Below are 144179 nucleotides of genomic sequence, written 5' to 3'. Positions count from 1 at the left end.
GGGAAAATGTGAAAACTCCACACAACTGTGACAGTTTAAGAAGTTAACTGTATTGTCTGATTAAGCAATTTGATACCTTCAGTCCTCATTAATAGGGGCTGGTTTAGCACAGGGCTAAATCACTGGCTTTGAAAGCAGACCAAGGCAGGCCAGCAGCACGGTTCAATTCCCGTAACAGCCTCCCCGAACAGGCACCGGAATGTGGTGACTAGGGGCTTTTCACAGTAACTTCATTTGAAGCCTACTTGTGACAATAAGTGATTTTCATTTCATTTCACTGAGATGCTACATCAAACGGTAATATATTCATAACCCACAAGAGGGCAGCCTTTAGCATAGAAGACCTTAGTAGCAGCTGATGGCAGTGTTGCAAGGGTGATAAGACCTGAAATATACTTTTATTGAAGATTTTTCATTTTTTTTTTAATAAATATTTTATTGAAAATTTTTGGTCAACCAACACAGTACATTGTGCATCCTTTACACAACATTATAACAATACAGATAATAATGACCTTTTTTATATAAACAAAAAACAACAAATAAATATTAAATAACAAAAATGAAAACTAGCCCTAATTGGCAACTGCCTTGTCACAGGCTATACCCCCCCCACCCACCCCCCCCCCCCCCCCCATCCCTCCCCCCCCCCCAAGTCCTGGGCTGCTACTGCTGCCTTCTTTTTTCCCCCATCTATCTTTCCGCAAGATATTCGACGAACGGTTGCCACCGCCTGGTGAACCCTTGAGCCGACCCCCTTAGGACGAACTTAATCCGCTCTAGCTTTATGAACCCCGCCATGTCATTTATCCAGGTCTCCACCCCCGGGGGCTTGGCTTCTTTCCACATTAGCAATATCCTGCGCCGGGCTACTAGGGACGCAAAGGCCAAAACATCGGCCTCTCTCGCCTCCTGCACTCCCGGCTCTTGTGCAACCCCAAATATAGCCAACCCCCAGCTTGGTTCGACCCGGACTCCTACTACTTTTGAAAGCGCCTTTGTCACCCCCACCCAAAACCCCTGTAGTGCCGGGCATGACCAAAACATATGGGTATGATTCGCTGGGCTTCTCGAGCACCTCGCACACCTATCCTCCACCCAAAAAAATTTACTGAGCCGTGTTCCAGTCATATGTGCCCTGTGTAATACCTTAAACTGAATCAGGCTTAGCCTGGCGCACGAGGACGACGAGTTTACCCTGTTTAGGGCATCTGCCCACAGCCCCTCCTCGATCTCCTCCCCTAGCTCTTCTTCCCATTTCCCTTTTAGTTCGTCCACCATAGTCTCCCCTTCGTCCCTCATTTCCCTATATATATCCGACACCTTACCATCCCCCACCCATTTCTTTGAGATGACTCTGTCCTGCACCTCTTGTGTCGGGAGCTGCGGGAATTCCCTCACCTGTTGCCTCGCAAAAGCCCTCAATTGCATGTACCTGAATGCATTCCCTTGGGGCAACCCATATTTCTCGGTCAGCGCTCCCAGACTTGCGAACTTCCCGTCCACAAATAGATCTTTCAGTTGCGTTATTCTGCTCTTTGCCACATTCCATATCCCCCATCCATTCCCCCCGGGGCAAACCTATGGTTGTTTCTTATCGGGGACCCCCCCAATGCTCCGGTCTTTCCCCTATGTCGTCTCCACTGTCCCCAAATCTTCAGTGTAGCTACCACCACCGGGCTCGTGGTGTAGTTCCTCGGTGAGAACGGCAATGGGGCTGTCACCATAGCCTGCAGGCTGGTCCCCCTACAGGACGCCCTCTCTAATCTCTTCCACGCCGCTCCCTCCTCCTCTCCCATCCACTTACTCACCATTGAAATATTAGCGGCCCAATAATACTCACTTAGGCTCGGTAATGCCACCCCCCCCCTATCCCTACTATGCTGTAAGAATCCCTTCCTCACTCTCGGAGTCTTCCCGGCCCAAATAAAACCCATGATGCTCTTTTCTATCCTTTTAAAAAAAGCCTTCGTGATCACCACCGGGAGGCACTGAAACACAAAGAGGAATCTCGGGAGGACCACCATCTTAACCGCCTGCACCCTCCCTGCCATTGACAGTGCTACCATATGCCATCTCTTGAAATCTTCCTCCATCTGTTCCACCAACCGCGTTAAATTTAGCCTGTGCAATGTGCCCCAATTCTTAGCTATCTGGATCCCCAGGTAACGAAAGTCTCTTGTTACCTTCCTCAACGGTAGGTCTTCTATTTCTCTACTCTGCTCCCCTGGATGCACCACAAACAGCTCACTCTTCCCCATGTTCAATTTATACCCTGAAAAATCCCCAAACTCCCCAAGTATCCGCATTATTTCTGGCATCCCCTCCGCCGGATCCGCCACATATAGTAGCAGATCATCCGCATATAAAGATACCCGGTGTTCTTCTCCTCCCCTAAGTATTCCCCTCCATCTCTTGGAACCTCTCAGCGCTATCGCCAGGGGCTCAATCGCCAGTGCAAACAGTAATGGGGACAGAGGACATCCCTGCCTTGTCCCTCTATGGAGCCGAAAATATGCCGATCCCCGTCCATTCGTGACCACACTCGCCACTGGGGCCCTATACAACAGCTGCACCCATCTAACATACCCCTCTCCAAAACCAAATCTCCTCAACACCTCCCACAGATAATCCCATTCCACTCTATCAAATGCTTTCTCGGCATCCATCGCCACTACTATCTCCGTTTCACCCTCTGGTGGGGCCATCATCATTACCCCTAACAGCCTCCGTATATTCGTGTTCAGCTGTCTCCCCTTCACAAACCCAGTTTGGTCCTCGTGAACCACCCCCGGGACACATTCCTCTATTCTCATTGCCATTACCTTGGCCAGGACCTTGGCATCCACATTTAGGAGGGAAATTGGTCTGTAGGACCCGCATTGTAGCGGATCCTTTTCCTTCTTTAAGAGAAGCTATATCGTTGCTTCAGACATAGTCGGGGGCAGTTGTCCCCTTTCCTTTGCCTCGTTAAAGGTCCTCGTCAGTACCGGGGCGAGCAAATCCAAATACTTTCTGTAAAATTCAACTGGGAATCCGTCCGGTCCCGGGGCCTTTCCCGTCTGCATGTTCCTAATTCCTTTCACCACTTCTTCTACCGTGATCTGTGCTCCCAGTCCCACCCTTTCCTGCTCTTCCACCTTGGGAATTTCCAGCCGATCCAAAAAATCCATCATTCTCTCCCTCCCATCCGGGGGTTGAGCTTCATACAATTTTTTATAAAATGTCTTGAACACTTCATTCACTCTCTCCGCCCCCCGCTCCATCTCTCCTTCCTCATCCCTCACTCCCCCTATTTCCCTCGCTGCTCCCCTTTTCCTCAATTGGTGTGCCAGCAATCTGCTCGCCTTCTCCCCATATTCATACTGTACACCCTGCGCCTTCCTCCATTGTGCCTCTGCAGTGCCTGTAGTCAGCAAGTCAAATTCCACATGCAGCCTTTGCCTTTCCCTGTACAGTCCCTCCTCCGGTGCTTCTGCATATTGTCTGTCCACCGTCAAAAGTTCTTGCAGCAACCGCTCCCGTTCCTTACTTTCCTGCTTCCCTTTATGTGCCCTTATTGATATCAGCTCCCCCCTAACCACCGCCTTCAACGCCTCCCAGACCACTCCCACCTGAACCTCCCCATTGTCATTGAGTTCCAAGTACTTTTCAATACATCCCCTCACCCTTAGGCACACCCCCTCATCCGCCATTAGTCCCATGTCCATTCTCCAGGGTGGGCGCCCTCCTGTTTCCTCCCCTATCTCCAAGTCTACCCAGTGTGGGGCATGATCCGAAATGGCTATAGCCGTATATTCCGTTCCCCTCACCTTCGGGATCAATGCCCTACCCAACACAAAAAAGTCTATGCGCGAATAGACTTTATGGACATAGGAGAAAAATGAGAACTCCTTACTCCTAGGTCTACTGAACCTCCACGGGTCCACACCTCCCATCTGCTCCATAAAATCCTTAAGCACCTTGGCTGCTGCCGGCCTCCTACCAGTCCTGGACTTCGACCTATCCAGCCTTGGTTCCAACACCGTGTTAAAGTCTTCCCCCATTATCAGCTTTCCCGTCTCTAGGTCCGGGATGCGTCCTAGCATTCGCCTCATAAAGTTGGCATCATCCCAGTTCGGGGCATACACGTTTACCAAAACCACCATCTCTCCCTGTAATTTGCCACTCACCATCACGTATCTGCCCCCGTTATCCACCACTATAGTCTTTGCCTCGAACATTACCCGCTTCCCCACTAATATAGCCACCCCCCTGTTTTTCGCATCCAGCCCCGAATGGAACACCTGCCCCACCCATCCTTTACGCAGCCTAACCTGGTCTATCAGTTTCAGGTGCGTTTCCTGTAACATAACCACATCTGCTTTAAGTTTCTTAAGGTGTGCGAGTACTCGTGCCCTCTTTATCGGCCCGTTGAGCCCTCTCACGTTCCACGTGATCAGCCGAGTTGGGGGGCTTCCCACCCCCCCCCCCCCCTTGCCGGTTAGCCATCATCTTTTTCCAGCTTCTCACCCAGTTCCCACGCAGCTGTATCTCCCCCAGGCGGTGCCCCCCCGCCCATCCTCTCCCGTACCCACTCCCCCCTTTCCCCAGCAGCAGCAACCCAGTAATTCCCCCCTCCCACCCCCCCCGCTAGCGTAATTACTCCCCCCATGTTGCTCCCAGAAGTCAGCAAACTCTGGCTGACCTCGGCTTCCCCCCGTGACCACGGCTCGCACCGTGCGACGCCCCCTCCTTCCTGCTTCTCTATTCCCGCCATAATTATCATAGCGCGGGAACCAAGCCCGCGCCTCTCCCTCGGCCCCGCCTCCCATGGCCAACGCCCCATCTCCTCTCCCTCCCCACCTCCCCCATCACCACCTGTGGGAGAAAGAAAAGTTACCATACCGCAGGATTAGAACATAAAACCCCTCTTCGCCCCCCCCATTCGCCCCACCACTTTGTCCAAACGTTCTTTTTCATAATCCACTCATTCCAGTTTTTCTTCTACAATAAAAGTCCACGCTTCATCCGCCGTCTCAAAGTAGTGGTGCCTCCCTTGATATGTGACCCACAGTCTTGCCGGTTGCAGCATTCCAAATTTTATCTTCCTTTTGTGAAGTACCGCCTTGGCCCGATTAAAGCTCGCCCTCCTTCTCGCCACCTCCGCACTCCAGTCTTGATAAACGCGGATCACCGCGTTCTCCCATTTACTGCACCGAGTTTTCTTCGCCCATCTAAGGACCATTTCTCTATCCTTAAAACGGAGGAATCTCACCACTATGGCTCTGGGAGTTTCTCCTGCTCTCGATCCTCGCACCATAACTCGGTACGCTCCCTCCACCTCCAACGGACCCGTCGGGGCCTCCGCTCCCATTAACGAATGCAGCATCGTGCTCACATATGCCCCGACGTCCGCCCCCTCCACACCTTCAGGAAGGCCAAGAATTCTCAGGTTGTTCCTCCTTGCGTTGTTTTCCAGTGCCTCCAACCTCTCCACACATCGTTTCTGGTGTGCCTCCTGTATCTCCGACTTCACCACCAGGCCCTGTATATCGTTCTCATTCTCGGCTGCTTTCGCCTTCACGACCCGAAGCTCCTGCTCCTGGGTCTTTTGTTCCTCCTTTAGCCCTTCGATCGCCTGTAGTATCGGGGCCAACAACTCTTTCTTCATTTCCTTTTTTATCTCCTCCACGCAGCATTTCAAGAACTCTTGTTGTTCAGGGCCCCATGTTAAACTGCCACCTTCCGACGCCATCTTGGTTCTTGCTTGCCTTCCTTGCCGTTGTTCCAAAGGATCCGCTGCAATCCGGCCACTTTCCTCTCCTTTTTCCATCCGTGTCCAGGGGGAACACCCTCCTGGTTTACCGCACGGTGTTTTTAGCCGTTAAAATTGCCGTTGGGGCTCCTATCAAGAGCCCAAAAGTCCGTTTCACAGGGAGCTGCCGAAACGTGCGACTCAGCTGGTCATCGCCGCACCCGGAAGCCGAAGATTTTTCATTTTAAACAATATAACCAGATGAAAATGGATGTTACAAGTTATAATATAAAAGAGACACAGCCAACAGTATGGATCGCATCCACAAAAACCCACTCTCCCAACTGTAAACTAACCCCCCCCCGCCCTCCACAACTGACGGTGACCACCTCTTTAAATATGGAACTGAATGGCTGCTATCTCAGGTAGAAATCTCAACCAACCCCCCTAACTGACCTTCTCCAAATGCCAAAGTTCCATGAGGTCACCCAAGCTGAGACCTCCACCCAAGCAGGGCTTATCTCTGAGCTATTAATGAAGAAAATCAAGGACATCTGTCTTCACCCCCCGTCTACTGTACCGGCAAGTCCGAATATGGCTGCCAAAAGACAAGGCTCCAGTTTGATGTGAAGAATTACTGACATGGTGTTAAAGAAGGAGACCCAAAAGCTCAACAGCTTAGGACACGGCCAGAACATGCGAGTGTGGTTAGCCAGGCCCCCGAGAGCACCACTCACGCTTGTCCTCCACTCCCGAATAGAAACTCCTCATACTAGCCTTGGTCAGATGAGCCACCCTAAACTGGATTAAACTGAGCTGCGTGCAGGAGGACGCGGAGTTTACCCTGCGACGGGGCTCACTCCACACCTCCTCGTCCAAAATAGGTCCCAATTCCCCCTACCACTTTGCCTTCACCTCATCCACCGGGGCCTACTCCACTGACAAGATATGGCCATAGATACCCAAAGTACGTCCCCCACCAGACCCGGCTAAAGACAGAATCCTCCTCAACAAGGAGGAAGGTGGCGACAAGGGAAATGAGGGAAAGGTCTGTCACGATATGCAAACATGCGGCTAATGAACACATAGAATAGGACACGACCAATGAGCAGTCAGGACACTCGGGGGTGGTATCTCACTATAAAAGGGATGAGGCACTCACACCCTGCCTCTTCCCACAGACCAACATCTACAGAGTGAGACAGGGTGTATCCTCAGCTTCACACCCCAGCACGTGGCTCAGAGCAAGGCTGGCTCAGTCAGACTGAGTTACTACATTTAGATTAGCAGAGAGTCCAACTCATTGAGAACTGTGCTAATTGTTCAATAAAACACATTGAACTCACTTCAAAGTCTGGAGCATCTTTTACTCAAAACTGCATCAAGTGGCAGCTTGTGTCACGTTCATATGTTTTGGTCCTGTCCAAAGCTAGGGGAGTACTGGAAGGAGGTGTTTAGGGTAATTTCCAAGGTGGTGCGTGTGAAACTGGACCTGGGTCCTCGGGAGGCCATATTCGGGGTGTCGGACCAGCCAGGGTTGGAAACGCGAGCGGAGGCAGATATCATAGCCTTCGCCTCGTTGATTGCCCGAAGGCGGATCCTGCTGGGATGGAGAGCAGCCTCTTCACCCAGTGCCCTGGCGTGGCGGGGGGACCTGTTGGAATACTTGACCCTTGAGAAGGTTAAGTTCGAACTGAGGGGCAGCTCGGAGGGGTTCTACAAGTCATGGGCACTATTTATTATGCACTTTCAAGAACTGGATAACATCGAACATTAGTTGGAGGGGTGGGGGAGGGGGGCTGTGTAGATTAAGGGTGACTATGGGTAATCCCTGATTCCTTTTTGTCATTTGTTTATGTAAACATGTGGGCTGAGGTTTGGGGGTTGGTGGGTAGATGGGATCGTTGTTATTATGGGGACTGACATAACTTGCTGATTAATGTTTATTGTTGATGGGTGTAAATGTGGGAGAAAATGTGAAAAAGGAGGAGAATAAAAAAAATAAAAAAATAAAAAAGTGGCAGTGTTATTCCAAATTACATAACACAACAAAGTATTTCGTGAAAGGTTACGAATCGGGAAGTATCGAAACAAGTTCGCCCCAGAGAGTTGAAACTTCACCGACAGCTCCTCAAAACTGGCAAACCGTCCCTCCACGAACAAGTCCCCAAACCTCTCAAGCCCCTTCCCCTCCCGCGACCCGAATGTCGAGTCGAAACTTTAAAAAAAAATATTGAATACCCAATTATTTTTTTCTCCAATTAAGGGGCAATTTAGCGTGGCCAATTCTCCTACCCTGCACATCTTTGGGTTGTGGGGGTGAAACCCACGCAGACACAGGGAGAATGTGCAAACTCCACACGGACAGTGACCCAGGGCTAGGATTCGTACCCGGGTCCTCATCGCCTAGGTCCCAGTACTAACCCCTGCGCAATGTCGCGTCTAAACTTGACGGCACCAGAAGGCACCCCACAGATAGGGGCCAACAGTAACATGGAGCTAGGTTTAAAATGTCCAAATTGCTTCCATATCCTCAGGATAGACGGCAACCCTGGGTTCGAAGAAAATCTTGCAGAGGAGACGGTAGCGAGGCAGCTACCATGGTGCCCAAACTAGAGTCCCTACAAGAACTCACTTCCACCTGTCCCCATATGGAACTCTGATCGCTAATCCACCTCAACATCATCTCAATGTTGGCTGCCCAATGATAAGACAGCAAATTGGATAATCCTAAACCCCCCAACTGTCTATCCCTCAGGAGAAAAGTTCTATGCATCCTTGGGGCCTTGCTCGCCCAAATTATGGTGGACACCATCTTGTTAACCCAAACAAAAAAGGACTGAGGGAGAAAAATGGGGAGACATTGAAAAATAAATAAAAACCTCAGGAGGTCATACATTTTAATAGTCTGGACCCTGCCCGCCAAGGACAGGGGGGAGGCTATCCCACTTCTGCGGGTCCGATTTTAACCCATTAACTGTTTAGCATAGATCAGTTTATGAAGTGAGGCCCAATCATGGACCACCTGGATACCCAGATCACGAAAGTTAGATCTGGCAAGATGTAAAGGTTACACCCCCAGATTGGCTCCCGCTCCCTGGGGTATTGACCGGAAGGTATTCGCTCTTGTCCAGACTCAACTTATGCCCCAAAATGAGCCGGAACTCCGAAGTAGCTTCATTGTGCAAAGTTGATCCAGCAAACTGAACTTTTGCCCCAAGCCGAACTGCCCAACGATCTCGAAAAGATATCCCCCTCCACCCTATCAAACGCATTCTCAGCGTCAATGGTTGCAAACACCTCTGGCTCGGGCACAGGAGAGGAGGAAAGGGCAATATTAAACAACTCGCAGTCCTTTCCATATGCGCCTTACAGGAGATTATCTCCCCTCTAACAACCACCTTAAGGGCTTGCCATAACAAACTTTTTGTTAATTTAGAGTGCCCAATTCTTTTTTTCAATTCAAGGGCAATTTAGCGTGGCCAATCCACCTATTCTGCATATCTTTTTGGGTTGTGGGGGTGAGACCCGCGCAGACACAGGGAGAATGTGAAAACCCCTCACGGACAGTGACCCGGGGCCAGGATCGAATCCGGGTCCTCGGCGCCGTGAGGCAGCAGAGCTAACCACTGCACCACCATGCTGCCTCAGGGCTTCCCATAACATGGAAGGTGAGACAGACTCATTCATATTAAGCCTCACAAATTCCTCAATGGAAGAAGATAGATGTCCGCAAAATTCTGCTAATAGCGCTGCATCCATCCTCCGCGGTGGACCCTGAGAGAGGTCAACGCCAGAACCAAGTTCACAAAGTGCGACACATGGTCTGAAATTTCAATAACCGAGTACCCCCTCTCCTGCAGAAAACATCCAATCAGCACTCAAACTTTTCAGGTGAGCGAATACCCTTGGCCTTTCCACTGGGCCACCTAACACCCTTACATTCCAGGTGACCATTCTAATTGGGAGCCCGCCCCCCCCACCCCCCCTGCTTATCCCGGAGACAGCCATTTTCACTAAAAGGGATTGTCAAGTAACTCCTTAGAGAGTTACACAAGGCCCAGCCAAGATGGCCACCAAACCCACCAGCAAGACAAAACAAAAGAAAACTCTGTAGCCACCGTCAGCAAACTAACCATACACCCCCCTCTACCTCCCCACCCTCCAACAATACCCCTCCCAAATTCTCATATCGGTAACATGAAAATGAATGATACCCCCTCCCATCTACCCCCAACAAAACAAAGCTAAGCTCATTATCCCAAACTAAACTGGTACAATAAACTGCAGCTATTCCCCCCCCCCCCAACCTCTCTCCCATTAGTTAGCTGACTTTACTTTAAGAAGGACAGCCCCCGCCCAGAGTAAAAACGAGAGAAAAAACTGCTACCATCCCGAGGACACAGAGTAAAACAAAACCCCTTCGAAAATCCTATTCCCACCAGGAGCTACATATTTCCCGTAACGACCAACGCCCCTCATAACATTAAAAACCCCCATCAACATCCAACATGTACAATAATCATCCCACGCAAGAACAAAGAAATGCCAACACATATATATCCAATACCCATTTCCACCTTCAACAATCGAAAACCTCATAAGAGCCACACAGTTAACTCAAACCGAGCCCATGTTTTTTAACAAAGGCCTCCGCCTTCTCCAGTGCATCAAAATAATAGTCCTTCAACTCTAAGTGACTTGAAGCCTCGCTGGGTCCCCAAACCCAACGTTGCTCCTATGCAGGGCGGCTTTGGCCTTGTTGAAGGCCGCCCGCTTCCTTGCCAGTTTAGCTCCAACATCCTGGTAGATCCTGATGGCGTGACCTTCCCGTTTGCAGTCCCGATGTTCCTTGGCCCAATCAGGGCTCGTTCCTTCACTTGGAAGCTGTGCAACTGTACAGTGACTGCCCGTGGTGGATCGTTTGACCGGGGCTTCTGACGGAGTATCCGATGGGCCCTGTCCAGCTCCGGAGGGGGCGTGAAAACACCCTCCCTCCCCCCCCCCCCCCCCCAATCATCCTCCCAAACATAACTCCCCATTGCTTCTCGAACTGTATCTTGAACTCTGTCGCTAATACACCAGCAAGCAATTTTTTTTTTTAATAAAATAAATTTAGAGTACCCAATTCATTTTTTCCAATTAAGGGGCAATTCAGCGCGGCCAATCCACCCAGCCCGCACACCTTTGGGTTGTGGGGGCGAAACCCACGCAAACACGGGGAGAATGTGCGAACCCCACACGGACAGTGACCCACAGCCGCGATCGAACTTGGGACCTCGGCGCCATGAGGCAACAGGGCTAACCCACTGTGCCACCGTGCTGCATGTACACCAGCAAGCATGTCGGCCGTGATTGGAGTGGCCAAAGTCACAGGAGCATCCTGGGCTGAGGAGCTTCTCTTGGCATCTCTTCAATGTGGGCACCTTATGTTAACTAGTAGATGGGATTTCTTTGAAAAAATATCCCAGAAACGGGGCTCAAAAGGCAGAAAATCAAGAACCGTGCCGGGAGCTACCTCGTGCGCGACCTGTTCCTAAATGCAGCCACTGGAAGTCAAGACCTGGAATATTAACACTACCTTCCTCTCTGCACACCTTCTGCGTGACCTGCTGGGAGTATGCAGCATTTTATGTTTTATTCCTGTACTTTTAGAAACAGTCCACGTGTGTTAAATGCAAATTAGCGACAAAGGAACACAAATTATTTGAATTATGCACCGTTAGGGAGCTCGCCGCTCCTGCAATGAAGGAATGAGTGAAAAGGCTCGGGAAATCAATTATTGAACCTGTTGACTTTTCCTCTTTTAGCCTTTCGCTTTCTGTACAGGCTTCTGAAATAGCAGAGAGAACTGTGAGGACGGGGGGGGGGATCTTATGGGCACGATTTAATGGCCATGCTGTTTTTGAAAAGCAGCTCGCTGTTGCGCAGTGTGGTCGATACAAGCCAGGAGACCCTGCTCCCGAGATCTACCCAACGAGGTCTAGCGCGATCTCGCGGGACATTGTGAGCCGTTGTGGGTGGGAACACTTTTTGGCAAATCTGCATTTTAAAACGAGACAGCTAGACTCACTTTAATGTGCAGATTCCCGAGGTTTCTGAGGCGTGGGATCAATCTCCCTCACCTTGAATGAGCGCCGTTCGGTACTGGTCTCCACAGAGACCAGATGCAACGGCACTCGTGGTGGTCTCGGAGGTTCCAGGTGCATGCCCTTAGGGCAGGGTGGCGCCCTTAGGGCAGAGCCAAGGTGCCCAAGTGGCATTGCCATGGCGCCAGGTTGGCACTGCCAAGGTACCAAGCTAGCAATTTCTATCCGGGTGCGATCGGGCCGGGGGAGCCCTGCGCGGGTTATGAGGGGGATCCTGGGGGATCACTTTGGCGTCCCGATCTCTCGCTACACTGAGGAGTTCCGGTGAGCGGATCTCCTCAGTGTACAAAACGGGGCTACGTGCGGCCTTGGCCACACATTCGCCATTGAGGCCCCCTTATTAAATGCAAGTCACGTTTTGTGGCCTTGTGTTTCTTGAATACCTTGAATAGTTCAACATTCCCTCAATGCTGCACTGGAGCGGAAGCCTCGATTATACAAGGACATGTCCTCAAATCCGGCTATCCGAAGACCGGACTTTTCTATAAGGTGCCATGCATCATTTCTGTTACTGGGCGCTATGTACTGCATTGGCACGGTGGCATGTTCAGACTAGCTATCAGCTTTGTGCACCAGTCTTTTCCCATGCTCCAAGTGACCCTTGACCCCACTCCACCCGGCTTGGCCCGATTTCATGTGTCTCCCATTAATCGAATTGAGCTTCCGATTTTTCTTCTTCTTTGAAAAGTGGCAATACCTGGAATCCGGCATTGTTCGGTCACGTGGTGGCCAGTTCTGAGATACGGCACCTGTATTCTCCAACCCTGGGTTGTGGCTTCGATCTGGAGGCTTCTGATTTAGGAGAGATGCTGCCAACAAGCTAACCTTGATTCGAAAAGTATTTCTGCCGACAGGATGAGTAGTAGGTAGAAGCCAAGCTGACCGTAGCAAGGTTTTGTTCACTCGATGTTCCTGGTACTGTGCTGCAGTGAAAGCTTGAGCGATGGGGTCTGAGAACCGACGTGCGAAAATGTGCCTCGAGGTGAGGAACTTGATGAGAGCTTTCTGACATTCGTCTCCTCTGCAATGTCTGGCTCCTTGCTGCGTGAACATTAGCCGTCACATTTATTACTTAAAACAGATTACACCCAAAGACATCATTTATTTCTTTTAATATAAATTTAGAGTACCCAATTATTTTTTTCCAATGAAGGGGCGATTTAGCGTGTACAATCCACCTAAACTGCACATCTTTGGGTTGTGGGAGTGAGACCCACGCACACAGGGGGAGAATGTGCAAACTCCGCACGGACAGTGACCCGGGGCCGGGATCGAACCCAGGTCCTCGGCGCCGTGAGGCAGCAGTGCTAACCACTGCACCACCCTGACGCCCACCCATAAACGTAACTGCCTGGCTGTAGAGTACCAGAAAAGACCTGATATAGTACTGTGTAAAAACAGGCCCTTTCCTGCACTCTGTACTGTCGTCTTTTCTGAAACAAGTGGTCAATAATTAAACTTTGAGCACTATGAGGCATGCCTCACTCTGTCTAAGTAATGTTACTGAGGTTGGACTGCAGGCCTGACTTCCTGTTTTAAAACAGAAAATCATGATGTGCTATATGTTGAAGCTAAATTCGTTGCAAGTCATTTCCAGTTGTAAAGTGAGCAAGCTTTGCAATTTATTTTTTGTTGCAAACGCTCCTGTGATAGCTAATCAGAGCAGTTTCAGTTTGTACCCTGAAAACAGGTATGAGCTGGAAGGAAGGTTTGCAACACTGTGAAAGTAACTTGTTTTTTTTAAAAATTCGGGGTATGTGGGTGACACTGGCACGGTTGACTTTATTACCAATCCCTAATTGTTCTGAAAAGGACAATGCCTTGTCCTTGAAGCACTGCAGCTGGTACGACAGTTCTGCTGCCACCATGGTCGTTAGGGAAGGAATTCCAGGATGTTGGGCCTGCGACGATGAAGGGACTGCCCCAGTATCCACGTCAGGATGGTGTTAAACTGTTCTGGGAACTTCCAAGAAGGATTTCCCGGCATGTGTCACTGCCTGCGCGGAGTCCGCACGTTCTCCCCGTATCTGCGTGGGTCTCCTCCGGGTGCTCCAATTACCTCCCGAAAGACGTGCTTGTTAGGTGAATTGGACATTCTGAATTCTCCCTCTGAAATGAACAACAAAGAACAAAGAAATGTACAGCACAGGAACTGCCCTTCGGCCCTCCAGGCCCGTGCCGACCATGCTGCCCGACTAAACTACAATCTTCTACACTTCCTGGGTCCGTATCCCTCTATTCCCAAACTATTCATGTATTTGTCAAGATGCCCCTTAAATGTCACTATCGTCCCTGCTTCCACCACCTCCTCCGGTAGCGAGTTCCAGGCACCCACTACCCTCTGCGTAAAAAACTTGCCTCGTATATCTACTCTAGACCTTGCCCCTCTCACATTAAACCTATGCCCCCGAGTAATTGACCCCTCAACCCTGGGGAAAAGCCTCTGACTATCCACTCTGTCTATGCCACTCATAATTTTGTCGACCTCTATCAGGTCTCCCCTCAACCTCCTTCGTTCCAGTGAGAACAAACCAAGTTTATTCAACCGCTCCTCATAGCTAATGCCCTTCATACCAGGCACCATTCTGGTAAATCTCTTCTGCACCCTCTCTAAAGCCTCCACATCCTTCTGGTAGTGTGGCGACCAGAATTGAGCACTATACTCCAAGTGTGGCCTAACTAAGGTACTATACAGCTGCAACATGACTTGCCAATTCTTATACTCAATGCCCCGGCCAATGAAGGCAAGCATGCCGTATGCCTTCTTGACTACCTTCTCCACCTGTGTTGCCCCTTTCAATGACCTGTGGACCTGTACTCCTAGATCTCTTTGACTTTCAATACTCTTGAGGGTTCTACCATTCACTGTATATTCCCTACCTGCATTAGACCTTCCAAAATGCATTACCTCACATTTGTCCGGATTAAACTCCATCTGCCATCTCTCCACCCAAGTCTCCAAACAATCTAAATCCTGCTGTATCCTCTGACAGTCCTCATCGCTATCCGCAAATCCACCAACCTTTGTGTCGTCTGCAAACTTACTAATCAGACCAGTTACATTTTCCTCCAAATCATTTATATATACTACAAAGAGCAAAGGTCCCAGCACTGATCCCTGTGGAACATCACTGGTCACAGCCCTCCAATTAGAAAAGCATCCCTCCATTGCTACCCTCTGCCTTCTATGGCCTAGCCAGTTCTGTATCCACCTTGCCAGCTCCCCCCTGATCCCGTGTGACTTCACCTTTTGTACTAGTCTACCATGAGGGACCTTGTCAAAGGCCTTACTGAAGTCCATATAGACAACATCCACTGCCCTACCTGCATCAATCATCTTAGTGACCTCCTCGAAAAACTCTATCAAGTTAGTGAGACACGACCTCCCCTTCATAAAACCATGCTGCCTCTCACTAATACGTCCATTTGCTTCCAAATGGGAGTAGATCCTGTCTCGAAGAATTCTCTCCAGTAATTTCCCTACCACTGAAGTAAGGCTCACCGGCCTGTAGTTCCCTGGATTATCCTTGCTACCCTTCTTAAACAGAGGAACAACATTGGCTATTCTCCAGTCCTCCGGGACATCCCCTGAAGACAGTGAGGATCCAAAGATTTCTGTCAAGGCCTCAGCAATTTCCTCTCCAGCCTCCTTCAGTATTCTGGGGTAGATCCCATCAGGCCCTGGGGACTTATCTACCTTAATATTTTTTAAGACGCCCAACACCTCGTCTTTTTGGATCTCAATGTGACCCAGGCTATCTACACACCCTTCTCCAGACTCAACATCTACCAATTTCTTCTCTTTGGTGAATACTGATGCAAAGTATTCATTTAGTACCTCGCCCATTTCCTCTGGCTCCACACATAGATTCCCTTGCCTATCCTTCAGTGGGCCAACCCTTTCCCTGGCTACCCTCTTGCTTTTTATGTACGTGTAAAAAGCCTTGGGATTTTCCTTAACCCTATTTGCCAATGACTTTTCGTGACCCCTTCTAGCCCTCCTGACTCCTTGCTTAAGTTCCTTCCTACTTTCCTTATATTCCACGCAGGCTTCGTCTGTTCCCAGCCTTTTAGCCCTGACAAATGCCTCCTTTTTCTTTTTGACGAGGCCTACAATATCTCTCGTTATCCAAGGTTCCCGAAAATTGCCGTATTTATCCTTCTTCCTCACAGGAACATGCCGGTCCTGAATTCCTTTCAACTGACACTTGAAAGCCTCCCACATGTCAGATGTTGATTTGCCCTCAAACATCCGCCCCCAATCTATGTTCTTCAGTTCCCGCCTAATATTGTTATAATTGGCCTTCCCCCAATTTAGCACATTCATCCTAGGACCACTCTTATCCTTGTCCACCAGTACTTTAAAACTTACTGAATTGTGGTCACTGTTACCGAAATGCTCCCCTACTGAAACATCTACCACCTGGCCGGGCTCATTCCCCAATACCAGGTCCAGTACCGCCCCTTCCCTAGTTGGACTGTCTACATATTGTTTTAAGAAGCCCTCCTGGATGCTCCTTACAAACTCCGCCCCGTCTAAGCCCCTGGCACTAAGTGAGTCCCAGTCAATATTGGGGAAGTTGAAGTCTCCCATCACCACAACCTGTTGTTTTTACTCTTTTCCAAAATCTGTCTACCTATCTGCTCCTCTATCTCCCGCTGGCTGTTGGGAGGCCTGTAGTAAACCCCCAACATTGTGACTGCACCCTTCTTATTCCTGATCTCTACCCATATAGCCTCACTGCCCTCTGAGGTGTACTCCCGCAGTACAGCTGTGATATTCTCCCGAACAAGTAGCGCAACTCCGCCTCCCCTTTTACATCCCCCTCTATTCCGCCTGAAACATCTAAATCCTGGAACGTTTAGCTGCCAATCCTGCCCTTCCCTCAACCAGGTCTCTGTAATGGCAACAACATCATAGTTCCAAGTACTAATCCAAGCTCTAAGTTCATCTGCCTGACCCGTAATACTTCTTGCATTAAAACATATGCACTTCAGGCCACCACACCCGCTGTGTTCAGCAACTTTTTTTAAAAAATATATTTTCTTTTTCATTTCAAAGTTACTGCTAACTATCTGCTTCCTAGCACTAGATTTATATTATAAATGTGAAAGCTAAATATAGTACTCTCCGATCTCTGGCTTAGATACCCCTCTAAATTATAATTAAGTAATTATGTTTAATTAGTTACCAATGCTTAATTTTTTAAATTAAGTGTAGATTCCCAACCAGCCACTCAGGTCACAGATTTTCTGTGATGTCACTTCAGTTTCCCCCGACACACACAATTTGAAAAAGGTATAAAAGTAAAAATGAGTAAAAATCACTTACTTACCTTCCTACCTTCTGAGTGTCTTAGATGTTCTCAGGTTCTCTCCCTGACAGAGACTGCTCCTCCACCTCCGAACCTTGACCTGCACAATGCTAATAATATAATATAATAATATAATATGGCACTTACCTCACACCAATGGGTCTTATTATTAGGTTAGAGGAGGAGGGCGGGTGGGAGACACTACACGTGTAGTGTCTCGGGTTTCCTCTCCACCAGAATTTATTGGTTGGGGGGGGGGGGGGGGGGTCTTCCCAGAAGTCCGCGGGTCGAAAAAAATAAAACCGTGTTTTTTTTAAAAGGATACACTTACCTCCCAGAAATCACTAACCCACCGCTCCCGCTTAAATCGACTGGCCTGCTCCTGTGAAGGTAAGAAATGAAAATCGCTTATTGTCACAAGTAGGCTTCAAATGACATTACTGTGAAAAGCCCCAAGTCGCCACATTCCGGCGCCTGTTCGGGGAGGCTGGTCCGGGAATTGAACCGTGCTGCTGGCCTGCCTTGGTCTGCTTTCAAAGCCAGCAATTTAGCCCTGTGCCAAACAGCCCCTGTGTACCCGAACAGGCACTGGAATGTGTCGACTAGAGGCTTTTCACAGTAACTTCTTTCTTTTAGAAAATATTTTAGTGAAGCATTTGTAATTTTCACAGTAAGTTCATTGCAGTGTTAATGTAAGCTGTTGCTCTTTTTAACCTTAGTCTATTTGCTCTGATTACGTCACCTTTGCTCATGAGTCGCCAGGTATCTTTATGATACCGCCACGTGGTTCAAGTTCAGGTTATGATTAATAACACAGCACACCGCTTAGTAAGGAACAAAACAACGGTCATTTATTATATACAACAAGCAATATTAATACCCTAATACTACTTTCTATATAATAAACCTATCACTACTGGCCAATACTTAACTTAGGAAGAGCCCACCAGGTCAGGGAAACGAATGGCTTGTCCAATCAGATCTGGCCCGCGGGATTCAAAAGGCTGCTACAGGTCAGTGGCTAGGTACATAGTACATAGAAAATACAGCACAGAACAGGCCCTTCGGCCCACGATGTTGTGCCGAACCTTTGTCCTAGATTAATCATAGATTATCATTGAATTTACAGTGCAGAAGGAGGCCATTCGGCCCTTTGAGTCTGCACCGGCTCTTGGAAAGAGCACCCTACCCAAACTCAACACCTCCACCCAACACCAAGGGCAATTTGGACAATAAGGGCAATTTATCATTGGCCAATTCACCTAACCCGCAGATCTTTGGACTGTGGGAGGAAACCGGAGCACCCGGAGGAAACCCACGCAGACACGGGGAGGACGTGCAGACTCTGCACAGACAGTGACCCAAGCCGGAATCGAACCTGGGACCCTGGAGCTGTGAAGCAATTGTGCTATCCACAATGCTACCGTGCTGCCCTTGAGAACAAATAAATCTACACTATATCATTTTACCGTAATCCATGTACCTATCCAATAGCTGCTTGAAGGTCCCTAAAGTTTCCGACTCAACTACTTCCACAGGCAGTGCATTCCATGCCCCCACTACTCTCTGGGTGAAGAACCTACCTCTGATATCCCTCCTATATCTTCCACCTTTCACCTTAAATTTATGTCCCCTTGTAATGGTTTGTTCCACCCGGGGAAAAAGTCTCTGACTGTCTACTCTATCTATTCCCCTGATCATCTTATAAACCTCTATCAAGTCGCCCCTCATCCTTCTCCGTTCTAATGAGAAAAGGCCTAGCACCCTCAACCTTTCCTCATAAGACCTAATCTCCATTTCAGGCAACATCCTGGTAAATCTTCTTTGCACCTTTTCCAAAGCTTCCACATCCTTCCTAAAATGAGGCGACCAGAACTGAACACAGTACTCCAAATGTGGCCTTACCAAAGTTTTGTACAGCTGCACATCACCTCACGGCTCTTAAATTCAATCCCTCTGTTAATGAACGCGAGCACACCATAGGCCTTCTTCACAGCTCTATCCACTTGAGTGGCAACTTTCAAAGATGTATGAACATAGACCCCAAGATCTCTCTGCTCCTCCACATTGCCAAGAACTCTACCGTTAACCCTGTATTCCGCATTCATATTTGTCCTTCCAAAATGGACAACCTCACACTTTTCAGGGTTAAACTCCATCTGCCACTTCTCAGCCCAGCTCTGCATCCTATCTATGTCTCTTTGCAGCCAACAACAGCCCTCCTTACTATCCACAACTCCACCAATCTTCGTGTCGTCTGCAAATTTACTGACCCACCCTTCAACTCCCTCATCCAAGTCATTAATGAAAATCACAAACAGCAGAGGACCCAGAACTGATCCCTGCGGTATGCCACTGGTAACTGGGATCCAGGCTGAATATTTGCCATCCACCACCACTCTCTACCGGATAGCGATCACTGGATTCAAACTTACTGTTGCCGGTTGCTGTTCTTGCGAAGGTCTCGAGCAGGCGAAGAGGAGAGAGAGATCTGAACTTGGACCCTCGCTTTTATAGGCCTCAGGGGCTTCCCGCCTCCCGGGGCGGCCCTTGACTCTGAGTCCCAAGTGATTGGATCTGTCCCCAATCTCTGGGGTCGATGTGTCCAATGGTCAGGTGATTCCTCGATCGGGGGGGTGGTCGCTCACCTGTCTTTGTTTCGGCCACTGCAGGCGCCGACAGGTCTGGCCCGGTGTTCAATTGCTAATATGTTGCAATTGTTCCTGGGATAGCCGATTTAACTGCGGATGTCTGAATAGATGGGCTGCAAACCGTCCTGAATGCAACTGCAAATACCTGGGTTGATGGGCTGTTGATAGCCCTGAGTATCGATCTGGGCTAACTTCCCAGAGCCCAATATGCAATACTGTCTGCAGCTGCCTGCTTGTGTCTTCTTAGCTGCTTTTCCCAGCAGTCTTTCGGGTTGGCTATTTTAAACTGGGTTTTGGCCAGATTAATCGGAACGCAGCCATTTTATGTGGCTACAAAGCCGACTTGTGACAATAATAAAGATTATTATTATACCGAGTACAAAGGAAGATGGTTGTGGTTGTTGGAGATCATTTATTTCACTGCACGAGTTCCTCAGGGCAGTGTCCTAGGTCCAACAATTGGTTCAGCAATGACACTCCCCCCATCGTAAGGTCAGAAATGGGGATGTTCACTCAGAATTGCACAATGTTCAGCACCATTCACATCTCCCCAGAGTTTGAAGCAGTTCATGTCCGTATGCAGCAAGACCTGGACAGAATTCAGATTTGGACTTTCAAGTGGCAACTAACATTCACACCACACAAGTGCCAGGCAATGACCAACCTCGGTATGGAAACTCCTTTCATTCAGAAGCTTCCAAACTTACAACCTCGATCACCCCAGAAGAACCAAGGCCGCAGATACATGGGAACACCACCACCTGTAAGTCCCCATCTAAGCCACACACCATCCTGACTTGAAGCTGTTCTCCCGTTCCTTAACTGTCCCTGGGTCATAACTCCCTTCCTAACAGCACTGTGGGTGTACCTACACCACAGGGACTGCAAGAAGGCAGCTCACCACCACCTTCTCAAGGGCAATTAAGGATTGGCAACAGATATGGCCTAGCCAGTAAAGCCCACGTCCTGTGAAAGAAAGAAAATATCTCCTCATCTCCCCTCTGATTATTTGCCAATTATCTTGCCACCCTCCCATTGATTCTGTCTACAGCTCCCGCTGCCTCAGGAAGGCAGACAGCATTATCCTACCCAGGCTTTGTCTTCTTCCAGACCCTTCCATCAGGCAGCAGGTACAGAAGTCTGAAGACCCACACATCTAGACACAGGAACAGCTTTCTCCCCACAGCTACTAGACTCCTCAACGACTCCCCCTTGGACTGATCTGTTCCCTGTAAGAACACTATTCACGACGCCCTATGCTGCTCTTGCTCATCTATTTGCTTTGTTTGGCCCCTTGTTCCACACTGTAACCAATCACTGTTTGTCGAGGTACCATTTGTCAATGTTCTCTGTTGATTATTCTTTCGTCTACTATGTACGTACTGTGTACGTTCCCTCGGCCGCAGAAAAATACTTTTCACTGTACTTCGGTACATGTGAAATGAAATCAAAATATGTATCGTCTGATCACTGACCCTCTTGCCAGTGGAAACAGCTTCTCCCTATCCATTTAAAAAAATAATATTTTTATTAAGGTATTTGAAATTTTTATAACAGTAACAAAAATAATGACATCAACATGGTAAAATAAACATTTCTCCCCCAGGCCAATCTTCACGCACCTCAACCATACAACAACAATCCGCCTACCCCCGCACCCCCCCCCCCCCCCCGGAATACTACACCTGCTGACATTTTTAATTTTCCCCGAGAAAGTCGACAAACGGCTGCCACCTCCGGGTGAACCCGACCATTGACCCTCTTAAGGCAAACTTTGTTTTCTCGAGACTGAGAAACCCAGCCATGTCACTAACCCAGGTCGCTACACTCGGGGGCTTTGAGTCCCTCCAAATTAACAAGTTCCGTCTCCGGGCTACCAGGGAGGCAAAGGCCAGGACCTCGGCCTCTTTCGCTCCCTGAACTCCCGGATCTTCCGACACTCCAAAGATCGCTACCTCCGGACTTGGCACCACCCATGTTTTTAGCACCGTGGACATTGCCTTAGCGAAACCCTGCCAAATCCCTCTGAGCGTCGGGCATGCCCAAAACATGTGGACATGATTTGCTGGGCTTCCCGCGCACCTCGCACACCTATCCTCTACCCTGAAAAACTTACTCATCCTAGTCGTTGTCATGTGTGCCCGGTGGAATACCTTAAATTGTATCAGGCTGAGCCTGGCACATAATGAGGCGGTATTAACCCTGCTTAGGGCATCCGCCCATAGACCCACCTCTATCTCTCCTCCTAGCTCGTCCTCCCACTTGCCCTTAAGCTCCTCCACCGGAGTTACCTCCGCCTCAGAAAGCTCCTGGTTAATATCCGATACCTTCCCCTCTTCCACCCACGTACTGGAAACTACTCTATCCTGTATCCCCCGTGGCAGCAGCAGCGGATAGGCCGGCACCTGTTTTCTCAGGAAGTCGCGCACCTGCAAATACCTAAAACCATTCCCTGCTGGCAATTTAAATTTATCCTCCAAAGCTCTCAAGCTGGAAAAGCTCCCATCTATAATTAGATCCCCCATCCTTCTAATTCCTGCCCTCTGCCAACTCCGGAACCCGCCATCTAGCCTACCCGGTACAAACCTGTGGTTGTTATAAATCGGTGTCCAAATCGATGCTCCCTCCACTCTCTTATATCTCCTCCACTGCCCTCAGATCCTCAGAGCCGCCACTACCACCGGACGTGCGGAGTATCGGGCCGGCGAGAACGACAGAGGTGCCGTTACCAATGCTCCCAGACTGGTGCCTTTACATGACGCCGCCTCCATCTACTCCCATGCCGACCCCTCCCCCACTACCCACTTCCTGATCATGGCTGTATTAGCCGCCCAGTAGTAATTGCAGAAGTTCGGCGTCGCCAACCCACCCTCCCCCCCGACTGCGCTCCAGCAACACTTTCTTCACTCGCGGGGCTTTACTCATCCACACAAAGCCCAAAATAATCTTATTCACCCGCTTGAAAAAGGCCTTCGGGATGAAGATGGGGAGGCACTGAAAGACAAACAGAAACCTGGGGAGGACCGTCATTTTCACGGTCTGTACCCTCCCCGCCAATGATAGCGGGAGCATGGCCCATCTCTTAAAGTCCCCTTCCATTTGTTCTACCAACCGGGATAGGTTTAACTTGTGTAGTACCTCCCATTTCAGGGCCACCTCGATTCCCAGATATCGAAAGCTCTTCCCTACCATTCTAAGCAGCTCCCAGTCTCTTCTCCTGTCCTCTTGCCTGGTTCGCAAACATCTCGCTTTTCCCCATGTTCAATTTATACCCTGAAAAACTGCCACATTCCCCCAAGATTCGCATTGCTTCCCCCATCCCCTCCAACGGGTCCGAAATGTACAAGAGCAGGTCATCTGCATAGAGCGAGACCCGGTGCTCCACCCCCTCCAAACCAGCCCTTTCCAGTTCCTAGAGGCTCTTAACGCCATGGCCAATGGCTCTATGGCCAGAGCAAACAGTAAAGGGGAGAGGGGACACCCTTGCCTCGTCCCTCGGTGTAGTTCAAAATACCCCAACCTCAGCCGGTTCGTACGCACACTCGGTACTTGTGCCTGGTAGAGCAACCGCACCCAGTCAATAAAGGCCTCACCAAACCCAAACCTTCCCAGCGCCTCCCACAGGTAATTCCACTCCACCCGATCAAAAGCCTTCTCCGCATCCATCGCTACCACCACTTCCGCCTCCTCTCCTTCTGAGGGCATCATAATAACATTTGGAAGCCTTCAAACATTGGCCTTGAGTTGCCTGACCTTAACAAATCCCATCTGGTCTTCCCCTATCACCCCCGGGACACAGTCCTCTATCCTTGTGGCCAGTATCTTAGCCAGCAGTTTGGCATCCACATTCAGTGGAGAAATCGGCCTGTATGACCCGCATTGCTCCGGATCCTTCTCCCATTTCAGGATCAATGAAATCGAGGCCTGCGACATTGTTGGGGGGAGGACTCCCTTCTCTCTTGCTTCGTTAAATGTCCTCACCAGCAGTGCGCTCAATAACTCTGAATTCCACCAGGTAGCCATCAGTCCCCGGGGCCTTGCCCGACTGCCTTCCCTCCAGCCCCTTGATTATTTCCTCAATCTCAATTGGGGCTCCCAGCCACTCCACCAGGTCCTCCTCCACCCTTGAGAACCTCAACTGATCCAGAAATTGCCTCATCTCCTCCACCCCAGCCGGGAGTTCCAACTCATATAATTTACTACAAAAGTCCTTAAAACACCTCGTTCACCCTCGCTGGGTCCAGGATAGTATTATCGTCTTTACTTTACCCATTTCCCTGGCCGCCTCTCTTTTCCTGAGCTGGTGCGCCTACATTCTGCTTGCCTTTTCCCCGTACTCATAGATCGCCCACCTTGCCTTCCTCAACTGACTTCTCCCTATCCAATATCAAACTTCCTCATTATCTTACACAGTTCCCCATGAATGCCTCGGTTCCTTTTTAAAAAACTTCCAATTAAGAGGAACATATCAGCCACGATTGAATGGTGGAGCAGACTCGATGGGCCGAATGGACTAATCCTGCCCCTCTGTCTTATGCTCTTATGCTCTATGGTCTTAAGGTGACTGAAAGATGGAGTGTCAATTAGAAGACTCTTATGCAGCGAGTATTTAGGATCTGGGATGCACAGTCTTAGACTGTGAGGCAGATTCGACCATGGGTTTCAACGGAGAATCGGACATGCATCTGAATGGAAAGAAAATGCAGGGCAATGGGAAAGAGGGTGAGGCAGTGGGACTCGCTGAGTTACGTTTGTAGACAGCTGGCATAGACATGACAAGGCGAATGGCCTTCTGTGCTGTAACCATTCTATGCCACATAGAAAGCTGGCTGGCATTGGCTGGGGTTAGGAAGACGCAAGGACCAGAAGACACTGGGGCAAAAGAAATGGCTAGATTGAGGAAAACCCTTTTTAAGTTTAGAGGGGGGGTATTCTGACTTCGCGACATACACCAACTGTGTGGAACCATAGAATTCCTACAGTGCAAAAGGAGGCCATTCAGCCCATCATGTCTGCACCGACCCTCTGAAAGAGCACCCTACTTAGGCCCACTCCCCCGCCCTATCCCTGTAACCCCACCTAACCTGCACATCTCTGTGACACTAAGGGACAATTTATCATGGTCAATCCACCTAACCAGTACATCTTTGGACTGTGGGAGGAAACCGGAGCACCCGGAGGAAACCCACACAGACACGGGGAGAACGTGCAGACTCCACACAAGGCTGGAATCGAACCCGGGTTACTGGAGCTGCAAGGCAGCAGAGCAACCAATGTGCCACCGTGCCGCCCCCGTGGTTCCTCTTGTACTGAACAGGATTATGTTGGCAACAACACAATCCTGGGTAGGATAAAACTAACCTCCCTCACAAAGTCTAAACCCAGCTCACATTCCCTCTGAGTAGGTGAACAAACCAACTCTTGGTGGATTCGGTTTCATGATGATGGGAAGATTCAACACGGCAGTCTAACTCCCAACCTGCCATGGTCCGCAGGGGGGGGGGGGGGCTCTGGATGCTGCAGTAATAGTTGGGTGTGCTGTGTTCATGGAGGAGGGGTAATGGGCTGCCTTAACTGGCAAGAAGCAGAATAAAATTAGCGTAAACCACTCTTGAGATGCCAAGTCAACTTTAGAAATATTTAGACAGATGAGCTGGGATGGAACATATGACATCTGGTCGTAATCTCAAAATATATAGTGACGTAAAAATAGAACCACTGAAAATAGCTAATAAAGCTGTTTTGGTATTTTGTCCAATTTGATATCCAAGAATAAAAAAGTCTGGAATATAAAGCTCGTCTCAGTAATGATGACCAGGAAACTATCATTGAGTATTGTAATAACCCATCTGGTTGACTAATGTCCTTTAGGCTTGCATTATCACTGCAATGAAGTTACTGTGAAAATCCCCTCGTCGCCACATTCCCGCCTGTTCAGGTACACAGAGGGAGAATTCAGAATGTCCAATTCACCTAACAAGCACGTCTTTCGGGACTTGTGGGAGGAAACCGGAGCACCCGGAGGAAACCCACGCAGACACGGGGAGAACGCGCAGACTCCGCACAGACAGTGACCCAAGCCGGGAATCAAACCCGGGTCCCCGGCGCTGTGAAGCAACAGTGCTAACCACTGTGCTACCGTGACGCCGCTTAATGTCCTTTAGGGAAGGAAATCTGCCGCCCTTACCCGTTCTGGTCTACATGTGACTCCAGACCCCACAGCCATGAGGTTAACTTTCTGAAATGTTCTAGCAAGCCACTCCATCCAGGGGCAATTAGGATTGGGCAATAAATGCTGGCCACATCCCATACATTTTTTTAAAAATCCTGAGCATCACAAAAGAAAAGAGCTAACGTGAGCTCCATAGAACCGCCTTCCCATTTCCTCCATCTGCCTGTCAGCGAAACCTTCCCCAGTGCTAATTGCTGTTCAGGCAATAATAATAAGCACAGGCGAATTTCCCACCTCAGCTGTGTCGACAGCTGCTTTCACCCTGCGTCCTCTTAAGACACTTTTGTAAAAATAAATTTGTCAGAGTGCATCTTCGTTTTCTCTCTCTCTCTCTCACGCAAGAATCTCGAAATAAATTGCCTCCTGCTGTGCTTTGTCACTTTCTGAAGTCGCCTGTGGGTCGCCAAAAAAAAAATCTCTCACGTGTTAATTGCGGTTACATCTGACATCACTTGGCTGAACAAAAACCTTTCTTCCTTGTTCCAACTGGCAGGGTTGCTACCAACAAGAGTGTAGAGGACCAAGTGCTGAAGCAGCAGTGGGGCTGTGTGAAGATTGTGTTGGTAGAGAGAAAGAGAGAGGAAAAATAAAGAACACATCACCAAACCATCACCCCTGCAGCCATGACTCGACTGCGCTTTAAGGACGCTTTTTGGGTGAGTAGATTTTTGCATTGTGAGAAATATGACCCCCCCCTTTCTATTGGTGCGAAATTTCCCCTGGAGTTGATGCAAGTTGTAGATTTCGGATCAGTTATTTCACGTCCTGGTCAATTTCGTCCCAGGTAAAAAAGACAGACTGGAACCTAAGTTTTGAAACTTCTCCCGCTTTAACCTTGTCGGAAATGTTGGGTTCCCGATTGAAGTGATGTTCGGTTGTCAATCTTGTATCCCGCCCCCATTTAAACAAAATATCTGATGTGTCGAATTGGATTTTCTCTCTCTTAATTTTTGTTGTTGTTCTGAGATTACCTGGTACTGCTTTTCATGTTAGCAAGTGATATTGACACCCTCTGGCAATCAATAACCCAGGTCGATTGATCTGAGTGAACCCGTGGGAGGTGCCAGCAGACTGTAAACCTTACCCCCCACCCTTCAATGCTTCAGGTGGCTCTTTATTTAGAAATGCAGCATCGCTCTTTTTTTCGTATGTGTGGTAACTTGTCAGTTGATTTAAAAACATTCTTCTCTCTACCATCCTAATTTGTCCCTTGGGTGTAATTGCAACAGATCAGTGCAGTGTCACTCAAATCGGAAATGCAACTCTGTCCTCGACTGTTGGTCGATGAGGATGATTCTGAAAGAGAGGGTGTGGTCCCCATGCGTATCAGAAACCCGTGGCCCCCGTTATAATAATTAGCTTGCTTCAGAGTTGAGTTTCTGTTTCTTAATAGGGAGGGTGGGCTCTCTTTTATAAGGGTGGCAGGGTGGTTAGCACTGCTGCCTCTCAACGCAGGGACCCAGGTTTGAGTCTGGCCTCGGGTTACTGTCTGTGCGGAGTCTGCACGTTCTCCCCGTGTCTGCGTGGGTTTCCTCCGGGAGCTCCGGTTTCCTCCCACAATCCAAAGATGTGCAGGTCAGGTGGATTCATGCTAAATTGGCCCTTGGTGTCCAAAGGTTAGGTGGGGTTACTGGGAAAGGGTGGGGGAGGGGGCCTAGGTGCGGTACTCTTTCAGAGGGTCGGTGCTGGTTAGGTGGATTGGCCATTCTAAATTGCCCTTAGTGTCCACAAAAGGTTAGCTGGGGTTACGGGGATAGGGTGGAGGTGTGGGCTTAAGTAGGGTGCTCTTTCCAAGGGCCGATGCGGACTCAATGGGTCGAATGGCCTCCTTCTGCACTGCAGATTCTAAGATGGGCTGAATGGCCTCCTTCTGCACTGTAGGGATTCTATGAACCACAAATTAAGCTCTCAAATTGGCTAGTGTAAGGTAAGGGGTTGAGACCCCTGGTGTGTGTAAGGATACCATTGTGTTCAGGTTGCCGAGTCTCCCTGGACATCATCCAAACCCGTGACCACTCCACCTCAAAGGACAAGGGTGGCATGTACATGGGGGCACCCCAAGTCGCTGGCCTTTCTGGCGTGGAACTCATGGTTGTTCCTTCAATGTTGCAGTGAGAAGCACAGGGAGCTTTCCATCATGGCACTGGTTGGGTGCATCTACACCTCATGGACTGTAGGGATTGAGACGGTTGCTCACCACCACCTTCTCAAGTGCAATGAGGCATGGGCAGTAAAGAGAAGCCTAGCCAGTCACACTCCTGTCTCCAAAATGGATAATCTAAAGAAAAACCAATCAACCTATCACCGCCCTTTTGGTACATTCACGGTTGTCCTTCATCCGAGGGTTAGCTGGCCACACTATGGACCCTTATATCTCCACCGATTTCTATTCACTGCTGCCCCCACTGCCTGACCCACCACGAGGCCAGTGCACATTCCAATATTATCCATCTTGAGTCTTGCGTGCCCAGGATTTCCAGGTGTTTTGCTCTTTTTCCAAACGCCCCCTCTTGTTCGAATCACCCACAAAAAATATGTGACCTTTCTTGTTTTCACTGCATCAAATACGTTTCCCTGAACACCGGCTTTCTCAAGCACTCATTCGTTTGTCCTCTTAGTTGTTCATGATGCACTCGAGATTAATACTGATATTTAAAAAAAATAAAAATAGAGTATCCAATTGGTTTTTTTCCAATTGGCAATGTGGCGTGGCCAATCCACCTACCCTGCACATCTTTTTGGGATGTAGAGGTGAGACTCACGCAGACACTGGGAGACTGTGCAAACTCCACAGCGACAGTGACCCGGGGCCGGGATCAATCCCGCGTCCTCGGCGCCGTGAGGCAGCAGTGCTGACCACTGCGCCACCGTTCCACCCCAGGTTAATGCCGATATGAACTAGCTCTCTGCTTGGTGCTGACAGATGCTAAAATTGCAGAAGGGAGAGTGATTAACTTGCCTAAAGAGTTGACTATACTCCAGTGTCAGACCGGATTCTAACTCTGGAATCAAGTTACATTTGTGCTTTAACCTTGCTGAACTAGGGCGGCGCGGCGGCACTGAGGACCCGGGATCGATCCCTGCCCCGGGTCACTGTCAGTGTGGAGTTTGCACATTCTCCCCGTGTCTATGTGGGTCTCACCCCCACAACCCAAAGATGTGCAGGGTAGGTGGATTGGCCACGCTAAATTGCCCCAAATTGGGAAAAAAAATGATTGGGTACTCTAAATTTATTTTTTTTAAACCTTGCTGAACAGACACTTGTTTCAGTGAACCCAAAGAACTGGGCAGATATTGCAAATTCATTCAAACACGTGGCATTGAATTTCCTTTTTAAGGGTAAAGAGGTTATACTCAACGCAGAAGCATCTCTGTCTCTGTGCTTGACAGGTCTGGATAAGAGACTGGAAGCTCCCCAGGGTCAGTGACACCATACACTTGGGCTGAAGCTATGAATCATTTGGAACAAATTCTTATTGTGTAGCATTTTGCTATTTGGATACTTTACTGGATAGCTTACCAGCAGTCGATTTGCTCTAGAGTTAGATTGATCAAGGCGATTAACATAGAATCACAGAAAGTTATGGCACAGAAGATGTATCTGTTGTGTCCATACAGGCCGAAAAAGAACTGTGCAGCCTAACTCAATTTTCCGGATCTTGGCCCATAACCTTTGTAGGCTTTAAAAAAAATTTAGAGTGCCCAATTCATTTTTTCTAATTAAGGGGCAATTTAGTGTGGCCAATCCAATTACCCTGCACATCTTTGGGTTGTGAGGGCGAAACCCACACAAACACGGGGAGAATGTGCAAACTCCTCACGGACAGTGACCCAGAGCCGGGTTCGAACCTGGGACTTCGGCGCCGTGAGGCAGCTGTGCTAGGTCTCAGCACTTCAAGTGAATATCCAAGTGTCTTTCCACATTTAAATACAAAAAGGAGGGCAGTACGGTGGCGCAGTGGTCGGCATTGCTGTCTCACGGCACCGAGGTCCCAAGTTCGATCCCGGCCCTTTGTCACTGTCCGTGTGGAGTTTGCAATTTCTCCTTGTGTCAGCGTGGGTTTCTCGCCCACTACCCAAAGATGTGCAGGTTAGGTGGATTGGCAACACTAAATTGCCCCTACTATTAGCTTGGAGGGACTCGAAGCCCCCGAAGTCGGAGACCTGCCTATCGGACATGGCTAGCTTTCTCTTTTGGAGAAAATCAAGTTTGCCTTGAGAGGGTCACTGTTAGGGTTCGCCCGGAGGTGGCAACCGTTCGTCGACTTATTCGCGGAAAATTAATCGTCAGCAGAAGGGGGTGTGTGTGGTTAGTTTAGCTTAGAGTAGGGGGTTAATAAAGATGGGACCTGTAAGGGAGGGAGACAACTTTTGCACTAGAACATAGAACATAGAACATTACAGCGCAGTACAGGCCCTTCGACCCTCGATGTTGCGCCGACCTGTGAAACCACTCTAAAGCCCATCTACACTATTCCCTTATCCTCCATATGTCTATCCAATGATCATTTGAATGCCCTTAGTGTTGGCGAGTCCACTACTGTTGCAGGCAGGGCATTCCACGCCCTTACTACTCTCTGAGTAAAGAACCTACCTCTGGCATCTGTCTTATATCTATCTCCCCTCAATTTAAAGCTATGTCCCCTCGTGCTAGACATCACCATCCGAGGAAAAAGGCGCTCACTGTCCACCCTATCCAATCCTCTGATCATCTGGTATGCCTCAATTAAGTCACCTCTTAACCTTCTTCTCTCTAACGAAAACAGCCTCAAGTCCCTCAGCCTTTCCTCATAAGATCGTCCCTCCATACCAGGCAACATTCTGGTAAATCTCCTCTGCACCCTTTCCAATGCTTCCACATCCTTCCTATAATGCGGCGACCAGAATTGCATGCAATACTCCAAATGCGGCCGCACCAGAGTTTTGTACAGCTGCAACATGACCTCATGGCTCTGAAACTCAATCCCTCTACTAATAAAAGCTAACACACAGTACGCCTTCTTAACAACCCTCTCAACCTGAGTGGCAACTTTCAGGGATCTATGTACATGGACACCGAGATCTCTCTGCTCATCCACACTGCCAAGAATCTTACCATTAGCCCAGTACTCTGTCTTCCTGTTATTCCTTCCAAAATGAATCACCTCACACTTTTCTGCATTAAACTCCATTTGCCACCTCTCAGCCCAGCGCTGCAGCTTATCTATGTCCCTCTGTAACTTGTAACATCCTTCCACACTGTCCACAACTCCACCGACTTTAGTGTCATCTGCAAATTTACTCACCCATCCTTCTACGCCCTCCTCCAGGTCATTTATAAAAATGACAAACAGCAGTGGCCCCAAAACAGATCCTTGTGGTACACCACTAGTAACTGTACTCCAGTCTGAACACTTCCCATCAACCAGCACCCTTTGTCTTCTTCCAGCTAGCCAATTTCTGATCCAAACTGCTAAATCTCCCTGAATCCCATGCTTCCGTATTTTCTGCAGTAGCCTACCGTGGGGAACCTTATCAAATGCTTTACTGAAATCCATATACACCACATCAACTGCTTTACCCTCATCCACCTGTTTGGTCACCTTCTCAAAGAACGCAATAAGGTTTGTGAGGCATGACCTACCCTTCACAAAACCATGTTGACTATGTCTAATCAAATTATTCCTTTCCAGATGATTATACACCCTATCTCTTATAAACCTTTCATAGATTTTGCGCACAACAGAAGTAAGGATCACTGGTCTATAGTTACCGGGGTTGTCTCTACTCCCCTTCTTGAACAAGGGGACAACATTTGCTATCCTCCAGTCTTCTGGCACTATTCCTGTAGACAAAGATGACTTAAAGATCAAAGCCAATGGCTCAGCAATCTCCTCCCTAGCTTCCCAGAGAATCCTAGGATAAATCCCATCCGGCCCAGGGGACTTATCTATTTTCACACTTTCCAGAATTGTTAACACCTCCTCCTTATGAACCTCAAGCCCTTCTAGTCTAGTAGCCTGAATCTCAATATTCTCCTCGACAACATTGTCTTTTTCCTGTATGAATACTGACGAAAAATATTCATTTAGCACCTCTCCTATCTTCTCGGACTCCAAGCACAACTTCCCACTACTGTCCTTGACTGGCCCTACTCTTACCCTAGTCATTCTTTTATTCCTGACATATCTATAGAAAGCTTGAGGGTTATCCTTGATCCTACCTGCCAAAGACTTCTCATGTCCCCTCCTGGCTCTTCTTAGCTCTCTCTTTAGGTCCTTCCTAGCTAACTTGTAACTCTCGAGCTCCCTAACTGAACCTTCATGTCTCATCTTTACATAAGCCTCCTTCACTCGTGACAAGTGTTTCGACTGCCTTAGTAAACCACGGTTCCCTTGCTCGACCACTTCCTCCCTGCCTGACAGGTACATACTTATCAAGGACTCGCAGTAGCTGTTCCTTGAACAAGCTCCACATTTCCATTGTGCCCATCCCCTGCAGTTTTCCTCTCCATCCGATGCATCCTAAGTCTTGCCTCATCGCATCATAATTGCCTTTCCCCCAGATATAACTCTTGCCCTGCGGTATATACCTATCCCTTTCCATCACTAAAGTAAACGTAATCGAATTGTGGTCACTATCACCAAAGTGCTCACTTACCTCCAAATCTAACACCTGTCCTGGTTCATTACCCAGTACCAAATCCAAATCGGCCTCGCCTCTCGGTGGCCTATCTACGTACTGTGTCAGGAAACCCTCCTGCACACATTGGACAAAATCGGACCCATCTAAAGTACTCAAACTATAGCGTTTCCAGTCAATATTTGGAGTCCCCCATAACAACTACCCTGTTGCTTTCGCTCCTATCCAGAATCATCTTTGCAATCCTTTCCTCTTCATCTCTGGGACTTTTCGGAGGCCTATAAAAAACCCCTAACAGGGTGACCTCTCCTTTCCTGTTTCTAACCTCAGCCCATACTACCTCAGTAGACGAGTCCTCATCAAATGTCCTTTCTGCCACCATAATACTGTCCTTGACTAACAATGCCACCCCTCCCCCTCTTTTACCACCTTCCCTGAGCTTACTGAAATATCTAAATCCCGGCACCTGCAACAACCATTCCTGTCCCTGCTCTATCCATGTCTCCGAAATGGCCACAACATCGAAGTCCCAGGAACCAACCCATGCCGCAAGTTCACCCACCTTATTCCGGATGCTCCTGGCATTGAAGAAGACACACTTTAAACCACCTTCCTGCCTGCCGGTACACTCCTGCAACTTTGAAACCTTACTCATGACCTCGCTACTCTCAACCTCCTGTATACTGGAGCTACAATTCAGGTTCCCAAGCCCCTGCTGAACTCGTTTAAACCCTCCCGAAGAGCATTAGCAAATTTCCCCCCCAGGATATTGGTACCCCTCTGGTCCGGGTGTAGACCATCCCGTTTGTAGAGGTCCCACCGACCCCAGAAGTAGCCCCAATTATCCAGAAATCTGAAACCCTCCCTCCTGCACCATCCCTGTAGCCACGTGTTCAACTCCTCTCTTTCCCTATTCCTCGTCTCGCTATCACGTGGCACGGGTAACAACCCAGAGATAATAACTCAGTTTGTCCTAGATCTAAGTTTCCACCCTAGCTCCCTGAATTCCTGCCTTACATCCCTATCCCTACCTATGTCGTTGGTACCTATGTGGACCACGACTTGGGGCTGCAACCCCTCCCCCTTAAGGATCCTGAAAACACGATCCGAGACATCACGCACCCTGGCACCTGGGAGGCAACACACCAACTATGTTTATAGTTTCAAGTACAGTGTTTGTTTTGTTGTTGTTATACCAAAATACCTCAATAAAATGTTTATTAAAAAAGAAACACTAAATTGCCCCTTAATTGGAAAAAAAATGAATTGGGTACTCTAAATTTAAAAATAAATAAACAAATACTAAAACGGGTTCTGCCTCTATCCTCCTTCAGGTAGCGAGTTGCAGGCCCACACGAATGGAAATATCTCAACTGCCCTCTAATACTTCTACAAATTCCTTTAAATCTAAGCTTTCTGATTATTGATCTCTGTCCAGGGAAATGGGTCCTTCGTAGAATTTACAGTGCAGAAGGAGGTCATTCGGCCCATTGAGTCTACACCTGCCTTTGAAAGAGCATTCTACCTAAGCCCACGTCTCCACCCGGTCCCCATAACCCAGTAACCCCACCTATCCTTTTGGACACTAAGGGCAATTTATCATGGCCAATCCACCTAACTTGCACATCTTTGGACTGTGGGAGGAAACCGGAGCACCCGGAGGAAACTCCCGCAGACATGGGGAGAACGTGCAGACTCCGCACAGACAGTGACCCAAGCCGGGAATCGAACCTGGGACCCTGGAGCTGTGAGCCAGCAGTGCTAACCACTGTGCCATCGCGCCGCCCATTCTATCTAGACATAGAATCATAGAATTTACAGTGCAGAAGAAGGCCATTCGGCCCATCGGGTCTGCACCGGCCCTTGGAAGGAGAACCCTACTCAAGCCCACGCCTCTATTCTATCCCTGTAACCCAGTAATCCCACTTAACCTTTTTGGACACTAAGGGCAATTTATCATGGCCAATCCACCTAACATCTTTGGACTGTGGGAGGAAACGAGAGCACCCGGAGGAAACCCATGCAGACTCGGTAAGAATGTGCAGACTCCACACTGGAAGTGGCCCAAGCAGGGAATCGAACCTGGGACCCTAACGCTGAGAAAACAGTGCTAACCACTATGCTACCATGCTGCCCTTATAATTTTATACATCTCTTGGCATGGTGGCATGAAGTACTCTTTCAGAGGGACGGTGCAGACTTGATGGGTCGTATGGCCTCCTTCTGCACTGTAGGGATTCTATGATTCTAGGGCAGCACGGTAGCACAAGTGGATAGCACTGTGGCATCACAGCACCAGGGTCCCAGGTTCATCTGGCCCCTCGAGCCTGCTCCACCATTCAATGAGATCATGGCTGATCTTCTGTGGACTCAGCTCCACTTTCCCGCCGAACACCATAACCCTTAATCCCTTTATTCTTCAAAAAACTATCTATCTTTATCTTAAAAACATTTAATGAAGGAGCCTCTACTGCTTCACTGGGCAAGGAATTCCATAGATTCACAACCCTTTGGGTGAAGATGTTCCTCCTGAGCTCAGTCCTAAATCTGCTTCCCCTTATTTTGAGGCCATGCCCCCTAGTTCAGTTTTCACCCGCCAGTGGAAACAACCTGCCCGCATCTATCCTATCTATTCCCTTCAGAATTTTATATGTTTCTATAAGATCCCCCCCGCATTCTTTTAAATTCCAACGAGTACAGTCCCAGTCTACTCAACCTCTCCTAGTAATCCAACCCCTTCAGCTCTGGGATTAACCTAGTGAATCTGCTCTGCACACCCTCCAGCGTCCTTTCTCAAGTAAGGAGACCAAAACTGAACACAATACTCCAGGTGTGGCCTCACTAACACCTTATACAATTGCGGCATATGCTTCATCTGGGTCTAGAAACGTATGTACTCTCAAACATGCTAACCCTCTAATGTCTCCAATCACCATCTTTGTCCCAAACAATATTTCATACCTCTCCTCCTTAACTACAAAGCCTATCTTGCAATTGCAACTACCCCCGCCTTGAGGATGGCCTTCCTGCCCTGGAAGCCAATTGAGGCGCTTAAATGGCCATCCTATCGGTAGTGGGTAACCCACCAGGTAAACCATGACAGGTACGCCTGTGGACTGGTGGGGTTAGAAGTTGGAGGGAGGTGGGGGTACTTGGGCAGACCATGGCCAATGGAGATACCAGCCAGAAGTATGGGCCACTTGTGGGTAAACACGCTCATCACCCGCCTACCTTAAATAGTTTTTTTTTTCTCCCCCTCTTGCCTGACCCTCCCTTCCCTATTTGTCTCTATCCTGCTGATCCATGTCTTGGGCTTCCTGTAGTACTGGCAGTGTCCACTGCTCCCGGTGGTGCTAGAGAGTGCCTGCCTCTGGTATCCTGGTAGCTCTAGGGGAGACAATATTAGCCCCCCCAAAAGCTGGGACACATAACAGCAGTGTTCCTGCTGCCAATTGGATATTTTATTCCGCCAGGGTTCCCAGAAATTGGGTCGATGGCGGTGGCACTAATTTCTATTTTGGATGTCTGGACTCCTTCTCCAACCGGGTATACTCCGGCAGCTTGGGAAACCCTCTCCATTCCTTCCATGCCAAGTCCCTCATTTGCATATGCCTGAACTCGCTTCCCTTCGGTAGTTCGACCCTCTCCCGCAGCTCTTCCAGACCTGCAAACCTCTCCTCCAGGTATCGATCCCTCGCTCTCTCCAGCCCCCCTTCCCTCCACCTCCAATACACCCACCCCCCCCCCCAACGGCTTAACCCGTGGTTCCCACACAGCGGTGTTAGCACCGACATCCCTTCCATCCTAAAGTGTCTCCTCAACTGGTTCCACACCCTAATTCTGGACTGTACCACCGGGCTCTCCCTGTACCTCCCTCACTTTCTATACTCCTCTGGACTTTCTGCAATTTGTACCTGACGTTAAGCTTCCCTTTGCTGTCTTGCCCTACTCAGTATCCAAGAAGGTCTAGATTTGGGAATTCCATTGTTATTCTTTGTGGGAACATATTTGTTTTGAAACCTCTATAAAACCGTCTTGAATACCTCCCATTGCTATGCCATTGATTTACCTTTCATGTCATTGATTCCAGTCCACTTTTGCTAAATCATGTATTTGCTAATCAATTGGAGAAAGGCCAGATTTGTTAACTTTAACTTCGAGTCTATCTTCTTTTCCACAACTACAGAGGAGATTTACCAGAATGTTGCCTGGTATGGAGGGACGATCTTATGAGGAAAGGCTGAGGGACTTGAGGTTGTTTTCGTTAGAGAGAAGAAGGTTAAGAGGTGACTTAATTGAGGCATACAAGATGATCAGAGGATTGGATAGGGTGGACAGTGAGAGCCTTTTTCTTCGGATGGTGATGTCTAGCACGAGGGGACATAGCTTTAAATTGATGGGAGATAGATATAAGACAGATGTCAGAGGTAGGTTCTTTTCTCAGAGAGTAGTAAGGGTGTGGAATGCCCTGCCTGCAACAGTAGTGGACTCGCCAACACTAAGGGGATGCAAATGGTCATTGGATAGACATATGGACGATAAGGGAATAGTGTAGATGGGCTTTAGAGTGGTTTCACAGGTCGGCGCAACATCGAGGGTCAAAGGGCCTGTACTGCGCTGTAATGTTCTATGTTCTATCGAACTGTATCATTTTGTTATGACGAAGGTTCCTCCATTGCTACCTCTTCTAAAACTTTTAAGTCCGGAATTGCGCCTTCTAATGTCGAACTTGCTGTGTCCTGGCTAAAATACATTTTCTTTGATGCATTTTAAGAATTCTGGGCGCTCTTTTACCACTCACACCAATTACATCCCAGTTTATATAAGAATTGTTGAAATCCCCTCCTTTAAGTTATTGTTTTCTCTCAATGCTGAAAACCCAAGTTCCCTTAATAGCCTCTTATTGACCCCCACCACGTGTTTCTGTCTTCTGATCAGGTTTGGATTTGGCAAAGGGGATGAATTTAAAAATAAAATCTTTTCTGCTTGTGATAGCAAATGTTGATGAGCTTCATAAACAGAATTTACAAAAAATTGTCACAGGATGTGGGTGTTAAAGCCAACGCTTAGTACCCTCAAAGTTAATGGTGGTGACACCTTCACAACAGAGTAGATTAACCTGTTCAGAAGGCTGCTATGAGTCAACCACATCACTGTGGCTCTGGAGTGTCGTAGGGGCCAGACCCAAGAGACGAAGTTAAGTTTCCTTCCCCTCTGAACCAGATGGGTTTTTTAGGTAATCTGGTAATTTACTTCCCTCCAAGCTGCTGATGTAGGATTTGACTTTGAGTCACTGGATCTTTAGTCCAGGCCTCCAGATTGCTAGTCCCACGAGATATTTAAAAACAAAAGCATGCTAACATTCCCAGTGATGCAGAATGGGCATGCCATGCTCCAACCTTCTATGTCAAAGTATCATTTTTCAAAGCTGAGGCTCGAAGAGGTCTCGGGTCAACAATATCCATACCTGTCACACAAGAGAGTCGGCAATATTGGATGATGTGGGGGAAAAACAGAAGTTGCAGTGTCCAGAAGAGAGACACCCGCGCATATCGCTGTGTTCTAATGCCTGCACATTTCAATAATGTAATTAGAACGATAAAGAAAATCCTGTTTTATTTATTGACATTTTGCATTCTTAACTAAAAATGTTGGAATACACAGGTTAGTCAATTAATCAAATAAACACAGCTAAGTCAACATTTTTTTTTGAGGACCCAATTCTTTTTTTTTCCAATGAAGGGGCAATTTAGCGTGGCCAATCCACCTACCCTACACATCTTTGGGTTGTGGGGATGAGGCCCACGCAGACAAGGGGAGAATGTGCAAACTCCACACGGGCAGTGACCTGGCGCCGGGATTGAACCTGGGTCCTCAGCAGTGTGAGGCAGCAGTGCTAACCACTGCACCACCGTGCTGCCCCCTGGTCAACATTTTTATTGTCCACCCCTAATTGCCCTTGAGAAGGTGGTGGTGAGTTGTCTTCTTGAACCACTGCAGTCCATGTGGTGTAGGTACACCCACAGTGCTGTTAGGGAGGGCTTTCTAGGACTTTGGCCCAGCGACAGCGAAGGAACGGTGATATATTTCCAAGTTAGGATGGTGTGTGATTTTGGGAGGGGAACTTGCAGGTGGTGGTGTTCCCATGCATCTGCTTCCCTTGATGTTCTAGGTAGTCGAGGTCACAGGCTTGGAAAGTGTTGCCAAAGGAATCTTGGGTGAGTTGCTGCAGTGCATCTTGTAGTTGGTACACGCGCTGCGACTGTTCGTCGGTGATGGAGGTAGTGGGCGTTGAAGGTTGTGGATGGGGTGCCAATCAAATGGCCTGCTTTGTCCTGGATGGTGTTGAACCTTTTGAGTGTTCCTCGTCGCGTCTGGTGAATTTATCCTTCTGATGAAGGGCCCCATTCAGCATGGTAAAATCAGGTTTATTTCCGATACTAAATAACCTTTTTTGCATTTCAGCTGTTTCTATTTTCGTTGAACCTTCATACTTATCAAAGCAAAGTACTGTGGATGTTGGAATTCTGAAATAAAAATGAGAAACGTAAAAATGCTCAACCAGACTGGCAGCGTCTGTAGGGAGAGAAAAAGGGAAACAGAGTTCATTAACTCTTTCCCGGTCCCCAGATGCTGACAGATGTGCTCAGCCTTTTCAGATTTACTTCAAATTTACCATTTCTTTTCAAGTTAAATTCCCACATGATCGCAGTGTTCAAATATTTTTTTAAATTTTAAGTACCCAATTCTTTTGTTTTCCCAATTAAGGGGCAATTTAGCATGGCCAATCCACCTACCCTGCACCTCTTTGGATTGGGGGTGAGACCCACGCAGGCACGGGGAGAATTGAACAGCACGGTATCACAGCGGTTAGCACTGTTGCTTCACAGCTCCAGGGTCCCAGGTTCGATTCCCGCTTGAGTCACTGTCTGTGTGGAGTCTGTACGTTCTCCCCGTGTCTGCGTGGGTTTCCTCCAGGTGCTCCGGTTTCCTCCCACAAGTCCCGAAAGATGTGCTGTTAGGTGAATTGGACATTCTGAATTCTCCATCTGTGTACCCGGAAACAGGCGCCGGGATGTGGCGACGAGGGGATTTTCACAGTAACTTCATTGCAGTGTGTTAATGTAAGCCTACTTGTGACAATAATAAAAGATTATTATTGTGATGATTATTATTAATGTGCAAACTCCACACGGACAGTGACGCGGGGCTGGAATCGGACCCAGGTGCCGTGAGGCAACAGTGCTATGCAGTGTTCAAATGTACTAATGAAATTATATTGGTATGTGTGAGGGAAAGAACATTTTAAAAGCGGTTCAAAGAGCACAAATCACTCCAAAGCAGCTTTGACTGGACATTGTTTCCTGGGGGCAGTGAGAGTCAGTGAAAGATAGACATCATCTTCAAAAGAGTGGGGAATTTAATTAACCATACAGTTTAAAAATGGCTACATGAGTGGTCGCTACGTGTGAAAGTGTGCGCCAGTTCATCATGTCTTCATGGTTCATTCTCTCTTCCCTCATCCACCACTGTATCCCTGTGTGCCTTTTTCTGAATTTTGTGAACATTGAAGCATTTCTACTATCCTTTTAAAAAATAAATTTAGAGTACCCAATTATTTTTTTCCAATTAGGGGACAAATTAGGGTGGCCAATCCACCTAACCTGCACATCTCTGGGTTGTGGGGGTGAAACCCACGCAGACATGGGGAGAATGTGCAAACTCCACACGGACAGTGACCCAGGGTCGGGATTCGAACCCGGGTCCTCAGCGCCGTAGTCCCAGTGCTAACCATTGCTCCACGTGCCGCCCCGCATTTCTACTATCCTGAGGATTTGCTGCGTTATTTTGTGGGATTGAAGGAGCTGGGAGCGAAGTATGGGCTGGAGCAAGGGGGAAATAATTGGATCCACGCAGGTTCGAGACTTTGCCAGAAAGGAGATACAGAGTTTCCCAGTCGAGCCGGCTTCCACATTGCTGGAGGAGGTGCTGACGACAGGGGGACTGGAGAAGGGGGTTGTATCAGCGGTTTACGGGGCTATTTTGGAGGAGGAGAAGGCGCCGCTAGAGGGGATCAAGGCAAAGTGGGAGGAAGAGTTTGGAGAGGGTATGGAGGAGGGGTTCTGGAGTGAGGTGCTCCGGCGGGTGAACGCCTCCACCTCGTGTGCGAGGTTGGGGCTGGTACGGCGGAAGGTGGTGTATAGAGCACACCTTACAAGGGCGAGGATGTGCCGGCTCTTTGAGAGGGTAGAAAATGTGTGTGAACGTTGCGGGGTGGGGGGGGGGGGGCCTGCAAACCACGTTCATATGTTTTGGTCCTGTCCAAAGATGGAGGATTACTGGAAGGAGATGTTTCGGGTAATCTCTAAAGCGATGCACATGAAACCGGAGCTAGGCCCTCGGGAGGCCATATTCGGGGTGTCGGATCAGCTGGGGTTGGAAACGGGCGCGGAGGCAGATGTTGTAGCCTTCGCCTCGTTGATCACCCAAAGGTGGATTCTGTTAGGGTGGAGATGAACCTCTCCACCCTGTGCCCTGGCGTGGCGGGGGGACCTGCTGGAATTCTTAAAGCTTGAAAAGGTCAAATTTGAACTGAGGGGAAGGATGGAGGGGTTCTACAATTCATGGGCGTTATTCATTATGCACTTTCGAGAACTGGATCACACTGAACATTAAGGGGGGTTGGGGGCTGTGGGAGTTGGGGGGAAGGGGGCTGTGTGTGTTAATGCTGACTATGGGTGATTCCTGATTCCTTTTTGTCATTTGTTTATGTTACCATGTGGGCTAATGTTTGGGGGTTTGGTGGGAGGATGGGATCGTTGTTATTGATATGGGGATTGACATTACATTTGTTACTGATTATTGTTTATTGCTGGGTGTAAATTTGGGAGAAAATGTGAAACAGGAGGAGCAGCACTGCTGTCTTCACTCTCCCAATATCAGGCCCACTAACCTTCAAATAATGTCAGCCGGGTTATTTCACCCTCAACTCTGAGTCAGAAAGTTATGGATATGATTAAAACGCCGGAGCTGAGCTGGGTAATATTCAGTGTTACTCATTGATATTCAGTGTCATCTCAGCTAACGTGGTTGAAGTTGTTATTGCATGCATGTCATCGTCTGCAAGCCAGGGTGTTAAGCATCTCTTGGCAATTAAACTGGCTGCTCGCTATTTCTGGAATCTGGTTGTATGCTATTTGTTTACATAGCAAGACTTCAAAAGTAATTGACAGTAAGTCAGGTGGTTGGAGATGTTCCTGAGATGTGATGAATAAGCTGTGATATTAACGCACAATCTTTTTTTAGTACTGATATAAGCTTGCTTTCTTCAGTTGCAATGGAGACCAGGGGTGGATCATTACCTGCTGATAAAAGGGGATAGAAGCATAGTGTACCAAATTTGGATGTTAAATGTGCGAGATATGGGAATTACATCTGGCGGAAGTTTAATAGTTTTTGTTTCCTATACATTTTTACTTGAGTTTTAAAAAAAATCCAATTAAGGGGCAATTTCGCGTGGCCAATCCACCCACTCTTCACATCTTTGGGTTGTGGGGGTGAGACCCACGCAGACACGGACAGTGACCCGGGGCCGGGATCGAACCTGGGACCTCGGCGCCGTGAGGCAGCAGTGCTAACCACTGTGCCACCCTCCAGCCCAAATCTTCCTCCTCGAAGATTTTGACACCTGTGCAGAACTAGCACTGGTGCAAAGTCAACCTTGTTTTGCATGTTGTGTAAGTTTGTGAAGCTCCTACACATTAGCAGCACACTGACAGCGTTGGAATCCCCTCCAGAAGTCACCTGCAGGAGGTTTTGTGACAAAGAGGCTCCAACCATCCTGACTAGTCTGAACGTTTTGAGGGGTAACTCACAAGAGGTCGTAGCAACTTCCTGTTGCTAAAGAATGTTCTTCAAATGGACCTGACACAACAGAAATCATGCATTGGAAAAAATACATTTTTCATAAGTGTTTCCGAATTAATGACTGATGTGGGTACTAGTTTTGGGGGGAGTAAACAATGATTCATTACCCAAATATAACTCTCATTACGGGAATTGTTTTCAACTTATTGGGGTGAGGGCATGGCAAAGGCATCTTTGTATGATTTGAGGAAGTTCACAAAATTATATAACTGCAGAATGCAGGAAGGCAAGAGCTATTCCTCTGGATGTGTTATGTCGAGGGTCGTGGCAATCATCAGGAATGGCACAGATTCTGTGTGCGGATTCTGTGTGCGGTGAGGATATAATAATAATAATCTTTATTAGTGTCACAAGTAGGCTTACATTAACACTGCAATGAAGTCACTGTGAAAAACCCCAAGTCGCCACATTCCGGTGCCTGTTCGGGTACACAGAGGGAGAATTCAGAATGTCCAATTCACCTAACAAACACGCCTTTCGGGACTTGTGGGAGGAAACCGGAGCCCCCGGAGGAAACCCACGCAGACACGGGGGGTGGGGGGGGGGGGGGGGGGACACGAGCAGACTCCGCGCAGACAGTGACCCAAGCCGGGAATCGAACCTGGGACCCTGGAGCTGTGCAGCAACAGTGCTAACCATTGTGCGGCCTGTCCCGGGAATTGGGGGGGGGGGGGGGGAGAGAGCGAGTGAGGGAGGAGGGATATGTGAATTTGGGCTCTTCCTAATAATCATACTTTAATCTAATGGACAGTGTTTGAAATTTGCGAAGGGATGGGATAGAATCACCAGTAACAGATGGGATTCCAGTGTTGGAAGGCAGTAGATAACGGAGACATTGATTATATAGAGGTGTGGGTAGAGAGCAGAAGGAACATCCAAATACATCGTCAGAGTTAGCGATTTGAAGCAAAGAGCTTCGGCGCCTTGAACGGGTTTGATAATTGCAATAGAGAAGGTGGCTGGGCATGAGGGATTAGGACTACACCACCAACATGGACTGGCCAGAAGGGGAGCGAACATTGAGGACAGGCAATGGGAGAAAGGGCAAGTGGGTGAGATGGAATTGGCATTTACCAAGAGAAAATAATTTGTTTAGAGAACAACCTGAGTGCAGGTGCACCTCCAGAAAACTTTATTGCTCCCCCAAATACTGCCTACAATGCAGCTGGTGTAAAACCCTGTTGGAGGGGTTAATATTGGTCCTTGCAAGTCAACAGTGAGGTCAGGTATAGCACAGACTTGCTGGAGATGTAAGATCATTTCATTTCCTTATTCGGTTTTAATGATATGGTTAATTTCCAACCATAGAACTTCCCCATAGAATCAAATTTTCTGTTTCTATATTAATCATCCTTGTATCCTTTTGAGTCTGACTGTCAATTTTGTGCCAAGATTTTTAAAAAATATATTAAAAAGACTTTCATTTCAATAGCACCTTTAAAAAATAATCTCCCAACACCCCAAAGCGCTTAAGAACCACAGAAGTTGTTTTTTTAAATAAATTTAGAGTACTCAATTCATTTTTTCCAATTAAGGGGCAATTTAGCGTGGCCAACCTACCTAGTCTGCACATCTTTGGGTTGTGGGGGTGAAACCCACGCAAACACAGGGAGAATGTGCAAACTCCACACCGACAGTGACCCAGAGCCGGGATCGAACCTTGGACTTCAGCGCCGTGAGGCAGCAATGCTAACCACTGCGCCACCGTGCTGCCAAGAACCACAGAAGGACTAAGGAAGAGTAATTGTCATGGTAATGCAAGAAACCTAGCAACCAATTTGCACATGCCAAGCTCCCAGAAACAGTCATGAGAGAAATAACTGGATATTCTGTTTCTAGTGGAGTTGGTTGAGGGATAAATAATAGTAAGGACACCGGGGTGATTCCTCCTTTTAATAATTGTGGCATGGGATCTTTAGCACCCACTGAAAGGTGACACATTGGGCGGTGCTGCATTCCCTCAGTATTGCACTGGAATTGGCAGCCTTGATTTTTTTTGTGCCCCTCTCCCTAGTGAAAGACTAGAGCCAGGGGCAAGAATGCTCCCCATTGAGACACAGCAGGCCATGATCATCAATTTGTGTACTTGATGCATCATGGATTATAATCAATGAAAATAAAAATCAGAACCGGTTTCTGGCTTGCTGGAGGTTTACACTTTATTGCACAAAGTCAACATAGAATCATATAATTTACAGTGCAGAAGGAAGCGATCCGCCCATCAAGTCTGCACCGGCCCTTGGAAAGAGCACCCCACTTAAGCCCAAACTTGCACCCTATCCCCGTTACCCAGTAACCCCACCTAACCTTTTTGGACACTAAGGGCAATTTAGTCCGTGTGGAGTTTGCACATTCACAACAATAATGTTGCCAATTAATAATAATGCTCTTTAGAGTTGCCAGGTATCAAATGATACCACCACAAGGCTTTACCGGACCACACAACCAGTTAGTCCGTTCAAGTTCAAAGATGGTTTATTTACACACAAGGATTACTTCGACATGCAACACAAAACACTACACGTTAAACTACACCGAACAACTACAATAACCTTAACTTCAGGGCAACCGGCTCTGTGCAGATGGACAAGGCCTTTGTCTGGGTCTTGCGTGGCTGGGTGAAAGAAGTGGCTCTGTTTCTGCTGGGCTCATCCGTCTGGTAACGATCATTGGTCTTGAACTTGTCTGTCTAATCGTTATGCTACACTTGGGTTGGCATAGGCCGGATCCAAGAGAGAGACCGAAATCATGGCTGCATTGTCTTTTAACTGGCTTGAGTTTTCCTCGCCCCTTTTGTGGCCTAAAGAGGTGTAATGGGAGAAGAGGTGAAACCCTAAATACCAACAAGTTATTTACAAATCTTTTTTGCACATCAAAACACTAATCATGTCGGGGCAGCACGGCGGCACAGTGGTTAATACTGCTGCCTCACGGCGCCGAGGCCCCGGATTCGATCCAGGTTCTGGGTCACTGTCCCATGTGGAGTTTGCACATTCTCTGCGTGGGTTTCGCCCCCCCCCCCCCCCCAAACCCAAAAGATGTGCAGGGTGGGCGGATTGGCCACGCTAAATCCCCCCTTAATTGGAAAAAAATAATTGGGTACTCTAAATTTTAAAAAAAACCTGCATCATGTCATCGTCGATATAATATGGAAAGTTGCATGTTCACAACATCCCATAACAAATATCGTACACTCCTGGTCTGAGCACACAAAAAGTACTGAAGTGTTACTTCCCGTTGTAGATTTCCCATTTTTGGTTTCCAGGCAACTTCCTTTCAGACATTCATTCTCTCTCTCTTTAGGCTCGTAGTTTAGTGTTCCTGGCCTTTCCTAAGTGACCAGATGAGCATTTTGCAACTGAGAAGGTGATCTCTGTGTTCCAGATGGCTTACCTCATTCCACACGTATCATCGTCACAAATCATGGCTCATTTCCCAGCATTACGTAGTATCTGTAGGCCTCTTGACCCAAGTGGCCCATGTCAACCTCTTCCAACCAGCTTCATAAATCCGCCTAGTCCTTTCTCCCTCCAGCATTTATCTAGCTTCCTCCCCTCCTCCCCCTAAAATGCACCTATATTGTTCACCTCAACCATTCTCTGCGGCAGTGACTTCTACATTCTAACCACACTCTCTTGGTAATGACGATTCTTCTGAATTCTCCAGTTGATTTATTAGCGACCATCTTTTAGCTGTGGCCCCTAGCTCTAGTCTCCACCTCGAGTAGGTCCCTCTAGTAAATTGAATGCTTGGGGTTGACTGTAAGGGTTTGATAAGAGGATAGACTTTTTTTTTTTTAGAGAGATCCCCCCCCCCCTCCCCCAGTCTGTTCAATCTTTAATTTCAGCAAATCGTCTTTTAAAAACCTGCCTCAATATCTCTATATATCCTTCAATTCTTTCATGGGAGGGTTGGTATTATTGGTGAAGCCTGTTGCCCGTCCGTAACTGCCCCTGAATTTAGTGGCTTGCTGGGCCGTTTCCGGGCTCGGTTAAGAGTGAATCACATTGTTGTGGTTCCTGGAGTCACGTGTAGGCCAGATCGGGTAAGGACAGCAGATTTCCTTCCCTAAAGGACATTAGTGAACTAGACACTGCTGCCTCACGGCGCCGAGGTCCCAGGTTCGATCCCGGCTCTGGGTCACTGTCCGAGAGGAGTTTGCACATTTACCCTGTGTCTGCGTGGGTCTCACCCCCACAACCCAAAAATATGTGCAGGGTAGGTGAATTGGCCACGCTAAATTGCCCCTTAATTGGAAAAAAATAATTGGGCACTCTAAAATTTGAAAAAAAAAAATAGTGAACCAGATGGGGTTTTTACGACAATCGATGATGGTTGTCATGGTCACCATCATTCCTTTCCCATAAATTTAGAGTATCCAATTCCCCAATTAAGGGACAATTTAGCCTGACCAATCCACCTACCCTGCACATCTTTTTGGTTGTGGGGTGAAACCCACGTAAACACGTGAAGAATGTGCAAATTCCACACGGACAGTGACGCAGAGCCAGGATCGAACCTGAGACATCGGTGCCGTGAGGCAGCAGTGCTAACCACTGCACCACCAAGCTGCCCAATGGCCACCATCATTGAGACTGGCTTTATATTCCAGAATTCTTTTTGTTGGTTAATGGAATCTAAATTCCACGGTATGTATGACAAACAGAATGGTTCACAGTACTCCCCAAGTGTGGTCTAATTAAGATTCCATACAAGTTGAACACATTCGTGGGCCATCTCACAGATGAAACCTGAGTTATAGATGCTCTTTGCTTAATTTGTTCCCAACGCCTGTAGCCTGTTAGTAGTGCTTTCTGGTTACTAATCCCTCCACCATACTGGTGGTACAACTCCCAGTTCCCTAACAATAGGTCCTCTGTGACAAGTTACTAATAGGAAAATTTACAAAGTAAGTTCGCTCTTTAATATGCTAAAACTACAACTCCGTTATTGAGCAGTATGTACAAGGAAAACTTAAAAATGAAATGAAAATCACTTATTGTCACAAGTAGACTTCAAATGAAGCCCCTAGACGCCACATTCCGACGCCTGTTCGGGGAGGCTGGTATGAGAATTGCACTGTGTTCCTGGCCTGCCTTGGCCTGCTTTAAAAGCCAGCTATTTAGCCCAGTGTGCTAAACCAGTATGTACATTCACACTGGGTTGAAGGGTCAAGCTTCCAATTTGCTTACCACAACCATGTGGCAAGATTGAACTCTGGATAGACGCTTCAGGGGGGAAAAATAATAATACACTTTTGTCAAATTGAAAAGAGTCAGGTTAAACTAAATACTTGTTCTAAAGTATCCTCACTCTCTCTAATATTAAACTGAAGACCCGATTTTCACTGACAATATCCACTGGATGTTTTTTTTAATTAATTTTTTTATTCTTTTATAAATTTAGAGTACCCAATTCATTTTTTCCAATTAAGGGGCAATTTAGCGTGGCCAATCCACCTAGCCTGCACATCTTTGGGTTGTGGGGCGAAACCCACGCAAACACGCGGAGAATGTGCAAACTCCACATGGATAGTGACCCAGAGCCGGGATCGAACCTGTGACCTCGGTGTCGTGAGGCAACAGTGCTAACCACTGTGACGCCTTGTTGCCCTCGGATGGTTTTTATTCTAACCTAACTGAAGTAATTTCCACTTCAATGTCCATGTCTGAATGAAATTATGGAACTAGCCTAGTAGGTGTTTAGTGTGGGTTACAGTTCACCCGGAGTTCAAGTTGCCGTGGCAGTGTGCACATTTACATGTTGTGGCCGTGGATAGTGATGAGGCTTCAATGTTCTTTCCATCCCATTGGCTGACCAGGAGTCTCTCCCACTCTCACCACCTGCCATCGGCGTGTGTTGGAAAGATTTGCAATTTGACGCCTGATCTGTTTAGCTGCATTACGAACGCACCTTCCTTGGTCATCCAGGTCCTTGTGTGGGACTCTAATCAGGAGGCCACAAATGGCAATATTCAGAGCCACCAAGGGTGGGTAATCAGCCACGCCAATTAGGTTCAAGATAAAGACTTTCTATTCTATCCCACTGAAGTTCATGAAGTGAGTCTTAGAAAAGCACAACAGAGCCACTTGCATCTGAATTGCCAACATAGTTGTGCTATGGAATCACCCTCGAGGAATTAACTTGGCTCCAACTATTGGTTAGCAAAGAGTGGACACTTCATCAGTCTGGCTAAATCTGGACCCCAATGTGGGAACGTTCATTCACTATGAACAGTTCTCGGTGGTGTAAGGGTCCTTGCGGTTTATTCCCTGTCTATTCCATTATTTCCCCCCTTTTAAAAAATGTTGCCATTACATTTTTGATCCATGGTTTATTAATGAACATGTGTCTTTGGGGCAAGTGGCCAGTGCCTTTAATTCAAGCAGAGGTTTCAGCAGCAGGAGAAGTCACTATAGTCGGTGCTGGTTCATACTCGGGCTGTAGACTGACCAGCAGCAATGGCAGAGATTGACTGGGACTCGGTTTGATTGATTTGGCTGATGGCTAATGATATGGCTCAAAAGGCTGTGCTCTGTCCAGTAACAGGTAGTGATTGGATCAATCCCACTGGAAAAAAAATTCAGATCTCCAAGGGATGTGTTTGGTTTCAGTATTGATCTTGAAAGTCCAGGAAAGGGCCTGCTATTCTCTGCTCTCCATTTTTCACCTGAAAGGGTGTGTTTCTGAACTGGCAGAGAGCCTGGTTGAATCTATGTACAGGCAGAGTCCAGAACCGTACTAACTTCCTCTCCTAAAAGACAAAGGCAGACCAACCAACTCTCTCTACAGAAAGATAGAGACCTGGGGCGAGATTCTCCGACCCCCTGCCGGGTCGGAGAATCACCGGGGGCTGGCGTGAATCCCGCCCCCACCGGTTGCCGGATTCTCCGGCACCGGATATTCGGCGGGGACGGGAATCGCGCCGCGCCGGTTGGCGGGCCACCCCCGGCGATTCTCCAGCCCGGATGGGCCGAAGTCCCGCTGCTAGAATGCCTGTCCCGCCGGCGTGGATTAAACCACCTCTCTTACCGGCGGGACAAGGCGGCGTGGGCGGGCTCCGGGGTCCTGGGGGGCGCGCGCGGTGATCTGGCCCCAGGGGGCGCCCCCACGGTGGCCTGGCCCACGTTCGGGGCCCACCGATCCGCGGGCGGGCCTGTGCCGTGGGGGCACTCTTTTTCTTCCGCCTTCGCCATGGTCTCCACCATGGCGGAGGCGGAAGAGACCCCCTCCACTGCGCATGTGCGGGGATGCCGTGAGCGGCCGCTGACGCTTCCGCGTATGCGCCGCCCGGCAAAGTCAGTTTCGCGCCAGCTGGCAGGGCACCAAAGGCTTTATCTTGAACCTAATTGGCGTGGCTGATTACCCACCCTTGGTGGCTCTGAATATTGCCATTTGTGGCCTCCTGATTAGAGTCCCACACAAGGACTTGGATGACCAAGGAAGGTGCATTCATAATACAGCCAAACAGATCAGGCGTCAAGTTGCAAATCTTTCCAACACACGCCAATGGCAGGTGGTGAGAGTGGGAGAGACTCCTGGTCAGCCAATGGGATGGAAAGAACGTTGAAGCCTCATCACTATCCACGGCCACAACATGTAAATGTGCACACTGCCACAGCAACTTGAACTCCGGGTGAACTGTAACCCACACTCAACGCCTACTAGGCTAGTCCCATAATTTAATTCAGACATGGACATTGAAGTAGAAATTATTTCAGTTAGGTTAGAATAAAAACCATCCAAGGGCAACAAGGCGTCGCAGTGGTTAGCACTGCTGCCTCATGGCACCGAGGCCTGGGTTCAATCCCGGACCCGGGTCACTGTCCGTGTGGAGTTTGCACATTCTCCCCGTGTCTGCGTGGGTTTCACCCCCACAACCCAAAGATGTGCAGGGTAGGTGGATTGGCCACGCTAAATCGCTCCTTAATTGGGAAAAAACAAATTGGGTACTCTAAATTTATCTTTAAAAAACCTGGTGACTATAATTATTGGGCAGCCATGGGTCCAAGACTTTGGGGTATTTTTATAAGAATTCTTTGTTAATTAACCTGTGTTGTGACTCCGGGATGGGTGGAGCTGGAATTGATCGTACACTGGCCCGGAGTGTTGTGACAGGTGCGATTAGTCAAAGGCTAACCGTTGTGGTTTGTTCAGACTAAGAAGTATTCTCAATGAGTCACATACCTTCAAACCTAGGAGGTGGTCCCCCATTGTAATGTTGCTGTTTTCTACAAAATCTACACTTGTGCTCAATCTAAAATTGATTGTCAAATCTAGTTCCTATTGCTTCCAAATTAGGGACACCAAGTGAATGACTGCCTTATAGAGTTTCTGGAAATTGGAATGTGCTGGTGTAGGTGGCTTAATGCAAGTGATTGCTTAGTTAATATCATTGGGCTGTATTTATTGGAGTGCAACGTTTTACATTCAAGTAGACCTGTTGTAAGCTCCGAATCTAAGTGGTGATCCGTCAGTTAAAGGAGGTTTTTGGCAATGTTTTTCTTGGCGATGTAGCTGCACCTCCAGTTAGTTGAGCTGTGGCATTGCACATCACAGAGTTTTCCTGTCCTTCCTGTTATTTGATGCCTTGTGCAACAGCCTCCAATCTTGCTAGCGCCACCCACACCCCTTATCTACACTGCTACAGTTAGAGGGCATATAACGGGGATAAAGCAGGGGAGGGGACTAGTTCGAATGCTCTTTTGGAAAGCCAGTGCAAACCCAATGAGCCAAATGACCTCCTCCTGCATTGTAAAGATTCTGATTCAGCTGTATTACCCAAATTGAATGCACTTTGGCATAATATCACGTACATGGATCTGCACCAATCCTGAAAGAATGCAAAGATTTCCTTCCCCTCCGAGCGAATGTAGACACAAGACCCTTTGATGTTCTGAGTTGATCCCCAATGCTTTGGTATTTTTTGAATATGCAACTGTTATAACCTGCCTACTTGCCATTGGCTGGGGACTAATGACAATCCCACAATCCTGTGGGAGTATGAGCTTCCCCAATGAGGGGGGCGGAGAAACTATTAGTAACCAAGTATAAATAAAGCTGGCCAGTTTGGAAACAGCAGGAAGGAGTGTGCAGCAAGGGACGTTGCTGCCGCAGTTTTATATATATATGTTATTGTAAATAAATGTTATTACTTTGTATCCTTAAAACTCGTGCTTGATTCTTCGTGGCCCTCCCAAAACTGGCGACGAAGGTTAAAGTGAATAGCTGTCTACACTGCTGAAGCCACCTCCTTGGATTTTTGTTGGATACAGGTTGGAAGTTGTTTTCTATTATACCATGCCTCTGTACGGACGTTTGGATGTTTTTGATGCTGCGCTGGAAAGCTGGAACCAGTACACACAACGGATGCGTTACTATTTCCGGGCAAACAATATCACCGAAAACGAGCACCAGGTGGTCATATTGCTCACCGCCTGCGGCCCGCATACGTTTGGGGTGATTAGGAGCCTTACTTACCCAGCTGCGCCGGACACCAAAACGTTTGATGAACTTGTGAATATAGTGGGGCAACATTTTAACCCAACCCCGTCCACGATAGTCCAGCGTTACCGGTTTAATACCGCTGAGAGGACCCCTGGAGAATCCCTTGCCGATTTTCTATCCAGGCTACGCAGGATTGCGGAGTACTGTGACTATGGTGAGACCTTGTCAGAAATGTTACGCGACCGTTTGGTTTGCGGTATTAACAATGCGGCCACCCAGAGAAAGTTGTTAGCTGAGCCAACATTGACTTTTCAACAGGCCATTCAAATAGTATTGTCCCGAGAGAGTGCAGAACGAGGAGTGCAGGAGCTACAGGGAATGGAAGTGCATGCCTTGGGGCGCAACCCCTTCCGTCCAAAAACGTACTCCTGCGGTACCTTGGGTGAGGCAACGTCCGGACCGACGCCAGTGGCCGTCGGACATTCCTCCCCGAAGGGAGCCTTCTCCAGAACCAATGGATGAGGAGCCATGTCCGTGTCAGACTTGTAGGCGCCGACCCCGTCGCGGACGGCGGTCCTGGGGGCGCCAGAGGCGCCGTCGTTCCAACAGAAACTGGGACCAGCCGAGGGGCCATAACTGGGACCAGCCCAGGGGCCGTACCTTCCATGTGGATGAACCTGTGGCGACTACTCCTGAGGACGTGGAGACGGAGGACGACTGCCTGCAGCTGCATTGTGTGGCAGCTCCCCGTGTGGCCCCCATTAAGGTGACAGTATGGGTCAATGGCCACCCGCTTGAGATGGAGTTGGACACTGGCGCAGCGGTCTCCGTGATCGCCCAGAGGACATTCGACCGCATCAAGCAGGGTATACAGACCCTTACATTAACCGTATCACAGGCCAGGTTGGCCACCTACAGGAACTACAATGACCCCTGTTGTTTATGGACGCCAGGAGGGGCGTTTCCCACTTATCATGGTGCGCGGCCATGGGCCCAGCCTGTTGGGTCGGGACTGGTTGCGCCATTTTCGGTTGCAATGGCAGCACATCCTCCAAACAGTTTCTGAAGGGTTGACTGAGGTGCTGGGACGATACCCAGATGTATTCCAGCCTGGTTTGGGGAAAATAAAAGGGGCCGTAGCCCGTATCCAAGTCGAACCAGGAGCCACGCCGCGCTATTTCCGGGCGCGCCCGGTGCCTTACGCCTTGCTCGAGAAGGTAGAAGGGGAGCTCACTCATTTGGAGAGTTTGGGTATTATCAGGCCCGTCCGTTTTGCTGACTGGGCAGCACCAATTGTACCTGTAATGAAGCCAGATGCCACAGTTCGCTTGTGTGGCGACTATAAACTTACAGTGAATACGGCTTCCCGACTCGACCGATATCCAATGCCTCGCATAGAGGATCACTACGCGAAGCTTGCAGGTGGACTCTCGTTCACAAAATTAGGTATGAGTCACGCCTACCTGCAGTTGGAGCTGGACCCTGCCTCCCGACCATATGTAACGATTAATACACACCGGGGCCTGTATGAATATACACGGTTGCCCTTTGGAGTATCCTCTGCCTGCTCTATTTTTCAACGTGTTATGGAGGGCATTTTGAGAGGTTTACCACGTGTTGCTGTCTACTTAGATGATGTTTTGATTACAGGGACGTCGGAGCAGGAACATTTGGAAAATCTGGAGGCTGTCCTTAGACGCCTTTCGGAGGCTGGAGTCCGTTTACGTTGCACAAAGTGCGTATTTCAGGCAAAGGAAGTAGTCTACCTAGGCTATCGGGTGGACCACAAAGGTTTGCACCCCATCACAGAGAAGGTGTGTGCAATTCAACAGGCCCCCGCCCCGACTGACACTTTGCATCTTCGTTCTTTTCTCGGTCTCGTAAACTATTACGGGAAGTTCCTCCCCAATCTGACAACTACGCTGGCCCCGTTGCACCTTCTGCTAAAGAAAAATCACGCCTGGGTTTGGGGTCAGCCGCAAGAAACCGCTTTCCGGTGACAAAAGCAACAATTGTCGTTGTCTGGGTTACTAACCCACTATGATCCTGGAAAGCCTTTGCTCGTTACATGTGATGCATCCCCCGTATGGTATTGGGGCCGCCCTGTCCCACAAGATGGAGAACGGGGCCAAGCGACCGATAGCTTTCGCCTCCCGCACATTGACTGCAGCGGAGAAAAAGTATGCGCAGATCGAGAAGGAGGGCCTGGTAGTGTTTTTTGCGGTGAAACGCTTCCACCAGTACGTGTATGGCCGCCATTTCACTATCGTGACTGATCATAAGCCTCTGCTGGGACTTTTCAGAGAGGATAAGCCAATACCGCCCATTACTTCCGCACGGATCCAGCGCTGGGCTTTGTTGCTTGCTGCATACGAGTATTCTCTGGAGCACAAACCAGGAACGCAGATAGCAAATGCCGACGCATTGAGCCGATTGCCTTTATCGACCGGCCCCATGTCGACCCCCACGACCGGTGAGGTGGTTGCAACCCTAAATTTTATGGACACCTTGCCTGTCACGGCATCACAGATCCGTGAGTGGACCCAGACGGAGCCAGTCCTGTCAAAGGTTCGGCACATAGTCCTGCATGGTGGGCAGCATAGACAGCTCCCAGGCGAGTTGCGGGCATTTTCCTCCAAGCTGTCAGAATTCAGCGTGGAAGACGGCATCCTCTTGTGGGGGATGCGTGTGATTGTCCCGGAAAAAGGCCAGGAGCTGATACTAGCAGACTTGCACAATGGGCATCCAGGCGTGACCAAAATGAAATGTTGGCCCGGAGTTATGTATGGTGGCCAGGCCTCGACACCGACATTGAGAAGGTGACCCAAAACTGCTCCATTTGCCAGGAGCATCAGAAGCTTCTGCCGGCAGCGCCTCTACATCACTGGGAATGGCCAGGGCGGCCTTGGGCACGCTTACATGCAGATTTCGCAGGCCCTTTTCAAGGATCTATGTTCCTTCTATTAATTGACGCCCAGTCTAAATGGCTAGAGGTGCATAAGATGCAGGGAACAACGTCCTGCGCAACAATTGAAAAGATGCGTTTGTCGTTTAGTGCGCATGGCCTCCCCGAGGTGCTGGTCACGGATAACGGCACTCCATTCACCAGTGAGGAGTTTGCGAGGTTCACGAAGATGAACGGCATACGCCATATCCGCACTGCCCTTTACCACCCGGCTTCAAATGGGTTGGCAGAGCGCGCAGTGCAGACATTCAAAAGAGGCCTAAAAAAGCAGTCTTCCAGATCAGTGGACACGAGACTGGCTCGCTTTTTGTTTACGTATAGGACCACCCCCCCATGCGGTGACTGGGGTAGCTCCCACAGAACTCCTAATGGGCTGGAGACTTCGCACCCGCCTTAGTATGGTTTTCCCGGACATTGGCGCAAAAGTACGCCGCACACAAGAACGGCAGGGACAGGGATTTTCTCGGCATCGGCCGATTCGGCAGTTTGCGCCCGGTGACTCCGTGTTCGTTCGGAATTTTGCTGGTGGTGCCCAGTGGGTTCCTGGCGTAATATTTCGCCAAGATTACCGGTATATCTTACCGGGTGCAAGCCCAGGGTTGTCTCCAGTGCAAACATGTAGACCACGTTCGGTCCAGAAGACTATCCCCTCAAAAGATTCCCCGCCCCCGGAGCTCATTTCTACAGCCGCAGAGACCAGAGACAAGGGAAGGTAGTCCTCACAATCTTCCACTGGTGCCTCACTCGAAGCCTGCGCAGGTCGTTACAGAACCGAATGGAGATAGAGACGCTGACATGACGGAGGCAGCAGACTCTGACTCCGAGATGGAGACACAGGACGCATCAGAGGGGGAATCCTCGGGTCCACGGGCCGTGGATGTACAACCGTTGCGCCGTTCATCACGGAAGCGCCGGTCTCCGTCTAGTTACACGCCGCCTGATCCAGCGCCGGGTGCAAATGGTGTCCGGCCTGCGGCAAAACGAGTCCGACGCCCTCCTTCGCCAGGGTCTTCGGTGGATTCCTTGGACTTTGGGGGGGGAGGGATGTTCTAACCTGCCTACTTACCATTGGCTGGGGACTAATGACAATCCCACAATCCTGTGGGAGTATGAGCTTCCCCAATGAGGGGGGCGGAGAAACTATTAGTAAACTCCAAGTATAAATAAAGCTGGCCAGTTTGGAAACAGCAGGAAGGAGTGTGCAGCAAGGGAAGTTGCTGCCGCTGTTATATATATGTTATTATCAATAAATGTTATTACTTTGTATCCTTAAAACTCGTGCTGAATTCTTCGTGGCCCTCACAAAAGCAACCCAAATAGTATCCGAGCTAAATCTCCCCCCACCCTGGATACCAAGTGACGTGGATTGAATAATTAGCAAAATAGAATGTACCCTGACCATGCCATCACTTTCGGGAGAGCTGGGGAAGAAATGATGTAACAAATGAACTCTGATTAACTGTTCTCTTTTATACTTTATGTTGATGTTGGTGACTGAAATACTTTGGTGTAACGATTAAGTGCTGAGTGACGAGTTGGGAGTAAGGTTTTTTTTTTGCTTGTTGCACAAGAATCCTTGCTCATGCACAAAATACTTGGCTTATCACTGGCTGTAACCAGGTGTAACTGCGCTAAATATACTTTGTTGGTCCCATGCAGGTGAGAAATATTCAACCAAAGTCCCTCGTTATTCAAAAGCAAACACCAGGGCGTTCTGGGACTTCCGGTTGCGGCGATGACCAGCTAAGCCGCACGTTTCGGCGGCTCCAGCTCGAACGGACCTTCGGGCTCTTTTAAGAGCCCCAACGGGGAATTTTTTCGGGACGAAACCCGGTGTGGGGTGAGACAATAGGGAGGTCCCCCCCCCCCCCAATGAAAAAGAAAAATATCGGCGGTGGCGGCCAGATCGCGAAGAATCCTCGAGGACAGGGGCAGAAGAAAAAAGGAGCAAGATGGCGGCGGAGAGAGCCCAGGCGACATGGGGGCCGGACCAAGAAAATTTTTTGAGATGGTGTGTGGAGCTGCTTAAGAAGGAGGTGCTGGCCCCGATGCTACAGGCAATTGAGGGGCTTAAGGAGGCACAAAAGACCCAGGAGATGGAGCTCCGCGTGGTGGAGCAGAAGGTGACGGACAACGAAGACGAGATCCTGGGCCTGGCGGTCAAAACGCAGACTCATGAGGCGCTCCACAAAAAGTGCATCGAAAGGATTGAAGTCCTAGAAAACAGATCACGGAGAAAGAACCTCCGGATCCTGGGTCTCCCCGAGGGAGTGGAAGGAGCGGACGGCGGGGCTTACGTGAGCACGATGATACGCTCGCTAATGGGAGCTGAGGCCCCCTCGGGCCCCTTGGAAGTGGAAGGGGCTCATCAGGTCCCTGCGAGGAGACCAAAGGCGGGAGAACCACCTAGGGCGACGATCGTGCGATTTCATCGCTTCAACGACAGAGAGGTGGTTCTGAGATGGGCCAAAAAGGTACGAAGCAGTAGATGGGAGAATGCGGTGATACGGGTGTACCAGGATTGGAGTGCGGAGGTGGCGAGAAGGAGGGCGAGTTTTAATCGAGCCAAGGAGGTGCTACACAAGAAGAAGGTGAAGTTCGGGATGCTGCAGCCGGCGCGACTGTGGGTCACGCACCAGGAGAGGCATCACTACTTCGAAACGGCGGAAGAAGCATGGACCTTCATTAAAAACGAGAAATTGAATCAGAACTGAGGGACTGATGTTAGAGGGGAAATGACAATGCCGATGTATATAGAGATGTAAACTGGGGAGGGGGGGACACTAAGAAATGTGGGCGGCAGTGGGGGGGAAGAAGAGACATAGGCGGGGGATGGGGAATGGGAGTGGGGCGGCAGAGGGAGCTGTGCCACGAGGGGCGGGACAACTATAGAGAACACGGGGCTTACTGTTCTTGTTCCCGCGCCAGAAAGATGATGGCGGGAAGATAGGCGCAAGGTGGATGGGAGTTCCCCACACGGGGGGGTCAAGGAGAGAGCGGGAGAAGCCGGGGTCAGTTGAAGTCAGCTGACTTTTGGAAGCAATATGGGGGGAGCAATCATGCTAGATGGGGATCTAGGGGGGGGGGGGGGGATAACTGTGTTGCTGCTGCAGAAATCAAAGCGGAACTGGTAAAAGAAAGGGTGGTCGGGGCGGGAATGCGCCGCCTGGGGAACGGGTGGGTGCGCGGGACGTGGGACTGGCCTAGAGAGGGTGATGGCTAGTCGACACGGGAAGGGGGCAGGTAGCCCCCCCCGTTCAGCTGATCACGTGGAACGTGAGAGGCCTAAATGGGTCGATTAAAAGGGCCTGAGTGTTCGCGCACTTGAAAGGACTGAGGGCAGACGTGGCTATGCTTCAGGAGGCGCACCTGAAGGTGGCGGACCAAGTGAGGTTAAGGAAAGGATGGGTGGGACAGGTGTTCCACTCAGGGCTGGATGCAAAGAACAGAGGGGTGGCCATACTGGTGGGGAAACAGGTGTCATTCGAGGCTAGGAACATTGTAGCAGACAGCGGAGGCAGATATGTGATGGTGAGTGGCAGACTGGAGGGAATGGAGGTCGTGTTGGTTAACGTATATGCCCCGAATTGGGATGATGCGGGATTTATGAAGCGGATGCTGGGATGTATCCCGGACCTGGAGGTAGGAAACCTGATAATGGGGGGGGACATCAACACCGTGTTGGACCCAGGGTTAGATAGATCTAGATCTAGGACCGGAAGAAGGCCGGCAGCGGCCAAGGTGCTTAGGGGGTTTATGGACCAAATGGGGGGAGTGGATCCGTGGCAATTTGTTAGGCCGAAGGCCAAAGAGTTCTTCTTCTCCCATGTTCACAAGGTGTATTCCCGGATAGATTTCTTTGATTTGGGAAGGTCACTGATCTCGAGGGTGGAAGGAACTGAGTATTCAGCCATAGCTGTTTCAGATCATGCCCCACACTGGGTGGACCTGGAACTAGGAGAGGAGAGGGAGCAGCGTCCACTCTGGCGACTGGATGTGGGATTACTGGTGGATGAGGGAGTCTGCCGAAGGGTGCGGGGGATGTATCGAAAGATACCTGGAGGCCAATGACGACGGGGAGGTCCGAGTGGGAGTAGTATGGGAAGCACTAAAGGCGGTGGTCAGAGGAGAGCTGATCTCCATCAGGGCCCACAAGGGGAAAATAGAGGCCAAGGAAAGGGAAAGACTACAGGGGGAGATTTTGAGGATAGATAAAGAATACGCGGAGGCCCCGGAGGAAGGACTATACAGGGAGAGGCGACGACTCCAGACGGAGTTCGATCTGTTGACCACAAGGAGGGCGGAGGCACAGTGGACGAAGGCACAGGGGATGAGATATGAATATGGGGAAAAGGCGAGTCGCCTGTTGGCCCATCAGCTGCGAAAGAGGACAGCGGCGAGGGAGATAGGGGGAATTAGGGATGAAAAGGGAGCTACGGTGCGGAGAGCAGGGAAGATAAACGAGGTGTTTAAGACCTTTTACGAGAGACTTTATAGGTCCCAACCCCAGGAGGGAAAAGAGGAGATGTGGCAGTTTTTGGACCAATTAAGGTTCCCGAGGGTGGAGGAGCAGGAGGTGGAAGGCCTGGGGGCGCCGATTGGGGTGGACGAGGTTACCAAGGGGTTGGGGAACATGCAGGCAGGGAAGGCCCCGGGACCAGATGGGTTCCCGGTGGAATTTTATAGAAAATATGTGGACTTGTTGGCCACGCTGCTGGTAAGGACCTTTAACGAGGCCAGAGAAGGGGGGACCCTACCCCCGACAATGTCGGAGGCGACGATATCGCTAATCTTGAAGCGGGATAAAGATCCGCTGCAGTGCGGGTCCTATAGGCCTATCTCACTGCTAAATGTGGACGCCAAGCTGCTAGCAAAGATGCTGGCAACGAGGATAGAGGATTGTGTCTCGGGGGTGGTGCACGAAGACCAGACAGGGTTCGTAAAGGGGAGACAACTAAATGTCAACGTCCGACGGCTATTAGGGGTGATAATGATGCCCCCAGTAGAGGGGGAGGCAGAGATAGCGGCGGCAATGGATGCAGAGAAGGCATTTGATAGGGTGGAGTGGGAGTATCTACGGAAGGTGCTGAGGAGGTTCGGGGACGGGTTTGTCAGCTGGGTTAAACTCCTCTATGGGGCCCCAACGGCAAGTGTGGTCACAGGTCGGCAAAGGTCGGAGTATTTTTGACTATACAAGGGAACAAGACAGGGATGCCCGTTGTCCCCATTACTGTTCGCGTTGGCAATTGAACCACTGGCCATAGATCTGAGAGACTCCAGAGAATGGAAGGGGTGATTAGAGGGGGAGAGGAACACCGAGTGTCACTCTACGCGGATGACCTACTGCTGTATGTGACGGACCCAGTGGGGGGGATGACAGAGGTCATGCAGATATTGAGGGAGTTTGGAGATTTTTCAGGATAGAGGCTTAACATGGGAAAGAGTGAGCTTTTTGTGATACACCCTGGGGACCAGAGTAGAGGGATAGATGGCCTACCGCTAAGGAGAGTGGAAAGAAACTTCCGATACCTGGGGATTCAGATAGCCAGGAGCTGGGGAACCTTACACAGACTTAATCTGATACGACTGGTGGAACAAATGGAAGAGGATTTCAAAAGGCTGTCACTGGCGGGCAGAGTGCAGGCAATTAAGATGATGGTCCTCCCGAGGTTCCTATTTGTGTTCCAATGTCTCCCTATACTGATCACTAAGGCCTTTTTAAAAAAAAAAAAAATAGATAGGAGCATCACGAGCTTCGTGTGGGCAGGAAAGGTCCCGAGGGTAAGGAGGGGGTTCCTACAACGTAGTAGAGACAGAGGGGGACTGGCGTTGCCGAATTTGGGCGACTACTACTGGGCCGCCAATGTGGCGATGATTCGTAAATGGATGATAGAGGGAGAGGGAGCGGGGTGGAAAAGATTGGAGATGAAGTCCTGTAAAGGGACGAGTTTAAAAGCGCTGGTGATGGCGCCACTACCGCTCTCCCCCCAAAAATTTACCACGAACCCAGTGGTGGCGGCAACATTAAGTATCTGGGGGCAATGGAGGCGACAGAGGGGTGTGCTGGGAGCCTCGGTGTGGTCCCCAATCGGGAACAACCATAGGTTTGCCCCAGGGAGGCTGGACGGAGGATTCCAGAGCTGGCACCGGGTAGGAATCAGGAGAGTGGGAGATTTATTTATAGACGGGACGTTTGCGAGCTTGGGAGCGCTTGAGGAAAAGTATGAGCTGCCCCGGGGAAATTTCTTTAGATATATGCAGGTGAGAGCGTTCACGAAACAACTGGTGAGGGAATTTCCGCTGCTCCCGACACAAGGGATCCAGGACAGGGTGCTTTCGGGGGTGTGGGTCGGGGAGGGCAAAGTGTCAGAGATATACCGGGAGATGAGAGAAGAGGGGGAGGAGCTGGTGGGCGAACTGAAGGGAAAATGGGAAGAAGAGCTCGGGGAGGAGATTGAGGAGGGTTTGTGGGCTGATGCCCTAAGCAGGGTAAATTCCTCTTCCTCGTGTGCCAGGCTTAGCCTGATCCAATTTAAGGTGCTACATAGAGCACATATAATGGGAGCAAGGTTGAGCAGGTTCTTCGGAGTGGAGGACAAGTGTGGGAGGTGCGGGGGAAGCCCGGCGAACCACACACATATGTTTTGGTTGTGTCCGGCACTGGAGGGGTATTGGAGGGGAGTGACGGGAGTGATCTCGAAGGTGGTGAAGGTCCGGGTCAAACCAGGCTGGGGGATAGCTTTATTTGGAGTTGCGGATGAGCCGGGAGTGCAGGAGGCGAAAGAGGCCGATGTTGTGGCCTTTGCGTCCCTAGTAGCCCGGCGTAGGATTTTACTCATGTGGAAGGAAGCGAAACCCCCCGGACTGGAGGCCTGGATAAACGATATGGCGGGGTTCATAAAACTGGAGCAGATGAAGTTTGCGCTGAGAGGATCGGCTCAAGGGTTCACCAGGCGGTGGCAACCGTTCCTCGACTACCTAGCGCAACGTTAGAGGGAAGATAAATGACCAGCAGCAGCGACCCAGGGGGAAGCGGGGGGGTGGGGGGGGGGGTAAATTGTTTGGGTTTTTGGAGGGGGAGAGGGGGAGGGGGGGGAGTATTACTTCGTGTTATTTGGTTAGTTTACCATGTTAGTTACACAATGTTATATTGCAGTTATCATGTTACTTGTATTTTTATTTCTTTGATTTGTAAGGGAAAAAATTGCGTTTGAAAACTTTAATAAAATATATATTTTTTAAAAAAGCAAACACCAGATGAAGATTTTGAGATGATGAGGAGAAAGTCCTTTTTTAAAAAAACCTTCTTATTACAACAGGGGTGAACCATTTGACCATCTGTGACTCATGGTTTGATTTCACTGTTGGTTACGAAGCCCAAACTGGTGGTTTCGCGAGGAGAACCTTAAAACACTTCCACACGATATAGGACTTCCCTATTTTTTTTTTGTCCTCCTCCTCCTCTGCCTCCCCGAGCATGGGTGGGCTAAAGGTCCAATGTGGAACTAAATAATAGGAGCGGAAGCAGGTTTACTGGCCATTCCGGGCTGAGTTGACCGATGGCGGTGGGGTTTATGAGAGGTCTCGACACTCCCCTGATAATGTGTGTGCCTGGGCTAGTATTTCAGCTCGAGGGTTATTAATAGTGCCTCAATTGCCTGGCAGAGGGAAGGAAGCTGTCTCTCATCATTCCTGACTGGTTAGGATCTGCGCTGGGTAGATTTGCGGACAACAACCTGGTTTATTTGCAGTTGAAGTAGATGTGGGGCTTGGTGACTTTGAGGAGCAGTTAAAAGTGGAAGGGGGAAATTTAAACTTTTGGAAGTTTTGTAAACCCTATCCTTTTGCTTGCTTCCACAGTGCCCAGAATTCACTAGTTATATTGGGCATGAGGTCTTACTGGAGCGATTACAGGAAGGCCGGAAAATGTGCAAGGACATGGAAGAGCTGCTACGATTAAGGTAAGATTTCCGAGCTCTTGGGTCTTGTGAAGAAACTATTTTGTTTGGATAAATGTTATGAATGAACAGAGAGGGGCTGGTTTACCTCAGTTGGCTGGCAGCTGGTTTGTAATGCAGAGGGTTCAATTCCCGTACCGGCTGAGGCTATTCATGAAGGCCCCACCTCCTCAACCTCGCCCCTCGCCTGAGGTGTGGTGATCCTCAGGTTAAATCACCACCAGTCAGCTCTTCCTTCTCAAAGGGGAAAGCAGCCTGTGGTCACCTGGGACTGTGGTGACTTTACTTTAAGATGAACTGTTGCATTTCTGCCTCCCAAAACATATTTACTTTGAAGTTATTTATTTTCCCTGCCCCCACCCTCAAGATTTGGGTACAGTCCCTCAGGTGATAACAGTTCTCCATTAAAATTTACCTTGCCCGGGTACCTATTCTTCAATCTGAGCTGAAAGAGAAAATGTCAGAAAGCTAGGTGACTTTGATGTTACATCATGCTCCAGCCTAACGTTGACCTCAATCTGACACCCACTCACATACGAGTCACTGGATCATAATAGCAAGAAGGAACCCAGGGACTTGTTTTCTTTCTGTCTGAACTTTTTGCACGCTATTCTTGGTAAGGCCCCCATGTTTTGCTCCCTTACCTCTAAGGGACTTTGATTTGAATGTTCTTGATGCACAATCGCAAGGGCTATTGGGACCACATCAAGCACTCAGACCCAACTCTCCTCTGCGAGAACGACTCTCTATTCTAGACTCATCCTGGAATGGAAAGTTATCCCCTAGCTCTTTTATTTTCTCTCCACTAACTCCTGTCTTCTTTAAATCCTCACCTCGAACCTTAAAGTGCGAGGAGTGAAAGATCATCTTTGTCACCAAGGTTGAGGTCATCCATTCGGCTACCTTGGTCACCTTTCCCCAATAGGTCACCCCTGAAGTTCCCACTGCCCGAGACTGGAACTTGCACATTTTGTTCCCCTGTACCTTCCCTCTCCAAGCTTATCTGGTCCATAGGAACCACTCGCTGCTCTCTCTATTCTCCCTATTCCCAATAAGCTACTGATTTATTCCCAATTTTCCTTCCTGGCCGCTTGCTTGCCGATCTTATAAATAGCTGCTCTCCTCGAATACTGTTTTCCTTTTTTTTTCTATAAATTTAGAGTACCCAATTATTTATTTTTCCAATTAAGGGGCAATTTAGCGCGGCCAATCCACCTAACTGCACATCTTTGGGTTGTGGGGGCGAAACCCATGCGGACAAGGGGAGAATGTGCAAACTCCACACGGACAGTGACCCAGGGCCGAGATTCGAACCCGGGTCCTCAGCACCGCAGTCCCGGTGCTATCCAATGCGCCACATGCCACCCTCGATACCTTTTTCCTAATCCTAACCCTCCTTTTTCATGATGTGGAGATGTCGGCGTTAGACTGGGGTGATCACAGTAAGAAGTCTTACAACACCAGGTTAAAGTCCAACAGGTTTGTTTCAAACACTAGCTTTCGGAGCACTGCTCCTTCCTCCGGTGAATGAAGAGGCATACCTCTACATTCACCTGAGGAAGGAGCAGTACTCCGAAAGCTAGTGTTTGAAACAAACCTGTTGGACTTTAACCTGGTGTTGTAAGACTTCTTACTGTGCCCCTTTTTCAAATCTGCCATCATCCCTGCCTTTGTCTCAAAAGGAAACTGACATTGATCGTTGTGTCAGAGCAAACTACTGCCTCATCGTCAAACTCCCTTTCCTCATCAAGGACTTTGTTGTCACCTCCCAAATCTGTACCCACCTTTCCCAGAATTCCATGTATGGCTCCCTGCAATTGGGTATTTGGCCAGAAGAAAAAGTTACAAAGTGTAAGTGTGGTAACTTCTCATCCCTTTCAGCCTCTTTGCAGTCTTTGACCCAAATCGTCAAACTATCCCGCGCCGGTGTTCTCCGATCTTGGCCAGCTGAGTTTGACTGCCTTTGTCTGATTTACGTTTTTATGAATCTAGCCAGAGAAACTCCCTGCAGTGGCATCTCTTCTCACCCCTGCGCAAATTGCTCCTGTTGTTCCCCAGTGGCTCAGTGGTAATGCCATTGAATTAGCAAACCAGGGGCCCAGGCTAGTTTCTCTAATGAAGAGGGTTCAAATCCCACCCCGGCAGCTGATCGAATTTGAATTCTAATTCAATTAACAAAATCCGGAATTGCGAGCTAATTTCAGTAATGGTGACTATGAAATCATTGTCAATTGTTGTAAAAGCCCACCTGGTTCACTGATCTCCTTGTGGTCACTGATCTACATTAGCTCCCAGTCAGCAACCTGCTCTCTCCAACTCTACAACTTTGGCCTCTTGTACATCCCACCCCACCCTTGCATTCTCCACCCAATCATTGGTAGCTAGGCCTTCAGTCATCTGGGCTCTAAGCTCTGGAATTCCATCCCCAAACTATTCTGCCCCTGCTTCCACTTATTTTTTTTTTTTTAAAAAGATGCCAACTACATCTTTTGAGCACTCTTTTCATTACCTGTCCTAATATTTCTTTGGCTTATTGTCAACTGTTGTTTTAGACCATAAGACCATAAGATATAGGAGCAGAATTAGGCCACTCGGCCCATCGAGTCTGCACCGCTATTCAAACATGGCTGATATTCTTCTCTTCCCCATTTTCCTGCCTTCTCCCCATAACCCCTGATCCCCTTATTAATCAAGAACCTATCTATCTCTGTCTTAAAGTCACTCAGTTATTTGGCCTCCACAGCCTTCTGCGGCAAAGAGTTCCACAGATTCACCACTCTCTGGCTGAAGAAATTCCTCCTGATCTCTGTTTTAAAGGATCGCCCCTTCAGTCTGAGGCTGTGCCCTCTGGTTCTAGTTTTTCCTACTATTTGAAACATCCTCTCAATGTCCACTCTATTCAGGCCTCGCAGTGTCCTGTAAGTTTCAATAAAATCCCCCTTCATCCTTCTAAACTCCAATGAGTACAGACCTAGAGTCCGCAACCGTTCCTCATACATCAAGCTCTTCATTCCAGGGATCAGTCTTGTAAACCTCCTCTGGACCCTTTCCAAGGCTAGCACATCCTTCTTTAGATATGGGGCCCAAACCTGCTCACAATACCCCGAATGGGGTCTTGTAACTCTCCTGTGACCTTGGGACATGTTATTGCATTAGCGGCGCTATGTAACTGGAGAATGTGCATCGCTGCTGTGTATTGTTGGGAATGAGAGAAATATTTGCTGTTATTTCTTCAGGGCTTTCGCAGAGGAAAAGTATGGGAAGGAACTGGTGAACATTGCACGCAAGGCCGGCGGTCAAATGGAGATAAAGTAAGTAGGCATCTTGGAGAGTTGGCAGGTGAAAACCTCTGCATGTTTATCCTTGTCTCTTTGCCATTCTTTGCCTTCCACTTTTTATGCTCTACTGAAGACATTGGGCAGCACGGTAGCGCAGTGGTTAGCACTGTGGCTTCACAGCGCCAAGGTCCCAGGTTCGACTCCCCGCTGGGTCACTGGCTGTGTGGAGTCTGCACGTTCTCCCTGTGTCTGCGTGGGTTTCCTCCGGGTGCTCCGGTTTCCTCCCACAGTCCAAAGATGTGCAGGTTAGGTGGATTGGCCATGCTAAATTGCCCTTAGTGCCCAAAAAAAAGGTTGGGAGGGATTATTGGGTTACGGGGATAGGGTGGAAGTGGGCGCTTAAGTGGGTCGGTGTAGACTCGATGGGCCGAATGGCCTCCTTCTGCACTGTATGTTCTATGTATATTCTATGAAGATTTTGTAATCTTGGAGTGGAGTTCCCCATTAGAGAATACAGCATGCTGAGGAATCTTTTCCATTTCATGATGTAATTGAGGGGACTTCATGTTGTCAATGGAGCAATGTTGAGCTGTATGGAACACCAGGATTGAAATATAATAATGAGCATTCACACAAGGGGAGATCTTGTGGCAGTGGGTAGCAACCCTGCTTCAGAAACTCCAGGTTTCAAGTCCTACCCCAGGACTTGATGGCTATGGAACTTCCATAATATAGGCTTTTCAAACGTTGTATTTCGGCTGTGCTTCAATCTGCAGCAACCAGGGCAAGTTTAATCTTTGTACAGTTCACTGCCCCGGGCGTAGATGGAAAGGTAAATCAGATTTTTTTTGCCATTCTCAAGTGCTTGTCCAGAGTTTTTGGCCTCTTGTCCACCGTGCGGTTAAATACGTTTGTGGGTAAAGCGGGTGGAAAGGGGAAGAGCTTTTTTTTCTTTCTGTGTATAAGAACATCACAGAATCATTCAAAAATAACATGTTTACAACGGTACACATGGCAACCCAGACCAAATCTTCCCCATTTGAGAAACAATTCATCCATCAGTCCCCAGATGCCCCATTTTGTTGAAGTTGCACAGATTTTCAAATGAGGAAGATGGTGAATGCATTTGAATCCGTAAAACTTTAATCAAGCAGAGGTTGGATTCTGATTAATCTGAGCCTGTCGTTAACTGAACAATGATTATGACTTAGCACCAATCGTACATGGTGTAGCACTCCTGTCCTTGTATAATGTCATCAATAGTTCCATAAGGGGGCCAGTAGTTTAGTAAGAAAAGGTCAATTCTATCACTACACATTTCTAATTTAAAACTTTATCTTTTAAACACATGTTCAGGTCAGAAGCTGTATTCATGCTTTTCTCCCTTTTTCTTCAAGTGCCCCTACCCCTCCCCGACAACCAAGGTCTGATTTTAGTGTACTCTTGTGCATCACACATTGCTAAAAATTGACTCATTTGCAGCCGAACATTTCTCAAAATGGATGTGCTCATTTCCTGCACTCTGTATTCTACAAATGACTGATAAAGCAGCTTGCGGTTATTGTTGCAGCATCAGGAAGTGATGGCGATGATGAAAAATAGACACACCTGCAACAAAAGATTTTGTAATCCTGTAGGAGTCTGACAAATCTGGACACGGATCTCGTTCTCCAACCTCACTCTTGCCCCTTGATGCTGTTTTCAATAGTGACCTTTTTTTTTTCAATTCTCATGTCTTGTTTGTTGGCAAAAGGTGAACAACTAGAATTTGGGGTCCTACTGTGAAATGAAAGGGTTTAAGTTGGAGGATATTTGCTGAAACTGTGGTTAAAGCTGCACTTTGTGCGTTGTGTTAGTTCCAGTCATGGGACTTGTTCAAAACGTGGCACTGATGTGTGTAACTGCGATATGACCCCTTGTGACCTGTCACGTTCCTGCACCGTAAGACTTGGCAGGTGAGTTGTCAGGATTTGAATGGCGTTAAGCACTTTTGAACTAGCTGCCAGGAAGTGCTCACGGGGAAAACCTGGGGACGATGCCATCTCCTCCCAGCACTTTTATCTTTCATTTCCCTTTGCTGCGGTCGGTAGATGACTAGCTCCTGGTCACACTTGTATTTGCAAATCACTTTAATCACCTCTTTCAGCCACCTCCATGAAACACTTCGTACGCAGTGCATTGAAGAGAGCGTCGCCAGCCATTTTACACATCGCAAAATCCCACAAACAGCAAATAGTCTGGTGTTGCCTGCGTGGGAGAATGTTGGTCAGAACACTGGGAGAACACCCTGCCCCTTCAAATACTCAATTAGATCTTTCCGCCTAAAGGACATTGTGTTCCCATAGTGTGGCACTCCCTCAGTTCTGCATTGGTGCATCCGTCTGTGTGGGCATGTCACGCCCAACATTTGTTGCTTCTGTACTGTGGGCATCAATGTTAGCAATACTGTTAGCAACTAGCTAAGATGGCACTTCAGGATCGTGGCACCAGGATCAATTTACTTCTGTTAATCTTTTATGGAAACACAGGAACAGGAGGAGGCTGTTGTGTTGGGTGTACAACACGGTTGTAGATGGTACAACTCTGTTTTATTATTCTTGATAACATCTACTGTATACTTCTGGCTGTGGTTCGTACTTTACCAGTTAACCTGTTAACCCAGCCCTAGCACTTTCTTAGAGAGGCACTCAGCACATGGTGTATGTCTGAGTGGCGCGCTGTGAGCTCTGTGCTCTGAGCTATCTCCTGCTGGAATGAGTGGGAGCTGTGGTGTTCCCTGTTTTATAGTGTGTGTGCTCTCACTGGTGATTGGCTGTGATGTTGCGTGTGTGTTGATTGGTCCATCGATCTGTCCATCAGTGTGTGTGTGTGATTGCACCATGATATGTTAATATGAATATCATGACAAGAGGCCATTTATTACAATCCTGCATGATTGGACACTTCAATGCCTTTTACTTTAAAAAAAAATAAATTTAGAGTACTCAATTCATTTTTTCCAATTAAGGGGCAGTTTAGCGTGGCCAATCCACCTAGCCTGCACATCTTTGGGTTGTGGGGGCGAAACCCACGCAGACATGGGGAGAATGTGCAAACTCCACACGGACAGTGACCCAGAGCCGGGATTGAACCTTAATACCATGCATATTTATCTTATGCAGCAACCTTTTGTGTGGCACCTTGTCAAAGGCTTTCTGGAAATCCAGATATACCACATCCATTGGCTCCCCGTTATCTGCCGCACTGGTAATGTCCTCATTAGTAGCATGGATAGAGGATTGGTCAATTAATAGAAAGCAAAGAGTGGGGTTTAATGGGTGTTTCTCTGGTTGGCAATCAGTAGCTAGTGGTGTCCCTCAGGGATCAGTGTTGGGCCCACAACTGTTCACAATTTACATAGATGATTTGGAGTTGGGGACCAAGGGCAATGTGTCCAAGTTTGCAGACGACACTAAGATAAGTGGTAAAGCAAAAAGTGCAGAGGATACTGGAAGTCTGCAGAGGGATTTGGATAGGCTAAGTGAATGGGCTAGGGTCTGGCAGATGGAATACAATGTTGACAAATGTGAGGTTATCCATTTTGGTAGGAATACCAGCAAAAGGGATTATTATTTAAATGATAAAATATTAAAACATGCTGCTGTGCAGAGAGACCTGGGCGTGCTAGTGCATGAGTCGCAAAAAGTTGGTTTATAGGTGCAACAGGTGATTAAGAAGGCAAATGGAATTTTGTCCTTCATTGCTCGAGGGATGGAGTTTAAGATTAGGGAGGTTATGCTGCAATTGTATAAGGTGTTAGTGAGGCCACACCTGGAGTATTGTGTTCAGTTTTGGTCACCTTACATGAGAAAGGACGTACTGGCACTGGAGGGTGTGCAGAGGAGATTCACTAGGTTAATCCCAGAGTTGAAGGGATTGGATTACGAGGAGAGGTTGAGTAGACTGGGACTGTACTCGTTGGAATTTAGAAGGATGAGGGGGGATCTTATAGAAACATAAAATTATGAAGGGAATAGATAGGATAGATGCGGGCAGGTTGTTTCCACTGGCGGGTGAAAGCAGAACTAGGGGGCATAGCCTCAAAATAAGGGGAAGTAGATTTAGGACTGAGTTTAGGAGGAACTTCTTCACCCAAAGGGTTATGAATCTATGGAATTCCTTGCCCAGTGAAGCAGTAGAGGCTCCTTCATTAAATGTTTTTAAGATAAAGATAGATAGTTTTTTGAAGAATAAATGGTGTTCGTGCCGGAAAGTGGAGCTGAGTCCACAAAAGATCAGCCATGATCTCATTGAATGGTGGAGCAGGCTCGAGGGGCCAGATGGCCTACTCCTGCTCCTAGTTCTTATGTTCTTATGTATCTTTGGACTGTGGGAGGAAACCGGAGCACCCGGAGGAAACCCACGCAGACACGGGGAGAACATGCAGACTCCGCACAGACAGTGACCCAGCAGGGAATCGAACCTGGGACCCTGGTGCTGTGAAGCCACAGTGCTAATCACTTGTGCTACCGTGCTGCCCAACAGTCCAGCATCATCATGTTGGGGAGTCTTTTTACTTTCCATTCGGTGTAGGAAAGCAGTACGTAACGAGGGGGGATATGTTGGCTGGGACATGGGGGAAAGTCATGTAACAAACCCGCCAGCAATATATTTCATTTATATTATATTTCATATAAACAATTATGTACATTGCTGGCCGTGTTCATTCATTGTATAATACAAAAAGATTATCTGTGCCCCTCATAATATTGTACACCTCAATCAGGTCCCCCCTCAACCTTCTCTGCTCTACGGAAAGTCTATCTTCAAATCTGAAATGCTCTAGCCCAGGCAACATCCTGCTGAATCTGCTCTGCACCCTCTCTGGCGCAATCACATCCTTCCTATAGTGCGGTGACCAAAACTGCATACAGTACTCCAGCTGTGGCCAAACTAGCATTTTACACAGCTCCATCATAACCTTCCTGTTCTTATGTTTTACGGTTCGGCTTTTAAAGACAAGTAACGCATATCACCTATAGGTCCAGGCAGAGGACGTTAATGAGCTAAATGGGATTTTAAAACAACCTGAGAGTTTCATTGGCACCAATGATGCTAGAATTGTTTTTAAATTCCAGATGCATCAAATTATCTATTTAATTTCCCTAGCTATAGTAATGGGACTTGAACTCCAGTCTCTGAATCATTAGCCCAGGAAAGTAGCCCATTCCAAGCCAGACCTGTTCCAGCTTTCTTGTGTTTTTGCTGTCGCTGATATAACGCAATCGACCGCAAAACTGGTCCCTGGGCTTTTGTTATTTTGCATGTTAGACGCTGACAGAGAGCTGGACATGAGCGGGAGGGGGATGAGAGTTGGGGGGGGGGGGGGGTGTGGAGGGGTGGCGGAGGAGGAGGATTGGCTTTGTCAAATCCCTCCAGTCCTCCCCAAAAGGAGGAATTTCCTATTAGAGAAATTCCAGGCAACACAGCCAGTGCTGCTTACTGAGGCTGTTCAGATCCTATTTCCCCCGGAATATCTAGTCTCCCGCCTCCAGGCTTTTGCTTAATCAGATGTTGTAACAGAAGAATCTGCCTCTTGGGATTGCTGTACAGATTCAACTTGCCCCCAGCACAATACATTTTATGTTGGAATAAAAGGCACGTGGACCTCATTAACCTACATTTGTTACAACCTATATCATATGAAGGGTTCCACTTGATGCTTTAATCTATCTCCCTCTCTCGACTGCTGATCCAGCTGTTCCACCTTTCCAGCATATTCCTCATCAGCTTCAGAAATTTTTCTTCCCTGAAGATGTTGTCGTGTGGGGATGGTGTGTCAGGCCGGTTTGGTGTCTTCGCCCTCTTCCCCACTGAATCACCAGATTGTGGTTCCAAACCACACTCCCAAGGTTCAGGTACAGCTGGAGGCAGCTCACCGCCACCTTCTCAAGGGCAATTGGGGATGGTCAATACGGGAGCACAATGGTTAGCACTGTTGCTTCACAGCTCCAGGGTCCCAGGTTCGATTCCCCGCTGGGTCACTGTCTGTGCGGAGTCTGCACGTCCTCCCCGTGTCTGCGTGGGTTTCCTCCAAGTGCTCCGGTTTCCTTCCACAGTCCAAAGATGTGCAGGTTAGGTGGATTGGCCATGATAAATTGCCCTTAGTGTCCAAAATTGCCCTTAGTGTTGGGTGGGGTTACTGGATTATGGGGATAGGGTGGAGGTGTTGACTTTGGGTAGGGTGCTCTTTCCAAGAGCCGGTGCAGACTCGATGGGCCAAATGGCCTCCTTCTGCACTGTAAATTCTATGATAATCTATGATTAACAGTGGTACATCAACAAATAGTGATTGGTTACAGTGAATTATATGTGAAGTGGAAAAGAGTTTTAGTAGGTCAGAACGATGCTCAGAGATAAAAGAAAGCGGTCTGGTTGAGAGAGCTTGCGGAGAGCCGTCATGCATCCTGTCGCATACCGTTTTAACTCAGCACCTTGCTCTCGTGTCCACATGTCTGTCCTTGACCTGTTGCAACGCCCCAGTGAAGACGAATGCAAAATGGAGGAGCAGCATCTCCTCTTCCGATTGGGCATGGTACAGTCCTCGGGACTCCGCATTGAGTTCCACAACTTCAGACTACGACCTTTCTCCTCTATCTTAACCCTTTTTTTAAGATCCCGTACAGTTTTTGTCTCCATGTAAATCAGCCCTCCCCCCCCCCCCCCCCCCCACACCCCCCCCCCCCCCCCCCCCCCCCACCCCACACACAGGCCGTGCATCTCTAGTTCTTGTTGCTATCTCTCACAGCTACACTATAATCTCCAACGCCTTTCCCCTCTCTTTAGCTCTGATGAAGAGTCCAACAGGCATGAAATGTTAACTGTGTGTTTCTCTCTCCCTGCCCTACCAGCACCCTCTACTCTACAGATTCCAGCATCTGTAGTATTTTGCTCACTTCTTCCAGGGTCCCGAGGATGAAACCCATCAGTACCTGGGAACCTGTCATCTTTTAGGTCGAATAATTTTCTCAGTTAGTCGTATGTTAGTATGGAACTTGGGTATTGCTGGAAAAAAGAGACAGGTCGAAGCTTTTGATTTTGCACTCATCAGAACACTTTGCAAGAACACCAGTATAATGGGAAAACAATTTATACTCTGAGAGCCTGCTGGTTGGTTGGCAAGTGGACTGTGATTGGTGGAGGTATTGCCGTGGAGGATGCACCAGGTGGTGCACACTGACAGTTAACTGCCGAACATTGTTCGTTTGAAATTTAAACGCAGCCATGTGCTGTTCAGTACTTGCCCACACAAACATGGACCAGGGGGAACGGCACACTGCTACGGTCTCCCTGTTCTGCTCCTATGGTCCTTTGGCAGAGAGACTTTTACACCACATCTAATTTGCACGAAGCCTACCTCGTTGCTAACTTTGGGTGCCCGATATTGAAACCTCTTTACTCAATGACATTTCTCATCTTGATGGACTCATAAGAATATTTTTTTTTTAAATAGGGAATTTAACGCTAGTGTTTATTTAGATGCTGCCTCAACCCCTTAGCAAGAATATTGCCAAGACATGCAATGCTTACAATTGTTAAGACAGGTCAACGTGTAAATATATATGAAGAGACAGGTAAAAATAAGATGATCATGGATCAATCTGTACACCCATGGTGCCTTGTTCGCTACTTGTGCAAGCAGGGGAGGCGGTGGCATAGTGATATTGTCACTGAACTAGTAATGCAGAGAACCAGGCTAATGCTTTGAAATCCTGGGTTCGAAACCCATGGCAGATGGTGAAATTTGAATTAAAAAAAAAAAAAATGAATCTGGAATTTGAAGTCTAATGATGACCATTGCCGATTGTCGCAAAAACCTATCACCTGGTTCATTAATGTCCTTCAGGGAGGGAAGGAAATCTGCCGTCCTTACCCGGTCCGGCCTACACGTGACTCCAGATCCACACAGCGATGTGGTTGACTCTTGACTGGCCCCCACTGAAATGGCCGAGCGAGACACTCCGTTCAAGGGCAATTAGGGATGGGCAACTAATGCTGGCTCAGCCAACGACACCCGCATCCCAAGAACGGATTTTTAAAAAAGGCCGGCAGCAGAATCAAGCTTTTGGTTAATTTCCGGAAAGGTTGAGGGAAAATCATTCTCCAATTCCGTGAGAAAATCTAGCAACTCCTCGGATGGTCAGGGGGCATCCTCCATCTCTGTATTTACATTTACTGTTGGGTGGTGCAGTGGTTAGCACTGCTGCCTCACAGCGCCGAGGATCCGGGTTTGATTCCGGCCCCGGATCACTGTCCGTGTGAAGTTTGCACATTCTCCCCGTGTCTGCGTGGGTTTCACCCCCATACCTCGAGGTGTGCAGGGTAGGCGAATTGGGTACTTTAAATTAAAAAACAGAACTAAAATGTATTTCCTTGGTATTTACTTTAAAACATTTGAAATTATTTATGTATTGAAATTATTTATATTCAAACCTGCGACCACTACCATCTAGTAGGGCAAAAGGCAGCAGATACCTGGGAACCCCACCACCTGGAGGTTCCCCTCCAAGTCACTCCCCATCCTGACTGGGAAATATATCGGCCGTTCCTTCACTGCCGCGGGGGTCAAAATCCTGGAACTCCCTCCCTAACAGCACTGTAGGTGTACCTACACCACAGGGACTGCAGCGGCTCAAGAAGGCAGCTCACCCACCTTCAGGCCTGGCCAGCGAAGCCCACATCCTGTGACAGGGTTTTCAAAAATAATATATAAACTAAACGTCCTTTTTATAATCGGGCAAACCTTGGTTCACGGAAAAATGATCACCAAAACATGTTTTGCGCAGAGAATGAAGGCAGTTCCAATCACTTCCTGCTATCTCCCCTACGAGGCAATCTCGATGGAAATTTCAATGTAGTTGAATCTGTATTTAAATGACTGGCTGTTTCCAACTTTGTTTGTGGTTTATGCAAATGTGATGCAAATAGCTCTAAGAGGAAACAATTCTAGTTAAAGCACCAAGACAGACCAAGGATAACAAGACAAAAGTACTTTTACACTTGAACGAAGGGCGTTAATGATTGATCAACACCGTCACAAAGAAACGGTAGGTTCATATTTAGGATAAAGGTCCTTTGGTTCTTTTCTGGTGTTGAGTCGCCTTGCCAATAAATGACTGACTTATGACCATTTCAGAGGGCAGTTAAGAGTTGACCACTGTGCTTTGGAGTCCCATTGCCTCCCCAGATGGACATTGCTGAACCCGATGGGCTTATCTGGTAATTCAGTAGGTTTATGATCATCATTAATGAGACTGATTTTTTAAAAATTCCAGATTCCAACCCAAAGTAGGATTTGAACTTGTCCCTGGAGCATTAACCTGTGCTTCTGGAGTACTGGTCCAGTAATATTGCCACTGGCTCCATACAGTTCTTACGGAAGGGGTACTTAGACACGATGCTTAAGAACTTAAGTAATATCAGCAGGAATAAGCCATGCAACCCTTCGAGTCCACTCAGCCCGGGCAACACGGTGGCACAGATGGTTAGCACCGCTGCCTCACAGAGCCAGGAACCCAGGTTCGATTCCAGCCTTGGATGACTGTCTACGCGGAGTCTGCACGTTCTCCCCGTGTCTGCGTGGGTTTCCTCCGGGTGCTCCGGTTTCCTCCCACAGTCCAAAGATGTGCAGATTAGGTGGATTGGCCAGGCTAAATTTGACCCGTAGGTTAGGCGGGGTTACAGGGATAGGGTGGGGGAGTGGGCCTAGGTAGGATGCTCTTTCAGAGCGTCGGTGCAGACTCGATGGGCCGAACAGCCTCCTTCTGCACTGTAGGGAGTCTATGGCACTATGTTCATAACCGATCCTCTGCAGCAACACTATCTTCCTGTGCCATTCCCATATCCCTTAGATATTTTTAATCTGTAGAGATCTATCCATCTCAAGACTTGAACAGACTCAACGGCTCAGCATGCAGAATTATTCCTTTACATGACTGTGCCTGCGTTGGGTGTGATACCTGTTTTAGGATCGAGCTAGTTTAGGGAGAGGAAGATGGGGAAATTCAGCCCAGCTGATGCAAGGTTCCTGTTGGGCAATGCCATCATCTGTGATTTGGACTGAACAGGCAATTATAATAATGAGCACAATTCCGAGAAGATTCACTTGGCTAATTTCTGGGACGACGAGAGTTGTTTTAAGGGAAGGTTGATCAGGTTTACTCATGGAGTCAAACCTTAAAAAAAAATTTAGAGTGCCCAATTATTTTTTCCCCAATAAAAGGGGCAATTTGGCGTGGCCAATCCACCTACCCTGCACATCTTTGGGTTGTGGGGTGAGACCCACGCAGAAACAGGGAGAATGCGCAAACTCCACACTGGCAGCGACCCAAGGCTGGGATTGAACCCGGGTACTCGGTGTAGTGAGGCAGTAGTGCTAGCCATTGTGCCACCTTGCCGCCTCATTAAGTCAAACATACAAGATTCTGAAGGGGCATTGACAGGGTGGATAAAGCGAGGATGTTTCTGCTCGTGGGGAGTCTAGAACCAGGGGGCACACTTTCAAAATAAGGGGTTTCCCTTATTCCCCTGGTGTTGAGGAAGAATTTCTTCCCTGAGGATCATTGGAATCCTCTTGTCCAGCGAGCAGTGGGGGCTGGAACATTGAATATGTTCAAGGCAAGGGCAGCATGGTGGCACAGTGATTAGCACTGCTGCCTCACGGTGTCGAGATCCCAGAGTCGATCCCGGCCCTGAGTCACTGACTGTGGGGAGTTTGCACATTCTCCCCATGTTTGCGTGGGTTTCGCCCTCACAACCCAAAAGATGTGCAGGGTAGGTGGATTGGCCATGCTAAAGTTGCCCCTTAATTGGAAAAAATGAATTGGGTACTCTAATTTTACGGGGAAAAAAATATGTTCAAGGCCGAGATAGATAGATTTTTGATCTGCAAAACAATCAAGTTATGTTCAATTGTTCTACACGTCTGGTACCATGTTATGTTCTGTGTTGTGGCCATTGTAAGGAAGCACACAGAACACTTAGTTCTTTACTAGTAAGATAGTTTATTGACAAAATGAACACGTGGAAAGATAACTAAAGAAACTATGATACAAGCGGTAACGATATGTGAATTCTCCTGGAGCTACTTCTAATGTGACTGTCCTCTAGTACGACATACTACCAACTGCTCGATCTCTGGAGTCGCATGGTGGATCTCTGTCCCCACCTGCTGGTCGGAGGTTGTATATCTAACTATATACATTACTATGCATGTGTATATAACCACAATGGGAGGGGAGAAGAAGAGATACTGTCAGGAACGTGTTGTTACGGCCACCCAAGGTCATCTGTGAACTTACTGAGTGGTATTTCTTATGAGAGTTGTCGGAATTCTCCAACCATTGAGGTGCAGCGCACCCCTCCCCTCCCCTGCAAGCGAGCGACGCGCCACTGAGAAACATGTGGCTGGGGTAGAGAGAGTCTCACCCCTTAATTTGTGGTACAAAATCGCCTTTTGCTGACAAGTGCCGTGATGATTTCTATCTCTGGCTCTTGGATTGGATTTGTTTATTGTCACGAGTACCGAGGTACAGTGAAAAGTATTTTTCTGCGAGCAGCTCAACAGATCATTAAGTACATGAGAAGAAAAGGGAATAAAAGAAAATACATAATAGGGCAACACAACATATACAATGTAACTACATAAGCACTGGCATCGGATGAAGCATACAGGGTGTAGTGTTTTTTTTTTTAAATATATATTTTTATTAAAGTTTTCGAACACAATTTTTCCCCCTTACAAATCAACAAAAATGGTAACATGATAACTGATAGATAACATTGTTAAAATAAAATAGTGAACTAACAAAATAACACGAAATAGTGCTCCCCCCCGCCCCCTCACCCCATCTAGAACACAAACAATTTACACCACCCCCCCCCCCCCCCCCTCTGGGCTGCTGCTGCTGGCTATCTATTTTCCCCCTAACGTTCCGCTAGATAGTCGAGGAACGGTTGCCACCGCCTGGTGAACCCTTGAGCCGATCCTCTCAGCGCAAACTTCATCCGCTCCAGTTTTATGAACCCCGCCATATCGTTTATCCAGGCCTCCACGCCGCAGGGTGTAGTGTTAATGAAATCAGTCCATAAGAGGGTCATTTAGGAGTCTGGTGACAGTGGGGAAGAAGCTGTTTTTGAGTCTGTTCGTGCGTGTTCTCAGACTTCTGTATCTCCTGCCCGATGGAAGAAGTTGGAAGAGCGAGTAAGCCGGGTGGGAGGGATCTTTGATTATACTGCCCGCTTTCCCCAGGCAGCGGGAGGTGTAGATGGAGTCAATGGATGGGAGGTGGGTTCGCGTGATGGACTGGGCAGTGTTCACGACTCTCTGAAGTTTCTTGCGGTCCTGGGCAGAGCAGTTGCCATACCAGGCAGTGATGCAGCCAGATAGGATGCTTTCTATGGTGCATCTGTAAAAGCTGGTAAGAGTCAATGTGGACATGCCGAATTTCCTTAATTTCCTGAGGAAGTATAGGCGCTGTTGTGCTTTCTTGGTGGTAGCGTCGACGTGGGTGGCCCAGGACAGGTTTTTGGAGATGTGCACCCCGAGGAATTTGAAACTGCTAACCATCTCCACCTCGGCCCCGTTGATGCTGACAGGGTTCCCCATGTGACCTCTAATGTAAGCACAGACTGGCCCTCTGACAGACTAGAAAGGCAAGTTTCCAAAACAAGTATCCCTAGAGAAGCGAGTCAGTCCCCAAGGACATCAAACAGCCGTCCCTTTTTTGATGAGATTTCTGTGATTGTTCGCCCCAACACATTCTGCAAAGGTGGTAAATAAAGGTTTTTATTTTTGCAGGATGATGTCCCTGTAGATTCTGTCTTTTGGAATTTGCGGCAGGGATCACAAATATTTGGAGGGATTCCTGGGAGAGAGTTTTGGAGGACCCCAAACCACAGTGGTTGAAGATTACCGCGTTGTGGAGACAGTGGGAGGAGCAAACGGGCCCATGAGATCAAATGTCAGAAATAAGGAAGCTTTGCAGGATCTGGTTTATGGGCTGCCTGTTTTCAAATGACACAACGTGTGCTTTGAAATCTGTGAAATTGAAACCAGCCATCTGTCGCCCAGCTCCAGCAGAATATGTATTTAACAAAACTGTCCAAACCTCATTAATCTTTCCTACTTTCTTAACCGGAATGTAACTGTGGTAGCCAACTGCACAGTATCTGGCTGTGGTTGTAGAGTATGGTCCTCTTTGCTCTCCTCGCACCTAGTGGCGTTAGGCTTTTTATGTCATTATTTCATGTGTTGAAGGTGTCATTGGCTCGGCCAACAATTATTGCCCATTCGTAATTGCCATGGCAACTGCAAGTGGCATGAGAAGGTAAATTAAACAAGATTTAATTTGTAAACATAAAGTAAAGGCCACAAAGTGGCTTGTAGCTCAATGCAGCTGGGGAGGCAGTGACGCAGTGGTATAGTCACTGGACTAATAAGCCAGAGACCCAGAGTAATGGTCTGGGGACCCGGGTTTGAATCCCACCACGGCAGATGGTGACATTTGAATTCTATAAAAATTTGGAATTAAAAGTCTAATGATGGCCATGAATCCATTGTCGATTGTCGTAAAAACTTATCTGGGGCTGCACGGTGGCGCAGTGGTCCCAGGTTCGATCCCGGCTCTGGGTCACTGGCCGTGTGGAGTTTGTACATTCTCCCCGTGTTTGCGTGGGTTTCGCCCCCACCACCCCAAAAAAAAAAGATGTGCAGGGTAGGTGGATTGACCACGCTAAATTGCCCCTTAATTGGAAAAAATTAATTGGGTACTCTAAATTTATTTTAAAAAACCCCAAAAAACCCATCTGGTTCCCTGTCCTTTAGGGAAGGAAATCTGCCGTCCTTACCCGGTCTGGCCTACGTGTGACTCCAGACCCACAGCAATGTGGTTGACTCTTAACTGCCCCCTCCAGGGCAATTAGGGATGGGCAATAAATGCTGGCAGAGCCTGCGACGCCCACATCTCATGAACGAATAAAAAAAATTGATGAACTGTGCACCGCCATGTTCTCAGAAGGAGAGATTTTCTGGAAAAAGAGAGGTTCCCTCATTGGGGGTGGAAGCAGAGGGGATTTGATGTGGATATTTCATTGAAAAACATTGCTCAATAAACTGACCTTGTATTTCTAGAATGCCTTTAACCAAGTGCTTCATAGCATTCATGTTGAGAGGGCTAGAATACAAGAGAAGGGATGTACTTCTGAGGCTTTATAATGCCCAATTTGGAGTATTGTGAGCAGTTTTGGGCCCCGTATCTAAGGAAGGATGTGCTGGCCTTGGAAAGGATCCAGAGGAGGTTCACAAGAATGATCCCTGGAATAAAGAGCTTGCCGTATGAGGAACGGTTGAGGACTCTGGGTCTGTACTCGTTGGAGTTTAGAAGGATGAGGGGGGATCGTATTGAAACTTACAGGATACTGCGAGGCCTGGATAGAGTGGACGTGGAGAGGATGTTTCCAATAGTAGGAAAAACTAGAACCCGAGGGCACAATCTCAGACTGAAGGGACGATCCATTAAAACAAGACGAGGAGGAATTTCTTCAGCCAGAGGGTGGTGGGTCTGTGGAACTCTTTGCCGCAGAAGGCTGTGGAGGCCAAATCACTGAGTGTCTTTAAGACAGAGATAGATAGGTTCTTGATTAATAAGGGGATCAGGGGTTATGGGGAGAATGGGGATGAGAAACATATCAGCCATGATTGAATGGTGGAGCAGACTCGATGGGCCGAGTGGCTAATTCTGCTCCTGTGTCTTATGAAATGAAATGAAATGAAAATCGCTTATTGTCACAAGTAGGCTTCAAATTAAGTTACTGTGAAAAGCCCCTAGTCGCCACATTCCGGCATCTGTTCAGGGAGGCTGGTACGGGAATTGAACAATGCTGCTGGCCTGCCTTGGCCTGCTTTAAAAGCCAGCTCTTTAGCCCTGTGCTCTTTTGGACACTTATCAGACAGACTGTGACAGTGAGCCACATACGGAGATAGTGGGACAAGTGACCAAAGTCTTGTGTCAAAGAGGTAGGTTTAAGGAGTGGACCTTTACTGATGATGTCTCCTCTGGTTTCTTTTTCCAGCACTCTACGAAGAGCCTTTGACAGTCTAAAGCAACGTAAGTAGCAGATACTTGACTGCGTACTTGTGTCATATACATACTGGTCGGAATTCTCCAGCATCGGGTCCTCTTTTCCCTCCGGCAGTGCATCCAGCCACCCGTGGGTTTCCCGCAGAGTGGGGGGGCTTCAATGGGAAATCCATTGCCGAGCGACGGGAAGGTTGAATCCCGCCACCAGCAAATGGCGCTCCCCCGTGAAACACACGGCTGGGGGACCAGGGAATCCCTTCCGTTAATCTTTACAGGATTCTCCCGATGGAGCCATTTTTTCACATGTAAACATGGGACATGAACCCACAACCTTCTGACCCAGAACTATTGCAGGCCAGCTTGTCCTATGGTCCCTATCCACTGAGTTGATCTCAGCCAGGGATGTATCCGCATCCTTAAAGTTTCTAACCCTTAAATCATGAGTTCAGCCAAAGTGGGTTGTCACCTGAACCTTGACCCCAAATAAGAATAGAGATCGTTGAAACTGCGCAAGTTGTTCAATCCAACAGACCCATTTCTCTCTCCCAATTCCGATTGAGCTAAGAAAAATACTCTCCCTGTTCTACTTTCTTTTCCAAAAATCTAGCCAGTTCTGAACCCAATTATAGGCTTTGGCCTCCACCTGGAGGAATCTACCACTCTCTTGACGTTTTTGTAAAAGCAGGTTTTCTCCTCTCTTGCCCCAATTTTTGGGTTCCAACACCTGGCTGAAAACCAGCGTTTTCCAATTTTAGACATCGTCGGTCACCTTCCTTCCTTTCTCTCCTGGTCAGTTTTTCTCCTAGTTTTCTGTCAGTTGGGTCTCTTTCGGTGTCGAGGAGGTGTTTCGGACCAAATCGGCCCTCCGGAATGGAATTAATGGGCCGAATGGCATTCTTTCGACACTGCGTGTTCACCCAGTAGCTGAACCAGATAGGGCGAGCGTGTCAGAGAGACAGAGGGGGAGGAGGGTGTGTGAGAGAGAGAGAGAGAGGGGGGATGAGGGTGTGAGAGAGAAAGGGGGGGGGAGGGTGTGTGAGAGAGAGAGGGGGTGAGGGTGCGAGAGAGAGAGAGAGAGGGGGGGGGAGGGTGCGATGAGAGAGAGAGAGAGAGGGGAGGGTGTGTGTGAGAGAGAGAGGGGGTGAGGGTGAGAGAGAGAGGGGGGGAGGGTGAGAGAGAGAGGGGAAGAGAGAGTGCGAGAGAGAGAGGGGGAGGTGTGTGAGAGAGAGAGAGGGGGAGGGTGTGTGAGAGAGAGAGAGAGGTGAGGGTGCGAGAGAGAGGGGGTGCGAGAGAGAGGGGGAGGGTGTGTGAGAGATAGAGAGAGGTGAGGGTGCGAGAGAGAGGGGGTGCGAGAGAGAGGGGGGAGGGTGTGTGAGAGAGAGAGGGGGGGGAGGGTGTGTGAGAGAGAGGGGGAGGGTGTTGTGAGAGAGAGGGGGGGGAGGGTGTGTGAGAGAGAGAGGGGGGGGAGGGTGTGTGAGAGAGAGAGAGGGGGAGGGTGTGTGAGAGAGAGAGGGGGAGGGTGTGTGAGAGAGAGTGAGGGGGAGGGAGTGTTAGAGAGAGGGTGAGGGGGGTGTGAGAGAGAGAGAGGGGGGTGAGGGTGTGTGTGAGAGAGAGAGAGGTGAGGGTGCGAGAGAGGGGGGGTGCGAGAGAGAGAGAGGGGGAGGGTGTGTGAGAGAGAGGGGGGGGGGAGGGTGTGTGAGAGAGAGAGGGGGACGTTGTGTGAGAGAGAGAGGGGGTGAGGGTGTGTGTGAGAGAGAGAGAGAGGTGAGGGTGCGAGAGAGAGGGGGGGGAGGGTGTGTGAGAGAGAGAGAGGGGTGAGGGCGCGAGAGAGAGAGCGAGGGGGAGGGTGCGAGTGAGAGGGGGGGAGGGTGCGAGTGAGGGGGGAGGGTGCGAGAGAGAGAGGGGGAGGTGGGTGCTGTAGTGATATGCATCACTGTATATACACAAGGGGTTAATGTAAATACACTACAACTAAGTAACCACTAGAGGGTGCACCAGAGATGTCATGATATGCAGACACGCAACCAATGGGTCATTAGAACAGGATACAACCAATGGGTAATCAGGACACCCAGAGGTGGCATTACCACAAGGGGGCACTACACGACCCATATAAAAAGGACAAGGCACACAGGCTCTGCCTCTTCCACCGGCAGAAACCAAGAGAGCAAGACAGGGTTAATTATCAGCAACATCACACCCTAGCACATGGTCCAGAGCAAGCTTGTATAGTTAGCAGAGTAGACCGAGTTACTAGAGTCAGATTAGCAGAGTGTCGAACTCATTTAGGAGCATTGTTAATCACTCAATAAATACGTTAAACTTATCTCCGAGGTCTGGAGCATCTGTCAGCAGAGCCGACATCAAGTGGCAGCTTATGTTACTCGAGGTAACAGAACACAACAGGTGCAAGAGAGACGGGGAGGTGGGTGCGAGAGAGAGAGAGAGGGAGGAGGGTGTGAGGGAGGGGGAGGGTGCGTGAGAGAGATGAGGGAGGGTGAGAGCTAGAGAATGGAGAGGAGGTGTGAGAGAGACCGAGGGGGGGGGGGGAGGGTGCGAGAGAGGGAGAGAATGGAGAGGAGGTGTGAGAGAGAGGGGGGAGGTTGTGAGAGAGAGAGGGGGGAGGGTGCGAGAGAGGGAGAGAATGGAGAGGAGGTGTGAGAGGGAAGCAGGGAGAGAGAGCGAGGGACAGGAGTCTGTTTTCCATTGCACCCCCCACAATTTACCCTGTTTTAGCATTTTCACAAGAGCATTGAATCAACCGAACTGCAGGAGTGGCTATTCAACTGTGGGGGCAAGAATCCAACTTGCTGTGAATAGCTTTTCCCCTAACTCTGTCCTTGGTGGCTCTTCGGGTCTAAGTGCTGCGGGATGGGTGGGGGTGAGGGTGGGACGGCGGGGGGGGGGGGGGGGGGGGGGGGGGGGGGGGGGGGGGGGGGGGGGGGGGCGTCACATAGCAACGACTAAGCTCAACATACACTTGGGCCCATATGTTCTGTGTGACTCAATCGGACACTGAAAGACCACGTTGAAACATTTCTCCCCCCCCCCCCCCCCATACACGCCCACCCACACGCATGCACTTAATTGACACACAGGAAACCACTAAGATATAGAATATATATTTATAGTGTGCTTTGTCTTGAGGAGACGGGCTACCTGCCGGTTTATGTGGACAGAATAGATGAGATTAAAAATGTCCATTTGGCTGTTTCAGAACTGGAAAACATCGGAAATCTGCACATTCAGCTGGCTGTTATGTTAAAGGATGAGGTAAAACGCCTGGAAGATTTCCGGGAGAGGCAGAAGGAGACGCGGAAGAAGGTGAGAATGATCCGTGTGTTATAAGACAACATTCCTCCCTTAATAACAGCGGGGAGTTACAGTGTGCTTGTGCGGGGTTAGAGTGGCTAATATTGCAGCGTGGGCATTTTTATTTTAAATTTAGAGTACCCAATTAATTTTTCCAATTAAGGGGCAATTTAGCGTGGCCAGTCCACCTACTCTGCACATCTTTGGGTTGTGGGGGCGAAACCCACGCAGACACGGGGAGAATGTGCAAACTCCACACGGACAGTGACCCAGAGCCGGGATCGAACCTGGGACCTCGGCGCCGTGAGACTGCAGTGCTAACCCACTGCGCTGCCCCCCTGTGTGGGCATTTTAAATTTGTTTTTGAGCTTTTACAAAGCCCACTTGTTCCAGTCCATGTTAAATATCTTGAGATGTTTGTTTAAAATCTGCGCTGCCTTTTCCGTAGCACCGTTGAATAATGACTGCGCAGAACGAGGCCATTCGGCCCATTGTACCCGAGAAAAAAGAAACTTGCTGCTCAATTTAATCCCACTGTCCAGCACCTGGTGCATAGCCCTATATGTTCCAGCAATTCCGATGCAGATCCAGGCACCTTTTTCAATGGGTTGAGCGCCTCAGCCTCAACTACTAAATTTGGTCGTGAATTCCAGACACCCACCTCCCTCTGGGGGGAAAATCTTTTTTTCCTCATGTCCCCTCTCATCCAATCACCTTAAATCTAAGGCCCCTGGTAACTGACCCCTCAGTTAAGGGGAAAACAAACCTTTCTCTGTCCAACCTGATCTGGCCCCTCCATAATTTTGTCAACCTCAGTCAGGTCACCCCTCCGCCTCCTCTATCCTGTGGAAAGCGACCCTAGTCTATCCTTCCTCTCCTTGTAGCTGCAATTTTCAAGCCCTGGCAACATTCCTGTAAATCTCTTCTGCACTCTCTCTCCCCCCTCTGGACAGCGTTGTCCTTCCAGAGCCGTGCACAGAGCTCCAGGTGTGGTCTATGTCATGTTAAGCACACTGAGATAACACGGGCTGCAACTGGATGCAGCTATAACTGAAAGATACTCCAGACCTTGAAGTTAGTTCAATTTGATTTATTGGATCTGTCACACAGTTAGCTCAGTTCTCTGTGAGTTCGACTTTCTGCTAATCTAAGTGTGATTACTCTGTCTGACTGAACCAGACTAGCTCTTAGCCACGTGCTGTAGGTGTTATGTGATATATACACCCGCCTCACTCTGTAGATGTCCCCAGTGGAAAGAGGTGGAGTGTGAGTGCCTCGTGCCTTTTATAGTGGGAAACCACCCCCAAGTGTTCTGCCTGCTGACTGGCTGTGTCCTGTTCTCTGTGTTCATTAGCTGCCTGTCTGTATCTCATTATGTGCATGTCTGCAAATCATGACAGTCTAACCAACGTTTTACCCGGTCCCATTATCACATCCCTGCTTTTGTATTCCACGCACCATCTCAAAGCGACGTTTGAAAATGTTTGTCTGGTCAATGAGGTAGAGGGAAGAACTGGACTGAACAAAGTGTGCCTGTTCTCGCTGCAAAGTAACATTTGGAAAGCCAACAACCTTTTGCATGATGTGAGACCTGACCTTTTGTGACCTGAACCCATTTTTGTGTTCGATGTGTGCCTGTGTAGGAGCAGTGAAAATAAAATCACGTTTTCTGCTGTCGTAATTCTGTCCATTGTCAATTTCCATACTTTTTTTAACCTTTAAACCTCCCAAAGTAAATGAGCCCCGGACAGTGGCGGGATGGCCCATTCAGGCGAGCAGTAGAGTGGAACTCTGTTCTTCTTGGGCACACTCAGGCAGACACGCGCACAGGCACAGACCGACACAGGCAGACAGACGCAGACACGCGCACAGGCACAGACCGACACAGGCAGACAGACGCAGACACGCGCACAGGCACAGACCGACACAGGCAGACAGATGCAGACACGCGCACAGGCACAGACCGACACAGGCAGACAGGCGCAGACACGCGCACAGGCACAGACCGACACAGGCAGACAGACGCAGACACGCGCACAGGCACAGACCGACACAGGCAGACAGACGCAGACACGCGCACAGGCACAGACCGACACAGGTAGACAGACGCAGACACACGCACAGGCACAGACCGACACAGGCAGACAGACGCAGACACGCGCACAGGCACAGACCGACACAGGCAGACAGACGCAGACACGCGCACAGGCACAGACCGACACAGGCAGACAGACGCAGACACGCGCACAGGCACAGACCGACACAGGCAGACAGACGCAGACACGCGCACAGGCACAGACCGACACAGGCAGACAGACGCAGACACGCGCACAGGCACAGACCGACACAGGCAGACAGACGCAGACACGCGCAAGGGCACAGACCGACACAGGCAGACAGACGCAGACACGCGCACAGGCACAGACCGACACAGGCAGACAGACGCAGACACGCGCACAGGCACAGACCGACACAGGCAGACAGACGCAGACACCCGGGCAGACAGACTCAGACATGTGTGCAGACCAATGCAGACACCAACACGGGCACAGACAGATGCAGACAGGCGCAGATGCGCAGACACATGCGCGCACATGGTGCAGCCACAGGCACACGCAGACACAAGCACAGACCGAGGCAGACATGCACACATACAGGTGTAGACACCTGAGTAACTATCAAGAGCTCTCCCTCATTGGGCTTCACTGGGGGTACAGTTAAATGTCCTGTTGACACTCTCTATTTCGGGGATATCGAGGCAGAGTAACAGGGGTCTCCGAGGACTGGGACTGCAGTGTGAGTCAGCGCCTGCAAAAATCAGTGTGTGGAAAGGAAAAACAAACCGTTTCCATTTGGAAAATTGCGAAAACAAATTTGCTAAGTTGAGATGGCAACGTTGCCAGAACTTGAAAGCAGCCGCCAGAATTTGGAAGTGCTGATAGGAAGAGTGTGGAATTCTCACAGTGGAAAATCGATGGACATTGAGACATGGGCGGGATTCTCCCAGCCCCGCGAACGGGCCACGCCGACCCGATGTCGGCTGCGGAGAATCGGCTGCATTGGCGGCGGCGTTGTTGGCGCGGCGCCGGTCGCGGGCCGTTCTACGCGGCTGGCCCGTGGATTCTCCGGCCCGGATGCCCGAGCACCCGTAGGAAAAGAGCCGAGTCCCGCCGGCGCCGTTCTAACCTGCGCTGGGCCGGCGGGATCTCAGCGTGTATGTGCCGTGTGGCGGCCTGTTGGGGGGGGGGTTCTGCATTACTGTAAATGCACCGACATCAGGTTGAGGTCGGACTAGGATTTGAGATGGATTTGGTTGAAGATGCTTTCGTATTCGACTAATCTAGAGTGTCGGCTGACCTAATGCTCAGAATCTATTTGCACTTGTCTAACTTTTTCCACTTCCTCCAAAAAATCGGCGTCGGTCAAGCTTGAACGCGGTCTTGTTTTAGAAAGGTTCTTGACGCTCACTATGTATTTTTTGGGTCTATTTTGGCTGCACTAGATTTCTGTGAAATGGCTTCTGCATGGCTCAAAACCAACTTTAAAAAAACAGCCTCACACCTGTTTGGATTTGACTCTATTGCTTTGTTAAACACCTGATTTTTAAGTGTATTGAGGGGGGTCACGAGGACAATTGAGTCCCCCAAACAGTTTGCAAAGTAAATTGGAGTGAATTTCAATGTATGGATACCCAGTCAGCGTTGCCGGATAAGACCTGCATGCACCTCCTACATCTTAAAAATAACCAGCTTTGTCTCGCTGCAGCATTGCGACTCATTAACATAAAGTTACGGAACGGCACGGCGGCGCAGTGGTTAGCACTGCTGCCTCGCGGCGCCGAGGACCCGGGTTCAATCCCGGCCCCGGGTCACTGTCCGTGTGGAGTTTGCACATTCTCCCCGTGTCTGCGTGGGTTTCACCCCATAACCCAAAGATGTGCAGGGTAGGTGGATTGGCCGCGTTAAATTGCCCCTTAATTGGAAAAAGAATGAATTGGGAACTCTGAATTTATTTAAAAATTTCCATCCTCGAGCCCCTCTCACAGATTTTGCATCAGAATCTCTTGCCGGGCGGCACGGTGACGCAGTGGTTAGCATTGCTGTCGCACGGCACCGAGGTCCCAGGTTCGATCCCGGCTCTGGGTCACTGTCCGTGTGGAGTTTGCACATTCTCCCCGTTGTTATTGAAAACTCACCACTATTCTTAGAATTCCCCCTATACCAAAAAGGGTCGACAGTCTAAATGGTGAATAGGGATTCTCACTCCCTGACTCCGATGCAGGCTTCAGTGGGTGCTATTCGGGTCAAACTATATTTTCAAGTTCTCCACCCGTATTACCCAGACCTTCACAGAAGATTTCATCTACTTACCACTTAGTAGCATCGATCCTGGGTCCCACATTGCTAAGTAAGTAAAGTAGACTTTGGAATAACCATTGTTTCAGGTTAAAACGTTTAAGTTATTTTATTATTATATTTTTTCTTTTAAAAGCTGCAATCACTGTCTTTACAGAAAGGTAAAAAGATCTTGTTTCTGGATCCTCCTGGTTGGTTGAAGGGACCTTCAGGCCCACCTTGACAATCAATCTTTTTTTTATTTTTTATTAAATATTTTATTGAAAATTTTTGGTCAACCAACACAGTACATTGTGCATCCTTTACACAATATTATAACAACACAAATAACAATGACCTATTTTATAAACAAAAAATGAATAAATAATAAATAACAAAAATAAAAACTAGCCCTAATTGGCAACTGCCTTGTCACAAGTAACACTCTCCAAAAATATAATTTAACAGTCCAATATATAATTATCTGTAGCAACGACCTATACATACTATACAGTATATATTAACAACCCTGAGAGTCCTTCTGGTTCCTCCTCCCCCCCCCCCCCCGCCCCCCGATCCTGGGCTGCTGCTGCTGCCTTCTTTTTCCCATTCCGTCTATCTTTCTGCGAGATATTCGACGAACGGTTGCCACCGCCTGGTGAACCCTTGAGCCGACCCCCTTAGGACGAACTTAATCCGCTCTAGCTTTATAAACCCCACCATGTCATTTATCCAGGTCTCCACCCCCGGGGGCTTGGCTTCTTTCCACATTAGCAATATCCTGCGCCGGGCTACTAAGGACGCAAAGGCCAAAACATCGGCCTCTCTCGCCTCCTGCACTCCCGGCTCTTGTGCAACCCCAAATATAGCCAACCCCCAGCTTGGTTCGACCCGGACTCCTACTACTTTTGAAAGCACCTTTGTCACCCCCATCCAAAACCCCTGTAGTGCCGGGCATGACCAAAACATATGGGTATGATTCGCTGGGCTTCTCGAGCACCTCGCACACCTTTCCTCCACCCCAAAAAATTTACTGAGCCGTGCTCCAGTCATATGTGCCCTGTGTAATACCTTAAACTGAATCAGGCTTAGCCTGGCACACGAGGACAACGAGTTTACCCTGCTTAGGGCATCTGCCCACAGCCCCTCCTCGATCTCCTCCCCCAGCTCTTCTTCCCATTTCCCTTTTAGTTCATCTACCATAGTCTCCCCTTCGTCCCTCATTTCCCTATATATATCTGACACCTTACCATCCCCCACCCATGTCTTTGAGATCACTCTGTCCTGCACCTCTTGTGTCGGGAGCTGCGGGAATTCCCTCACCTGTTGCCTCGCAAAAGCCCTCAGTTGCATATACCTGAATGCATTCCCTTGGGGCAACCCATATTTCTCGGTCAGCGCTCCCAGACTCGCGAACTTCCCATCCACAAACAGATCTTTCAGTTGCGTTATTCCTGCTCTTTGCCACATTCCATATCCCCCATCCATTCCCCCCGGGGCAAACCTATGGTTGTTTCTTATCGGGGACCCCCCCAAGGCTCCAGTCTTTCCCCTATGCCGTCTCCACTGTCCCCAAATCTTCAGTGTAGCCACCACCACCGGGCTTGTGGTGTAGTTCCTCGGTGAGAACGGCAATGGGGCTGTCACCATAGCCTGTAGGCTAGTCCCCCTACAGGACGCCCTCTCTAATCTCTTCCACGCCGCTCCCTCCTCCTCTCCCATCCTCTTACTCACCATTGAAATATTAGCGGCCCAATAATACTCACTTAGGCTCGGTAGTGCCAGCCCCCCCCTATCCCTGCTACGCTGTAAGAATCCCTTCCTCACTCTCGGGGTCTTCCCGGCCCACACAAAACCCATGATGCTCTTTTCAATCCTTTTTAAAAAAGCCTTCGTAATCACCACCGGGAGGCACTGAAACACAAAGAGGAATCTCGGGAGGACCACCATCTTAACCGCCTGCACCCTCCCTGCCATTGACAGGGATACCATATCCCATCTCTTGAAATCCTCCTCCATCTGTTCCACCAACCGCGTTAAATTTAACCTATGCAATGTGCCCCAATTCTTAGCTATCTGGATCCCCAGGTAACGAAAGTCCCTTGTTACCTTCCTCAACGGTAGGTCTTCTATTTCTCTACTCTGCTCCCCTGGATGCACCACAAACAACTCACTTTTCCCCATGTTCAATTTATACCCTGAAAAATCCCCAAACTCCCCAAGTATCCGCATTATTTCTGGCATCCCCTCCACCGGGTCCGCCACGTATAGTAGCAAATCGTCCGCATACAAAGATACCCGGTGCTCTTCTCCTCCCCTAAGTACTCCCCTCCACTTCTTGGAACCCCTCAACGCTATCGCCAGGGGCTCAATCGCCAGTGCAAACAATAATGGGGACAGAGGGCATCCCTGCCTTGTCCCTCTATGGAGCCGAAAATATGCAGATCCCCGTCCATTCGTGACCACGCTCGCCACTGGGGCCCTATACAACAGCTGCACCCATCTAACATACCCCTCTCCAAAACCAAATCTCCTCAACACCTCCCACAAATAATCCCACTCCACTCTATCAAATGCTTTCTCGGCATCCATCGCCACTACTATCTCCGTTTCCCCCCTCTGGTGGGGCCATCATCATTACCCCTAACAACCTCCGTATATTCGTGTTCAGCTGTCTCCCCTTCACAAACCCAGTTTGGTCCTCGTGGACCACCCCCGGGACACATTCCTCTATTCTCATTGCCATTACCTTGGCCAGGACCTTGGCATCTACATTTAGGAGGGAAATAGGTCTATAGGACCCGCATTGTAGCGGGTCCTTTTCCTTCTTTAAGAGAAGCGATATCGTTGCTTCAGACATAGTCGGGGGCAGTTGTCCCCTTTCCTTTGCCTCATTAAAGGTCCTCGTCAGTACCGGGGCGAGCAAGTCCACATATTTTCTATATAATTCGACTGGGAATCCATCCGGTCCCGGGGCCTTTCCCGCCTGCATGCTCCTAATTCCTTTCACCACTTCTTCTACCTCGATCTGTGCTCCCAGTCCCACCCTTTCCTGCTCTTCCACCTTGGGAAATTACAGCCGATCCAAGAAGCCCATCATTCTCTCCCTCCCATCCGGGGGTTGAGCTTCATATAATTTTTTATAAAATGTCTTGAACACTCCATTCACTCTCTCCGCTCCCCGCTCCATCTCTCCTTCCTCATCCCTCACTCCCCCTATTTCCCTCGCTGCTCCCCTTTTCCTCAATTGGTGTGCCAGCAACCTGCTCGCCTTCTCCCCATATTCGTACTGTACACCCTGTGCCTTCCTCCATTGTGCCTCTGCAGTGCCTGTAGTCAGCAAGTCAAATTCTCCATGTAGCCTTTGCCTTTCCCTGTACAGTCCCTCCTCCGGTGCTTCCGCATATTGTCTGTCCACCCTCAAAAGTTCTTGCAGCAACCGCTCCCGTTCCTTACTCTCCTGCTTCCCTTTATGTGCCCTTATTGATATCAGCTCCCCTCTAACCACCGCCTTCAACGCCTCCCAGACCACTCCCACCTGGACCTCCCCATTATCATTGAGTTCCAAGTACTTTTCAATGCACCCCCTCACCCTTAGACACACTCCCTCATCTGCCATTAGTCCCATGTCCATTCTCCAGGGTGGGCGCCCTCCTGTTTCCTCCCCTATCTCCAAGTCCACCCAGTGTGGAGCGTGATCCGAAATGGCTATAGCCGTATACTCCGTTCCCCTCACCTTCGGGATCAATGCCCTACCCAGCACAAAAAAGTCTATTCGCGAGTAGACTTTATGGACATAGGAGAAAAACGAGAACTCCTTACTCCTAGGTCTGCTAAATCTCCACGGGTCTACACCTCCCATCTGCTCCATAAAATCTTTAAGTACCTTGGCTGCTGTCGGCCTCCTTCCAGTCCTGGACTTCGACCTATCCAGCCCTGGTTCCAACACCGTATTAAAATCTCCCCCCATTATCAGCTTTCCCATGTCTAGGTCCGGAATGCGTCCTAGCATCCGCCTCATAAAATTGGCATCATCCCAGTTCGGGGCATATACGTTTACCAAAACGACCGTCTCCCCCTGTAGTTTGCCACTCACCATCACGTATCTGCCCCCGTTATCCGCCACTATAGTCTTTGCCTCGAACATTACCCGCTTCCCCACTAATATAGCCACCCCCCTGTTTTTCGCATCTAGCCCCGAATGGAACACCTGCCCCACCCATCCTTTGCGTAGCCTAACCTGGTCTATCAGTTTCAGGTGCGTTTCCTGTAACATAACCACATCTGCCTTAAGTTTCTTAAGGTGTGCGAGTACCCGTGCCCTCTTTATCGGCCCGTTCAGCCCTCTCACGTTCCACGTGATCAGCCGAGTTGGGGGGCTTCCTACCCCCCCCCTTGTCGATTAGCCATCACCTTTTTCCAGCTCCTCACCCGGTTCCCACGCAGCTGTATCTCCCCCAGGCGGTGCCCCCCCGCCCATCCTCTCCCATACCAGCTCCCCCCTCTCCCCAGCAGCAGCAACCCAGTAATTCCCCCCCCCCGCTAGATCCCCCGCTAGCGTAATTACTCCCCCCATTTTGCTCCCAGAAGTCAGCAAACTCTGGCTGACCTCGGCTTCCCCCCGTGACCTCGGCTCACACCGTGCGACGCCCCCTCCTTCCTGCTTCTCTATTCCCGCCATGATTATCATAGCGCGGGAACCAAGCCCGCGCTTCTCCCTTGGCCCCGCCCCCAATGGCCAACGCCCCATCTCCTCCACCTCCCCTCCTCCCCCCATCACCACCTGTGGGAGAGAGAAAAGTTACCGCATCGCAGGATTAGTACATAAAACCCCTCTTTGCCCCCCACATTCGCCCCACCACTTTGTTCGAACGTTCTTTTTATTAACCCGCTCATTCCAGTTTTTCTTCCACAATAAAAGTCCACGCTTCATCCGCCGTCTCAAAGTAGTGGTGCCTCTCTCGATATGTGACCCACAGTCTTGCCGGTTGCAGCATTCCAAATTTTATCTTTTTATGAAGCACCGCCTTGGCCCGATTAAAGCTCGCCCTCCTTTTCGCCACCTCCGCACTCCAATCTTGATAAACGCGGATCACCGCGTTCTCCCATTTACTACTCCGAGTTTTCTTCGCCCATCTAAGGACCATTTCTCTATCCTTAAAACGGAGGAATCTCACCACTATGGCTCTGGGAATTTCTCCTGCTCTCGGTCCTCGCGCCATCACTCGGTATGCTCCCTCCACCTCCAACGGACCTGCCGGGGCCTCCGCTCCCATTAATGAGTGCAGCATCGTGCTCACATATGCCCCGACGTCCGCTCCCTCCACACCTTCAGGAAGACCAAGAATCCTCAGGTTGTTCCTCCTTGCGTTGTTTTCCAGTGCCTCCAACCTTTCCACACATCGTTTCTGATGTGCCTCCTGCGTCTCCGTCTTCACCACCAGGCCCTGTATATCGTCCTCATTCTCGGCTGCCTTTGCCTTCACGACCCGAAGCTCCCGCTCCTGGGTCTTTTGTTCCTCCTTTAGCCCTTCGATCGCCTGTAGTATCGGGGCCAACAGCTCTTTCTTCATTTCCTTTTTGATCTCTTCCACACAGCATTTCAAGAACTCTTGTTGTTCAGGGCCCCATGTTAAACTGCCACCTTCCGACGCCATCTTGGTTTTTGCTTGCCTTCCTTGCCGCTGTTCTGAAGGATCCACTGCAATCTGGCCACTTCCCTCTCCTTTTTCCATCCGTATCTAGGGGGGATTCCCTTCTGGTTTACCGCACAGTGTTTTTAGCCGTCAAAATTGCCGTTGGGGCTCCTATCAAGAGCCCAAAAGTCCGTTTCACAGGGAGCTGCCGAAATGTGCGACTCAGCTGGTCATCGCCGCACCCGGAAGTCACAATCAATCTTCTTTAAAGTCTGGTCTTCTTTAGATATATTCGCTGGTTAGCTCGGTTGCTATGTCCTATCTTTCCCATGTACCGAACTGTGAGAGCTAGCTCTGCTGGCTGTCTCTGAGCTGATTCTGAGCTGACTCTGCCTCCTCTTTAAATTCTTGTCTTCCTTAGATGTATTAGCTGTTTTAGCTCGGCTACTTTGCTTTGTCCCATGCCCGAGCTGACTGTAAGCAGACTCTGAGCTGCTTGTTCCTTCTCTGCTTCTCCCCCTCTCTGCTTCCCTCCTTCTCTGCCCCTTTCTCAGGGTTTATATATTTTTCTAACAGTTATTAAATTTTTATGACTTTATTGTAAAGTAACTTTTATTTCACTTGGATTGCAAACGGTACCTTTAATCTAAATTTTTCTAACACGACTAAGTATTCATTTTGACATGACCTCACCTCTCCGGTCTCTGATTACATTGTTTCCTTTGTGGTATTCAAAGCTCCTTTGTGATATTCAACAATGCTTTGGGTTCAAGAGGTGTGAGTTTTGGTTTGGTTCCTGTCATTTCTATAGTTTTATTTTCCAATTGTGTCCCCAGCTCATAATTTTGACTTTGATTTTGGCTTTAAATTATGTTTCTCGTAGACTGATAGTCTCTAATTTTCTTTTAATTTACCTGGTGTTAGCAGAATTTCACCCCTATATATTTGTCTCCCGAGTCATTCTTTTCTATCTGCTGATCTTACTTCAATGAAGGTGTGAATCATTGCTTTTAGCTGTATGCTAAAATCCACTTGGTTATGACTTGAAAGACCTGCCTGTTTTAAACATTCGTCACCTAATTCAACTGAAACCCTCATCCATGCTTTTCCAGATGCTTACTAAGATGGTTAGTTTCCATGAAGGTGTGAGCCATTGTTTTTAGCTTCATACAAAAATCCTGTTTGTTTGTTTGGGAGAAGGAATCTGCATTTTATAATCCTGCTCTTTGCAGCTGCTATTAACCCTTCGTGGGATCTTTCCCTGTATCCTCTCATGTTTCTTAAATCAGGTATTGCCAGACTTCCATGTTTCAAATAACACATCTTTCCATATTTTCAATTACACCGTGTCTGCGTGGGTTTCGTCCCCACAACCCAAAGATGTGCAGGTTAGGTGGATTGGCTACGCTAAATTGCCCCTTAATTGGAAAAATAATAATTGGGTACTCTAAATTTAAAAACAGAAAGGAATTTCTTGCCAACAATTAAAATAGTTTTGTTTAATCTTTAAAAGAAGGAAACTGGTTTGACATCAGCGATAGACTTGGATAGTTCAGCAGAAGTTCATTGGCTGGTTGCCTCATGACTGGGGCACAGTGAGGGTCATGTGAGGCAATGCAATTTAGGGGTACGTGCAAGGCTAACGAACGCACCATGAATCGTAGGACGTTGGGAAGTTCAGAAGGCCGGAGGGACCTTGGGGTGCATGTCCACAGATCCCTGAAGGCAGCGGGATAGGTACATAATGTGGTTAAGAAGGCATATGGGATACTTGCCTTTTATTAGCCGAGGCATGGAGTATAAGAGCAGGGAGGTTATGATGGAGCTGTATAGAATGCTGTTTAGGCCACAACTAGAGTACAAGCAGGTTTGGTTGACACACTATTGCAATCACATCCTATAGAGAGGAGATTCACCAGGATATTGCCTGGGCTGGAGAGTTTCAGCTAGGATGAGAGGCTGTTTGGATTGTTTTCCTTCGAGCAGAGAAGGCTGAAGGGGGACCTGATTTGAGGTGGACAAAATTATGAGGGATATAGATAGGGTAGGTAGGTAGGAAGGGACATTTCCCCTTAGTAGAGGGGTCAATAACCATGGGTTAAGGTAAGGGGCAGGAGACTTCGAGGGGATTTGAGGAAAACCTTTTTCACAGAGAGGATGGTGGGAATCTGGAACTCGCTGTCTGAAAGGGTGGTGGAGACAGAACCGTCACAACATTTAAGAAGCATTTGCATGAGCACAAACGTCACAGCAGAGAAGGCTACAAATCTATGCTGGAAAAGGGGATTAGACTAGATGCTTGATGGCCAGCACTGTACATGGTCGGCCAAAGGGCCTTTCTGTCTCTGAGGCTATGACATGGGCACTGGAGGTGGGAGGCTCAAGCACAACCCTAGCATATGTATATAATTGCTTTTCCCAACAGAAAATCCTGGCCTCCTGGAGAGGGATGACAAAGTTCCCAATTCGTGCAGTAACGATCTACCTTCGCTACTAAAGGCTTTGACTCTGAGATTTCCTTTGGATGTTGGGTTTAGGGTTAGGCTCTCCATCTCCAACTCCAAGATAGGTAGTGTTGGTTTTGTTATGGGCCAAGGTTTAGAGTGTATCATGGAGTTCACCTGACCCACAACTTTTACCAGATTGTGGTATGGGGAGCACACGGCCCACTCTACAGGTGTGGGACAGCAGAAATGGAAAAGTATTTTTTAAAGCAAAACCGTGTTTATTCTATGGACTCAAGTTAACCTTTTTGAAACATACAGTGAACATCTTAGCAACCATCAATTCAAATACAACCCCCAAAGAATACAACACTAAGTAATGATTAAGCTGCCCTTTTAACATCCACAAGACTTAAAAAACCTTCAAAGCAGAAAGACATCAGGCTTAACTTCACTACTGAGAACATTTATAATTCTGAATTCGCCAAATGATCCAGAGATGGTCTTTTGATGGCAGAGAGAACAGCAATACACCTGTTTGGTCTGGCTTCAGCTCCAACACTGAAAACGAAACTAAAACACACCCTGCAGCCTGCTCAAAAACAAAAGTAAAAAGCTGACAGCCCAGCTCCGCCCACTCTCTGACATCACTGCAGTAATAAACACCCATTTCTTAAAGGTACTCTCACTACAGTTATTAAGATACACATCCATTTATAAACACCCATTTCTTAAAGGTACTCTCACATGACAGTTTTGAAGAGGAATTTGCTATTTGTTTAGACTGTGAAGGACTGCATTGATTGGAAGGGGAAAGGTTCATAACTGTTTGGGTTTCTCTAACAACTTGTGTGGTTGGAGGGTTATTGATTAGTTGGGAGTGTACTGGCAAGGTGACCTATTTTGGTTTTGCACAAGCTGGACTGACCTTGAGATCTTCTTACCAACAGTATGAAAGTGCCATGGATCACGTTCAGAAGAGCAAGGTGGCCCTGTATAAGAAGACACTTGATGTAAGCAAAGAATTGTGGGATGATTGACAGTAAGGGCATTGTCAAACACAACATACAGGCAAAGGGCAGGAGACACAAGGCGCAAATAATTTGTGTTTCGTGGCATTTTTGTTCAATGGCTGACTTAATAACAAAATAACTTTCATTTATTGGTTCATGGGATGTGGGAGACCCGGGCAAGGCCAGTATTTGTTCATATGTTCATGAGATATAGAAGCAGGGCAGCACGGTGGTGCAGTGGTTAACTCACGGCGCTGAGGGTTCGATCCCGGCCCCGGGTCACCGTCTGTGCGGAGTCCGCACGTCCTCCCCGTGTCTGCGTGGGTTTCCTCCGGGTGCTCCGGTTTCCTCCCACAGTCCAAAGATGTGCGGGTTCGGAGGATTGGCTGTGCTAAATTGCTCCTTAGTGTCCAAGACGTTGGGTGGGGTTGCTGGGTTACGGGGGTAGGGTGGATGTGTGGGCTTGGGGGGGGGGGGGGGGAGGGGGGGGGGTGCTCTTTCTAGGGTGCAGTCTCGATGGGCTGAATGGCCTTCTTCTGCATTGTAAATTCTATGATCCTATGAACACAACATAGATCATTCTGGTTTCTGCAGCTCACCACTTGCTGAGGCATTTTGGGAAGCGGGGGTGGGGGGGGGGGGTGTGGGAGGGGTAACGGAAGGTGAGGAGGGGGGGGCGGGGGGGGGAGGTGGGAGGGGTGACGGAAGGTGAGGAGGGGGGGGGAGATGAGGGGTGAAAAGAGAGCGGCAGCGACCTACTCCAGTATTAAAGTCGAGCTGGATGGCGCAATGCTATTTGCAGCTCCCAGCTTCAGCCAGACATCTGACATCGCAACTCTTGATTTTTGTGTTGTTTTAACTTACCAGTCAAAGAAAAACTACGAACAGAAATGCAAAGAGGCGGATGAGGCGGATCAAAGTGCAGAACGGGCGAACTCAACGGGAAACCAGAAGCAAATTGAAAAGGTCCGAGTCGCTGCCGAGAATAAAATCTTCATTTCCCTCTGGTTGTTTTCCTTTTTATAGATTTCTTTTCCTTTTGGCCAATTGAATTTGTTTCTCCTGAAATCTCTCCCTCATTATTGTTTAATGTTTGTCTCTTATCAGGGCAGCAGGGTGGCGCAGTGGATTAGCCCTTTTGTCTCACGGCGCCGTGGTCCCAGGTTCGATCCCGGCTCTGGGTCACTGTCCGTGTGGAGTTTGCACATTCTCCCCGTGTCTGCGTGGGTTTCACCCCCACAACCCAAAGATGTGCAGGGTAGGTGGATTGGCCGCGCTAAATTGTCCCTTGATTGTAAATAATGAATTGGGTACTCTAAAATTATTTATAAAAATAATGTTTGTCTCTTATCTCCTTGGGCGTAATCTAACCGAATTGCAAGAGTCCCATGTCAAGCACGTTTAGCCGGGTGTTTCCCACGGCTCGAAGCGCAGAGAAAGATCACGCTATCTACCGGGACCTTGTTGCAATCCGGTGCCTCAACGGGGAAGCCTCCGAGGCCACACTTAGTCCTGTTCCCTTCACTGAGGAGCTCTGCTCGCCGTAAACCCCACAGTGCAGGAGATGGTGTCCCATTCTCTCAGCCCTCCGTCATCCCCAAAAGCGCCAACTCGCCTAAAAGAGGGTCCTTGGGGGGGGGGGGGGGGGGGGGGGGGTTGCCCCTGCCAGGCTGGGAGTGCCAAGATGCGTGTGTGGCACCAGCACTGCCAGAGACTAGCTGTCTCACTCTAATAGGCAGTTTTGACATACTGATCCTGCCCACAATGGGCAGGATGCAGATCGCGACATCTCACGAGATCCCATTAGATCTCACGAGGCGTGGTTGACCGGATAGATCCCAGAAGAGGGATCTCCCGGGATCTACCAGCCTCGCCGTGCCCAGATCGCCTGAACGGGGGCAATGCCAGTAGACCGCGTTCCTATATTTTGGGGTTGGTCCTGTCTTAGTTTTATTATCTGTTTGGGGTTTAAGCTCTGCCCAGCTGACTATCTTTATTCCATTCAGGCAGTGGTGATGTCTATTCGCTTTAATCTGAGATCTTTCACCATTTTTTCACCATCTCTCTTTCTGTTCCTCGTTTTCTTTTGCTCTCTCTCTCCCCCTCCCTGTCACTCTCTATCGCTGTCACTCTCTCTGCCATGCTTTCTCATGTCTCTCTCTCTCTGTCTCTCTCTCCCTCTCCCTCCCTGCCACTCTATTGTTCTCGCTCTCCCTGCCATACTCTCTCTCTCTCTCTGTCTCTCTCTCTCCCTCCCTGCCACACTCTCTCACCCTCCCTGCCATTCTCTCTCTCTCTCTCTCTCTCTCTCCCTCTCCCTTCCTGTCACTCTATTGTTCTTGCTCTCCCTGCCATACTCTCTCTCTCTCTCTCTCTCTCTCTCTCTCCCTCCCTGTCACTCTCTATTGCTCTTGCTCTCCCTGCCATACTCTCTCTCTCCTCTCTCTCTCTCTCTCTCTCTCTCTCCCTCTCCCTCTCCCTCCCTGCTGGTTTCTCTCACGTTCTCTCACTCTCCATCGCTCTGTCTCCCTATCACAGGTTGAAATAGACTTTGCTAAAATTCTCCTGGGGGATGGGGTGGGAATTGACACGAGGCCTGTGTCCAGTGTAAATTTAGGTTGTCCCAACCTATTATACTTGTCATGAGTCGACTCGATATAACCAGGCATAAAGTAACACCACTATCACCCCAAAAAATCATTGTGGGTACTTGGTGTCAAATGAAGGGCCGAGAATGGGCGGCATAATCGTTTCGAGAAACCAAGCAGCAAGGTTTTAATCTAAACTCAGCTTTTCAGATTGTGTACAATACCTGAATTGTTAATGCACAAGACCCCAGACTGACGTTGTATTTGGTCTGTTGCCCATGGCCCATGCGTATTTTTCTAGTGCCATCTGGAAGTGTTAATTTTAACTTGTAATCCCCGTGTGCCTCTGATCAGCGACTACACAAACTTATAAAGATATTACAATCTGGAGTGATGCACCAAACTGCTGTTGTTATTCTGGTCTCCCTCGGTGACTCGCTTTGCCAACCCTCCAGGGTTGGGCCTGGAGTCGCCATCAATCGAAGATCAATCTCCGGGACACTGCTCTGTGCAGCCCTGGAGAAAAATCATCGGGACGTTTTATTGTCTTTTAACACCAGATATAAAAATATTGAAAATGGGAGAGGAAGAAAAAAACTGTTTGGCCATCTGCCGATTGCCCCTCTTAAGGGCAACACAGCAGAGTAAGGGTCACCTGGCCTGGTTGACCAATCAGGACTCCGAGTGGGGAATCATCCGGGGGAGGGGAGGGAGGAGGAGGCGGCATTCCAGAACTAGCTGCAGACGAGTTGCTGCTCTTATAGACCCTTGTAAATAAATTCTTTGTTGTTCAGTAATGAAGTCTCCGAAAGTGCATCATTACAGACCAACAGTCGAACACCATCCAATTGGGTAATGAACCTCTTTGCTTTCCAATTGGCGTAGGAAGGCAGGCAGGCAGCACGACCATAAGACATAGGAGCAGAATTAGGCCACTCGGCCCATCGAGTCTGCTCCGCCATTATTCAATCATGGCTGATATTTTTCTCATCCCCATTCTCCTGCCTTCTCCCCATAACCCCTGATCCACAAGGATGGATGTGTTGGCCGACGACTGGCTGGGTGGGGGGGGGGGGGAGTCCTGTGATGAAACCTCAAGGAATATATTTAATCACAGTTGGGGACAATTGGGGATCCCGTGCTGATCTTGCGTTTGTCGAAAGGAGCACCGACGGCATTTAAGTGATGTTTGTATCTACTCCACAGAGTCAGAATAAGGTGAAACAGTCCCGGGACACAGTGAATGATGCAGGTACGTTCCATCCATCCCTCACTGTGCGAACCTCGACCAAACTCTTTGCTGCTTCTCCAAAACACTGCTTCATTCCCCAGTAACCCCCAATATTACCCAAACCACCTGCAAACGTTTTACCAACCTGTCTCCTTCCATAGTCTGTGCCCCAACAACAAGGTTTGACTCAATGTGGGTCCTTTGAGTTTAGTTCCACAGGAGACCAATTATCTTCGCCTATAAGACCTCCAATCTTTAATTCATTATTATTATCTCCCATCTACAATTTCCTGTCTGACCGCAGTGAGGTTTATTCTTTACAGCATTGAGGCCATAGTTCTTGAACCACAGGGTGAGCAGCTTGCTTGTAAGGTCCACGTCATGGTACTCTCAACTTTTATCTCCATTCATTTTTCATTTATCTCATTGGGCAGCACGGTAGCATAGTTGTTAGCACAATTGCTTTACAGCGCCAGGGTCCCAGCTTCGATTCCCGGCTTGGGCCACTGTCTGTGTGGAGTCTGCGCGTCCTCCCCGTGTCCGCGTGGGTTCCCTCCGGGTGCTCGGTTTCCTCCCACAGTCTAAAGATATGCAGGTTAGGTGGATTGGCCATGCTAAATTGCCCTTAGTGTCCAAAATTGCCCTTAGTGTTGGGTGGGGTAACTGGGTTATGGGGATAGGGTGGACGTGTGGGCTTGGGTAGGGTGCTCTTTCCAAGAGCCGGTGCAGACTCGATGGGTCGAATGGCCTCCTTCTGCACTGTAAATTCTATGACTATCTCATGTTATGTCACAGTGACTATCGGTCACGTCCAGCCATGGCGCATTAATCTAAGCGACATATTTTGTGTCTTTGCCAAGGACGAGTGAGTGGTTCAAGAATAGAGTTGAGTTTGCGCAGAACCTTACACAGGTGTGAAATTCTGTCCTTGCATCACCCCTACAGGTTGAAAAAAAATTTAAAAAAATCACCAGCAACAATTTTGAATGCGTAACATGTTTGGGGAGGGGGGGGGTAAGGGAAGGAGGGGTGGAGCGGGTTTGCAGTTAACAACATGACCGTGTGGAATTGGCAACATTGGAGAAATGATTGGTGCCATATTGTCCATCACAAGTTAGCCTCAGTAATGGTAACCATGAAACCATTGTCGATTGTCATAAAAACCCGTCTGGTTCACTAATGTCTCTTTAGGGAAGGAAATCTGCCGTCCTTACCCGGTCTGGCCTACATGTGACTCCAGAAAAACACCAGTGTGTGTGACTCAGAACTGCCCTCTGAAATGGCCAAACAAACCACTCCGTCTCAAGAGCAATTAGGGATGGGCAACAGATGTTGGTCGACGCAGCGACACCCACATAAAAGGCTAATGTACCTGAGAAAAGACGCGCAGTGTTTGTTTTTTGGTTGAGAGGGTGCAGGCACCAGGAGATCAGGAGTGCTCCCTGCTCTTATTGATCCGAGTGTTGTAGGAACATTCATTAGCGACACGGGCCACCAGAACAAACCGGCGCGCCAAGGTCACTCTGCTCCTGACCTCATTACACTTGGTTCAAAAATAGACAAAAGAGCTGAACCCCAGAGGTGAGGTGAGCGTAATTGACGTCAACATCAAGGTCACATTTGACCGAGTGTGGCATCAAGGAGCCCGAGCTAAACTGGAGTTAATGGGAATCAGGGGGAAAACTCTCCGCTGGTTGGAGTCATACTTGGCACAAAGGAAGATGGTTGCGGTTGTGGGAGTTCAATCATCTCAGCTCCAGGACATCATGGCAGGGGTTCCTCAGTGTCCTAGGTCCAACCACCTTCAGCTGCTTCATCAATGTCCTTCTTTCCATCATAAGGTCAGAAGTGGGGATGTTTGCAGATGACAGCACAATGTTCAGCACCATTCGCATACGTGACTCTTCAGATCCATGTCCAAATGCAACGAGGCCTGGACAATATTGAGGCTTGGGCTGACAAGTGGCAAGTAACCTTCGCACCACACATGTGCCAGATATTGACCTGGGAATCCGGTGCCGAGTAACACATCCCCCGACTCCCCAAAGCCTGTCCACCATCTACAAGGCCGCAGCAAATACTCTCCACTTGCCTGGATGAGCGCAGCTCCAACAATATTCAAGAAGCTTGACACTATCCAGGCCTACCCACTTGATTGGCACCCCATCTACAAGCATTCACTCCCCCCACTACCGACGCACAGTAGCAGCCGTGAGCATCATCTACAAGATGCACTGCAGGAACTCACCAAGGCTCCTTCGTCAGCACTTTCCAAAGCCAAGACAGCGGCCATCTCGAAAGACAAGGGCAGCAGATACACCATCAAGTTCCTCTCCAAGGCCCACACCACCCTGACTTGGAAATAAATCACCACTCCTTCACCATCCCTGGACCAACAATCTTGTAACTCCCTAATACCACTCTGGCTGTACCTACACCACACGGACTGCAGTGATTCAAGGAAGGCGGCTCACCACCACCTTCTCAAGGGCAAATCGGGATGGGCAGTAAACAGTGGCCTCGCAAGCGACGCCCACCTCCCGGGAATGAATTTTGAAAGATGGACCGTGGCTTCGTGTCCCAGCTGACGACGGGCACGTTTGACAATGCAGCTGTCCATCTGTACAGCGTTTGACTGTCACTCGCTCACGTCGTGTGCCAAAGTCCTGGATTGGAGTTGGAGCCGAGAACCTTCGGGCTTGGAGGCAGTGAGCCATGTTGGCATTGAAGGCACGAATTTGTGCCACAGACAGAACAGCAGAGCAATACTGAAAGCACCTCCAATTCTCCCTATAATCAGTTGGCCTAATCGGCAGCTGTGGTCCACACGTTTACAATTTTAATAATTGGAAAATTGCATATTTCAGGAAATTTCTGTGCTTTGTTAATGAAGTTCACCTCAGCAGCTTAGTAGCTTTTTTGAAATAGTTTCAGTTCCAGTATACAGTATACAGTGAGATGTAGCTTTAACTCGTTACTTAACCTTCTGAACAGTACGTGCAGTATTTCACATTTGAATTCTCAGATGCCTGACGCTGAAATTGTGTTCGGCGATCGGGCGGAAAATGGGCTCCGACCCCTGGCTTGATGCCGGTCAGCCATGCTCCGCCCCCTCCGAATGGCGTCATCGCACCGCGCGCAGTCGCGATGCCGTCGCCGCCTCATCGGTCCGCCCACCCATGATGCTCTGCCCCAAATGGGCCAAGTTCCCGACAGCGCAGGACACGTGCGGTGTCACAAATTGTGAACCCGGCTTGGCGGCTGCGGACTGTGCCCAGCGCCGTCACACTCGGCCGGGATCCGTGCCACTGGCCAGGGAGGCGTCCGCGAGGGCTGGGGCCATGGGGTGGGCTGTGGGGTCGTGGATGGTGGGTCGGGTCCACGCATGGCTGGCGCCATGTTGTACGGCCATTCCCTGCCCATTTTCGGCACCGGTGCTAGCCCCTCACATGGTACCAGAATCGGTGAGGGGCTTGCGCCGATTTTTTTCACATAAACCTCCCACATCGAGACGGCAATTGGCCGCAGGAACGGAGAATCCAGCCCACGTCATTGCTGTGTGGTAAGTGTTATAACCTGCCTGCTTACCATTGGCTGGGGACTAATGACAATCCCACAATCCTGTGGGAGTATGAGCCTCCCCAATGAGGGGGGCGGAGAAACCATTACTAAACTCCAAGTATAAATAAAACTGCCCAGTTTAGGAACCAGCAGGAATATATATATATATAGTGCAGCAAGGGAAGTTGCTGCTGCTGTTTTATATATATATATATATATATATATATATAATGTTATTGTAAATAAATGTTATTACTTTGTATCCTTAAACTCGTGCTGGATTCTTCGTGGCCCTTACAAAAGTAAGTTTAAAATTAACTTGGAAGTCCTTAATTTTGTATTGCCCAAGCCTGTCTGGTAGGCCTTGTTGTTATGGAGGCCTGTTGTTGCTGTGGCAACTTCTCTTTCTGCCAGGAGCGTAGGGTTGGGTCAGTGGAATTACTATTTTCTTTCATAACTAGATGCCACCTGAAACAGGCAAGCTTGCAAGTTAATTTAGTTAGCACCTCCTCTGATATACTTTATAAGCTTATCTGTACTGAGACGCGCGTGATTATTTGGTTGGCGATGCACAGCATGCACACTGTTGTCATCTGTACATACATCTGCACATACACCAGGGACTGCAGCACAGATGTGACAGCCACAGCACCACTAGAGGGAGCATCAGAGACGGGTATAAAGGGTCGAGCCCAAGGCAGGATCCTCCTATTTTAGAAGCACAGAGCTAGTGAGCAGCAGCACACAGGGATAGCTTAGCATAGGCAGTTTACCTTAGTTTCACTGGTCATACCTCTTGACTGTTTTACACCTAGTTGAGCTCTGGAAACAGAACGAACTCTTTGAATAAAGTGTTTGTGTTAACTGTAAGTCTACAGTCGTTATTCAGAATTAGAGAATAACATAGTACCAGGAGTGGTTTCAGCAAGCCAGCTAGACACCAGCAAGAGAAGAGAACTTAAACCAGACATTCGACCAAGGAAGGCCTCGCAGCATTCGGACCCTTCAGATACCAATCGGCACGGTGGACCCAATCTAACCTCCACGCCTGCTCCAGACCACTGGTAATATGCACTCCAATTGGAAACTTTTCATACAACAGTTCAAAACATATCTAGAAGCTAAGGATCTAACCACAGCGTCTGATGCCAGGAAGATAGCCTTGCTCTTATCCCTGGCAGGTCCACAGGCATTAGAAATATATAATTCCTTTACCTACCTGGAAGGGGAGGACAAGGGCAAGCTGGAAATAATCATCAAAAATTTGAAACCCACTGTCAATCTGAAGTCAATGAGATATTTGAAAGATTCAAGTTCACCGGCGTTTGCAACAACCGGGAGAACCTTTCAGCAGTTTTGTAACTGAGTTAAAATTACTAACTCAATCCTGCAACCAGATAGTCAATGGCATATCTGATGAGGGACTTAGAAAATCCTGATTAAAACGAAAAGACCTAACGCTAGAAACATGCAAAGTCTATTTCAGCACAAGCGGGTATCTAATTAATACCCATCACCTCAATACAATTAACGGCCAACTCGATGGACAATTAACCCAATGACCCCAATTGACGAAGTTTACTCCAAAGGCACTCTGAAGCGACCCCATCTGCCAATTGGTTGTAAAAACAACTGCTGTCAAACACCAAAAAAAACTTAATAATTGTGCCTCACAGCTAAGGGTGGGCGCTAGATCGCAAAGGTCGCCCAATAATCGAAGGAAGGATTACTCCACCGCTCCAGTCAGAAATCTTTTCACAAAACTCCGCTCCCAGAGGCGGAACAGGGGAGGAAATATTGGAGGTGAGATTCCAGGGTTTTGATTTGGCCGAACAGCCTCACTGCCAGCCTCACACTGTCTTTGTCAGCTTGTTAATTGGGCTGCTTCCACCACTAGCTAACTGACAGAAAGAAAAGGTGTAAAACTATCTGTTACAGTCATAAATAGATTTTGCTGCTGATTCATATTTACATTTCCTCCTGTGTGTTTTTAAACTAACTAGCAGGCTCACATTCGTAAGTGCGAAACGGAAGCAATGCATTCTGGATGTTTGGAAAAGTTCATTTATTGTGAAATCATTTTTTTATTAAAATGCATGTTTGCGAAGTTTCACGCAGTTGGAGAAGCTGATTATCAAGGTGTCCTTTCTGGTCTGTGTTTCCTGCTTTGTGTGGGCGGGGTAGCCCGTGTCAAGCCAAGAAAGCTTAATCCGTGCAGTGCAGAGGCCACATTATATAAACTGGTTGACACGACTGCATCCAGCGCTGCACGGCTGCGCAGTGGTTAGCCCCGAGAAAGTGCCTTCTTGAACCGCTGCAGTCCATGTGGTGTAGGTACACCCACAGTGCTGTTAGGAAGGGAAACCCAGGGGTGGCATGCGGCGCAGTGGTTAGCACTGGGACTGCAGCGCTGAGGACCCGAGTTCAAATCCCGGCCCTGGGTCACTGTCCGTGTGGAGTTTGCACGTTCTCCCCGTGTTTGTGTGGGTTTCGCCCCCACAACCCAAAGATGTGCAGGTTAGGTGGATTGGCCACGCTAAATTGCCCCTGAATTGGAAGAAAAAAATAATTGGGTACTCTAAATTTATAGAAAAGAAAAGGAAGGGAGTTCCAGGATTTTGCCCCAGCGACACTGAAGGAACAGCCGATAAATTTCCAAGTCAGGGTGGTGAGTGACTCGGAGGGGAACCTCCAGGTGGTGGGGTTCCCAGGTATCTGATGCCCTTGCCCTTCTCTAGATGGTAGTGGTCGTGGGTTTGGAAGGTGCTGCCTAAGGAACCTTGGTGAGTTACTGAAATGTATATTGTAGATGGTGCACACGGCTGCCACTGTGTGTCAGTGGTGGAGGGAGTAAATGTTGGTGGAAGGTGGAGCAATCAAGTAGGTTTCTTTGTGCTGGGTGATGTGGAGCTCCTTGAGTGTTGATGGAGCTGCACTCATCCAGGCAAGTGGATTCCATCACACTCCTGACTTGTGCCTTGTAGCTGGTGGACAGAATCTGGGGAGTCAGGAGGTGAGTTACTCACCGCAGGATTCCTTTGTTCTGCCCTGGTAGCCACAGTATTAATATGGCGAGGGAGTGGGCTGAGGTAGGGTGCTTTCGGAGGGTCGGTGCAGACTTGATGGGCCGAATGCCCTACTTCTGCACTGGCGAGATTCTACAATTCTATGAAATGCTGCCTTGATGTCCAGGGCAGTCACTCTCACCTTCCCTCTGGAGGTCAGCTCCTATTGTCCATGTTTGACCAAGGCTGTAATGAGGACAGAAGCTGAGTGACCCTGGCGGAACCCAAACTGAGCATCAGTGAGCAGGTTAGCACTGTGTGTAAGTGCTGCATGATAGCACTGTTCATGACTCCTTCCATCACTTTGCTGATGATGGGGAGTAGACTGATTGGGCGGTAATTGGCTGGGTTGGATTTGTCCTGTTTATTGTGTACAGGACACACCTGGGCAATTTTCCACATTGCCGGGTAGATGCCAGTGTTGCAGCTGTACTGGAACAGCTTGGCTAGGGGTGTGGCAAGTCCTGGAGCACAAGTCTTCAGTAATGTTGCCGGAATTTTGTCAGGGTGTTTGCAGTATCCAGTGACGTCAGCCGTTTCTTGATATCACGTGGGGTGAATAGTATTGGCTGAAGTCTGACATCTGTGACGCTGGGGACCTCCAGAGGAGGCTGAGATGGATCACCCCACTCGGCACCTCTGGCTGAAGATTGTTGCGAATGCCTCAGCCTTGTCTTTTGCACAGATGTGCTGGGCTCCTCCATCATTGAGGACGGGAATATTTGTGCAGCCTCCTCCTCCAGTGAGTTGTTTAATTGTCCACCACCATTCACAGCTGGATGTGGCAGGACTGCAGAGCTTAGCTATGATGCGTTTGTTGTGAAATCGCTTCGCTCTGTCTATTACTTGCTGCTTCTGCTGTTTGGCACATTAGTAGTCCTCTGTTTTAGCTTCACCAGGTTGCCAGCTCAGTTTTTATTATGCCTGATGTTGCTCCTGGCACGTTCTCCAGCACTCACCATTCAACCAGCGAAGGGGTGTCGCGAGGACTATGTCTAAGGTGGTGAAAGTCCAGGTCAAGCCAAGTTGGGGGCTGGCACTATTTGGAGTGACGGATGAGCCGGGAGTGCAGGAGGCGAAAGAGGTCGGTATCCTGGCCTTTGCGTCCCTGGTAGCCCGGCGGAGGATCTTGCTATTGTGGAAAGACACGAAGCCCCCCAGCCTGGAGGCCTGGATAAATGAGATGGCAGGGTTCATCAAGCTGGAGAGGATAAAGTTTGCCTTGAGAGGGTCTGCGCAGGGGTTCTCCAGGCGGTGGCAACCGTTCCTAGACTATCTCGCGGAGCGTTAGATGGAGGTCGGTCAGCAGCAGCAACCCGGGGGAGAGGGGGGGGGGGGGGGGGGGGTGTATATGGGTGGGCGGGGAAGGGGGTTTTCCGAGGGGCACCTGAAAAAGGAAAAACATAAACATATGGGAAAGTCAATATGTGCGGGAGGAACCCATTGTACAAGTTCTGTATTATGTTGGATTGATATGTTTATGTCCTGTTCTGTTACTTTCTTTTCTTTTTTCTGTTCCCGGGGGGGGGGGCATTGAATGGTTGAAAACTTTTGTTGAAAAATTCTGAATAAACATTTAAAAAAAAAAAAAAAAAAATCATTGAACCAGCGTTGATCCCCTGGCTGGGCGGTAATGGTCGAGTGGGGGATATGCCGGGCCGTGAGGTTATAGATTGTGGCCGAGTACAATTCTGCTGCTGATGGCCCACAGCCCCTCATGGATGCCCAGTCTTGAGTTGCTAGATTGTTCAAAGCCTAACCCATTTAGCACGATGGTAATGCCACACAACACGATGGAGGGTCTCCTCAATGTGAAGACGGGACTTTGTCTCCACAAGCACTGTGCAGTGGTCACTTCTACCGATACTGTCATGGACAGATGCATTGAAGTCCCCCACCCCGAATACATTCTGTGCCCTTGCTACCCTCAGTGCTTCCTCCAAGTGGTGTTCAACATGGAGGAGCACTGATTCATCAGCTGATGGTGGCCGGTATGTGGTAATCCAGGAGGTTTCCTTGCTCATGTTTGACCTGAAGCCATGAGACTTCATGGGGTCCAGAGTCAATGTTGAGTACTCCCAGGTGCGACAAACCCAGGGGTGGTGTCTGGGATGTTATCTGGGATTCTGTGAATATGTCTATGTCAGGCTACCGCTCCCACCGCCACCTTCTTCAATCACTCACTGATTGGGGTAGTTACACCCGCAGTGAGCTCTAGGACCTTTACCCAGCCCAGTGATGGTGATGGGGAGCCTGCAGTCGATGGGGTTCCCATGCTTCTGCAGTCTTTGTTCTGGATGGTCAACATCAAGCGGGGTTCAACATGGAGGAGAACTGATTCATTTTGAAAATCTACAATGTTTAGACCTGAAAATTACACTGAAGGATCCCATGGCCTCACTTAGCTGTACATTAACCCTCGACCATGACGAACTATAGTCACCTCTCTGGTAGAGAGACAATTGGTTTTATAGCTTAAGGGGCATCGCTCTGCAGGTGTAGGCCTCCAAGAACGATCACAGCTGGTAACGGGTCTTGAACCCATACTGTTGACATCATTCTACACCAAGTGCTAACTGCCTAATCAACTGAGCTCACTGACTCCCACAAAGTTGTACTTTTTTCTTCTTTAAAAAAATTTTTTTTAGAGTACCCAATTATTTTTTTTCCAATTAAGGGACAATTTAGCGTGGCCAATCCACCTAGCCTGCACATCTTTGGGTTGTGGGGGCGGAACCCACGCAGACACTGGGAGAATGTGTGCCACAAAGTTGTACTGATGGAGCAGTAATGAATTGCAATGAGTGTTACTTTGGGCTAGATTATTGTACAGGAACATGGGAATATACAGCCAGAGCACATCAACCAAGTGTAGAGTTCACTACCCCCATCTCTCAACTAATTTTCTCACCAAACACTGTCTCACTCCCTTGACCATCTCCCTGGGCTGTGAGTGTGGGGAGGTGTGGGTGTATGTGTGTGTGTGTGTGTGTGTGGAGGTGGGTGTATGTATGTGTGTGGGTGCATGTGTGTGCGTGGAGGTGTGTATGTGTGTGTGGAGGTGGGTGGGTGTATGTGTGTGGGGAGATGGGTGTATGTATGTGTGTGGGGAGGTGCGCGTGTGTGGTGTGGAGGTGGGAGTGTGTATGTGTGTGGAGAGGTGCGTGTGTGTGGTGTGGAGGTGGGTGTATGTATGTGTGTGAGGAGGTGCGTGTGTGTGGTGTGGAGGTGGGTGTATGTGTGTGTTGGGAGGTGCGTGTGTGTGGTGTGGAGGTGCATGTGTGTGGTGTGGAGGTGGGTGTGTGTGGTGTAGAGGTGGGTGTATGTATGTGTGTGAGGAGGTGCGTGTGTGTGTGTGGTGTGGTGGTGGGTGTATGTATGTGTGTGAGGCGGTGCGTGTGTGTGGTGTGGAGGTGGGTGTATGTGTGTGGGAGGTGCGTGTGTGTGTGGTGTGGAGGTGGGTGTATGTGTGTGGGGAGGTGCGTGTGTGTGGTGTAGAGGTGGGTGTATGTATGTGTGTGGGGAGGTGCGTGTGTTTGTGTGTGTGTGGTGTGGAGGTGGGTGTATGTGAGGAGGTGCGTGTGTGTGGAGGTGGGAGGGTGTATGTGTGTGGGGAGGTGCGTGTGTGTGGGGAGGTGCGTGTGTGTGGTGTGGAGGTGGGTGTATGAATGTGTGTGAGGAGGTGCGTGTGTGTGGAGGTGGGAGGGTGTATGTGTGTGGGGAGGTGCGTGTGTGTGTGGTGTGGAGGTGGGTGTATGTATGCGTGTGAGGAGGTGCGTGTGTGTGTGTGTGGTGTGGAGGTGGGTGTATGTATGTGTGTGAGGAGGTGTATGTGTGTGGTGTGGAAGTGGGTGTATGTATGTGTGTGGGGAGGTGTGTGTGTGTGGTGTGGAGGTGGGTGTATGTATGTGTGTGGGGAGGTGAGTGTGTGTGTGGTGTGGAGGTGGGTGTATGTATGTGTGTGGGGAGGTGAGTGTGTGTGTGTGGTGTGGAGGTGGGTGTGAATGTGTGTGGGGAGGTGCGTGTGTGTGTGTGGTGTGGAGGTGGGTGTATGTATGTGTGTGGGGAGGTGAGTGTGTGTGTGTGGTGTGGAGGTGGGTGTATGTGTGTGGGGAGGTGAGTGTGTGTGTGGTGTGGAGGTGGGTGTATGTATGTGTGTGGGGAGGTGAGTGTGTGTGTGTGGTGTGGAGGTGGGTGTATGTATGTGTGTGGGGAGGTGAGTGTGTGTGTGGTGTGGAGGTGGGTGTATGAATGTGTGTGAGGAGGTGCGTGTGTGTGGAGGTGGGAGGGTGTATGTGTGTGGGGAGGTGCGTGTGTGTGTGGTGTGGAGGTGGGTGTATGTATGCGTGTGAGGAGGTGCGTGTGTGTGTGTGTGGTGTGGAGGTGGGTGTATGTATGTGTGTGAGGAGGTGCATGTGTGTGGTGTGGAAGTGGGTGTATGTATGTGTGTGGGGAGGTGTGTGTGTGTGGTGTGGAGGTGGGTGTATGTATGTGTGTGGGGAGGTGAGTGTGTGTGTGGTGTGGAGGTGGGTGTATGTATGTGTGTGGGGAGGTGAGTGTGTGTGTGTGGTGTGGAGGTGGGTGTGAATGTGTGTGGGGAGGTGCGTGTGTGTGTGTGGTGTGGAGGTGGGTGTATGTATGTGTGTGGGGAGGTGAGTGTGTGTGTGTGGTGTGGAGGTGGGTGTATGTGTGTGGGGAGGTGAGTGTGTGTGTGGTGTGGAGGTGGGTGTATGTATGTGTGTGGGGAGGTGAGTGTGTGTGTGTGGTGTGGAGGTGGGTGTATGTATGTGTGTGGGGAGGTGAGTGTGTGTGTGGTGTGGAGGTGGGTGTATGTATGTGTGTGAGGAGGTGCGTGTGTGTGTGTGGGGAAGTGCGTGGGTGTGTGTGGTGTGGAGGTGGGTGTATGTATGTGTGTGGGGAGGTGCGTGTGTATGTGTGTGGGGAGGAGCGTGTGTATGTGTGTGGGGAGGTGCGTGTGTATGTGTGTGGGGAGGTGCGTGTGTATGTGTGTGGGGAGGTGCGTGTGTATGTATGTGTGTGGGGAGGTGAGTGTGTGTGTGTGGGGAGGTGCGTGGGTGTGTGTGGTGAGGAGGTGCGTATGTATGTGTGTGGGGAGGTGCGTGTGTGTGTGTGGTGTGGAGGTGGGTGTATGTATGTGTGTGGGGAGGTGAGTGTGTGTGTGGTGTGGAGGTGGATGTATGTATGTGTGTGGGGAGGTGAGTGTGTGTGTGTGGTGTGGAGGTGGGTGTATGTGTGTGGGGAGGTGCGTGTGTGTGTGTGGTGTGGAGGTGGGTGTATGTATGTGTGTGAGGAGGTGCGTGTGTGTGTGGGAGGTGCGTGGGTGTGTGTGGTGTGGAGGTGGGTGTATGTATGTGTGTGGGGAGGTGCGTGTGTATGTGTGTGGGGAGGTGCGTGTGTATGTATGTGTGTGGGGAGGTGAGTGTGTGTGTGTGGGGAGGTGCGTGTGTGTGTGTGGGGAGGTGCGTGGGTGTGTGTGGTGAGGAGGTGCGTGTGTATGTGTGTGGGGAGGTGCGTGTGTGTGTGTGGTATGGAGGTGGGTGTATGTATGTGTGTGGGGAGGTGCGTGTGTGTGTGTGGTGTGGAGGTGGGTGTATGTATGTGTGTGAGGAGGTGCGTGTGTATGTGTGTGGGGAGGTGCGTGTGTGTTTTCTATAAGTCTTCAGAACTCTGACAGGAATTCCCACTTTTCAAATTGTATTTTCAGAGCGAGTTTATCAACAGAATGTGGAACAGCTGGACAAGACTCGGCAAGAGTGGGAACAAGAGCACATCAATACCTGTGAGGTACCTGCAAACACCTTGTTAACCGTCCAGATTCTCCTGTAAAGGCTTTTGACATCGGGCCCAACGCTCTCGGTGACCTTTTGGAGGATGGAATGTCAACTCCATTCCTTCGGTGCCTTTCCTTTCAGCAGCTTTTTTGAATTGCTCACCCTTTCCATGAACACTGGTCACCCACCAACACCCCGTCCAATAGGCATTTATATCCCGTTAACCTGGGCCGTGAATGATGGGGTCATTAAGTTTGAGGAGGGCAAATGTTGGGAAGATATTCAACACTCAGAAGCAAATCTGTTGCTGACCATGAAGTCACGCACCCGGTCACTGGATAGCCATGGGAGGCAGTGGAGTGTCTCAATGCCTCGCTATAAAAAGGGAATCACATTTAAGTGGGTCCTCAAAAGAGGAGATTTTTTCATTGAAGAATCAAATCAAAGAAAGTCGTCATTTGGCCCATCCAAGTTCAAATGGATCTCTTCAAAGGGAAAGTATTTTTGTCATGAAAGATATTTCTAAAAATTGTTACAGCGGCTCCAGGGTCTGAGAGCAGATGTTGTTTTTTAAATTTAGAGTACCCAATTCACTGTTTCCAATTAAGGGACAATTTAGCGTGGCCAATCCACCTAACCTGCACATCTTTGTGTTGTGGGGGTGAGACCCACGCAGACACGGGGAGAATGTGCAAACTCCACACGGACAGTGACCCGGGGCCGGGATCGAACCTGGGACCTCGGTAACCACTGCGCCACCGTGCTGCCCGTGAGAACAGGTGTTGATGTGCTGGTGCCTCTCGCCTCCTCCAATCACTTGCTCAATTTATGTTGGTCTTTTCATTTTCTTGCTGTTGCCACTTGCCCCCCGGGCACTGCCATCTTCTCCGGTCACTGGCCAGTGCTGACGCTGGATTGGCACGATTTCCGAGAATGCCAAACAGCCTCTGACTTCCTGAACCTAAACTGCGATGGACATTTGGAAGATCAGTGCTGTGACGTTGTACTGCGGTAGTCCCCTTGCCAAGGCTCGTCCTTGACCAACTTTCCTCATTTGGTTACAGGTATTTCACCAGCAGGAGTGCGACAGAATCAACAACTTGAGGAATTCGCTGTGGATGCATTGCAACCAGCTCTCCCTGCAGTGTGTGAAAGATGATGAGGTAGCGTGGTTAATGATGAACATGCCAACCAACTCTGAACCTTAATGCAGCTTCGTAAAATTAATCTTTGGGGCGTTTCATGGTGTAGTGGTAATTGGACTCGTAATCCAGAGACCCAGGCTAACGCTCTGGGGACAGGGGTTCAAATCCCACCACGGCAACTGGTGGCGTTTAAATTCAATAAAATCTGGAATTGAAAACTAGTCTCAGTAATGGTGATAACAAAACTGTCAACAATTGTCGTAAAACTCCATCTGATTCACTAATGTCCTTCAGGGAAGGAAATCTGCCGTCCTTACCCGGTCTGGCCTACATGTGACTCCAGACCCACAGCAATGGGTGCACCTCTGAAATGGCCTATCGAGGCACCCAGCGGGGAGGCGGTGGCGTAGTGATATTGTCACTAGACTCGTCACTGAACTAGTAATCCAGAGACCCAGGGTAATGTTCTGGGAAACCGGGTTCAAACCCCACCAGGGCTGATGGTGAAATTTGAATTTCAATAAATATCTGGAATTAAAAAATCTAATGATGACCGTGAAACCATTGTCGATTGTTGTAAAAACCCATCTCGTTCACTGATGTCCTTTAGGGAAGGAAATCTAGGGGCCGCACGGTGGCGCAGTGGGTTAGCACTGCAGCCTCACGGCGCCGAGGTCCCAGGTTCGATCCCGGCTCTGGGTCACTGTCCGTGTGGAGTTTGCACATTCTCCCCGTGTCTGCGTGGGTCTCACCCCCACAACCCAAAGATGTGCGGTGTAGGTGAATTGGCCACGCTAAATTGCCCCTTAATTGGAAAAAATGAATTGGGTACGCTAAATTTATATTTAAAAAAGGGAAGGAAATCTGCCGTCTTTATCCGGTCTGGACTACATGTGACTCCAGATCCACAGCAATGCAGTTGAGTCTTCAATGCCCTCTGAAATGGTCCAGCGAGCCACTCGGTTCACGGGCATTTAGGGATGGGCAATAAATGGTGGCCTTGCACAGTGGATTACACACCCTGAATGACTTTTTACAAATTCTCTTTTTTTTATTTCTAAATGTGTCAAAAGCCAGCCAGCGGCAATTCTCTGGTAACTGACCAATCGACCCAGGACTTTCTATTTCCTCTACCTTCCCTGAAGATGCTGAGACAGGACTCCGGAGGCCACCTTGGCAGCCTTCATTGTAAAACCTGCACCAGCAGAAATCGGACTGCGGGAGGCCTCGGCAACCAAACCCATCCCTGTAAAGACATTACAGCACCGAATCCAAGCCATGTTGGCCCACTTTTATATTCCGCACAAAGCTCCTCACGTTTTCCTTTAATCGTCCCTCTTCAACAGAAAATCTCAGAATTGTTACGTCGCAGAAGGAGGCCATTCGGTCCATCGTCTCTGTACCGGCTCTCCAAACGAGCATCATGACTTAGTGCCGTTCCCCTGCCCTTTTCCCCTGTACCCCTGCGCATTATTTCTATTCAAATAATCATCTAACGCCCCCCGGAATGCCTCGATTGAACCTGCCTCCACCTCACTTCCAGGCCGTGCATTCCAGACCCCAGCCACTCGCTGTGGGCAAATGCGTTTTTCTCACATCACATTGCTTCTTCTGAAAATCATGTTAAATCTGTGTCTCTCGTTCTCGGTCCTTTTAAGAGGAGGAACAGATTCTCCCCAGTCTACTCTGTCCAGACCCCTCATGATTTTGAACATCCCGATCAGATCTCCTCTCAGCCTCCTTCCCTCCAAGCGGAACAGTCCCAACCTCTCCAATCGATCCTCACAACTAAGATTCTCATCCCTGGACCCATCCCTGTAAACCTCTTCCGCGCTCTCTCTCCAATGTGTTCACATCCTTCCTATAGCGTGGCGCCCAGAACTGTGCACAATATCCCAGCTGAGGACTAACTAGTGTCTTGTATAAGTTCAGCATAACCTCCTCGCTCTTGAACCCAATGCTCCTAATAATAAATCCCAGAATACTATCTGCTTTATTAACTGCTCTCTCCACCTGTCCTGTTTCCTTCAACGATTTATGCACTCATACACCCAGCTCCCTCTGCTCCTACATCCCTTTAAGAATTGTACCCCTTATTTTATATTGTCTCTCCATGTTCTTCAACCTCTTCCATTCCTCCCTCGTTTACTCATCTAATTTTCTCTTAAGTGAAGTCTTCAGCTGATGTCCATTCCCCCGCGCGCGCACTTTCCCAGTGAAGTCATTGCTTAGCCATTGGAAATAAGGGTGGAACATCTGGCTGACATGAAATGAAAATAAAATGAAATGAAAATCGCTTATTGTCACAAGTCGGCTTCAAATGAAGTTACTGTGAAAAGCCCCTAGTCGCCACATTCCGGCGCCTGTTCGGGGAGGCTGTTATGGGAATCGAACCGTGCTGCTGGCCTGCTTCAGTCTGCCTTGGTCTGCTTTCAAAGCCAGCGATTTAGGCCTGTGCTAAACAGCCCCTCTTTCTACCTCTTTACCTTGTGTCACTGCGCTGCCTTTGTATAGTGCCTTTGTATAGCGCCTTTAATTACTTCAAAGAGCTCCAAAAGCAGCCAATGAAGTTGTTTCTTTGAAGCCGAGTCAGTGTCATAATGGTTGACTGTTTGCTCACTCCACACTCTGCCCTCTTGTGGCCATTTACTCACTAATGTTAATGGAGCTTGTTGCTATTTCTGATCCATGAGATCTTATTCCACGCTAGAGCTTTTATGCTACCTTTTAACCTTCCTGCAGCTATATGAAGAGACTCGGAAGGTTCTGGAGCTGTGTGACATTGATGCTGATATGGACTGCTTCATTCAGAAGAAAATGACAGGGTTGAATCCACCTGGTAAGTCCCTACGGGTTAGGTGAATTGGCCAATGATAAATTGCCCTTAATGTCCAAATTGCCCTTGGTGTTGGGTGGAGGTGTTGAGTTTGGGTATGGTGCTCTTTCCAAGAGCCGGTGCAGACTCAAAGGGCCGAATGGCCTCCTTCTGCACTGTAAATTCAATGATAATCTATGATTAATCTTGGACAAAGGTTCGGCACAACACCGTGGGCCGAAGGGCCTGTTCTGTGCTGTATTTTCTATGTTCTATGTACGGCCTTCCCTATGATCACAGGCCAAGTCTCTTTGGGATGGAGTTTGAGATCTTCTAGGATATCCAAGAGAATAATCTGTTTGAGTAAAGAGTTGCAAACCAGAGGACTATTTTGAACACCCAAACCGAGCCACACACGGGACGCCAACCTTGACGGTATTCCCCACTCCCTCCTTGACCGGACTGCTCGCCCGATTTTCCCCCCCCCCCGTCCCCTTCCTTCACACACGCGTCCCACCCTGACCCTCCACTCCCCCAAACGTCCTACACTCACCTTCTCCCTGGCCTGTCCTTTTCGATAGGTCTCTTAAACTCAACGGCTTTACAGCAGCTAGTGCGGTAAAAATGGGGCCTGTCCTCCTGCATTCCCCTTCTTTTGGACTTTGCGACTGGACCCAGGAAGCCGCTGTGCTGCCTCAATCTCACCCAGCCGGAGCCAGGAAGGTCGGGTAAGACTGGCACCGTATGAATTTGACACTGATTGCCACTCCGAGGAAGTTGTGGCCCATAATATTTAAGACCTCTCCACGGTGCCGAGGACCCGGATTCATTCCCGGCCCCAGGTCGTGTGGAGTTGGCACATTCTCCCCATGTCTGCGTGGGTCTCACCCTCACAACCCAAAAAGATATAGGTGGATTGGCCACGCTAAATTGCCCCTTAATTGGAATTTTTTAAAGAAACTCTCAGTTTTGGTCCCAGAGTCTCCAATTTAATCCCCAACCGTTAGTGGACAAGGCTCTGTTACAACTGGAATTTGTGCCACGTGTTCAGGAGATGGGGAAAAATCCTGTGCCTTTCCCACTCGCTGTGTCACCAATGGTCACCCTTCGTCTTTCCTCTTCAGTAAGGACACCTGGCCTGGTGGGGGTGGTGGTGATGGAGGAAAGGAGGGAGGGGGTCATGAGAGAGAAAGAGAGCATCAACTTCGGAACTTGGCCCGGCAGCTATTGGACACGCATTATCCTTCAATAGCAGGTAGTTTGTCCATATTATAGTCGCGCTTAATCCCATCCGCAAATGCACACCCCTCCACCAGGGGTTCCTGATACAGTAATTAAGGGGCAACTTAGCGTGACCAGTCCACCTACGCTGCACATCTTTAGGTTGTGGGGGTGAGACCCACGCAGACAGTTTGCATCGGAATGATCAGCACCCCACCCCCATCCCACTCCCAATGGTTCACTTTTATAATTGAGATGCATAAATTGACCCCTGTTTTTGGAGGATGTTCCAAGGTTGACAGGAGCTGTGGGGTTTAAATTAATGGATGGAAGGGTTCGCCGGCCCGGAGGAGCTAAGGGTGAGGGTAGAGCCGCTGAGGGGGAGTGAGTTCAGGGGCGAGATTCTCCGACCCCCCCGCCGGGTTGGAGAATCGCCGGGGGCTGGCATGAATCCCGCCCCCGCCGATTGCCGAATTCTCCGGCACCGGATATTCGGCGGGGGCTGGAATCCCGCCGCACCAGTTGGCGGGCCACCCCCGCGATTCCCCGGCCCGGGTGGGCCGAAGTCCCGCTGCTAAAATGCCTGTCCCGCCGGCGTAGATTAAACCACCTACCTTACCGGCGGGGCAAGCGGTGCGGGCGGGCTCCTGGGGCTTTTTCCGCCAGCTGGCGGGGTGGAAATTTGTCCGGCGCGGGCCTAGCCCCTTAAGGTTGGGGCTCGGCCCCCCAAGTTGCGGAGCATTCCGCACCTTTGGGGCGGCGCGATGCCCGACTGATTTGCGCCGTTTTGGGCGCCAGTCGGCGGACATCGCGCCGATACCTGAGAATTTTTCCACAGGTGTCTGCAGGTTAGGGACTTTGCACGAAAGGTCTGGAGGGGGTTCACTAGGTTGCTGGGATACACCCTGCTGGAGCGATTGCTGCTCCCAGATGTGGAAGGGGAGGGAAGAATTGGGGATATCTACAAGTGGCTGGGGGAGCAGGGAGGCGAGCAGGTGGTGAAGATCAAGGAGAAATGGGAAGCGGAGTTGGGAGGGGAGATCAATTGGGGAGTATGGAGTGAGGCACTGCGTAGGGTAAACAGGACCTCCGCTTGTGCAAGGATGAGCCTGATACAGTTTATTTATTTATTTATTTTTATTCCTTTATCAGAGTTACAAAGCCAGGGCTCAGAGTGTGGACAGGGGGCAGACCCCTAATCCAGCTCCTTGCCTGCTCCAAAAACCAATTCAAATTCAAATTGAATCCAATTCATGGTCCCCACAAGAGAGACATAGCAGATCTGAGCCAAAAGGCAGAGCAGAGACGACACTTGATCTTAGCCAAAAGGCCGAGAAGCGATCTGATACAGTTTAAGGTTGTGCACGGGATGCATATGACTCGGGCGAGAATGAGTGGGTTCTTTTAGGGGGTAGCAGATGAGTGTGAGAGGTGTGGGCGAATCACCCGGACATGTTTTGGAGTTGGGAAAAATCTGTACCGACCGTATAGTTGGTTGTTGGGAAATATGTTTCCCGGGGTGTTTATTTGCAGTAACCTGTTTTGATACATGTTTGTAATAAAATACATTTTTTTAAAAATTAATTAATGGATGGAAAAATTTGAGATTCTAGTTCCGCTTTGCACTTTTTCCAAGCAACACTCTCTTGCAGCACCGTTGCTGAATAGGAATGTCCCGTAAGGCCTTTAGAACGGGGGCATTGCGTCAGGAGCATGTATCGGGTGAAATCGTGCAAACCTTGTGTAATCATTTGTTTTTAAATTCTTTCATGGGATGTGGATGTTTCTGCCTGGACAGATCATTTTGCTTCCTCGTGTTCCGCAGTGCGATTCGTGAGTCTTTAACGAGCGTGTTTCCGATGCTGAATTCATTCCTGGACCTTTCTCTCTCTTCACAGCTCCCATCAAGTACGAGAATTATTATAACAAGTTGTCCACCACGGAAAACCGCACCGTGGCCTCCTCCAGGAATGGGGGCGTGCTGAAAAGGTAAACGGCGCCTGCACGGTTTCGGATTCATCCCAGTAGGAATTTCGCACCTACGATCAGAACGTGCGATCACTGGGTCACTGGCTGTGTGGAGTCTGCACGTCCTCCCCGTGTCTGCGTGCGTTTCCTCCGGGTGCTCCGATTTCCTCCCACAGTCCAAAGATGTGCAGTTTAGGTGGATTGGCCGTGCTAAATTGCCCTTAGTGTCCAAAAAGGTGGGATAGGGTTGCTGGGTTACGGGGATGGGGTGGAGGTGTGGGCTTGGATGGGGTGCTCTTTCCGGGGGCCGGTGCGGATTCGATGGGCTGAATGGCCTCCTTCTGCACTGTAAATTCTATGATAATTCTATGAAGAGTTGATCAAAAATGTTAGAAATGTGTTGAGTGCCCAAGAGTTTGGGATTGAGGGTAGAGTGTTGTGGGGAGGGTCCCGAAGACTAGGGGAATCAGGAGGGAATCGGGATGTTTGAGAGGCCAGAGTGAATTGAGTTGCCAGCAATCCTCTGAATATTAAAGGTCTTAAATTTGGGGAAAAAAAGGTTCTTTACACCGGGTAAAGGATCAGGCAAAACGTAACTAGGATATAGTTCGATGCGACAGTGGAGCATGCATGAGGACAAGTTGAGCCCTTCTCACCATTTGTATTTCCGGTTAAGGCGCTACATAAATGCAAGGGAGTGTGGACATGCGCTGCCGTTTAATTTACTGCGGTAGGGAGTGCGGACGTTTCCAACTTAACGAGTGTCGCATTCAGTTTAACTTTGTAGGTCGCTGAAGTGGAAACATGTGGCGTGAGAGTTTCCCATGAATGCGCAGAACCATTAACAGAATATCCAGCAGGAGGGGTTTTAAGCACCAAAGCTGGAGTTTGCTGAAGTTGTCATTTGTGATCTTGTCCCATGCTTCTGGCTGTGTTTGCTATTAACTGCCATGTTTCGATATTTTGTGTTTCAGATATTTTCCTAATTTTTTCCATTTACCCGACAGGTATATCTATAAATTGACTGTTTGCTGATTCATTAATGTGTGTCTAGCACCGTGGCTATGAGTGTAAGCAAACTGTGCCTTTACACAGGGCAGCAATTAACACCTCCGCTTTGCAATGGCTGATTAACACTTGAGCGATCATTCCCGTGATCACGAGACATTTAGATTGTTTTATATTGGCGTCAGTCGGATTCTCCACCACTGGTTTGGAAGCACGCGGCTCCCCCCCCCACGCCTGTCTAACAGCTGCTGCGTGTGCGCCTGCTAGGCTTGCTAAATGTGGTCTTGCAGCTGGAGCCAAAATGTTCATTTCCCAACGAAAGGAGCAGCTTTTAAAGGGCAGAGAGAGCGAGCAGCTGGCAGTGTGTGCTAACCCGCCAAATCCCAAACCTGACATGCCTAGAGAACCTTCGGATCAACTTGGGTTAAGGGAGGCAAAAGGAAAACTGGCTTCTAGTTACTGTCGAGCAGGCAAAGTGAGATTCAGAGCCCGGACTAGTAGTTTAGTGGTAAGGTTACTGGGCGAGTAATCCAGAGGCCGGATTACTATGTGGTACACTGGTTCAAATCCCATTACAGCAGGTGGGGAAATTTTAAACTCCAGCAATTAAAAAATCTGGGATTAAGTCTGGGATTGTTGTGAACCTTCCCACTTCTGGTTCATTGATGTGAGAGAGAGAAATCTGCCATTCTTACCCAGTCTGGCCTAGATGTGAATCCAGACCCTCAGCAATGGGGCTGAGACTATTAACCGATTTTATTCCTCCCCACAACCGCCATACATCCCAAAAATGACTTTAAAAAAAAAAAAAGAAAACAGGTGCTGGGAATTTGAAATTGAAACTAGAAAATGCTGGGTGCCCTCCCCTGTGGAGAGGGGGCAGGAGGATTATTGCTTTTGAGCGAAGGTCATTGACCTCAAACGTTAATCCTATTTTTTCCGTCTGCACAGAGGCACGAGTCAGCTTTTGATGTGCCCTGCAGCTTTTCGTATTGCTGCAGTGCCGTGCTCCCAGCCAACAGTCCAGGACGCGAGAGCCTTGTGCAACTTCTAGCAACACCGAAATAGCCCCTGCCTTCCTCCTACCCTTTGACCTCCCCTGTCAGTCAAGAATGTATCTAATTCAGCCTCTACCAGTCTTGATGGGAAGTGAATTTTACAGACACTTGGCCCTCTTTTTGTCTTAAGTGGGAGGCATCTTATTCTTAAACTGTTCAATTTTGTTCAGAATGTAATATTATGGGAGGGAAAAGCTTACATCAAAAACACGCCTTGCGAGTTTTCAGTACAGGTTGTGTGGAAGAAATTAATAGTCAGCACTTTGAATTTTCGCCAAAGGTCCTTTATTTAACACTAAGTTCGTGGGGGGATTAGAGAGACCACGGTCATTCCAAAATGTCCCCCCTTTACAGAGGTAAGGCAAGCAATTTATATGATACAGTAAGCAAATATCTAGGACAAAATGCATTCTTTAGATTAGCAAAAAGACAGAAAAGCGAGCAGGCCAGAGTTAGATAACAGGCCTTGGGTTCCTCGCCTAAGAATAATAATTGTCTGCTGTCAGCAAACAGCTGTATGCTTGTTACATTGTATGACCTTCTGACTGTTTCATACAGAACTACTTGACTAAAAATAAAGCTAAATATCCATCATGCTTTGCCAAGGCCTATTTCCAAAAAATATAGTCAAGCAGCCGGTTAAAATGAATACAGAATATTAAGGCAACTATTCCGCCAACTAAAGTCCCTTCTAAAGGTTGTATTGTGTTAAAAATTGTTAAACAAGGAATTGATCCAAAAGGACCGGACGAATCCCACATTTGACTCCTGATCTGTCAAAGAATCATAGAATCCCTACAGTGCAGAAGGAGGCCATTCGGCCCATCGAGTCTGCACCCCACCTAGGCAAATCGGCCACCCTGTAACCCCACCTAACCCTTTGAACACTTAGGGGCAATTTATCATGGCCAATCCGCCTAACCTGCACATCTTTGGACTGTGGGAGGAAACCGGAGCACCCGGAGGAAACCCACGCAGACACGGGGAGAAAATGCAGATTCCGCACAGACAGTGACCCAAGGTCGGAATCGAACCTGGGACCCTGGCGCGGTGAGGCAGCAGTGATCTGTCCTTTATTCTTTCATGCAATGTGGGCATCAGCATTTGTTGCCCATCCCGAATTGCCCTTGAACTGAGTGTCTTGCCAGACCATTTCAGGGGACAGTTAAGAGTCAATCACATCGCAGTGGGTCAGGAGTCACATGTAGGCCAGACCGGGTAAAGACGGCAGATTTCCTTCCCTAAAGGACCTGAGTGAACCAGATGGTTTTTATTACAATTAACAAGTCTCAGAGACTAGCTTTCCCTTCTCCCCCTGCTCCAACCCCTTACTTCGCGCATGGGCAACATTAAGTAAGTATTGATTTGCACTCGGCTTAGATGGTCAAACAGCCTTCCCACTATTGACTAAGGGTCAGACGCAAGGAATGATAAATTATCGGACTGTCGCTCAACATCCTAAACCAGACAGTCCCTTCGGGGGCGCTTAGGAAATTTGACATGAAACAAAGGGACCGACATTTCTCCTGAAGCAATGGAATATTTGATCATTAAGAAGGTCAATAAATGTATTTAGTGTATATTAAAATTAACTAAACTGACATGGAGTAACGACAGTTTGCTCTATCTTGAGTTGCCAGCTGCTGTTAGTTGTGAATTTACGACCCCTCTTCCTTTCTCTTCAGGATTAGCCACCTGTTGCCTGGCCATACCTCCAAATCCAACAGCAGTAATTCACTCAACGTGACGGTGCCACCTCCAGGTAAGAAACATGGAGGAACTACATTTATATAGCGCCTTTCGCAACCACCAAATGTCTCCGAGCGCTGTACAGCCGATGAAGCTGTTACAATGTCGGAAAAGGGGACAGAAAACATTTGCGCACAGCAAGCTCCCACAAGCAGGAAGGTGTTAATGAAAATATAATCTTTTGTCATTAAGGGATGAATATTGGCCAAGGCGTCCAGGGATAACCCCCCCCCCCCCCGCCCCCCCCGGGTTCTTTTACATCCACCCAAGCAGACAGATTAACGGCTCATCTGAAAAACAGCGCCCCCCAACAGCGCAGTTCTCCCCCGGTACTGCGCTGGAGTGTCTGGCTCGATTTCTGTGCTTTGGTCCTGGAGTGGGGCTTGAACCCAGGATGTTTGTGACCCAAGTGGATTGAATCTGGTCCTGTTCAAAAAGATTCTGGGGGCAATATTTTTATTATTATTATGAGCACCTATACTTTGGTTCTCTCCAGAGCTGCAGTGGGAATGGTCTATTGCTGTGCTGCTCGGAGTCCTAATTCTGGGCAGCTATTGAGCCTTGTTAGACAGCGCACATGTGTGAGGGTGGATCCAGTCTGCTGAGTTTTTAAAGAAAATAGAAATTGCTGGAAATACTCAGCAGGTCCGGCAGCATCCGCAGAGAGAGAAACAGTTTCAGGTCGATGACCTTTTGTCAGATTGGATCAGCTTTAGTCTTCATGCTGTAACCTGAGTATAAACAGGACCCCGATATAAATCCCAGCCACTCACTCCCCTCACTGCTGCTGTCATTTTGTGGCCGTCCTGTTCTCCTCCACCAGTCCTAAACGGGGCCACTGCATCTCCCCCGTTTAGTGTGAAAGGCCAAATGTGCCCTGAACAGAATGATTCAGCCAGAACTTTGTCCTTCGGTTTCATAATCGAGCAACAACGTAAAATAGATGCAGAAAATGCTGTAAACGCTCAGCAAATCTGGCAACGCCTGTGGAGAGAGAAACGGAGAGTTGATGTTTCAGGTTGTGTAAGTGTTACAACACCCTGGGCTGGTGCCCGGTCAGCTCCAGCTCCACTTGGGGCTGGTTTAGCACAGTGGGCTAAACAGATGGCTTGTAATGCAGAACAAGGCCAGCAGCGCGGGTTCAATTCCCGTACCGGCCTCCCCGAACAGGCGCCGGAATGTGGCGACTAGGGGCTTTTCACAGTAACTTCATTGAAGCCTACTTGTGACAATAAGCTATTATTATTATTATTATTATTACGTGACCCAGAATCGCAACACAATTGAAACTAATAAATAATTATTAGAAAAGCCCCAAGGTTTTGGCCCTTGACTGATCAATAATTACAGTTATCAGGTTTGTAAATTCAAACACAATTAAGGTTTATTAATAACAACTAATTAAATAGGCAGCAAATACAACTGGTTAACTAGGATGAAGAGTCTTTGTTTTGGTTCGATGTCTTTAAGCAAACTTCACTTCCAGTTCAGTTCAATCAGTTCAAGATTTCTTTTTTCAGTCTGTAATGGTTTTCACTGTAGATCCATTCAGGTCTCTGCAGTTTCAGAAATACAGCAGCGTTCCTGGAGACGACACGAGGGGGAGAGAGGGGGAAAGAGAGAGAGCAGGCTCTCTCTCCAGAGCGTCCAGGATTCAAACGGATTTTCCCCAGGTTCTCTGAAAATCATCCCACCCAGGCAGGATCCCATCACCGCCTGTTGCTGGGCAGATTGCAGCCTTTTGGCCAATTCATTGGCCACCAGACGACCAATCGAACCAGGTCCCACCCCATCTCGCGGGCGGCGAAAAGTCTGAGCTGTCCTGTCTGAAGCTAGCACAGTGTACTATGTTGCAAATGTCATTTCCCCCGGCGCGACTTAAAGGGACATGTCCACTAAGCATCCGTGGATCAAAATGATGACAGCAAAAATAAAAAATGGGGGGGGGGGGGAGGGAATTAACAGGAAGGGCCCGTACAACCTTTCTAAGGAAGTGCAGAGCCGGGGGGGGGAGGCAGAAGCTGGGAGAAATGAGAGGAAGGAACGACTATTTATACAGCACCTGTAAAGTAACGAAAGGTCCCAGAACAGTTCACGGGAGCATTAGAAAATCAATTGAGCCACTGAGCCAGATAAGGAGATATCAGGTCAGCTGGCCGAAAGCGTGGTTAAAGGGGTGGGTATTAGTGGCTGGAGGAAATCGAGGTTTAAGGAGGGACTAGGCAGCCAAAGAGGCAACAGTTTAAATTGGGGTTGTGCAAAGAGTAGGAATTAGAGGAGCGTGAGAGAACTCAGAGGGTTGTGGGGGCTGGAGGCGATTGCGGAGTTGGGGAGGGAGTGAGGAGGCCTTGGAGGATTTGAAAACCAAGGTAATTGTTAAACCAAAATGTTGCTCGACCAGGAGCCAGAGTAGCGCGCCGAGCACGGAGGTAATGGGTGAAGGGGAGCTGCTGGGAGTTGAGAGCCAGACAGCAGAGTTTTACGAGGGTACACGATGGGAGAGCAGCGGAGTAACCTCGCCATGGGTGATGGTTTCAGCGTCAGAGGAGCTGAGATGGGGCGGAAAGGGAGAGGTCTCTTCCGGGGTGGAGGGGAGGAATGAGGCATCTCAGTCGGTCCCACTCAAAAGGTGCATCAGCCTCTGAGAAAAGTGATGTTTTTTTGCGCGTTGAGTTTTCCTGTCCGGGACAGGGTTTGCTATGTCTCAGTTATACCATTAGATGGCAGCGTTGCTCCACGTTGTGACACTGGGGACCGAGGACAAATCTGCAAGAAGTCCATTTGAGGAGTGGTTAAGGGATAAATCTTCACCAGGTCACCACTGGGAACTTTCCTGCTATAAACCCTCAAGATAGGGGGGGGGCATGGGCAGCACGGTGCCGAGGTCCCAGGTTCGATCCCAGCTCTGGGTCACTGTCCGTGTGGAGTTTGCACATTCTCCCCGTCTGCGTGGGTTTCGCTCCCCACAACCCAAAGATGCGCAGGCTAGGTGGATTGGCCACACTAAATTGCCCCTTAAATTGAATAAAATGAATTTGAAATACTTATTTAGTTGATTTTCTGTGTTTATTAGCAGAGGATTTGTATGCCAGTGTTGTGGTCATACCGCAGAAAAATCCCAACAGTTACAGAGTGATTTACGACTACACTGCTCAGGTAAGGGGGCAGAGTGAGACTCCTTCTAACTGTTTGCCACGTGCTGCAGTCGGCTGTCTCGTTTTTTAATCTGCCTGTTCCTGGAGCCTGGACAATATTGGCCAGGGGAGTGTGGAGGGGGGTTGGGGGGAGCGTGGAGGGGGGTTGGGGGAGGGGAGTGTGGAGGGGGGTTGGGGGAGGGGACTGTGGAGGGGGGTTGGGGGAGGGGAGTGTGGAGGGGGGTTGGGGGAGGGGAGTGTGGAGGGGGGTTGGGGGAGGGGAGTGTGGAGGGGGGTTGGGGGAGGGGAGTGTGGAGGGGGGTTGGGGGAGGGGAGTGTGGAGGGGGATTGGGGGGAGGGGAGTGCGGAGGAGGGATTGGGGGGAGGGGAGTGCGGGGGTGCTGGTTGGGGAGGGGTGTTGAGGGGTGGGATCCTCGGGAGTTGGGGGGAGGGAAGTGCGGGGGTGCTGGTTGGGGAGGGGTGTTGAGGGGTGGGATCCTCGGGAGTTGGGGGAGGGGAGTGTGGGGGTGCTGGTTGGGGAGGGGTGTTGAGGGGTGGGATCCTCGGGAGTTGGGGGAGGGGAGTGTGGGGGTTGGGGGGGGAGAGGGGGGTTTGGTGGAGGGGAGTGTTGGGGGGGATTGGGGGGAGGGGTGTGTGGGAGGGGGGATTGGGGAGGGGAGTGTGGGGGGGGTGATTGGGGTAGGTGAGGGTTTGGGGGTAGGTGATGGTTGGGGGGAGGGGAGTGTTGGGGGGTGTTTGTTGAGGGGTGGGATCATGGGGAGTTGGGGGAGGGGAGTGTGGGGATTGGGGGGTTACAGGAAGTATCTCCGTGTGATTCTCCAGACCATCAAGAATTAGGTGTAGGCTATTCACTTCCTGCCTGAGCCTATTGCGAGTTGGGCACTGAGGTTTCCATTGGTGCCTTGAACAATCGCAAAGCTTTCCACTGACAAAACATTGCAATTAAATCCAGGTGCTCCTGCTTTCTATGGATTGGCTGTTAGTAACTCCAATATAATCAGGCTAATCGATATTGAACTAAACACGTTTTCCATGTCAAGCTCCTGGGATATCGGGCATTATATGGTCAGGTCTGACATGGTCAGTTAGTGGTTAGTGGTACATGTTCCTTCAGGTACCCAGCCCCAAGAGGGCATCCAAAACCAATTGACCCCCATTGGATTGGTCAGAATTGTACTTGGCAACGCTCCGCAGTGGTTTGCAGTTTGCTCGACCAGGAAACTCCCGCTCTTGAGGGCAGCACAGTAACATAGTGGTTAGCACCGTTGCTTCACAGCGCCAGGGACCCGGGTTCGATTCCCCGCTGGGACACTGTCTGTGCGGAGTCTGCACGTTCTCCCCGTGTCTGCGTGGGTTTCCTCCGGGTGCTCCGGTTTCTTCCCACAGTCCAAAGACGTGCAGGTTAGGTGGATTGGCCGCGATAAATTGCCCTTAGTGTCCAAAAAAGTTTAGAAGGGGTTATTGGGTTATGGGGATAGGGAAAAAGTGAGGGCGAAAGTGGGTCCATGCAGACTTGATGGGCTGAATGGCCTCCTTCTGCCCTGTTATGTTCTATTACCGCCTGCCAGCTACGTGTTGGAAGGATTTTAAGTCTGGTCCTCAACCTGTTTGGCTACATTATCAACAACCCTTCCATGGCCATCGAGTCCCGAAGTGGGACTTGAACCTGGAGCTTCGAGCCCAGAGGTAGGGGCAGTCTCTGTTGCGCCACAAGGACTTCTTACCAAGGCTGTGAGGGAATTTAAATTCAATAACCATATTGATGTCTGTAACTTCTTGGTTCGTCTGCATCTGATTCGTGGGTCAATTGTCCCGGAGTGGCAACCTCCCCTGGACAACTCCACTGGGAACCATCCAGCAAAGTGATTTGAATCACTAACTCCTGCCTGTTTTATGCTCGAACATAAAACATAGAACATACCGTGTGGAAGGAGGCCATTCGGCCCATCGAGGCTGCACCAACCTCTTACTCTATCTCCGTAACCCAATAACCCCTCCTAACATTTTTTTTTTGGACACTTAAGGGGCAATTTATCAATCCACCTAACCTGCATGTCTTTCGGGACTTGTAGGAGGAAACCGGAGCCCCCGGAGGAAACCCACGCAGACACGGGGAGAACGTGCAGACTCCGCACAGACAGTGACCCGGCGGGGAATCGAACCTGGGACACTGTCGCTGTGAAACCACAGTGCTATCCACTTGTGCTACAAATTAAACCACTTTTAACTTCAGAGTAACTATTTTAAACACCGGGACTGAGCGCCTCCCTCCAGCCACATGAGCTCCAACCCCCACCACGACCCACAGGCCTGACTCCAAGTCTGCCCCCTCCCCCCCCCCCCTCCCCCCCCCCCCCCCCCCCCCCCCCCGCCCACCCCCGCCCACCCTACCAAATCCAATCCACTTACTGACTCCCTGGGCCTTTTAAACCAACGTGCTTCATGGGGATTGGCTTCCCCCTCCCGAGCTCGCTGGCGCTGCACCGTGCTGTGTCCACCTCCCCAAACATGCTGGTGGTGCACCGCGCTGTATCTGCCTCCCCGAGCTCGCTGGCGGTGCACCGCGCTGTATCCGCCTCCCCGAGCTCGCTGGCGGTGCACCGTGCTGTATCTGCCTCCCCGAGCTCGCTGGCGGTGCACCGTGCTGTGTCCGCCTCCCCAAGCTCGCTGGCGGTGCACCGCGCTGTGTCCCCCACCCCGAGCTCGCTGGCGGTGCACCGTGCTGTGTCCGCGTCCCAGAGCTCGCTGGTGGTGCACCGCGCTGTGTCCGCCTCCCCGAGCTCGCTGGCGGTGCACCGTGCTGTGTCCCCCTCCCCGAGCTCGCTGGCGGTGCACCGCGCTGTATCTGCCTCCCCGAGCTCGCTGGCGGTGCACCGTGCTGTGTCCGCCTCCCCAAGCTCGCTGGCGGTGCACCGTGCTGTGTCCGCCTCCCCGAGCTCGCTGACGGTGCACCGTGCTGTGTCCGCGTCCCAGAGCTCGCTGGCGGTGCACCGTGCTGTGTCCGCCTCCCCGAGCTCGTTGGCGGTGCACCGCGCTGTGTCCGCGTCCCCGAGCTCGCTGGCGGTGCACCGCGCTGTGTCCGCGTCCCAGAGCTCGCTGGTGGTGCACCGCGCTGTGTCCGCGTCCCAGAGCTCGCTGGCGGTGCACCGCGCTGTGTCCGCGTCCCAGAGCTCGCTGGCGGTGCACCGTGCTGTGTCCGCGTCCCAGAGCTCGCTGGCGGTGCACCGTGCTGTATCCGCCTCCCCAAGCTCGCTGGCGGTGCACCGTGCTGTATCCTCCTCCCCAAGCTCGCTGGCGGTGCACCGTGCTGAATCCGCCTCCCCGAGCTCGCTGGTGGTGCACCGCGCTGTGTCCGCGTCCCAGAGCTCGCTGGCGGTGCACCGTGCTGTATCCTCCTCCCCGAGCTCGCTGGTGGTGCACCGCGCTGTGTCCGCGTCCCAGAGCTCGCTGGCGGTGCACCGCGCTGTGTCCGCGTCCCAGAGCTCGCTGGCGGTGCACCGTGCTGTGTCCGCGTCCCAGAGCTCGCTGGCGGTGCACCGTGCTGTATCCGCCTCCCCAAGCTCGCTGGCGGTGCACCGTGCTGTATCCTCCTCCCCAAGCTCGCTGGCGGTGCACCGCGCTGTGTCCGCCTCCCCGAGCTCGCTGGCGGTGCACCGTGCTGTATCCCCCTCCCGAAGCCCACTGGTGGTGCACCGTGCTGTGTCCGCCTCCCAGAGCTCGCTGGTGGTGCACCGCGCTGTGTCCGCCTCCCTGAGCTCGCTGGTGGTGCACCGTGCTGTGCCAGCCTCCCTGAGCTCGCTGGCGGTGCACCGTGCTGTGTCCCCCTCCCCAAGCTCGCTGGCGGTGCCCCGTGCTGTATCCACCTCCCCCAGCTCGCTGGCGGTGCACCGCGCTGTATCCCCCTCCCGAAGCCCACTAGTGGTGCACCGCGCTGTGTCCGCCTCCCCGAGCTCGCTGGCGGTGCACCGCGCTGTGTCCGCGTCCCCGAGCTCGCTGGCGGTGCACCGCGCTGTGTCCGCGTCCCAGAGCTCGCTGGTGGTGCACCGCGCTGTGTCCGCGTCCCAGAGCTCGCTGGCGGTGCACCGCGCTGTGTCCGCGTCCCAGAGCTCGCTGGCGGTGCACCGTGCTGTGTCCGCGTCCCAGAGCTCGCTGGCGGTGCACCGTGCTGTATCCGCCTCCCCAAGCTCGCTGGCGGTGCACCGTGCTGTATCCTCCTCCCCAAGCTCGCTGGCGGTGCACCGTGCTGAATCCGCCTCCCCGAGCTCGCTGGTGGTGCACCGCGCTGTGTCCGCGTCCCAGAGCTCGCTGGCGGTGCACCGTGCTGTATCCTCCTCCCCGAGCTCGCTGGTGGTGCACCGCGCTGTGTCCGCGTCCCAGAGCTCGCTGGCGGTGCACCGCGCTGTGTCCGCGTCCCAGAGCTCGCTGGCGGTGCACCGTGCTGTGTCCGCGTCCCCAAGCTCGCTGGCGGTGCACCGTGCTGTATCCTCCTCCCCAAGCTCGCTGGCGGTGCCCCGTGCTGTATCCACCTCCCCAAGCTCGCTGGTGGTGCACCGCGCTGTATGCCCCTCCCGAAGCCCACTGGTGGTGCACCGTGCTGTGTCCCCCTCCCAGAGCTCGCTGGTGGTGCACCGCGCTGTGTCCGCCTCCCCGAGCTCGCTGGCGGTGCACCGTGCTGTGTCCGCCTCCCAAGCTCGCCGGCGGTGCACCGTGCTGTGTCCCCCTCCCCAAGCCCACTGGTGGTGCACCTTGCTGTGTCCCCCTCCCAGAGCTCGCTGACGGTGCACCGTGCTGTGTCCCCCTCCCAGAGCTCGCTGGTGGTGCACCGCGCTGTGTCCCCCTCCCAGAGCTCGCTGGTGGTGCACCGCGCTGTGTCCGCCTCCCCGAGCTCGCTGGCGGTGCACCGTGCTGCATCCACCTCCCCGAGCTCGCTGGCGGTGCACTGTGCTGTATCCCCCTCCCTGAGCTCGCTGGTGGTGCACCGCGCTGTGTCCCCCTCCCCCAGCTCGCTGGCGGTGCACCGTGCTGTGTCCCCCTCCCCCAGCTCGCTGGCGGTGCACCGTGCTGTATCCGCCTCCCCGAGCTCGCCGGCGGTGCACCGTGCTGTATCCGTCTCCCCGAGCTCGCCGGCGGTGCCCAGTGCTGTATCCGCCTCCCCGAGCTCGCCGGCGGTGCACCGTGCTGTATCCGTCTCCCCGAGCTCGCCGGCGGTGCCCAGTGCTGTATCCGCCTCCCCGAGCTCGCTGGCGGTGCACCGTGCTGTGTCCGCGTCCCAGAGCTCGCTGGCGGTGCACCGTGCTGTGTCCGTCTCCCCGAGCTCGTTGGCGGTGCACCGCGCTGTGTCCGCGTCCCCGAGCTCGCTGGCGGTGCACCGCGCTGTGTCCGCGTCCCAGAGCTCGCTGGTGGTGCACCGCGCTGTGTCCGCGTCCCAGAGCTCGCTGGCGGTGCACCGCGCTGTGTCCGCGTCCCAGAGCTCGCTGGCGGTGCACCGTGCTGTGTCCGCGTCCCAGAGCTCGCTGGCGGTGCACCGCGCTGTATCCGCCTCCCCAAGCTCGCTGGCGGTGCTCCGTGCTGTATCCTCCTCCCCAAGCTCGCTGGCGGTGCACCGTGCTGTGTCCGCGTCCCAGAGCTCGCTGGCGGTGCACCGTGCTGTGTCCGCGTCCCAGAGCTCGCTGGCGGTGCACCGTGCTGTATCCGCCTCCCCAAGCTCGCTGGCGGTGCACCGTGCTGTATCCTCCTCCCCAAGCTCGCTGGCGGTGCACCGCGCTGTGTCCGCCTCCCCGAGCTCGCTGGCGGTGCACCGTGCTGTATCCCCCTCCCGAAGCCCACTGGTGGTGCACCGTGCTGTGTCCCCCTCCCAGAGCTCGCTGGTGGTGCACCGCGCTGTGTCCGCCTCCCTGAGCTCGCTGGTGGTGCACCGTGCTGTGCCAGCCTCCCTGAGCTCGCTGGCGGTGCACCGTGCTGTGTCCCCCTCCCCAAGCTCGCTGGCGGTGCCCCGTGCTGTATCCACCTCCCCCAGCTCGCTGGCGGTGCACCGCGCTGTATCCCCCTCCTGAAGCCCACTGGTGGTGCACCGCGCTGTGTCCGCCTCCCCGAGCTCGCTGGCGGTGCACCGCGCTGTGTCCGCGTCCCCGAGCTCGCTGGCGGTGCACCGCGCTGTGTCCGCGTCCCAGAGCTCGCTGGTGGTGCACCGCGCTGTGTCCGCGTCCCAGAGCTCGCTGGCGGTGCACCGCGCTGTGTCCGCGTCCCAGAGCTCGCTGGCGGTGCACCGTGCTGTGTCCGCGTCCCAGAGCTCGCTGGCGGTGCACCGTGCTGTATCCGCCTCCCCAAGCTCGCTGGCGGTGCACCGTGCTGTATCCTCCTCCCCAAGCTCGCTGGCGGTGCACCGTGCTGAATCCGCCTCCCCGAGCTCGCTGGTGGTGCACCGCGCTGTGTCCGCGTCCCAGAGCTCGCTGGCGGTGCACCGTGCTGTATCCTCCTCCCCGAGCTCGCTGGTGGTGCACCGCGCTGTGTCCGCGTCCCAGAGCTCGCTGGTGGTGCACCGCGCTGTGTCCGCATCCCAGAGCTCGCTGGCGGTGCACCGTGCTGTGTCCGCGTCCCAGAGCTCGCTGGCGGTGCACCGTGCTGTATCCGCCTCCCCAAGCTCGCTGGCGGTGCACCGTGCTGTATCCTCCTCCCCAAGCTCGCTGGCGGTGCACCGCGCTGTGTCCGCCTCCCCGAGCTCGCTGGCGGTGCACCGTGCTGTATCCCCCTCCCGAAGCCCACTGGTGGTGCACCGCGCTGTGTCCCCCTCCCAGAGCTCGCTGGTGGTGCACCGTGCTGTGCCAGCCTCCCTGAGCTCGCTGGCGGTGCACCGTGCTGTGTCCCCCTCCCCAAGCTCGCTGGCGGTGCACCGTGCTGTATCCACCTCCCCCAGCTCGCTGGCGGTGCACCGCGCTGTATCCCCCTCCCGAAGCCCACTGGTGGTGCACCGCGCTGTGTCCGCCTCCCCGAGCTCGCTGGCGGTGCACCGTGCTGTATCCCCCTCCCCAAGCTCGCTGGCGGTGCACCGTGCTGTATCCACCTCCCCAAGCTCGCTGGTGGTGCACCGTGCTGTATCCCCCTCCCCAAGCTCGCTGGCGGTGCACCGTGCTGTGTCCGCCTCCCCAAGCTCGCTGGCGGTGCACCGTGCTGTATCCACCTCCCCAAGCTCGCTGGTGGTGCACCGTGCTGTATGCCCCTCCCGAAGCCCACTGGTGGTGCACCGTGCTGTGTCCCCCTCCCAGAGCTCGCTGGTGGTGCACCGTGCTGTGTCCGCCTCCCAAGCTCGCCGGCGGTGCACCGTGCTGTGTCCCCCTCCCCAAGCCCACTGGTGGTGCACCGTGCTGTGTCCCCCTCCCAGAGCTCGCTGGTGGTGCACCGCGCTGTGTCCGCCTCCCCGAGCTCGCTGGCGGTGCACCGTGCTGTGTCCCCCTCCCAGAGCTCGCTGGTGGTGCACCGCGCTGTGTCCCCCTCCCAGAGCTCGCTGGTGGTGCACCGCGCTGTGTCCGCCTCCCCGAGCTCGCTGGCGGTGCACCGTGCTGCATCCACCTCCCCGAGCTCGCTGGCGGTGCACTGTGCTGTATCCCCCTCCCTGAGCTCGCTGGCGGTGCACCGCGCTGTGTCCCCCTCCCCCAGCTCGCTGGCGGTGCACCGTGCTGTATCCGCCTCCCCGAGCTCGCCGGCGGTGCACCGTGCTGTATCCGTCTCCCCGAGCTCGCCGGCGGTGCACCGTGCTGTGTCCGCGTCCCAGAGCTCGCTGGCGGTGCACCGTGCTGTGTCCGTCTCCCCGAGCTCGCCGGCGGTGCACCGTGCTGTATCCGTCTCCCCGAGCTCGCCGGCGGTGCACCGTGCTGTATCCGCCTCCCCGAGCTCGCTGGCGGTGCCCCGTGCTGTATCCGCCTCCCCGAGCTCGCCGGCGGTGCACCGTGCTGTATCCGCCTCCCCGAGCTCGCTGGCGGTGCACCGTGCTGTATCCGTCTCCCCGAGCTCGCTGGCGGTGCACCGTGCTGTATCCGCCTCCCCGAGCTCGCCGGCGGTGCACCGTGCTGTATCCCCCTCCCCGAGCTCGCCGGCGGTGCACCGTGCTGTGTCCCCCTCCCCGAGCTCGCTGGCGCTGCACCGTGCTGTGTCCCCCTCCCTGAGCTCGCTGGCGGTGCACCGTGCTGTGTCCGCCTCCCTGAGCTCGCTGGCGGTGCACCGCGCTGTGTCCGCCTCCCCGAGTTCACTGACGGTACACCGTGCTGTGTCCCCCTCCCCGAGCTCGCTGGCGCTGCACCGTGCTGTGTCCGCCTCCCCGAGCTCGCTGGCGGTGCACCGTGCTGTGTCCCCCTCCCTGAGCTCGCTGGCGGTGCACCGCGCTGTGTCCGCCTCCCCAAGCTCGCTGGCGGTGCACTGCGCTGTATCCGGCTCCCCAAGCTCGCTGGCGGTGCACCGCGCTGTATCCGGCTCCCCAAGCTCGCTGGCAGCTCCAAGCACTTCCAGTCAGTGGAACTTTGAATAAGGTCTTCCGGAGGGGATAAGCGGAGCTTCAAAATGTTGTAATTCCAGCGAGCCAGGACATTACGTCACTGGGTGGAAGGTTATGGTCTAAAGTCTGAAATATAACGACTGCTCTCCATGAGAACATAAGAACTAGGAGCAGGAATAGGCCTTCTGGCCCCTCGAGCCTGCTCCGCCATTCAATGAGATCATGGCTGATCTTTTGTGGACTCAGCTCCGCTTTCCGGCCCGAACACCATAACCCTTAATCCCTTTATTCTTCAAAAAACTATCTATCTTTATCTTGAAAACATTTAATGAAGGAGCCTCTACTGCTTCACTGGGCAAGGAATTCCATAGATTCACAACCCTTTGGGTGAAGAAGTTCCTCCTAAACTCAGTCCTAAATCTACTTCCCCTTATTTTGAGCCTCTGCCCCCTAGTTCTGCTTTCACCCGCCAGTGGAAACAACCTGCCTGCATCTATCCTATCTATTCCCTTCATAATTTTATATGTTTCTATAAGATCCCCCCTCATCCTTCTAAATTCCAACGAGTACAGTCTCAGTCTACTCAACGTCTCCTCGTAATCCAACCCCTTCAGCTCTGGGATTAACCTAGTGAATCTCCTCTGCACACCCTCCAGTGCCAGTACGTCCTTTCTCAGGTAAGGAGACCAAAACTGAACACAATACTCCAGGTGTGGCCTCACTAACACCTTATACAATTGCACCATAACCTCCCTAGTCTTAAACTCCATCCCTCTAGCAATGAAGGACAAAATTCCATTCGCCTTCTTAATCACCTGTTGCACCCGTAAACCAACGTTTTGCGACTCATGCACTAGCACGCCCAGGTCTCTCTGCACAGCAGCGTGTTTTTATATTTTATCATTTAAATAATAATCCCTTTTGCTGTTATTCCTACCAAAATGATAACTTCACATTTGTCAACATTGTATTCCATCTGTGATGGTGAGCACGAGACTGCTCGACTGTTGTGAAAACCTAACTTGTCCAATAATGTCCTTCAGGGAAGGTCATCTCCATTCTCCTGTCCTCCCTGACCTCCGCGTGACCCCAGACCCCACAGCAACGTGGTGGACACTCAACTGCCCCCTGAAATGGCCGAACGAGTGACTCAGCTGTACTGAAGAAAGTGGTTCACCGCCACCTTGTCACCGGCAATCAGGGATGGGCAACGAATGCTGGGCTTTGCCAACGCCACCCACATCCTGTGAACGAATATTTGTTTTAAATTCCTCGTGAAGCTGCCTTTCACTCCCCAACGGTGCGTCTCAGCCCCACCCTCGATCAGAGAGCTCCATGTGAGCAACATTTCAATTTATCACTGAAATAATGTTCCCCAGTAAAGTTTGAATGCGATGTTAAAAAAAAAATGTATTCATTTACGGGATGTGGGCCTCGCTGATTAGGCCGGCATTTATTGCCAATCCCTAATTGCCCTTCAGACGGTGGTGGTGAACCCGCTGCAGGCCCTGAGGTGTAGGCACACCCACTGTGCTGTTAGGGAGAGACTCCCAGGATTTTGACCCAGCGACAGTGAAGGAACGGCCGATATATTTCCCAAGTCGAGGTGGTGAGTGACTCGGAGGGGAACCTCCAGCTGGTGGCGTCTCCGATGTACCTGCCAGTCGGTGTGAAATTAGCGGACGTTTTGTGCTCTGGAGTCTGGCCGCTAGCCTCTGGTCCGAGGGGGGGGGGGGGGGGCTCCGTTCCCTTCACTGCGCGAGAGTCGGCCAGTGGACGAGAGAAGAACTAATGTCCACTTTCTCTGTCCGATCAGAACGGCGATGAGCTGGATATAACTACCAACGACATCATCCAGATCACGGACGAGAGCGAGGATGGATGGTGGACTGCCAGTCGGAATGGAAGGAGTGGCCTAGTCCCGAGCACCTACCTGGAGAAGGCCTGAGAGCATCAAGGCTCCAACCAGCAACATGAATCACGTCCCCTGGCGCTAATTGAGAAAACAGTAACACTGAAGGTGGTTGGGAATGTGCGGTAAGCTGCTTAACCTCAAAGCTGGCTGGAGCCAACACAGCTCAATGCAGTAGATGCTGTTACCTTGATGTTCAATTCCCTGTGACCTTCGCCTACCTAACCTCACCAATTGGCCAGTTCCTGTGGTAAATTCATGTCAGGTGATGCCACCCAGATTTCTATTGTAAACTCTGCTCGTTGCAACATTAATGATTTGTTCTAAGATATCCAATTATTGCACAAGCTCATCCTCCCGACCTTTATTTTCTCAACATCCTGTCGAGGTGGGCGTTGGAAGAGTATTAAATTGTTTGTCCCTCTTCTTGCCACTCATCTCCCCCCCCCCCCCCCCTATCCCTGCTGAGTTTGTGGGGCAAACGGACAGGAGCCCTGTCAATGACCCAATGTAGTCCCATTTGCTGGGGAAACCAGAGTTTGGCCTCTTGTGACGCACTGTACTTGCAAAGAAAACTTCCCTCTTTCAACCTTCCTTGAAGGCATCAACTTTTCTCCTTCTGTAATCTAAGGCTGTCGGCTGCGTCTGCGGGACACTATATTTCCAGCATTTACTGCTCCCGTTCCTTGGCTGTGCACGTCGTATCTTTTTAAAACAGCGAATGATTAATTTTGGGTTAGTTTGGTGTTGTTTTAAATGATTTGGAGCAGTTAGCTTGTGTAACAAGAGTCTCCGAATCTTGCATTTGTGCAACACTTCCTGGCTTTGTTGCTCTTACGAACTTTGGGTCACACTTAACATTAAAATTGCTCGTGGAGACATAGAGACAGGAAGATCTGCATGTAAACAGCTGCCTGTAGTGGTGTCTTTACAAGTCTTTGTCCATTAGGTGGTGCTATTGAGTGAGTCTTCTCGCAACTTGCCTGCACGTTGTATACTCCAAAAAGAAACCTTGTATTTATCAACTCAGTATGAACATTCATATATCTTACATAAAAGTGTTCTGGTATTATTAAATATACTGAAATCTGCGCACATTTGCTGTATACACACCAGGTGACAAATGCAGTAGTGTCATATAGTTTTTTTTATATAGTCAGTGTTCAGGTGAGCGTACCAGGAGTGTCTGCACAGTAATAGATTTCTAGTGATTTTAAAATTTTAATCATGTAAATAATTAAGGAACCAAACTAATATTAGAGCCACAAAACTCATTGGTGTGGAATTTCGCAGTAGAATTGTCTCGTACAAAATTCTAAATAAAGTTGGTTTATAAACCATTTACTTTTGTTGTGAATGACTTTTGTTTTGTTCTCCGGTTTCTCCCCTCTTTTTGAAAATGCTGACTCCTTGTACAGGACGCTGGGAGCCCAGAGTCAGACGGAGTCTGTCCCGTCCAATGCCTTCACGCCACAAGAGGTCGCTGGAGAGCCATCGGGAACTGGCCACTTGGCTAATTTGTGCAAATCCCCAGCCAAGGAGCTGAACTCGACGCAAGCTTGGGATGTTGCTTGGGGAAAATAAAAAGAAATGAAGTCGAAGCTCTTTGACTTGCACTTGTCAGGACAAGTGAAAGAATATCAAATTTCAAAGGGAGCAAGAATTTGTACTGCATGAGGAAAGGTGGCGATAGTTTGGCCATTCGAGGCGTTAAGGCAAGCAAAAGTAACATGTCCAGGTATTGTGCCTTTTTTGAATTCGAAGAAAGTGCGGGGAAATAGTTTGCTGAATCATTCTCCGTGGCTACACCTTGTCCAATCAAGAGATAACTTGCCAACCAATCAAGGGCGGCAGGGTGGCACATTGGTTAGCACTGCTGCCTCACAGCACCGAGGTCCCATGTGCGATCCTGGCCCCGGGTCACTGGCCGTGTGGAGTTTGCACATTCTCCCCGTGTCTGCGTGGGTCTCACACCCACAACCCAAAAGATGTACAGGCTAGGTGGATTAGCCACGCTAAATTGCCCCTTAATTGGAAAAAAGAATTGGGCATGCTAAAAAAATTTTTTTAAAACATGCCAACCAATCATCACCCCTTTCTAATGCAGTATAAATTGTTGCTCCCTTTGAAATTTGGTATTCTTGCATTTGTCTTGATGAGTGAAGGACAAAAAGCTTTGACAGCATGTCTCTTTATTGAGCTATACTTGAGTTCTGAACCACCATGTGACCATAATCTAGGGACTCGTCTATGGGAACCCCAGAGGGTAATTTCATGTCACCTTAGGATGGAATATATCAGTGGTTCTCAAACAGAGGGCGTCCTTATCAAATGAATTAATAATTGTTGACCCCCGTCTACATAATATCACTGTGAAAATACGACATATAAAAATGTGCTTAGCTAGGTTTTTTTTAAAAAGAAAACCGATATTTATATAAGTACATCAATCTATGGAATGCGTTGTTCCTTCGCACTGGAGAGTCTGTCTAACCTTGGCAGAAACGCAGAATTAACAGGAGCTCGGGGAAAGTACAGCACAAGAAAATCAGCACGGGGACAGGGAGAGCAGACAGGAGGAGCCAGGCAAGGAGGGAGAGCACGCTATGGCTCGGGCCCGTTCACTGACTCTCACTCAGATCTCTGAGCAGTCGCCCAGCCTTCAGGCCAGTCCTGCATTGCGAACGCCTTAGGAAGCCCTTGTGGGTGCCAGTGTTTGAGATTTACTGGGGAAATATTCAGGCCCTGGCAAGGTTAAAAGTCAGCGGAGTCATTTCCTGCAGGTTTTCTTTTTAACCTGCCGGACACCAGGCTGATATTAATTGACGCGTGCCCGTGGCCAGCGTAACACGTTAGCGTGCTGGCTGAGACTGACACATTGCCGTGACGGCACAGTCCCTTCACATCTCAGGAATGCAGCGGGCGGTCGGCTCTGAGGATCCGGGTTCGATCCCGGCTCTGGGTCGCTGTCCGTGTGGAGTTTGCACATTCTCCCTGTGTCTGCGTGGGTTTCACCCCCCCCCCCCCGAACCCAAAGATGTGCTGGTTAGGTGGATTGGCCACGCTAAATTGCTCCTGAATTGGAAAATAAATAATTGGGTACTCTAAATTTATTTTAAAAAGGAATGCAGCAGGTGGTGTTCGAACAACCAGCGTCTTTCAGCCACAAGGAGCTTATTAAATAAAGACGGAGCTCAAAATATTTAGTAAAACGTTTGTGTTGAGTTGGTGACACAAAGCCATTGAGCCGGGGGGGAAGGGCAGGGTTTTGTTTCCATTCCAAAAATATTTTGGGTGCCTCAATCGATTCCAGCCGCTGGGCAAAGGTCACAACCTTTCAGTCGCTGGGCAAAGGTCACAACCTACCTCGCGAGAGAGGCTGAGTGCAACCGGTCACGTAAGTGAGAATTCTTTCGAGCTATGGGCGGCTGGGACGTGGAATTTTGATGGATGAAAGAGCGACGGCAGCAGATTCAAGAATAACTTCCAGAAAAAAGAATTGGATAAATACTCAGGTTTGCCGGGTTATGGGGTAGAACAGGTGGCGGTGGTGGGAGGGGGGGGGGGGGGGGGGGGTGGGGGGAGTAGAGTAATTAGATTGTCGTAAAATCCCATCTGGTTCACAGGTGTTATATCGGGAAGGAAATCTGCCGTCCTTACCTGGCACGGTAGCACAGTGGTTAGCACTGTTGCTTCACAACGTCGGGGTCCCAGGTTCGATTCCGGCTTGGGTCACTGTCTGTGTGGCGTCTGCGTCCTCCCCGTGTCTGCGTGGGTTTCCTCCGGGTGCTCCGGTTTCCTCCCACAGTCCAAAGATGTGCAGATTAGATGGATTGGCCGTGATAAATTGCCCTTAGTGTCCAGAATGGTCAGGTGGAGTTACGGGGACAGGGTGGAGGTGTGGGCTTAAGTAGGGTGCACTGTCCAAGGGTCGGTGCAGACTTGATGGGCCGAATGGCCTCCTTCTGCACTGTAAATTCTATGTAAATCTATGTCTGGCCTACATGTGACTCCAGACCCAGAACAATGTGGTTGACTCTGAACTGCCCTTTAAACCGGCCCGAGCTGCAGCACACTGCGGACAATGAGGGATGAGCAACAAATGCTGGCCTGGCCAAGGACGGCCACATCCCAGGAAAGAATGAATTATTAAAGAGGAAACCAGAGTGATGGACTGCAATTTGTTAAAGAGGAGTGGCTTCCCGCAGCAGCTGAAGGATACCACTCCCAAATCTAGGGTTGCCAACTGTGAGTAATTGTATTCCTGGAGGTTTCGTCCAATCACTTGCCCCCCAGGCTCCAGCCACTAGTGGTCTCTCCTTGTGATGCACATCTTCCTGCACCAATTGGAAAGCAAAGAGACTCATTAGAGAATGAGCTGCAGTAACATTGTCCACCCACAGGAGGTGACACCGAGCAAATAATTGTCCTATTCCTGGCAGCGGCCATCAATTGGGAAAGCACCGTTTCCTGTTCTATCTTCACTGTTCCCCCTTCTCGGCACCTTCTGCCTTTAAAATCTTGTGCACTTAAGGAAATAGAGACACTGGAGCAGGTGAAGGGTAAAATCACAAGACTGTCGTCAGAACTGAGAGACTGTATCAATCAATAAATACTGACCTGGCTCGGAGGGGGGGTGCTGTATTCTCTGGGACAGGGAATGTCCAGACCTATCAAACCTCTTTAATAATTTAACCACAAAGGAGATATTTACACTGGGGTGGGAGGGGAGTGGAGACCAGAATTAGGAGTCCTAAATTAGGATTCCCCCCTTGGTCACTGTCTGTGCGGAGTCTGCACGTTCTCCCCGTGTCTGCGTGGGTTTCCTCCGGGTGCTCCGGTTTCCTCCCACAGTCCACAGATGTGCAGGTTAGGTGGATTGGCCATGATAAATTGCCCTTCGTGACTAAAAAGGTTGGGAGGGGTTATTGGGTTACGGGGATAGGGTGGAAGTGAGGGCTTAAGTGGGTCGGTGCAGACTCAATGGGCCGAATGGCCTCCTTCTGCATTCTATGTTCTAAATATACCGCAGTTACTACAGAACCAGAGAGCATTGAGAACTCATTAAATGGCTGAGGTTTTAAAAAATCTTTATTATTGTTACAAGTAGGCTTACATTAACACTGCGATGAAGTTACTGTGGAAAGCCCCTCGTCGCTACATTCCGGCACCTGTTCGGGTACACGGGGGGAGAATTCAGAATGTCCAAATTACCTCACAGCACGTCTTTCGGGACTTGTGGGAAGAAACCGGAACACCCGGAGGAAACCCACGCAGACACGGGGAGA

The 144179-nt window shown here is 50.0% G+C and overlaps 1 protein-coding gene and 1 non-coding gene across 3 annotated transcripts; one reads left to right on the top strand and one right to left on the bottom strand.

The window, feature by feature from the left end:
- Positions 1-26428: 26428 nt before the first annotated feature.
- Positions 26429-140235, top strand: LOC140404359 (proline-serine-threonine phosphatase-interacting protein 1-like). Of its 2 annotated transcripts, XM_072492781.1 has the most exons (16): positions 26429-26740; positions 62905-63005; positions 66239-66313; positions 81392-81426; positions 84617-84723; positions 98076-98138; positions 99006-99104; positions 101933-101978; positions 114309-114388; positions 115440-115538; positions 118263-118359; positions 121455-121545; positions 122499-122531; positions 125276-125352; positions 128413-128495; positions 138796-140235. In XM_072492781.1, the coding sequence occupies exons 1-16, from the start codon at positions 26708-26710 to the stop codon at positions 138925-138927; spliced, it is 1251 nt and encodes a 416-aa protein (XP_072348882.1). In that variant the 5' UTR covers positions 26429-26707; the 3' UTR covers positions 138928-140235. The 2 variants fall into 2 exon arrangements, with proteins under 2 accessions (XP_072348882.1, XP_072348883.1); XM_072492782.1 differs by lacking the exon at positions 122499-122531.
- On the bottom strand, positions 120706-120898 carry LOC140404499 (U2 spliceosomal RNA). Its single transcript, XR_011938512.1, has one exon. It is a non-coding gene; the product is annotated as a U2 spliceosomal RNA (small nuclear RNA).
- Positions 140236-144179: the final 3944 nt, after the last annotated feature.

Source organism: Scyliorhinus torazame, chromosome 30 (assembly GCF_047496885.1).
Source record: "Scyliorhinus torazame isolate Kashiwa2021f chromosome 30, sScyTor2.1, whole genome shotgun sequence".
Lineage (NCBI taxonomy): Eukaryota > Metazoa > Chordata > Chondrichthyes > Carcharhiniformes > Scyliorhinidae > Scyliorhinus > Scyliorhinus torazame.
Note: the sequence above shows the minus strand (reverse complement) of the source record. Positions and strands in the feature narration are given on the sequence as shown.

Excerpts from the sequence above, each read along its gene's own strand:
- LOC140404359 (XM_072492781.1), top strand. The coding sequence starts at position 26,708 with ATGACTCGACTGCGCTTTAAGGACGCTTTTTGG. Across the intron at positions 84,724-98,075 it reads AGAAGGAGACGCGGAAGAAG|TATGAAAGTGCCATGGATCA; the intron begins GTGAGAATGATC and ends TCTTACCAACAG. Across the intron at positions 122,532-125,275 it reads TTTTTCCATTTACCCGACAG|GATTAGCCACCTGTTGCCTG; the intron begins GTATATCTATAA and ends CTTTCTCTTCAG.